At 42.2% G+C, this 144179-nt stretch overlaps 3 protein-coding genes and 3 long non-coding RNA genes across 11 annotated transcripts; all 6 read left to right on the forward strand.

Moving 5' to 3' along the window:
- The first annotated feature begins 8713 nt into the window (after nt 1-8713).
- On the forward strand, nt 8714-10622 carry LOC145819160 (uncharacterized). Its single transcript, XM_082913120.1, has 4 exons — nt 8714-8892; nt 8976-9218; nt 9726-10173; nt 10320-10622. The coding sequence occupies exons 1-4, from the start codon at nt 8714-8716 to the stop codon at nt 10620-10622; spliced, it is 1173 nt and encodes a 390-aa protein (XP_082769246.1).
- Nucleotides 10623-32486: 21864 nt separating this feature from the next.
- On the forward strand, nt 32487-78910 carry LOC145819161 (uncharacterized). Its single transcript, XM_082913121.1, has 5 exons — nt 32487-32798; nt 44358-44951; nt 45031-45129; nt 45341-45662; nt 78855-78910. The coding sequence occupies exons 1-5, from the start codon at nt 32487-32489 to the stop codon at nt 78908-78910; spliced, it is 1383 nt and encodes a 460-aa protein (XP_082769247.1).
- Nucleotides 78911-97100: 18190 nt separating this feature from the next.
- Nucleotides 97101-98963, forward strand: LOC145820392 (uncharacterized). Its single transcript, XR_014361834.1, has 2 exons — nt 97101-97730; nt 97837-98963. It is a non-coding gene; the product is annotated as an uncharacterized LOC145820392 (long non-coding RNA).
- Nucleotides 98964-108405: 9442 nt separating this feature from the next.
- Nucleotides 108406-122709, forward strand: LOC114319370 (uncharacterized). The gene is made up of 4 exons (XR_014361835.1): nt 108406-108535; nt 109599-109696; nt 121514-121551; nt 121671-122709. It is a non-coding gene; the product is annotated as an uncharacterized LOC114319370 (long non-coding RNA).
- Nucleotides 122710-125013: 2304 nt separating this feature from the next.
- LOC114280252 (uncharacterized) lies at nt 125014-129615 on the forward strand. 3 transcript variants are annotated; one of them, XR_014361837.1, is made up of 4 exons: nt 125014-127236; nt 127354-128973; nt 129075-129155; nt 129486-129615. It is a non-coding gene; the product is annotated as an uncharacterized LOC114280252 (long non-coding RNA). The 3 variants fall into 3 exon arrangements; XR_014361838.1 differs by having other exon boundaries at nt 125014-126912; nt 127123-128973; XR_014361836.1 differs by having other exon boundaries at nt 125022-128973.
- A 319-nt stretch (nt 129616-129934) lies between these two features.
- Nucleotides 129935-132060, forward strand: LOC145820393 (protein MEI2-like 3). Of its 4 annotated transcripts, none has more exons than XR_014361841.1 (4): nt 129935-130252; nt 130403-131121; nt 131327-131378; nt 131785-132060. XR_014361841.1 is itself a non-coding variant. In XM_082915834.1 (4 exons), exons 1-4 carry the CDS (start codon nt 130165-130167, stop codon nt 131798-131800), a joined length of 249 nt encoding a protein of 82 aa, XP_082771960.1. In that variant the 5' UTR covers nt 129947-130164; the 3' UTR covers nt 131801-132060. The 4 variants fall into 4 exon arrangements, 1 of the variants encoding a protein (XP_082771960.1); XM_082915834.1 differs by having other exon boundaries at nt 129947-130252; nt 130403-130495; XR_014361839.1 differs by lacking the exon at nt 130403-131121 and having other exon boundaries at nt 129966-130252.
- The last annotated feature ends 12119 nt before the right edge of the window (nt 132061-144179 follow it).

Here is a 144179-nt window from a genome sequence, read left to right on the forward strand (position 1 = left end):
GAAGCAAGTTGCGCTCAAGCGACCACTCACATGTTTGGACATCCGCTCAAGCGAGGCCCCGATTTTTAGCATATTTGACTAAGTGTTTTCAAGTGCATTTCAGCATCCTCATTGCATTCTAGGCATTCTTAAGCCAAGATTAAGACATAATAATGAGGATAAGACTTAGAAACACACTAAGAGCGAAACGTAATGAGTTAAGTATATTCCGAGTGTGTGCTTCAACCTGTGTATCTATTATGTTTGTGTAGGTCACGTGTCGTATGCCATTAGATTAGTTTACTCGGTCTGTCTGTATCCAGAGCCATCTATAAGTAATAATTCTGGAAAGCTGTGTTTCAATATAAGTATTTTCTAACTAAATGATACGATCTGTTTTCTGGAATGCTATTTTATGAATCATGAATGAATGTCCACTTTTCTGAAACATATTTGTGGCATCCTTAGTTCACGTGGCCCTCGCTCGAGGGTAACAATATCATGGCCAATATGCACGTGGCCCTCGCCCAGGGGTAATAATATTGTGGCTTATATTCATATAGCCCTTGCCTGGGGGCAACAATACCGAGGCTTATGTTCACGTGGCCCTTGCTTGGGCGTAACAATACCATGACTACTTGTGCACAAGATGTGGACCTATGTATTCGTCGGTACCGACTATGCAAAATTGGTATGATACGATAGCTAAATAGATGTACCACATATAACTGCTATGATTTATGGTTAAGTATACGAATCTGAATTTGTATCTTATTTGAAATCTACTATGGGACATCATTCTTTAAATTCTTTACTCTGTTATTATTTATTGGGCTTCCGCTCACTGTATTATTTATGTATGTAGGTGATCAGGCACGTGGTTAGGCTCAGTGATAATCGCCTGGAACTCCGTTTCTGTCGGCCACCCTTTGTGCCTCCAGAGGAGGTTCCGAATTAAGTGAAGTCATATGGTTATGTTTTGTGAATGTTTAAGACTTGTTTTGTTTTTGCATATGTACAAGTTTTCTGTTTATCTGTACTTTGGGCTAAGTCCCCTTTTGACTTTATTTTTGTAAATGGGTGACGTAAGACTACCGTAGTTATGACGTCACATGTATATATGTATATATATAAGTTTTTGAAAATTATGTTCCATGTACGTCAGCATAGCTCAATGGACTATGTATAGTTGCTATATTGCTTCTGTAGCCCCTTATTATGTCATGATCTATTCAAAGGCCTTTGGTAATCCAAGAATTATTGGCCAGTTATGAAGCTAAACCTATAGGGGCGGGTTTGGGTCGTGACAGAGTGGTATCAGAGCACAAGTTATACCGCACGCACGAGTCCATATGAGCAATAGGATGTCCTAGTAAGAGTTAGGGACACTTCATCTGCACGTGGGAATGTGTGTGTTAATTTCCGTAAAGGTGAAAACTGAACCTGACCATGAACACATGAAATTGAAATGAATAAATTGGAATTGAATGATCTGAACATTGTGAAAAGGACAATTTGCCTATGTTTATTAGTGCTCTGTTTACCTATAGCAAATGGAAAATACTAGAAGTGACAGTATAGCAGAATCCTCATAGGCTCGCATGAGTCGAATGGAACAAATGCTTACCACCCTAACTGAAGCAATGACATAGAATCAAAGAGAACAACCCTTGCCTCCTCCACCCCCGCCAGTACAAAATGAGCTGGATAATAATGATATAATCAACCTGACACAGAAGTTCAACAAAATGAAGCCGCCAATCTTTTTGGGTGGGATTGAGCCGTTGAAGGCTGAAACATGGCTGCTAGAAACTAAAAAGATATTTGAGGTGTTTTCGTGCTCAGAAATTCAGAAAGTTCTTCTGGCCACCTATACATTGAAAGAAGAAGCTAGACGTTTGTGGATGCTTATCCGAGATAATAGTGACACTATGACGTGGAGCTAGTTTAAAGTGATCTTTTATGAGAAATATTTCCCTCAATGCTTCAGAGACCGTAAAGTGTCAAAATTTCAAGAACTCAAGCAAGGCAAGATGTTTGTAGCCGAGTATGAGGCTAAGTTCACCGAGTTGGCCAGATTTTCTTCTCATATGGTTGACCCAGATTATAAGAAGGCCCGAAAATTTGAAGGGGGATTAGATTTGGACGTGTTTGATCGAATAGGCGTTCTAAAGTTGCCTACATATGTGGAAGTATTTGATAGAGCATTGATGACAAAGGCCATTTTGGCGGCAAAGAAACAAGTTATAACTCCAACAACTGAATGGAGAGGTAAAAGAGCCGGATTCAACTTCAAGAAGGGCTGATCATTTTCGAAGAAGCAAAACACGGGATCCTCCAGTAGCTCTAGTAAGAGTAGTGGATCTTTTCCAAACTGTCCCGAAGAAAGCATAAAGATACATGTTACCGTGCATCAGGTGCTTGTTTTCGGTGTGGCAAGACTGGCCACGTGGTTAGAGATTGTCCGATGAGGTCCGACGATGTTAACCATCCTATAGCAAGTTTAGCCAGGTCTGCTTTTGTAGCAAGGTCAAATGCAAGAACTAATGCCATGGGTAACACTAGAAATGAAACGTTAAGGCAAGGGAGAGTGTTCGCACTAGTGCCCAGAGATGTACAGAACACCGACTCTGTGGTGTCAGGTATAATTTCCATTTGTGCCTGTGGACTCACCTTTTTCCGCGCCCCTGCCTTTCGAGAAGGGTTTGAAAAGAAGGCCTCATAATTCAGACTCTACCTGTGGTGCTGAATCTAGTCTCATAAGTGCAATGTGAAACTAAAAATAACCAAAGAGTCCAAATCTGGCAAACCCTTTTGGAAAATTGATTTTAAATCAAATAATTTCAAAATTGGACTGATTTGCCAGATTATAGAGTCGCCGCCTAAATATTTTATTTTGGGAAAATTTAGGAAACCCTGACTCATGCCAATGGCCACGTGTTCGTCATCACCAAAGTTGCCTCGGCTCGGGAATTTGGGTATGAGAAGGGAAGGTCCTGAAATGAGCACCCCCGCTCACCCGATCAAAGATCGGCCTCTACTAATCATGATATGATGTTTTATAAACATTATGCGTTCTTATTCCGATTATTAGCTAACTTTACTATGTGATGCGCACAAGAAAATATAAACTAGTCGCAAGACTTGGAACAATTCAACTCATGTTTGTTTTACGAAAATGGTTTGAATTTGCCACCCTCAAGTGAGCTTAAAAGATGCGGATTTTCCACCAAACATAGTGGGCTTAAAACATGATTTGCCACAACAAAGTGGGCTTAAAACTTACATTTGTTGAATCGTTCCAATTCAAACAACAAGCCTTCATCCACAGGCATTCATACAATTAAGCATGTAAGTACATAGCCTCATGGCAAGCATGCTAAACATGGCAACATGGCAATTACACTTGTGCAAGTATGCTAAAGCGTAAAAGCTTACCGAGTACTCCGAGCTAGGAAAACATGAGTTAGTGAAATATGCATGATTCCTAACTATGCAATTATGACTAATGCAACACATGCAATAATGCAACTAAATAGGCTCGGCTACTTAATCATGGTATTTGGAACACTTTGATAGCATGCTTTGAAACACGTATTCAAAGAAGTATTGAAATGACAATGCAGTTTGAATGATGCGCCAAGCCTCAGTGCATGCAAGACAAATGAATGGATGCAAACATGCGAGCATAAGGTATGCTAATTGAAAATGTCCCTAATCTAACCATCGAAAGCGATTAAATAAAAGGGAGAAAGGCGCGGGGTTGGAAAACATGCACACACACACGCACACTTATTACAACATTATGCCCTCACGAAGGAGGGTCCGAATGATTAAGAGCTAAGCTAATCTAAGCTAAGCTAATTAGGCTAATTAGACTAATTATTACAAATCAAACTAATTACTAATTATTACAACACTTAACTAATTAGCAACTAATTAATTAAAACAACATGCAAACTAACTAAACATGTAAGACATTAAGCTATATTTCCACAGCTCCGCCTCAGAAACTGGAAGATGCATGCACTCGGTTTTCGCCCCGAAAAGCCACCATTTTGCTCTTGAGAGGCTCTGTTTGCAGGGTTGAACATGCTCCAGAACCTTTTTGCTCCACCTTACCAAATACTTGTTGAGGGTTGCACCAATGACCTGCCGACCACAGAAGGTTGCTGCTGGCCCTCTGCCGGCCAAAAAGGTGTGCTGCCGGCCAAAAATGAGGCACTGCTGGCCACTGATGCTCTGAGTCATCACACTGTAGCAAAGCACAAACATAGCAAAATGAAGGTTTTTCCAGAGGTTTATTTGTACTGTGCCCCTCCTTATCATCTCAAAACCTCAAAGGAGTGGCACACTTGGATCCAAAACCACCAACCAAGCACTTTCAATGCATGATGGCCAAGGAACCAAGGAGTACAATTTCATTGTATGCAAAAAACAAGACTCAAGGCCATCACCTTATCATGTGTGATCAAAGGCAATGGAGACCAAGGAGATTGGCTCATTTCATCACTTTGAGTATGAAATGCTCCAATCTTCCTTGTGTTCAATATAACGTCCGATTGAACACATGCAACGCAACACAATATGTTTATCTTGCTTAAGTTTTACTTATCACTTTTGTTTACTCATTTTAATTACCAACTCATTCTTTAATTGATTTAGTCCAAGGTGAGTGGCCTCTAATGAGAGAGGTGTCAACCAAGGGATGACTTAAGGCAAGAGAGAGGTCATGCCTTTGGTTAGTAGAAACCCTCAAAAGAGGATTAAAATCATTAAGCACAAATCTCAATCTCAAGCTTAAACACAACTTGAAGGTTAACCAACCCTCAAAGAAAATGAAAAAGTGATGAAATGAGGGAGGTTGCAGAGATTGTATGTGCTGAAATTAGGATGCAAAAAGCACTAAAACATGCTTTCAACTCACAAGAATGATGATCAAAGCATTAAAACATCAAACTAATGAATGAAATTGCACTACAACCATGCAAGGCAAAGCTCAAGGGACTTAACTAGCCCCAAACAGAGGTAAACCAAGTCAAAACAGTAGCAAAAACATGCTGAGATCAAGTCACAAAACGCTAGAAAAACATGGTCACATGTTAAGCTATATACCCATGCAAACAAGACACAAGGAGGGGAGGCTAACCCCTCCAATTTTGGACTTCAAAACAAAGTTTTTGCCACTGAAATAACTCTAATTTTCAGTGGTTAAGAGGGCCAAAAAGTTTGATTTAAAAGCTTTGAAAGATGGCACAACAACTTAACAATCAAGCAACAAGAAGGATGGACCACCCCTAACTCCAAATAAACCTCGAACCACCATTTTAAACCATAAAAATAGAGATTTTAGAGATCAAAATCAGCCTTAAAACAGTAGGTAAAGATGGCAGAACAAGTATTTAAATAAAGCTTAAAACATAAGTGTTCTACGTCTTGAAGACAAGATGCAATTTAGGCACCAAAGTCAAACCAAATCAAGCCAAAACCCACTTCTAGAGCTCAAGAAGGACCTCAAAAGACCTCAGCTCCAAGGTGAGAGTGTTTGGTTTAGGGTTCATGTGTAAAAGTGTAGAGAAACTATACTTAAGACACAAAATAATAAGAGAGAGAGGAATTATAGAGAGAGAGAGAGAGAGAGAGAGAGAGAGAATTTTTTTGTCTTCAAAATTTTCTAGCCCTCCCACATGCAAGAGAGGAGTCATATATATAGAAAATACAAATTCCCTTCACCAAGATCCAGCCACACACGTGTTCGAATATGCATCAATCTGTGCTAATAGTTGACACAAAAATATCAGAAAATATCTGCTGAAACACTGTTAGCCGACCGGCCATCACTGATGGCCGGCAAGGGTTCATTTGTGGCCGGCCAGGCACATAAATGGCCGGCAGTCCAAAATCCATGGTCGGCAGTGTAACGCCTCGAAAAAAATTGGGTAGGATATATCTATTTATACAACAAACCCACCTGATAGACAAACACATATATCTAGCTAACTATTCCATACATCCATTTCCATTTAATCCCGAATGCCAAATACAGGCTGTTCACATCTCAACGCCCCAGTTCTAATTCCAAGCATGCCTTTTACAAAAAGTATGAAATGAAAGCCAAACAGATAATAAGTGTCCTACAGGCTTACAAATTTATCCAAGAACATTCTTGGTTACACAAAATGGAGTTTCAACTCAACGCAATATAGCCCTGGGCTTACATTCAACAAATAACCATAAAACAAAAATGAAGCCTCAGCTCCGAGTCCTCCTAAGTCAGTGCCTTGGCGGAGGCATATCACCTGTACCTGAAATGGTTTCTCTTATAGGGTGATCCACAGCCCAGTATAGATATAGTACACAACATATAGACCATGACAAGACTAAAGAGGAGTATGCTCATGCCATGCTCATGATAAAACAATTTATCTCTCTTTTTATAAAGCATGCAATGCTAAGATGCAACAACAGATATAAAATCATTTCCATTTTAAACCATATATGTTACACGAATACAGGCTCTGTGAATCTCTAGATGTAGGCCCTAATGCACTACTACTGTCATTTTTACTAGTAAACTGGAAGGCTCGACACCAAACCGCGCGGTTTCACACCCCCTACCCAGATTCACCAAGTATTCATCTTTTCACAAACAAATACATTTCCAAACATTTTTCAAAAACAGATACATTTCCAATGAAATGAATGTAATGCAATGTCCAATGCAACAAATGAGGAATGTGGTTCACTTTACCTAAGTCTCATGCATTTCTACAATAATCATGGCTATCCTCCACCGATAGCCCAAAATAGATATTTCTAAACAGATATTTGAACAATTAAATTCCAAAAAAATTCCAATAAATACAATCTATTCCACATCTCATCAAATATGAACAACTATACTAGTTTTCATATCGCAATCACGTCCGGTAACCTCTCAAGGTCCATTTCTAACCGTGTCAGTTTTATTCCAACGGATACATTAAGTAAAATAATACCGTTAATGCCCAAGAAAATATCATTTTCTTTCCAAACTCATTTTCCAAGCATTATTCAACTATGACATCCTATTTTGATTGAAAGTCCCAAAAGTGAAACGTAATTCCTTTATTTTCTTTAAAAATGCTCTTTTGGCCACAAGCCGGTAAAAATTTCAAAACCAATCGAATCGAAGTCCGTTTTTGTTCAAATTTAAAACATAACTCTTTCATAACCTTACAAACATATTCCAAGTTTACACTTTTGCAATTTGGGCATCAACTTTTTATTTTTCTAAAAATTTCTCTTTTAAGCAAATAAATCACAAATTTTTCAAAATTTCTAATTAAATTATATACAACTCTAAGCTCCCTATAATCAAGTAAAAGTTCATAAAGAAGTGTAGGAAAAATCCCTACCTCAAGCTAGAAGAGGAAACAAGCAAAAAAATCCCAATTTTTGACTTTGTTGGATTTCGATCTCCACTGGTCAAAACGTTGATCCCACCAAGCTCTTCACTTTGATCTTAAGAACTATGGTCTCAAACCTTATTGTAGCGAAATACACAGATTTAAAGAAAGAAAGAAATGTGAACTACAATATCTGCTCTCTAGCTCTCTCCGCCCGAGCTCCCCTACACACATAATTGTCGTCCACTCATTTCCTTTACAATTTCTTTCCAGCAAACTTCATCATTTTGCACGTATACATTGTGTTCACTTTCCAGCACATGTAGCCATGAAATTCTATAAAGTACATTAAGGCTTGGTACAATTGGATTGACTTCTTTTCTTTTTTTTTTTCTTTTTTTTTTAAATCAATACAAATATCTATCTATACATATATATCTATATATATCAATTAAAAGTATATTTCAACATTATTAATGATAAAAAGATATAATATTTTCTCACCACAAAATATATTTCGTGTAATGGTACACACCATAAATATTCACAACTCTTTTATGGTAATCAAATAATAATACTAAAACAACACCAATATTACATGGTTACTAACGGGTCATGATTCAATCAATTGGGTCCAAAATGGATGAAGTTTAATAATTTAAAATAAATCTCCAACTGAGATTAAAATATAAATAAATTTTAAAAGACTTAAGGTGGTCCCCACCATTCACATAATTAAATATGAACCAAAATGATTAGGTATGGGCTAATCAAATAAAACCCAAAAATTGAATTTATATCTCATTTATTACTCAGGACCCAAGAATCACTATAACTAAAACTAAAAAAATAATTTTTTTCCAAGCGGGCCTTACGAAGTTGAAATCAAGTAGTAATTCAATTTATTTTCACCAATTTAAATAGAATGGTTCATGACACCACAACAATAATAATAAAGGCAAAATTCAATTTGATTCAACTTGTTACAGGCAACCCTCAAAATTGGCCGACAGGCCATCACCAATCTCAATCTGAAAGGACCTAAGCATGGTCGAAAAATGAGGCAAAAAGGATGCAGGGTTTGAAAAACTCAAACCTGTGGAGTTCCACCGCGGACTTCAAGCACTCAGTGAGCAATCAGCCTCACCACCGGGTGTACCTGCAAGATCATCCAAGTCTTAAAAGGCCGTCAAAAATGGGGTGTCTACAGTGCTCAAAATGCATATGTCTTGATAGATTCTGGTTCTACACACTCATTTGTGTCGCATGCCTTTTCTCAGAAATTGACTAGACCTTTAGAACCCATGAATTATTTATTGTCTATATCTACGCCATCTAGGGGTTCTATGGTATGTGCATATGTGTATCCAACATGTGATATTGTGATTGGTGATGTGACGTTGTATGTTGATTTATTGCCTTTGGGAATTGATCATTTTAACTGCATATTGGGTATGGGTTGGTTAACGAAGTATTGTGCAACTATTGACAGTGTGAATAAATCTGTTATATTTCGTCCACCTAGGTTACCTGAGTTTGTTTTTTTGGGAATGGGGTAGTTCCTCTCCCATACTTGATTTCCTCCATGAAAGTTGTTAAATTGCTTAGGAAGGGAAGTCGGGGTTACAAGTGTTGTGTTTTGACTGAGAGTTCTGATAATTCTAGTGTGGAAACTGTTCATGTTGCTTGTGAATTTCCCGATGTGTTTCCGAATGACTTGCCTGGAGACTTAGTTGATAGGGAAATTGAGTTTACTATTGAAGTAGCACCTAGAACACAACCTATTTCTAAGACCCCTTACAGAATGTCAACCTCAGAACCGAAAGAATTGAAAACCCAACTTCAAGAACTGTTAGACAATAAGTTTATTCGCCTGAGCATTTCACCATGGGGTGCTTCAGTTTTGTTTGTCAAAAAGAAAGATAGATCTTTGAGGCTGTGTATAGACTATCGGGAATTGAACAAAGTGACTATCAAGAATAAATACCCACTACCCCGAATAGATAACCTATTTGACCAACTCCAGGGAGCACAAGTGTTCTCCAAGATATATCTTAGATCCGAGGTATCACCAGCTAAAGGTTAAAGTAGAAGACATAGAGAAAATCACCTTCCGGACTAGATATGGACACTATGAATTTTTGGTAATGCCATTTGGGGTAACGAATGCACTTGCAGCGTTTATGGACCTACTGAATCGGGTTTTATTGATGAATTTATCATTGTACTTATTGATGATATACCGATTTACTCCAAAAGCAGGGAAGAACATGAAAGTCATCTAAAAACTGCCTTATAGATTCTGGGAGAGAAGAAGTTGTATGCAAAACTTTCCAAATGTGAGTTTTGGCTTGACAGTGTAGCATTTCTGGGACACGTAATCAACAAAGACGGTATATCAGTAGACCCACAGAAAATTGAGGCCATTGTTGACTGGCCAAGACCAAACAGTGTGTCAGAAATCAGAAGCTTTCTAGGGTTTGTAGATTACTACCGCCGATTTGTGAAAGGCTTTTCAAAACTTGTTATGCTATTAACACAATTGACTCAGAAAAATACACTGTTCGATTGGAATGATCAAAGGAAATCTGTCTTCCAAGAGTTAAAGACCAGGTTAGTAACTGCACCAATTTTGAGCTTGCCAAATGGTATTGATGGGTTTCAAATTTACAGTGACGCTTTGTACAAAGGTTTGGGGTATGTGTTGATGCAAAATGGGAAAGTGATTGCTTACGCTTCTCGACAACTCCACCCACATGAAAAGAATTACACAACTCATGACCTTGAATTGGCAGTTGTAGTTTTTGTATTGAAAATTTGGCGTCATTATCTGTATGGAGTGACTTGTGAGTATATACGGATCATAAAAGTTTGAAATATTTCTTCACCCAAAAGGAACTGAACATGAGACAATGGAGATGGTTAGAATTGATTAAAGATTATGACTTGCAGATCTTGTACCATCCGGGGAAAGCAAACACAGTTGCGAATGCTTTGAGCCGAAAATCCGTTGGCATTTTATCATGTTTGCTTACCAAGCAGAGAGAATTGTTATGTGACTTAGAGAAAAAAGAAATTGAAATTGTACTGCGAGAACATGGTGGAATCTTAGCCGCCATTTCTGCTCAACCTGCAATTATTGAAGAAAGTAAAGAGAAACAATGTGAAGATGAGGTGTTGCAGAAAATGTTTAATGAGATTGATTCAAAACCAAAACCAAGATTCGTGTTGGAGAACAATGTGTTGAAATTTTAGAATCGACTATGTGTGCCAGACTGTCTAGACTTGAGGAAGCGAGTTATGGCTGAAGCTCACAATTCAAAATTTGCTATGTATCTAGGTAACACAAAGATGTACCATGACTTGAAATAAAATTTCTAGTGGCCGGGAATGAAGAAAAGCATTGCTGATTTTATGGCTAGATGCTTACATTGCCAATAAGTCAAAGCTGAACATCAACAGCCTGCTGGATTACTTCAGCCGCTCCCAATACCGGAATGGAAATGGAAGCATATCACGATGGACTTCATTGTTGGACAGCCTTGCTCCTCTTGAAGTATGGATTCTATTTGGGTCATTGTTGATCGTTTAACTAAATCTGTCCACTTTTTGGCTATCAAATCTTTGTATAATGCGGATAGGTTGGCTAATTTGTAAGTATATGACATCGTGAAATTGCATGGAGTTCCAGTTCCATAGTATCCGACAGAGATCCCAAGTTTAGTTCAAGATTCTGGCAAAGTCTACAATAGGCTTTGGGGACTGAACTAAGATTTAGCAATGCTTATCACTCACAGGCAGATGGTCAATCTGAACTGACTATTCAAACATTGAAAGATATGTTACGGATGTGTGTGTTAGACTTCCAAGGAAATTAGGAGACTCATCTACCCTTGGCTGAATTTGTGTATAACAATAGTGTAGACACCCTATTTTTGACCGCCCATAAGACTTGGGCACTACTGATGGCTTGCTCGATGTTGAGAGGTGTGCAGGGCAAATGTTCAGTTTCTTCGGCAAGGAGAGAGGCAAATCCTTCAAAATACTTTGTTTAGGGGTTTGGATTTGAAGAAGAGAGGAAAGGAGAGGAGAAAACTAATTTGGGAGAAGTTCGGCATGAATCCGGGTAGAAGCGAGTCGAGCATCCCTCGCTGAATCGGGCTTATCTGTCTGTACGCTTGGAGTTTAGCTATGGGGCCACCACCGTCGGAAAGCTTACTTCTGGGGCTTCATTTTGCACTCAAGAATCTCCTAGAGCCAAGTCCGGGTGGGGGAGATATGGTCAGTTGAAGTCGGGCATCATCCCGGTTGGATCGAATCTGCGCGGCTTCACGAAAAAGGGCATAACTTTTTGCACAGAACGAATTTTAATGCAAGGTTTGCGCCATTGGAAAGATAACTTCCGGGGCTTCAATTTGGACACCCACCGGACATTTTTTGACATTGGAATCATCTATCGGCAATCTATTTTGCCGACCGGAAAAATATTATGCCGACCGGCACTTTATTTTGGCCGACGACCAAATTTTCTGGCCGATATGCCCCTTTTTCATCCCTCAAGCATGGTGCATGCCAGCTGTGCCAGCTGGGATGCACAGACCCTACTCCACGTGCATATATGTGGCTATTTTGCACCCTTTGCACACCCTTTGGCCCCTTTTCTTGCACCCTTTGCTCAAGGCTTCTTGAGGAAGCCTTGACCCCTTATCTTGGCTTCCTCAAGAAGCCTACCAGCTGTCCAAGCTTCTCCAATAAGCCTTGAACCCCTTTGACCCCTTTCCCTTTACTTAGCTTGTAAGTTAAGTGCTTTCCTTGCCTTATATAAGCACCTCTCCTCCTCCTTTGTTGAGGTTGGATTTTTGGAACAAAAAACCAGATATATATAGATATATCTGATATATACATACATATATCCCTTCATCTCTCACTATATCTCTCCCATTCAACCATCAAACACCCTTGTTCTTGGGCTATTTCTTCATCAACTCATAGCACAAGGCATCCAACGCCCATTCCAGAAGCTTGACGCTGTTCTCCAGAGCTTAGGAGCACCTAAACTTGGTCCAAGAGGTGCTGGTTCATTGGTCTACAAAGGTGAGTCCTCTTCTTCCATTTTCTAGCCTATTCTTGCATCATATCTAAGCCATAGTTGTTTGCATATTTGGACTCCGACCCAAACTGTAACTCATCATATTTTGAGGTCCTCTTCATGTTTTATTGAGGACCTCTTGCTGTTTGAGGACATTAGCTTGCACTTGCTTCATTACCCCTCTTAAATGTCATAATCTTGCATAGAATTTTTGGCTTGCGTGTGATCTGTTTTGAAGCATGATGTAAACTGAAAATAGGCTTATTTTGAGCCCCTCTTCAACATTGAAGAAGGGCTCAACACTGTTTGGGACCTCCATGTTATACTTGCCTTTATATCCTCTCTTTGGTCCTCATTTTTGCATGCTTTGGAAGCCTATCATGCTTCTGTTTTTGGCCTTTTTACAGTTCTGTAAATATGCTTATTTTTGGTCCCTCTTCAATGTTGTAGAAGGGAATTTTTCATTTTAGGCTGTGCACATACCACTTGCCTCTTTGGCCACCTTTTGGCCCTTTTTCTTGCATGAGAGCTTAGCCATATCTTTGTTTGTTTTTAAGGTTTTTACAGTTCTGTAAAGTGGCTTATTTGTGGCCCCTATTCAATGTTGTTGAAGGGCCCTAACATGTTTGGGGTCAGCAACTGTGAGTTGCTTCATAATCTCATGTTTAGGGCCGTTTTTGTATGCCATTTTAGCCCTATCTTTGCTTGCTGTTTGGCCATGTCATAAACTGTAAAAATGCTTGTCTCAGAGCTTTCTTGCTTCTGCCTTCATGCTCCATGTCCATATTGTGCATGCTTTGTATAGCTGTAAGCCATTTCGGCTGCCAAAAGTCCATGTTTCGGGACTATTCCATGCATCGGGTGTGTTTTCGCCTCATTTCGGGGCTGTTTTCTCTTACATTTCAGTGCTGAAATTCCACTAGCATGTTCGCATATCATTTCCATGCTTTTGCATTGCGTATGCCATTGCCTCAGTTTGCGTGCCCGTGTGCACGCATTTCGAGGCACTTCATTTTCATCCATCGGCCTCTTATGTGGGTGTGGCTGAGGCTCTCTCATGTTAGTGTAAGCCCATATCACATTTTCATGTCATTTACATTGCGTATGCCATTGCCTCGGTTTGCGTGCCCGTGTGCACGCATTTCGAGGCACTTCATTTTCATCTTATGGCCACTGATGTGGGTGCGGCTGAGGTCCACTCACATTGGTGTAAGTCCACCTTGCATTGTGTATGCCATGTTTCAAAGCGTTGCGCATGTTATGTTGTTAGCATTGTGTATGCCATGTAGTTGCATAGCATGCTTGTATTCTTGTTTGCATACCTAGGTTGCATTGCATTGGCATGCATGCCTTGCCTCTCGATCATGTGATAGAGGTTGGGCTTTAGTTTGTTTGATTGATTTGCATTTCATTTGACATGAAAGTTGCATACTTGATTCCTTGGGCCATCATGCATGGAAATATGCGATTGGTGGTCCGAGAATCGAGGCACATGCCCCTTTGAGTCATTACCATGATAAGGGACATGAATGGTGCATATATGCCTTGAATTGTGCTGCCATGCTTTGCTTTGCACTCTGTTGCTGTCGATTGCAGGTTCTGCAGACATTCCTTGCCGATCGGCAGTATATATTGCCGACCGGCAGTAAACAAGCAGCCGATGGATTCATCTTGTGCCGATGACTACACCACACTGCCGGTGGCAATTCTACTCAGCCGGTGGCACTCCTCAGTGTCCAAGGAAGCAGTCCTGAGGTTTTGGTAGCCTTCAGAGGAGCAGAGGAAAGAAAACAGAGGCAGCCTATGCATGGCGGCGCATTTCTCGAGGCGGTTTACCTGTTTTCCTAGATTAGTTAATTTGTTAATTAATTAATTAATTTGTAATATTTAATTAGCTTGCGTAGTTAATTAATCTGTAATATTTATTTGGACCCTCCGAGCGAGGGCAAATTTGTAATAAGTGTGGGTGAGTGTGTGTATGTCTTCCAACCCCCATTTCTTTCTTCCCTTTTATTTACTTGCTCATGATGGTAGATTAGGACATCATTTGAAATTAGCATACCTTATGTTGTGCATGCGTGCATTCATTGGTATTACATGCATTAGGCTCGGTACATCACGCTAACTGCATTCGTACTTCAATTTACAAATTGAATACATGATAATTGATCGCATTACATATGCCGTGATTAGGTTAACCGAGCCTATCTAAAATTGCATCTTGTATGTGTTGCATTAGGCAAATTAACATGAACTAGGACACGCACATTTTGCTAACTAGTTTACTGTTTTGGCACGGAGTACTAGGTAAGCTTTTATGCTTTAGCATATCGCATGCGTGTGAATGTTACCATGATAGCATGATTACCATGAGGCTAGCTGCTTATATGATATAACTGCTTCGAATGCCTGTGGATGGAGGTCGAATTACCTAAATTGGAATAATACATTAAAACTGTGAGTTTTTAAGCCCACTAGATAGTGGCAAAATCATCTTTTCTAAAGCCCACTTGAGGGTGGCAAAATCTGCATTTTAGCCTACTTATGATGTAGCAAACCGGTTTCGAAACAAACATGAAACGTTTTGTTCCAATTTAGGCGGTTTGGTCTATACTTGTTTGCTGCGCGCATAACATAGTAATTCTAGGCTAATAACCGGAATAAGAACACACAAACGTTTTCAAAACAGAATATCATGGTTAGTAGAGGCCGGTCTTCGGACCGGGCGAGAGGGGGTGCTCATAGCTGACCTTCCCCAATCGTACCCTAGCTCCCGAGCCGAGACAACTCCGGTGATGACGGACATGTGGCCTTCGGCACCGAGTCAGGGTTTCCTAAATTCCCCCATTTTAAAATATTTAGGTGGCGACTCTGTATCTGGCAAAGCAGTCCATGTTTGGCACTTCTTTTCTAAAAATCTGTTTTCTCAAAACGATTTGCCAGATTTGGACTCTTTGGTTCAGATTAAGAACCGTGACAAAATGAGAGTCCTGAGCTGTAGTGACCCCAAAAACGAACGGAACGGGACTCACCCTCCCGGGAGCATTCGGGGACGTCTACAAATAGCTATCATTCAAGCATCGAAATGTCTCCTTACGAAGCATTGTATGGTAGGAAGTGTCATTCTCCAATTTGTTGAATTGAGGTAGGTGATAGACCATTGCTAGGATCGGAACTTGTGGAAAAAACAAATTAAAAGGTGAAACTAATTCAGCAATGATTGAAAACTGCATAGAGCCGTCAAAAGAGTTATGCGGATGTCCAGAGAAGAAACAGAGAATATGAAGTCGAGGATCACATGTTTATCAAAGTGACTCCAATGAAAGGGCACACTCGATTTGGTGTGAAAGGGAAGCTGGCACTAAGATATGTTGGGCCATATGAAATCCTCAAAAGGATCAACCCCTACATATCGGGTAGCCTTGTCGCCGGTCATGGAACATATGCATAGTGTTTTTCATGTTTCAATGCTTCGGGAATATTTACGAGATCCATTCCATGTGATTTAGTCGAGTCATGTGCTTCTAAAAGACGACTATACGTATGAGGAGAGGCCAATACAGATTGTTAACCGCTGAATCAAAAGATTAAGAAGAAAAGAAATCCCATTGGTGAAGGTTGATTGGCAAAATCATGGAGGGACTTACGTGACTTGGGAGACCGAGGAAGATATGATGAAGAGGTACCCAGATTTGCTCCCTCTAAACCTGACATTCTTCCAAAATGAAGGTAAATCGAGTTTAGAGGACCAAACTCTTTAAGGGGGGGAGACTGTAACAATCCCGACCCATGATTAACGTATAATCCATGATTAAGAATGCTTAATAAGTATCCAAGATGAAATCGTGTGATTAATTATGTGTTATGTGTGTGCTTTGCATTGTATCTGTCCAAGGTAAAAATATCTATTTGTATTTCTGTTTTGTTCTGCGAATTGAAGGTCTTATCTGCATCTGAATACGAAATTGACTTGATTTATGTGTTACATGGAATTTTTGGAATTTTAAGGTAGGTTTAATTAAAATTCGATTCGGAACGATTAAATTAGAATAATTAATGCTCATTTGATTAACTTTAATTAAGTACTACTAGGTAAGCCTATATAAGGCCCCTTTGCTTCAACTCATTTCTTTTCTTCATTTTTGAGCCTACACACACAACAAACGTGAGAGAGAGAAAGAGAGACCAAGAGGGAGATCAAAGTCAAGAAGAAAAGAGAGAATTGCTAAGGGTGCTCAAGAATTGGAAGGAATTGGTGATAGTTGTTGAGCCTAGCTAGAATCTAAAAGGAATTGTGGATTTTAGGTAAGAAATCAACTCACACTCTATGAGTTTAAGTTACCTTATGCATTAGTCAAAGAGAACTGAGGCTAGATGGTATAATTGAACATGATTCATGCATGCATGTGCATATCATGAAGTTTTGAAGTTGTTTTTGCAAGAATCTTCACATGCTTGACCTTTCCTTGGCTTTGGTTTCACAATTCAACATGGTTTTGTTAGAAATATCTCAATAGATCATGGTTTGGTTGGTTGAAGAGCATATCATCACATGCATGTTATAGTTTGGAAAACTTCAAGTTTGATTTTGAGCAATTAACATGCTTTGGGCCTTGAATTCATGAAACGATCTTTAATTCTCCATGATTTACAAGTGTTTTCTCAAGTTTCGAGGCCTAAAGGTTGCATTGTAAAGCTTTGAATTTGAGTTTTGAACTTGGGAGTGCAATCTAGAAATTCCAGAATTCCACTCTCCACTCGAGCGACAGATCCTGCGCTCGAGCGACCACTATGTATTTTGCACTCATGCTCCAGCGACCGAAAGTTGGCTCAAGCATGAATTGCATGCTTCCAAAAGTTTACGATTTTTGTAGACTGCTCGAGCGACAAGAGTTGCGGTCGAGCGAATACCTCAGTCACACGCTCGAGCGACCGTCGAGCGAAGAATTCACACAACCAGTACTTTTGGTACATCCATTACTACCTAGAGGTAACAATACTTTTGGTACACACAACCAATACTTTTGGTACATCCATAACAGTTATATGTGGTATATCCATTGCTACCTAGGGTTAACAATACTATGACTACTTATGCACAACATGTGGACCTATGTGGTCGTCGGTACCGACTATGGAAAATTGGTATGATATGATAGCTAAATGGATGTACCACATATAACTGCTATGATTTCTGGTTAAGTATGCGAATCTAAATTTGTATCTGATTTGAAATCTGCCATGGGACATCATTCTTTAAATTTTTTGCTCTGTTATTATTCACCGAGCTTCTGCTCATTGTATTATTTATGCATGTAGGTGATCAGGTGCATGACCAGGCTCAGTGATGATTGCCTGGAACTCCTTTTTTGTCGGCCACCCTTTGTGCCTCTTGAGGAGGTTTCGGATTAAGTGAAGTCATATGGTTATGTTTTGTGAATGTTTAAGACTTGTTTTCTTTTTGTATATGTACAAGTTTTCTATTTATGTGTACAATGGGCTAAGTCTCCTTTTGACTTTATTTTTGTAAATGGGTGACATAAGACTACCATAATTATGATGTCATATGTATATATTTATATATATAAGTTTTTGAAAATTTTGTCCCATGTACGTCAACACAACTCAATGGGGACTATGTATACTTGCTATATTGCTTTCTCAACCCCTTACTACGTCATGATTTGTTTAGAGGCCTTTGATAATCCAAGGATTACTGGCTGGTTACAACGCTAAACCTATAGGGGCAGGTTTGGGTCGTGACAAAACTGGTTATATGCACAAGGTACTGTAGACACCCCATTTTTGACCGTCCTCAAGACTTGGACGTCACCATTTGAACACTCGGTGATTATCCATGTTTGTGTTTGTTTGGAGTTCTCGGAGGTCTCGGCTACGCGCCTTGCCTCAGGATCTCCGAGCTCGACCGTTTAGTGTCTGGTTTTGCACCAAACACTTGTGTTTTGCCTTGGAAGGGCAGGGAATGCCTTGTGAGGCATCCCCACACACCACCGGCAGTGGCTAGAGGCCACCGGCTGGTTTTTGCTGCCACCGGCAATGTATATTGCCGGCCGGCACCTTTTGTTGCTGGTCGGCACTTTTTAGTGCCGGTCAGCACTCTTTTGGGCCAAGATGGCATTTTTGGCCGGCCGATTACTGTGCATCTGCTTTTGCAGATATTTTAAGACAGCTGTCTTGCTTTTGCTCCCCTCCATACACGTGTATGGAGGGATCTCCCTCTTATGAAGCTTGTCTTGTAAGCTTTACAAGACAAAAGCTTCTATAAAGAGAGGGGCTCTCTCTTGTTGCAAAGGTTGGAGACACTTTAGACATTTTAGAGAGGGAGAAGACAGAGGAGAGCTCTGGTTTTAGGGTTAGGGTTAGATATACACTCTATCTCTCTTTTACTCTCTTTGTGTTCTAGGTGTTTTGTGTCTTACTATTGCACATAAACACCTAGTGTTTCACCTTTGTCTAGCTACTGAGGTTCTAAGGGACTAATTTTGAAGTTTTGGTGTTAGATTCAAGCCAAGGGAGGCCATTGGAGCACCATTTGTGAAGAGGTCTACAAGGGTGAGAACCTTACCCCTTTTTACCCCAATCTTGCATTGTATTTTTACCTATCTTAAATTCGTTTTTGAGCTTAGTGTATAATACAAGAAAGTTCTGTTTTTAGGCCCTCTTGACTGTTTGTTAAGAGTGTTTTGTGGTTTGGGTAAGTTTGAACACCCTTAGGCCTTGAAAGGCCTCATTTTGTGCCCTTTTGTGCTAGCTCCGGGATTTTGGTGTTAGGGTCTCTTCACCACTGAAATCTTGAGGGATTTCAGTGGTGAAGGTGATGCCTTGAAGTCCCAAGAAGAAGAGGGCCACCCCCTCTCCTTGTTGTCCTTGAAAAGGGCATGTTTTGGCTTCTTGAGGGAGCATCATGTTAGAGTGTGTATTGGTCATGACTTGGCTGCTTTTTATGCTTAATATGTCATGTTATGCCTCTGTTTTTACATCGTTTTGGTACTCCATGCATGCTTAGCATAGTTGCCATGTAATGCCTTGTTTATGCCTTGATGTGCCTTAGGTTGTTAGCCCTTGTTAGAGCATGTTTTAGGCTTGGTCTTGTGAAGATTTTGTGCTTATATTGCCATGTTCTAGGTCTGTCCTAGGTTGTTTGGGTCGAATTTGGCATGCATTATGTAGCCCCTTTGCATTCCGGCTTGTTGGCCTTAAGTATGTGAATGCATAGCATGCCATCCTTGCATTGTTTTGGTGATTTGGGGCCACCCTACATGCTATTTCAGTCCCATTTTCATGCTTGCTTGATTGCCTTTCATGCCTCTTTAATGCTTTGGAAGCATGTGTTGCATGTTCCATGTTTTGGCCATAGTGCATGCTTTGAAATTGAGCCGCTTAGATGCCATCTAGGGGGTCCCCTTTGCATGTTCTAGGTCTGCCTTGAACCTATTTTAAGCCCCCTTAGCCGTGTGAGGCTTGGTTGGCTTAGTCATGGTTCAAGTCGCCTTGACTTGCTCCAAGCACTTAGGCCATTTGTTGCATGCTTTGCTTGATTTATTGCTTGGTTTGGCATTATCTTTTAACATGATTTTAATACTCATGTTGCATGCTATATGTCCATGTTTATCTTCTTTCAAATGTGTTTGAGAGTTGTTCAATTTGTGCCTAAGTGTTGGCCTTTTAACATATGTATGTGTGCATGTGTATTTGGTCCCTCATTGTAGCACTTTGGCCCTTGTTTTAGGCCTTATTAGAGTTGCCTAAACCTTGCATAAGTCCATCTTTCCATTGATTGGCATTGCCTCATGTTTGCTTGTATGCTTGCATAAGTTTGTTGCCATGCCATGTTGCATCCTTAGCTTGTATGCCTAGGTTGCATTGCATTTTGCATGCATGCCTTGTAACGCACTCAAATAAATAGCATTAAACCCATTAAATAAGATAAGCATTGAGATTTAAAAGTTCTACATTCTTCCATTACATCAGAATTCTATTACATTTGTATTACATGTTAACAACAAAAGCAATTGCCCTACGGGCTTACAGCTTTCCAAGTTAACACTTGGTTACAACAAAGAGTCCTAACTCATACACATTAAGCCCTTGGCTTGAATTACATGTAATACACCAAAAGTAGTACACCAAAAAGGTAGTCCGCCTCTAGCCTCCCAAGCTATGTCCTTGGAGGTGGCATGCTTCCTGAACCTGAAAATGATATCCCCATATAGGGTGAGCCACAGCCCAGTAGAAATATACTAAACCAACCATGAACATTGACTAAAATATTAGCAATTGATAGATGGTCAACACTGATACAATCACATAAATCACATATTTATGCCATACGACTTATGAGTCCAAGTTACCTTTCATTTTCCCTTTTTCAACGGATAGGCATATAAGCACTACCCACATTCTCACCAGATATGTATAACAACAATATCCACAGATAAGCATACAAGCTATATCCACATTCTACAACAGATATGTATAACAACAATATCCACAGATAAGCATATGAGCTATATCCACACTTCACAAAGATAAGCATATGAGCTCTATCTTCACATTTCTAGACAAGCATATGAGCTGTATCTACGGAGTTCATCCCCTTTCTTCTCCCAACACTATCCGGTTTAGAGGTACATCCCCTATCTTCCCCTAAACCGCGGAGTACATCCCCTTTCTCCTCCTCTACACATAACGTATACAAACACATTGGTTCTATATACAATCACACAATACATATAATTAATGTATTCTATCAACCGTCAAGTTCCATGACACATTCCATTGATTAGTTTCAGTTTGCCTAATCATCATGCATTGTCTACAACAATCACGACTATCCTCCACCGATAGCCCAAAGCAGTTATTTCTAAACAGAAAATAAATGCACAATGGATATTCAATCAACATTTCATTCCCTCATTCTTCTCCATTAATTATCTCAATTAATTAAACAATGTAATTAGGTCAAATCCCATAATTAACATTTCAACCCTTAGGTCCCGTTTTTATCAATGATTTAATCCAATTCTCTATGCCAAACGGGCATACAGGTTTATTATGAATAAAACCCCAACTTTTGTAAAATTACACAAAAGCCCCTAAACTTTCACAAAATTACCAAACCAACCCCAACATCTCAAAATACTAAAATTTAAAGACAAAACCCATAGAGAGGAGTAGGATATCCCTACCTCAAATTCGGAGCCCCAAAGGAGAAGATGACAAAACCCAACGTGCTCCAAAACCCGAGATTTTCAGATTAGAATGGAGCTCTCGACGATCAACAACTTTTTTGTAAAGGCCAAAGATGAACAAATCACTCCTACTAGATCAAAACCTAGAGAGAAGGTAGAGTCTAGAGTGAGAGGCTCAACAATGGTGATTTTGGAAAAGTAAGAGAGAGAAGAGAAAGCAAAAAGTGATTTGAAAAGTCACAAATTTCGGGACTTAAACCCAGTCTTCCGCTCGAGCGTAAAACACCCCGCTCGAGCGGCCACTCACAGACTTCCGCTCGAGCGGATAACCTCCCGCTCGAGCGCCGAATGCACTCGCTCAGCACTTTTGCAGAACCAGACCTCCGCTCGAGCTCCCAACCCTACGCTCGAGCGTACAACACTGGACAACAAATACTGGATGGGTGTATTCCCCGCTCGAGCGCTAACATCTCCGCTCGAGCGGACAGGCCAAAAACCTGGGCAACTAGTTTTGGTTTCTAAACTCAACCAACCTGTAACAAACCCGCCCAACACATCCTATAACTCAAACACGAAGTAAAAAGGATGTAAACAAGATAATACACAACTACTAACATCCACGGACACAAGTCCGGATCACTGTTCAACAAGGGTAAACCCGGGATCGCTATAACCTCCCCCCCTTAAAGAATTTCGTCCCCGAAATTAAGCACAAGTTTTCAAAACAAGTTTCCTCCATTTTAAACAATGTTACAATTTAACATTCCACACTTCGACCCATTACCGGTCATCCCCTCCCTTTAACAAGAGGCATTCACAATATGTAAACAACATATGTACTCTCAACATGCATTAACATTACGCATTAACTTTCCATTTTCAACAATATATTTAACAGATATAGTGTCACATTCAACTTCCATATGAGGCAAGTCCCAAACCATACTTCCAAAATACCAAAACATTTTCAATGTTTCACAACTCAAGACATATATAAAAGCTCTTAAGTTCTACTACAGTTCAAAATGTAAATACAAGATTACAAATCAACAAACAAGTCCGGATATTTCTCGCGGACTCCCAACTCACGTTCCCAAGTGGCCTCTTCCACTCCGTGATGTTTCCACAAGACTTTCACCAAAGGAATGGTCTTGCCACGCAGGACCTGATCCCGCCTATCCAAGACCCGAACCGGTCTCTCCTCATACGAGGCATCCTCATCTACCTCTAAATCAGTCCAATCCAACACATGTGATGGATCTGGCTCATACTTCCGAAGCATACTCACATGAAACACGTCATGTACTCCGGACAACTGCGGCAGTAAGGCTAACCGATAAGCAACCTCACCAATCCTCTCAAGGATCTCAAAGGGACCAATAAACCGAGGGGATAACTTCCCACTCTTCCCAAATCTCATCAGGCCTCGCCTAGGTGATATCTTCAGAAAGACATGATCACCTACCTCAAACGCTAACGGCCTCCTCCTACGGTCAGCATAAGATTTCTGCCGACTCTGGGCTGTAACAAGCCTCCTACGGATAAGCTCAACTTTCTCCGTCGTCTCCCTAACCAACTCCGGACCCAACAAAGGTGCATCACCCACCTCGGCCCAACAAACTGGAGACCTACACGGTCGGCCATACAAGGCCTCAAACGGTGCCATACAGATGCTAGACTGAAAACTGTTGTTGTAGGCAAACTCTACCAATGGCAAGTGCCTCTCCCACGTCCCACTGAAGTCCAGGACACAACCCCGAAGCATATCCTCGAGGATCTGAATAGTACGCTCGGACTGCCCATCAGTCTGAGGATGATAGGCCGTACTAAAGGTCAACTTAGTGCCCAAGGCACTCTGCAAACTCTGCCACAACCTAGCAGTAAAACGAGGGTCTCTATCTGAGACGATCGTCACTGGGACCCCGTGCAATCTCACTACGTCCCGAACATACAAGTCGGCAAGATGATCCACCGAATCTCTCACGCGCATAGGAATAAAGTGCGCCGACTTAGTCAACCGGTCTACAATCACCCAAATGGCATCACTACCCCGCTGAGTCCTCGGAAGACCCACAACGAAGTCCATAGTGACATGCTCCCACTTCCACTCGGCAATAGGCAAGGGTTGCAACAAACCCGCCGGCCTCTGATGCTCGGCCTTCACTTGCTGGCAAGTAAGGCACTTCGATACAAAAACCGCCACATCTCTCTTCATACCCCGCCACCAAAACTGGCGACCCAAATCTTGGTACATCTTAGTACCTCCCGGATGCACCGCAAGGCGCGAATGATGAAACTCTCGGAGTACCTCCTCTCGGCAAGACTCCGGCACAAACAAACGGTCTCGGTATCTCACACTCTGGTCGGGATACACCGTCAAACCCTTCTCAACTTTCCCACTGGAAATCTTCTCTCGGAGGGATTCTACCTCAAGGTCACCTCTCTGTGCCTCTAATACTCTAGTCACCAGTGTAGGCTGCGCAACTACAGAAAACAAGGCCGCAGCCTCAACAGATTCGCCCAGTAGCAAATCAAACTCACCAAGTGCTCTCAACATCTCCCATTCCCGGATGGCTATACAAGCAACATCACTAATGGTCTTTCTACTAAGGGCATCGGCCACAACATTGGCCTTTCCCGGATGATAATGCAACTCAAAATCATAATCCTCGATGAACTCCATCCACCTCCTCTGCCTCAGATTCAAGTCTCTCTGTGTAAACAGATACTTCAAACTCTTGTGGTCCGAGAACACCTCGAACCTCTCACCATAAAGGTAATGCCTCCAGATTTTCAAGGCAAAGATCACTGCTGCTAACTCTAGGTCGTGTGTGGGATAATTCTTCTCGTGTATTTTCAACTGACGTGAACCATAAGCTACCACTTTCCCCTCCTGCATCAACACACAACCCAAACCCTCTCGTGAGGCATCACAATAAACCGCGTAACCCAACCCTCTCTCCAGAATAATCAACACCGGAGCGGTGGTCAACCTAACTTTCAGCTCTTGGAACGACTTTTCACAAGTCTCACTCCACACAAACTTGACTCCCTTCCGAGTCAGCCTAGTCAACGGTGACGCTAACCTGGAGAAATCTTTCACAAACCGACGGTAATACCCAGCCAATCCCAGAAAACTGCGGATCTCAAACACACTCTTAGGCTGTGCCCAATCTTGCACTGCTTCAACCTTGGATGTATCAACAGACACCCCTTCCCCGGATACCACGTGGCCTAAGAATTTGACTTCCCTCAGCCAGAACTCACACTTCCCAAACTTGGCATACAGCCTATGGGCTCTAAGCAACTCAAGCACCACTCTCAAGTGTCCCTCGTGCTCCTCCTCAGAAGGCGAATAGATAAGGATGTCGTCCACGAAGACGACCACAAATCGGTCTAAGAACTCCCAGAAAATCCGGTTCATCAAGTCCATAAAGACTGCCGGTGCATTGGTAAGCCCAAATGGCATCACCAGAAACTCGTAATGGCCATACCGCGTACGGAATGCCGTTTTCGGAATATCCTCTTCCCTGACCCTCAACTGGTGGTAACCCGATCTCAAGTCTATCTTAGAGAAACAACGGGAACCCTTCAACTGGTCAAACAAATCATCTATACGGGGCATAGGATACTTATTCTTAACCGTAGCCCTATTCAACTTCCGGTAGTCGATACACAATCTCAAGGCCCCATCTTTCTTTTTCACAAAGAGGGCCGGTGCTCCCCACGGCGAAACACTAGGGCGAACAAAGCCCTTATCTAGCAATTCTTGGAGCTGAACTTTCAACTCAACCAACTCTGCTGGAGCAAAACGGTAAGGTGCCATAGAAATCGGCGCCGTGCCGGGCACTAAATCAATAGAAAATTCTATCTCTCGATGAGGTGGCAAACTAACAAGATCTTCGGGAAAGACATCCGAATACTCACAAACCACCCTTGGCAACACAAGCTGGGTCTCCCCACTCTCACCACTCTCACCACTCTCAAAGCTGGCAAGTAGACTACTAAGCTCACTGTACTTTCGCGAATCATACCCCGGTGGCAAAACACTACCAACCCGGTCTCCCAAGAAATGGAACCACTCCCCGCTCAAGGTACATAACGTAACCCTCTGGCGGTAGCAATCGATAACAGCACGGTATGACGATAACCAGTCCATACCCAAAATAACATCAAAACCCTTCATGGGCATGACAACAAACGGAAAAGTAATTCTATAGTCATCAACTTCTATATCACATCCTCTAACACCCTGTTTCAGGATCAACTCACCACCCAAAGGTGATACCACACAAATAGGAGATGCCAACAATGCTAACTCCAATTCCAAAACAGATGCAAATGCAGCAGATACAAAAGAATGAGATGCCCCCGTGTCTATCAACACATTAGCAACCGAGTTGCAAAACAGAAAAGTACCTCTCACTACTGATGGAGCCGGTACTAAATCCGGCGCGGTAACAGCATACACGCGCCCCGTAGGCCCCTGGTCTACCTGCTCACCTCTCGGAGCAAAAGACTGCTGCACAGACTGGGATGACGAAGCTCCCGGATTGGCCCTTGAGGCCTGCACAGACTGAGCTGGCTGAAAACCCTGCGTCTGCCTAGAACCAGACGCTCCTGAAGTGGCACTCAACTGCGGGCAAAACCTCTTCAGGTGCCCGGGCTGTCCACACTGATAACAAGACAAGGGCTGCCCCCTGCCCGAACTCTGACTCTGCGGTCTAGCTGAAGAAGAAGCAGCTCTCTGACCCCCACCCTTCAACGGGCAAACTGAAGCCTTGTGACCCGGCTGGCCACATTTGTAACAAGTAAACTCTCCCTGACCACCTCTCCCGGAGCCTGCACTCGGCACTGGGAAGGTCGATCTAGCAACACCACCCTGCGACTGCTGAGGGTTAGAACCCCTCTGCCTCCTGCCATCAGCCTGGCCATCTTGGCTCCTCTTGAAGCCTCTCTGCCCCTCATCCTCCTCCTGCATCATAATCTCCATATGAGCAGCTGCATCTACCAGGTGTCTATACTCTCGAATGTATGACCCACCAATTCTCAACTTGAGGCCCCGCCTCAACTTCCGCTCAAACTCAAAACAACGGCGTTCCTCAGACGCCACCAGTTCCGGTGCAAACCTGGACAAACTGGTAAAGGTAGCCTCAAACTCGGCTACAGACAAGCCCTGCTGATTAAGCCGGCTGAACTGATCCCTCAGCTTCTCCCTAGCTGCAGCAGACAAAAACCTCTCCTGAAAAGCATTCACAAATGCCTCCCAAGTACCACCAACACGAGCCTTCTCGTATTTCCACCACTGACCCGCATCTCCCTTCAGCTGGAAGGATGCCAAGGTCACCTTCAGTGCTCCATCCTCGATGGCAAGCATCTCAAAAGTCTTACTCATTTGCTCTAACCACTCATCAGCCTTCAGTGGCTCCTTCGGATCCCCGACAAACTCATCCGGATTAGACCGGAAGAACTCCCTCTTCAAAAACGAAGGCCCAGCCTCAGCTGCCTGATTTCCCGCTCTGAGAATACCCAAAGCCCCTGCTATCTCTCTGGCCAAAGCACCCATGGCCTGCTGACCCACTGGCTCGGCCACATTGGCCTGACCAACTCCCTCCTGCACAGCCGGAACCTCCTCCGGTAACGGTACTTCCTGCCTCGCAGGTCTACCACGCCTAGCTCCTCTTCCTCGTCCTGACATCCTAATAAAGGTAACACAGAACGTTAGCACATTCAAAAATGTGCCAAAACTAAACACTCACGTCCTAATGCATGGACAACTGTAATTCACTCCACGTAAGCACATAAACACATAAGCACTTACGAATTTCATTTCCGGATAATGATAGTCCCGAGGCATCACTAGAGTTCCAGTTAGAAACAGCATTGATCAAGTGCTTTTCCAACAAGACTCACAGAAATCCAAGGATCCAATCAACATCCTAGAAATTAAATCCCATACCCACATAAACACATAAGCATGTTATCAAGTAAGCACATTACATGTGATACTACGTCAAAGTCTCTATCAAGCGAGACAAACCCATTGTGATCCTAATCACTTCCCACGTACCCAAAGTATTCGAACCCGGTAAGCTCTGATACCAAGTTGTAACGCCCTCAAATAAATAGCATTAAACCCATTAAATAAGACAAGCATTGAGATTTAAAAGTTCTACATTCTTCCATTACATCAGAATTCTATTACATATGTATTACATGTTAACAACAAAAGCAATTGCCCTACGGGCTTACAGCTTTCCAAGTTAACACTTGGTTACAACAAAGAGTCCTAACTCATACACATTAAGCCCTTGGCTTGAATTACATGTAATACACCAAAAGTAGTACACCAAAAAGGTAGTCCGCCTCTAGCCTCCCAAGCTATGTCCTTGGAGGTGGCATGCTTCCTGAACCTGAAAATGATATCCCCATATAGGGTGAGCCACAGCCCAGTAGAAATATACTAAACCAACCATGAACATTGACTAAAATATTAGCAATTGATAGATGGTCAATACTGATACAATCACATAAATCACATATTTATGCCATACGACTTATGAGTCCAAGTTACCTTTCATTTTCCCTTTTTCAACGGATAGGCATATAAGCACTACCCACATTCTCACCAGATATGTATAACAACAATATCCACAGATAAGCATACAAGCTATATCCACATTCTACAACAGATATGTATAACAACAATATCCACAGATAAGCATATGAGCTATATCCACACTTCACAAAGATAAGCATATGAGCTCTATCTTCACATTTCTAGACAAGCATATGAGCTGTATCTACGGAGTTCATCCCCTTTCTTCTCCCAACACTATCCGGTTTAGAGGTACATCCCCTATCTTCCCCTAAACCGCGGAGTACATCCCCTTTCTCCTCCTCTATACATAACGTATACAAACACATTGGTTCTATATACAATCACACAATACATATAATTAATGTATTCTATCAACCGTCAAGTTCCATGACACATTCCATTGATTAGTTTCAGTTTGCCTAATCATCATGCATTGTCTACAACAATCACGACTATCCTCCACCGATAGCCCAAAGCAGTTATTTCTAAACAGAAAATAAATGCACAATGGATATTCAATCAACATTTCATTCCCTCATTCTTCTCCATTAATTATCTCAATTAATTAAACAATGTAATTAGGTCAAATCCCATAATTAACATTTCAACCCTTAGGTCCCGTTTTTATCAATGATTTAATCCAATTCTCTATGCCAAACGTGCATACAGGTTTATTATGAATAAAACCCCAACTTTTGTAAAATTACACAAAAGCCCCTAAACTTTCACAAAATTACCAAACCAACCCCAACATCTCAAAATACTAAAATTTAAAGACAAAACCCATAGAGAGGAGTAGGATATCCCTACCTCAAATTCGGAGCCCCAAAGGAGAAGATGACAAAACCCAACGTGCTCCAAAACCCGAGATTTTCAGATTAGAATGAAGCTCTCGACGATCAACAACTTTTTTGTAAAGGCCAAAGATGAACAAATCACTCCTACTAGATCAAAACCTAGAGAGAAGGTAGAGTCTAGAGTGAGAGGCTCAACAATGGTGATTTTGGAAAAGTAAGAGAGAGAAGAGAAAGCAAAAAGTGATTTGAAAAGTCACAAATTTCGGGACTTAAACCCAGTCTTCCGCTCGAGCGTAAAACACCCCGCTCGAGCGGCCACTCACAGACTTCCGCTCGAGCGGATAACCTCCCGCTCGAGCGCCGAATGCACTCGCTCAGCACTTTTGCAGAACTAGACCTCCGCTCGAGCTCCCAACCCTACGCTCGAGCGTACAACACTGGACAACAAATACTGGATGGGTGTATTCCCTGCTCGAGCGCTAACATCTCCGCTCGAGCGGACAGGCCAAAAACCTGGGCAACTAGTTTTGGTTTCTAAACTCAACCAACCTGTAACAAACCCGCCCAACACATCCTATAACTCAAACACGAAGTAAAAAGGATGTAAACAAGATAATACACAACTACTAACATCCACGGACACAAGTCCGGATCACTGTTCAACAAGGGTAAACCCATGCCTTGTTCCTTGACTTAGTGATAGGAATTAGGCCTTAATTTGTTTGATTGGTTTGCATTTCATTTGACATGAAAGTTGCATACTTGGTTCCTTGGGCCATCATGCATGGAAATGCGTGATTGATGGTCCGAGAATCGAGGCACATGCCCCTTTGAGTCATTACCATGATAAGGGACATGATTGTTGCATACATGCCTTGAATTGTGCTGCCATGCTTTGCCTTGCCCTCTGTTGCTGTCATTTGCAGATTCTGTAGGAGCAAATTGCCGACCGGCAGTGTTAAGTGCCGACCGGCAATATCTTCTATGCCGATAGCTTCATTTTGTGCCGGTGACCACATCCCACTGCCGGTGGTGATTCCATTCAGTCGGTGGCACTCCCCAATGTCCAAGGATGCAGTTCTGAGGTTTTGGCAGCCTCCAGAGAAGTGAAGGAAGGAAAACAGAGGCAGCCTATGCATGGCGGTGCATTTCCGAGTAGGACCGGGCGTGCATTGCATCGAGCTCTCCTCCCGAGGCGTTTACTACTTTTCTTAGTTCAAATTAATTTGTTAATTAATTAATTAATTTGTAATATTTAATTAGCTTGCGTAGTTAATTAATCTGTAATATTTATTTGGTCCCTCCGAGTGAGGGCAAATCTGTAATAAGTGTGTGTGAGTGGTGTGTATGTCTCCCAATCCCCACTTTTTTCTTCCCTTTTACTTACCCGCTTTGTTGGTTAGTATTAGGGCATGTTTAATTTAGCATACCTTATGCTATGCATGCATGCATTCATGCATTTGTATTACATGCATCGGGCTCGGTACATCATGCTAACTGCATTCGTATTTCAAATTCCGAAATTGAATACGTGAGTCAATTGGTTATATTTCACATGCCATATTTAGGTTAGCCGAGCCTACTTCGATTGCATCCTGTATGTGTTGCATTAGGCAATTTAACATGAGCTAGGACATGCATGTTTGCTAACTAGTTTATTGTTTTGGCACGGAGTACGATGTAAGTATTTCCGCTTTAGCATACCACATGAGTGTGAATGTTGCCATGATAGCATGCTTAACATGTGGCTAAGTGTTTATGTGATAAACTGTTTGGATGCCTGTGGGTGGAGGTTGGATTGTTTGAGTTGGGAAAACTCGTTGAAATCCGTATTTTAGCCTACTTGCGAGTAGCAAACCCTAAAGCACTTTTCAAAACAAACGGATATGCAATGCTTATTTCCAAATTAGGCAATCTAGTCTATACTTGTTTGCTGTGCGCATAACATAGTAATTCTAGGCTAATAATTGGAATAAGAACATGTAATGTTTTCAAAATTAGATATCACGGTTAGTAGAGGCCGATCTTCGGATCGGGCGAGAGGGGGTGCTCATAGCTGACCTTCCCCAATCGTACCCTAGCTCCCGAGCCGAGACAACTCCGGTGATGACGGACATGTGGCCTTCGGCACCGAGTCAGGGTTTCCTAAATTCTCCCATTTTAAAAATATTTAGGTGGCGACTCTGTATCTGGCAAAGCAGTCCATGTTTGGCACTTCTTTTCAAAATCTGTTTTTCTCAAAACGATTTGCCAGAGTTGGACTCTTTGGTTCAAGATTTAGAACCGTGACACAAATCGAGTCCGAACTGTAGTAACCCCAAAACGAACAGAACGGGAGCTCACCCTTCCGGGGGCGTTCGGGGGATGTCTACAGTTTCTGGCGACTCTGCTGGGGAGTTTAGAGAGCTTGACTCGAACTCGTGATATCCTGTTTTGATTTCGCTTATATGTTTCTTTGCATTGCATGTGCATTGGTGCACCTAGGAACACAGTGTTTGCCATCTTCCATTCCTGAACGGTTTGCCGGAGGCTTGTCTTGTCAAGGCATGACCATAAGGCTGACCGGCTATGGGCTCTGACAGTATGGGAACACAAACCCCGGTTTTACCGGGGCACCCTTTTGACCATTCGACCTAGTACATATTCGGATCCATAATGACCATTCCAAGTTAGGACAGGTTGCTTACCCGATGTTAGGTTGTTTGAAAACTGCTGCGTGCATAGTGAAACCCTAGCTCCTGACAAAATAGGACAGGGAAATCCTACCCCAACATAGGGGTGTTTTGGTTCTCACTTATCTGCTATGTGCTTTAGAGTGTATCTCTGCAGGGAACGTACATGCCGGTTTGCAAGTTTGAGTATAGGGCCCGAGGGTACCAGTATCAGTGTTGTTGAGAATCAGTTATCTGCGGGTATCGGGTTCAGTTTTGGGAACAGTGATTCTGAGGAACAGTGATCAGTGGTGGAATACAGTTGTTCGGCTACGCCCGTGTTTGATCAGTTTGGGCTGAATTGCTGTCTGTTTTTTCTTTCAGTTCAGAGAGTCAGAGAGTTGATACAGAATAGTCAGCGTTCCCCCTTGCTGAGGCAGGACCTATGACGACTCCAAATTCAGAAGAGTTCGTAATTATGACGACCGCATTAGATCAAGGGATCACTCTGCAAAGTGAGGCCAACATTGATATGTCGCGTCCACCCAGGTCGCCTGTTGTGCACCCGGTCTGAGCCCCCCAGTTGTATCAGGCTCGTGAGCCCACCACCTTTGAACTAATGGGGATGATAGGTGATCTCCAGAGATCTGTGGCAGACCTCGCCTACGGAATGTCAGCTTCACCTCCAGCTGTACCATATGCCGGGAGTTTTGTACCCCAGGAGCCCCCGTTGTTGGGGCGAATTGTGATTGAACTGAGCCAACCGGAGATGGCCTCCAGCTATGGTAACGACATGCCAACATCAACCCGAACCCTCGATCAGGCTGAGGCCAGAGGAAAAGATAAAGCAAAGGCCGAGGCCGATCCTATTGAGCAACTGCTGTGGGCAGTCGAGGCTTTGAAAGCCGGGGGCATGAACAAGCAGCAGATAACCGCAGTAGTAGCAAAAACTGTGGAAGATGCTTTTCCCACTCCACCTGAGGGTAGTTCAAGCCAGTCAGGAAATCGGGATGGACCCCGTCATGCCGGAACAGTTCCTCTTATTCCCAGCCCTGTACCTGAGAAAGATCAGAAAGCTAAGGTGGCGCCTGCCGACCCTTTCGCCAGTGCGTCTAGCAAGAATCCTCAGACCACAAAGTATCTGCCTCGGGGACGCAGAGCCTTCCATCCCCTCCATATGCCTTTGTCTAGGGCGTTACTAATATTGGCTAAAAAGGGGCACCTTAAACCCCTCGAGCCTAGGCCTCTCCCGAAGAAACTCCCTGCCACACATGATGCTACCTTGTACTGCGCGTACCACCAACAGTTCGGTCACAGTACCGATGGTTGTTTCCGCCTTCGTCATGAGGTGCAAGATCTGATTGATAACGAGGTTATCCTCCCACCCACCTCGGCTAAGTCCGTTATCACCCAGTTGCTGGATTTTGAGGACACAGACACCGTGAGTATGTGATCAGAAAGTGAACCACCTGCGGGCGGCGTTCGGTATATATTTTTGGATGTGGCGTCTGGCACGCATTTTTGAGCGTCGGTGAAACCGAGTCTTGTAAATTCTGGCTCAAGTATCGAGTCAGTCTTTTGTTTTGAGTCTGTCTCTTTGTCTTGAGTCAGTCTTTTTGCTTAAGGGTCTGTCTTGTTGTATCGAGTCAGTCCCCTTTGTATAGAATACCAGGTGATTCTGGGGTCGTTGTCCCGAACACCATTGTGTCTTGTAATTACGTTTTTTTTTCCGTTTTTGAGTCTGTTTCTGCTGAGGGGCCAGTTATACCAACGAATCTGAATGAAACAGCTGTTGCTATCTCACTTTCATGCTTACTTTCAGTACAAGTGCCAGAGGATTTGAATGGGCTGACAGTACATCTCGCCTGCTCCCCTGTGCACCGAACTCATTGCATTAGCTAAAGTTTTTCAAAAACCCCTTTTTGAACACTGCGGTGATAAAAACGAAGAGGAAGGAATTCCTCGAGTTTTGCAAAATTTTGATCATTTTGAGAGAAAGAGAAGCATGCTAAGCCTTTTAATGAATGATACCATGCTTGTCAGCGTGAGTACTGGGAAGGACCCTGGCTTGATCCAGATTGGTTCCACACTATCTTCGGCACGAGCGATTTGTCGCTTTCTTAAAAACTTTCAAAAACAAATGTTTTACACGGCCCTGTGAAGACCTGTGTGGAACCGCTCTTGAGATTGTGCAGCCTAGGATCGCTCTCAGCCTCAAGATTCAACCTGTCCGTTTCGAACCTTGAACCCGTTCAGAAAGTTCAACGGTCGAACGTCAAGCAAGGTCTATATGGCCAGATCAGAAGCAGCCCTCGAACAAGAGGTACCAAAGTCGAATCAGAAGGATTAGGTCTCGCCGGAAGAAGCTCGTGGAGCGACCGGGATGGATTCCTCTGCAAATTATTGCAACAGCCGTTCTCCTAGATACAGGAAGGCTTCAATTTCAAAAAACCATTTGGCATGGACCTGCTACACTTTTACCTTTTGAGAGGCTCGTTGGGCCAAAAACCCGGAAGGGCGACCCAGGCAAAAGTTAGAGCAAGAAAAAAAGAAAATACAAAAAAAAGAAAATACAACAAAAAAAAAAGAAAAAAGAAAAATGCGAAAAAGAAAAGAAAAAGAAATGAACAAAAGAAAAGGAAAAGAAGCTCGCAAGGTCGAAAACCCGCATCGGGCACCTTGGCAAAAGTTCGAGCCTGAAAAGTGAAGGTTAAAATACCCGAGTGTACCTTAACCGGAACTACGTAAGGCTTGATTCCCATGTTTGGGATACGTAGGCAACTTCATCATGAAGTCCAGCCCCCAACGCTTTCATAGCGTCTCGGTCCATGCAATGGTTTTGACTTCATCCCAAAGTCTAGTCGCTAACACCTTCCAAGGTGATTGTGTCCATATATCTGTTGTGACCGTCTTCGTCACCTCTGTGTCCAAGAGTTCGACCACCACCAATGAAGAATGTTCGCGGACTGCTGCGGCGCCATCCAAACAAGGGGCAACTTCCCGTTGCCACGAGTTGCCGTGAGCCGCCGTTCAAACTAGGGGCAACTTTCCGTTGCCGTGCAGCGTTCTTCAAGCTAGGGGCAATTTTCCATTGCCTCCGATCTGAGGTTGCGCATCTCAAAGAGTAAGTTCCATGCTCGTTGAGCATCAGTGTAACAAGCCCGCGGGGGACCTCGCTACAACTCGGACTCTCTTTTGATAGTGTCGGTTCTAAGTCTGAACCAAAGAGTCCAAATCCGGCAAATCGTTTTGAGAAAACAGATTTTGAAAGAAGTGCCAAACATGGACTGCTTTGCCAGATACAGAGTCGCCACCTAAATATTTTATTTTGGGAAATTTAGGAAACCCTGACTCGTTGCCTAAGGCCACGTGTCCGTCATCACCAAAGTTGCCTCGGCTCGGGAACTTGGGTACGATTGGGGAAGGTCACTTCGTGAGCACCCCCGCTCGCCCGGTCAAAGACCGGCCTCTACTAACCATGATATCTGTTTTTGAAAACTTTGTATGTTCTTATTCCGGTTATTAGCCTAGGTTACTATGTGATGCTCGCAGCATATAAGTATAGACCGGGTCGCCTGAATTGGAACGAAACATTTTATGTTTGTTTGTTTGAAAATGGTTTGATGGTGCTACCCGCAGGTAGGCTAAGACGCGGATTTGCCACCCTCAGGTGGGCTTAGTAAAGATGGTTTTGCCACTATTCTAGTGGGCTTAAAACAAACATTTGATGAATTATTCCAATCCAAGTAACCCAACCTTCACCCACAGGCAATCAGGCAGATATATCACATAAGCAATTAGCCTCATGGTAAGCATGCTATCATGGCAATCATTCACACACATGCGAAGATGCTAAAGCATAAAACTTACCGAGTACTCCAAGCCAAAACAGAAACTATATTAGAAATCATGCATGATCCTAAGTATACCGAAATGCCTAATGCAACACATGCAAAAATGCAACTATAGCAGGCTCGGCTATTCTAAACATGGTATATGAAATGCTACAACTAACATGTATTCAATTTGGAATTGAAAGTACAATGCAGTTAGTATGGTGCGCCGAGCCCGGTGCATGCGATACAGATGAATGAAATGCAAACATGCTTATCATACTGTATGCTAATTAAAATATGCCCTAATCTAACCATCATAAGCGGATAAATAAAAGGGAGAAAGACGTGGGGTTGGAAGACATACATCACACTCACACACACTTATTACAGTTATGCCCTCGCGCAGAGGGTCCGAATAAATAATACAGGCCCAAATGAAAGAATATTACAGTCCCGAATAATATACAAATTCCTAATTAATTAAACAAATTAACTAAGAAAATTAAAAGACTGGCATGCAAGCCAGGGACTGCCTTGCTTCTGATGGATGATGCATGTCCGGGCTGCCTCGCGCGGAAATCCACCGGGATGCCCCAATTAGCCTCTGTTTGGTAGTTTTTCTTGGAATGCGTGCCAAGTCCCGGAAAGTTGCTGATCCCTTGTTTTGCTGTGACAGAGAGCAGGAAAGGGGCATAGCAATGTATTTCACAAATATATGCATGTCTCGATCCTCGTGCCACCAATTACGCATACCGAGGCATGATGGCCGAGGAGTCGAAATGCACAATTCAATATAGAATGCATGCACATGAAGACACAACTAAAACCTAACTCCATCATGGGTAATCCGGAGTGTCGGTGACTGGGGAATTGAGACACATTCCGTCACTCGGAGTACGAAATGTTCCTCGGTTCCCGTGCCCAGGCTAACTCCTATCCCGAACACGATGCAATATGCATGATATGCATGAAATGCGGCTAAGATACAATCCTAACATATATAATGCTATGAAAATGAGATGCCTCGAAATGCGTGCATGCGGGCACGCAAACCGAGAAAGTGCATGAGAAATACAGATGATGTGGAAATGTGATACAGAATGCAAGATGACGATGTGCCTCGAAATGCGTGCCCACGGGCACGCAAACCGAGGTAATGCAGATATGGAAATGGAGTGCCTCAAAATACGTGCACACGGGCACGCAAACCGAGGCAATACAGATATGAAAATGAAGTGCCTCGAAATACGTGCACACGGGCACGCAAACCGAGTTAATGCAGATATGGAAATGGAGTGCCTCGAAATACGTGCACACGGGCACGCAAACCGAGGCAATGCAGATATGGAAATGAGGTTCCTCGAAATACGTGCACACGGGCACGCAAACCGAGGCGATACAGATATGAAAATGAAGTGCCTCGAAATACGTGCACACGGGCACGCAAACCGAGGCGATACAGATATGAAAATGAAGTGCCTCGAAATACGTGCACACGGGCACGTAAACTGAGGCAATACAGATATGGAAATGGAGTGCCTCGAAATACGTGCACACGGGCACGCAAACCGAGGCAATGCAGATATGGAAATGAGGTGCCTCGAAATACGTGCACACGGGCACGCAAACCGAGGCGATACGGATATGAAAATGAAGTGCCTCGAAATACGTGCACACGGGCACGCAAACCGAGGCAATACAGATATGGAAATGAAGTGCCTCGAAATACGTGCACACGGGCACGCAAACCGAGGCAATACAGATAGCAATGTAAATGGCATACGGAATGCAATATGGACTTATACTAACATGAGAGAGCCTCAGCCGCACTCACATAAGATGCCGGTGGCAGAAAATGAAGTGCCTCGAAATGCGTGCACTCGGGCACGCAAACCGAGGTAATGATAAAATGCAATGAAATGGCATGGAAATGACAAGTGGACTTATACCAACATGAGAGAGCCTCAGCCGTACTCACATGGGATGCCGATGGCAGAAAATAGAGTGCCTCGAAATGCGTGCACTCGGGCACGCAAACCGAGGCGATGCAAAATGTGACGAAATGGCATGGAAATGACATGCAAGCATGCTAATGGAATTTTAGTGACAAAATATGGGGGAAAACAGTCCCGAAATGAAGCGAAATGATACCGAATGCAAGGAAATGCCCCGAAATGCAACACTAGGCACCCGAAATGGCCTACAGCTATGCCAAACATGCACAATACGAACATGCAATGCAAAGACAGAAGCTATACAGTCCCAAAAAATTCACTTTCACAGTTATAAACATGGCCAAACAGCAAGCATAGGTATGGAAAAAAAAGCATGCAAGAAAAGGGGCCAAAGGATGGCCAAAGAGGCAAGTGATATAAGCAAGGCCCAAACTGAAAAATTTCCTTCTACAAAACTGAAGAGGGACCAAAAATATGAACATTTACAGTATATGGCCGACCTCAAATCAGTGTACAAGCATGGTAGAATTATGATGCAAAATTAGGCTCAAAGTGGCTACAACATGAAGTATACCAAATAATCACCAAACAGCCAATGACCCTTAACAAAATATGTATAATGGACCAAAATAAGCACTTTTCAAGAACTGTAAAATGGCCAAAAACAAAAGCATGATAGGTTAACTAAACATGCAAGATTGGGGAATAAAGGGAGGATATAACATGAAGTGACCTATGGAGACCCCAAACCATGAAAGGACCTAAATGAAAGATGAAGTATGGACCAAAATAAGAACTTTTCCAGAACTGTAAAATGGCCAAAAACAAAAGTATGGTGGGCTGCCATTGCATGTAAGATTGGGGAATAAAAGGGGGATATAACTACAAGTGATACATGGAGACCCCAAACAATGTTGAGCCCTTCTCCAATGTTGAAGAGGGGCTCAAAATAAGCCTAATGTCAGTTTACAACATGCTCGAAAATAAATTTCTCATGGGTCAAAAATAGCATGCAAAACTATGACATACAAGAGGATCAATGAAGCAAGTGTGTCATGGAGGGCTCAAACAGGGTTGAGCCCTTAATGAAAGATGAAAATGAGTTCAAAATAGGCCCCTTTCCAGTTAGGTCCGGAGCTTGAAACAAAAAGCAAATGAGGCTTAGAAAGTGATCAAGAAAAGGGCCAAAAGTGGGAAAGTGTTACTTACCCTTGAAGATCTAGTCTTTGGTTGCTTCTTGGATGGATTTGCAGCTTCTTTGCCCTTCAAGAACCTCTCCTTGTTGCTGGAAAAGAGATGGTGGTGGTAGGGCTTGGTGGTATATAAGGAATGGTGGTTAGTGAGTTAGGGTTTTTTGAAGGTTTGAGAGGTATAACAATGGAGACTAGGGTTGAGGCTTGGAGATGAAATTTTCTAACCCTAATGAAGAAGAGCCTCAGCTGGTTATATGGGCAAGAAAGGGGTGTAAAAGGGGGGTGAAAAGGAGAGAGAAACTGTCTCCCAAAATATCCCCCGGATACAGAAAATATCTGGGGGGTATTGCCTAACAGCTGGAAAGGGAACAGTGCAAGGAAGCTGGCCGGCCTGGCACCTTTGTTGCAGGTGGCCGGCCGGCCACACCCCCTAGCCGGCCGGCTAGGGGTCAAAAGGGTCAAGCACATTTTCTGGCCGGCCAGGTATTGGGGAGGTACCCCTATGTGTGCTCAACACAACCCTGTGGTTGAAAGTTGGAGAAAGTGTGGCTAAGGGGTTCAACATTGGCTTGGAAAGAGGGGGTCAAAAGGGTCAATTGGCTTTAATGGCCGGCCACCAACTTTTAGGAGCCTCTGATGTGTGTAGATCACAGATATGTGGTTGAAATTTGGAGAAAATGGGCCCAAGGTATTCAACATTGCAATGGAAGAGAGGGGCAAAAAAGTAATTTTACAATTACTGGCCGGCCATGCTTTTTTAGGGGCCTCCCAAGTGTGTAGATCACAGCTATGTGGTTGAAAGTTGGCAACACTAACCCTAGGGTGTTCAACATTGGCCCGGAAGTTGGAAAAACGGGCTCCGGGAGGCTCCGGAGGAGAGATAACTGACTGATGCAACAATTACTGGCCTCCCACCCTTCAGTGACCTTCCTGGTGATAAAACAGAGGTACCTGCCAAAATTGAACAAAAACCGATGAAAAACGAATGCTCGGGGGCCAAAACACGCAGTTCGAGGCCCCGAAAATTGACTGTTAAGCAACGAAAATGGCATTCGGCCACGAAGTGGGTTTCTGAGACCCCAGTGTCCCTCAAAAGGGAGCAAATAGGAAGTATGCCAAAAACCAGAGCAAACGGAGATGATTAGGCGGTCCCGAACCGAGGCACACGGCCTGACGGCTCCGAAAACCGGGAACCGGACTCCGAAATGGGCGAAATGGCCTACGGCCACAAAATGTAGCCTACGGACATTGAGAGATGGTCTACAGGACCTCTCCCTCCCCTCAGGAAAAGAAACAGAGAAAACCGAGTCTGGTTCGCAAATCGAGACAAGGCACAGAAGAGGGTTCGGAAGTCCGGAGGCAGGGCTCGCGGCCGCGTCTCTGAAACTTCTGAACGAGCACATTATGCAACATCACCAAGCGCTCAATCGGTGACGTCTGAGTCTTAAGGTCGGTCAAAAATGGGGTGTCTACAGTTGCCCCTCTTTGACAGAACTCGAAAGTCACAAGTGACGGGAGTGAATGTCAAAGCCCAGAGACGACCCATTTTTGACAAGGCCGAAGACTTAGACAAACATACAAGATAACACAGAGGTGCCCGCAGGCATGCCCGCAGGCAGGGGGCAAGATGCAAAATGATTTTGATAATTGGACTTACACGCTTCGCGATGCCGGTTTGGAAGTCGGATGTGCCCGCAGGCAGGGGCGAGATGCAAAATGATATGCAAGAAGACTTTGATGATTGGACTTACACGCTTCGCGAAGCCGGTTTGAAAGTTGGACTTATATGCTACGCGAAGCCGGTTGTAGAGTGGACTTATACGCTACGCGAAGCCAAGGTGTAGAGTGGACTTATACGCAACGCGAAGCCAAGGTGTAGAGTGGACTTATACGCAATGCGAAGCCAAGTTTCAGAGTGGACTTATACGCAAAGCGAAGCCAAGTTTCAGAGTGGACTTATACGCAAAGCGAAGCCAAGGTTGTAGAGTGGACTTATACGCAAAGCGAAGCCAAGTTTCAGAGTGGACTTATACGCAAAGCGAAGCCAAGGTTGTAGAGTGGACTTATACGCAAAGCGAAGCCAAGGTTGTAGAGTGGACTTATACGCAAAGCGAAGCCAAGTTTCAGAGTGGACTTATACGCAAAGCGAAGCCAAGGTTGTAGAGTGGACTTATACGCAAAGCGAAGCCAAGGTTGTAGAGTGGACTTATACGCAAAGCGAAGCCAAGGTTGTAGAGTGGACTTATACGCAAAGCGAAGCCAAGTTTCAGAGTGGACTTATTCGCAAAGCGAAGCCATGGTTGTAGAGTGGACTTATACGCAAAGCGAAGCCAAGGTTGTAGAGTGGACTTATACGCAAAGCGAAGCCAAGTTTCAGAGTGGACTTATTCGCAAAGCGAAGCCAAGGTTGTAGAGTGGACTTATACGCAAAGCGAAGCCAAGTTTTAGAGTTGACGTGCCCGCAGGCAAGGGCAAAATGCAAAATGATTTTGATAATTGGACTTACACGCTTCGCGATGCCGGATTGAAATGCGGATGTGCCCGCAGGCGGGGGGGTAAAATGCGATTGAAAGGGCAAGAAGCCGAAGGTAACTTGATGATCATGCAAATGCAGCATGCTGTAATGAAGCGAGTATTCGCAAATATACGCAACAATTTTAAGCAGGAATGCAAAGCAACAACTACATTTCATGCAGTCAAGAATGCGAAGAATTATTCAATTCTCGCCACGTCTCACACGGAGAAGATACAATACCTGCACGATTCGTCTGGTCGCACCAGCCTCAAATGAACCATACATACAATATCGTGCCTGCAAAAGGGAGAAATTCAACAAGCACAATATGCTAACAATCTATGTTCAATGTAATTCAAAAGTTTGGCACGCGCAGTGCTGGTGAGTGAACGCATGATGGTGCGAGAGAAATGTGCGTGACAACGCATGCTCAACCACAGAGGTACGGTAATATCAAGAAATGTACACCACAATGCAAGTATATTCATCAGAATGCAAGTTACGCGCATGACAGTGCAAAGCGAACATGAATCAAAACGCCCGTTTGTCATGGAAGAACGAGCACGAAAACGCGCATTTCGGCGAAGGCAACTCGATCACAACCTCTGATTCGCTTCTAGGAAGGACCACAACACATTCACAAAAGATACACTTCAATTCTGATGAATGATGGTGAGACACAAGTCAGAACTTGAAACCGGAGTTCCGGTGGAGCAATTTCGCGACCGGAAGTGCACTTTTCTCGAACTTTTTCAGGTCCCGGGGACTCCGATCCTCCTCAAAATTTGCAGGGAGCTAGGTGAGCATGTGGGGAGCATGGCCGGCCGTTTATCTTCCCAAGGGGGGGTGGCCCACCACTTTCCACTAAAGCTAATGGCTGGCCGGCCATTTCTGCAAAAAGCAGATAGCTGGCCGGCCAGAAAAAGGGGCCGGCCGGCCATTCACTTTTTCAGGGGCATTTTGGTCCTTTTCCCTCCCTTTTGCATGCCTTTTCAACCAAGGCTTGAGGCCTATAAATAGCAGCCGAACCTCCCCATTCTTCTTGCCTCTTTCAACTCTTTCCTCTCCAGATCTGAGTTTCACGCGCGTTTTCCTACATTCCGCGCAAATTGTTTTCGCAAAAACTTTCAGTTTCAGGCACTTTGGAGCGATTAAATTCCGGCTTCGGAGCTTCTTTTCGCATTTCCGCCACTTGAAGTAAGTTTGTCTCAATATTTGGAACATTTTCTCGGGAGTTGACTTTTGTTGACTTTTTTTTCAATTTTGGCTCATTTTGCTCATCTTTACTCCTTTTGCAGATCTTTTGACGATGGCAGGCGACCCTTCTCATAGTGGAGGTTTTCTGGGTGCCGGGGGCGATTTTGATCCTATGACTCTACCCCCGAGGGTCCGGCCTTTCATTCCCGGGAGGTACCGTCCGCGGGCACACAACCTCCCGCGCGCTGTTTTCCGTCACTTTACCAGCTTTGACGAGGGAGCACCCGGGGATCTGCTTCTCAGGGAGCCGGAGCAGCATCTTTCTCACGAGGCCCGAGAGGTATTTACTTCATCTCCTGCATTTTTGAATATTCCGTGCCTTTGCCATGCTTTAACTCGCAGTTTAGCTTATGACATAATATTTCGCTTGCATCTTGAACATGTAATTTAGAACACCCGAATCCCTGAACACCCGGCTCACTATTAATTGCGAACACACAGCCCAGATTAGAACGCACGGCTCAAACACTGATTTGTCGAACTCACGGCCCGAATTTGAAAGTGAACACACAGCCCACACTGATTTTCTGAAATCTGAACGCACAGCCCAAATTAAATAGTGAACACGCAGCCCAAACTTCAAATTTTCTGAACACGCAGCCCAAGTAGATAGTGACCATACAGCCCACAGATTAACTGAAAGTAGAACACGCAGCCCAAAATTCAAACTTTCTGAATACGCAGCCCAGACTAGAATTTGCATGTAGCTTATTTCACTTCATCGGCACACAGCCCATTTCATTTCATTGGCACACAGCCCATTCATTTCATTGGCACACAGCCCATTCATTTCATTGGCACACAGCCCATTTCATTATTGACACATGTATTCATTCTGAATGCAGGGTGGTTCCCGCAGCGTGCGAGGGTACGGCTCCACCATTGCGCGGGACTGGTATGCCGAGCTCCCGGAGGCCGTCCGAGGCTTGGTGGACTTGGCCTGATTTGGACCCTTCTGCATCGGGTTGTCACGTTGCCCCGCCAGGAGGACATTGATGGCAGCTTTGGTAGAGAGATGGTGGGACACCACCAATTCCTTTCATTTCTCTGCCACCGGGGATATGACCATGACCCCCTTTGATTTTGCTGTATTGACCGGCTTAGATGTCGGAGGTTGGTCCATCCCTTATGATGAGGATATGGGCGAGTGGGAGGACGCCTGGATGCATCTGTTGGGGGCTCGCCCGCCTGTTGATAGGGTTTCGGGTAGAGTCCGATATACTTGGTTCTCATCCCATTTCCGGCGGGCAGAGATGGTGCCTGAGACCCCCGAGGAGATAGAGCAGTATGCCCGCGGTTTCCTCATGTTCCTCTTCGGGACTACCGTGTTCGCCGACAGAGGGAACACCGTCGGGCTATATTTGCTGAGCGCTCTAGTCGACCTATCACAGGTCCATCGTTATGACTGGGGGGGCGCCGGCCTGGCTACCCTCTATTTTTACATGAGCGCGACATCCCGCGGGCGGGGCGATTTGCTTGGCGGATACTGGAGAGCTTGGGAGGTACTTTCTGTCCCCTTGATTTACATTTCTGCTTTTCATTACTTGCACACTGCACACACGGCGCACTTTTACAGTCTGCATTTTTGCTCTCAGCATTTCGCACTTACATTCTGCACTACTTTTCTCAGCTATGGGTTTATGTGTACTTCCCATCCTTAGCCCCAGAGCTGGAGGTGGTGGGGATTCCCGTGACCCCGTATTCTTTGATATTCGAGGGCCCGTACCGTCCGAGACCCCGAGAGACCCTCCTTCGCCTGCGGCAGTACTTTGACACTGTGCGCCATTCAGAGGTACCTCAGAACTTTCAGTTCTTTTCATTTTCATCTTTGATTTGCTCTGTACATTCTGATTTCTGATCGGTTTATGCATTCATCATCCGCAGATTACATGGCAGCCCTGGGTGTCCCTGGGTGACGATCTCCGAGTTCAGTATAGAGGAGCATCGGATATCTCCCAGTACAGGGTCCTGCTTGAAGGGCCAGTGGGCAGGGCATGGTTCTTGGGGGAGCGCTTTCTGCGCCAGGTATGGGGGTATCTCTCTCAGGATATTCCCGCAGTACCTCCCGCCAGCATGCGGACGGCTGACAGACTCTCTTACACAGAGGTGGTCGGCGCCATGCTGGGCACTGATGCTTTGCTATACGTTGAGGAGGGGGACTACGCCACCTACCGTCATGTATACTTGATGCCCCCATTGACGGAAGCTCGTATCCCGATGATGAGGCCTGCCGGTATGTCATCCTCGGGTCAGGCTCGGGCTCGGGCTGCAGACGCCCCTTCTACCAGCGGGGCCGGTACTTCTAGAGGTGGGAGTAGACCGTTTCCTCCGGCTCCGTCAGTTCACCCTCATGTCGGATGGCCGGATATGCCCACTGAGTTGATGGCGTGGCAGTATGGGGCTGGCTTTCCGACTCCGATCCCACTAGAGCCTCCGATGCCCAGTGATCGATACGCCATTGACCCAGACTCACCGCCGGTATGCTCCACTTTTCCATTCATCATTCAGATGTTTAGACACTCCTCTGTTTACTGATGATTATGAGTTCATTTTGCAGCCATCGCGAGGGTACATGGAGGAGGTGGTTGGACTGGTGGCCACACTCGAGGGCATGGTCCTGCGTAGGGAGGCACAGTTGTCTGTCGCGGGCATCCAGGTACCCTTCAGTCTTCTGACACTTATCATATCTTCTGATGACATGCTGATTTCTACTGCGTCAATAGACTGTCTGTGTAGAGCACATCTGACACACACCCCACTTGGACACTGTATTTATATGCACCCACTTCATGTAGCCTTTGCTTGTATCTGCATCTGATGTATATATATTTGGACTGATGCATTTGAATTGAACTCTTTGCTTTCAGATGCCTTCGTGGTCAGGCCAGCCGCAGACCAGGCCATCTGGGCCTCCTTGGGGAGCTGGGCCATCTAGGCCTTTTCAGGGGGCGGGGTCATCCCGAGGAGCCGGGCCATCTAGGCCTTTTCGAGGAGCTCGAGGGGGGACCGCTCGCAGACGCAGGGCTCACGTCGTGGAGGTGGAGCCTGAGGAGGAGGAGGAGGAGGCTACAGATCGTCAGTCCGAGACATCTGCTGGGGAGGAGGATGCTGAGGGGAATACTGCGGATGACGGCGCCGACTCAGATGACGATGATGCTGTGGAGATTATCCCGCAGAAGAGGATGAGGAGTGCTTCTCGTTCCCGCTCCCGAGGACTCTGATGCTGCTACTTCCTGCTTTATTTTTCTTTTTGTTAGTAGTTTGTAGCGCTTTGCACATTGTTAGGCAGTTTTATTTTTTGTAAAACTTGTACCTTTGTTCATTGTAAAGCATGATGAAATGAAATAGCTTTTGAAAAGATGTTTGTATTCTGAACTTTTAGCATCGTATCGCATCAAATATTTTGCACCAAATGAATTTGAATGGAAATGTGCATTGTGTAATTACCAAGTCAGGTAGTGAACCGACGCAACAAACTAAGCAACTTAACTTACTAAGATATAACAGAATCTTTAGCAAGTTTACAACTCGATAAGCAAAATGCAACAATGCAAATAAACAAGACTTTAACAAAAATTGCTTAAACAGAGAGCAATGACTCAAAAACACAAAACGCGTCCGCTCGACAAACAACTCGATAAGCAAAACAACAACTCGATAAACAAAAACTCAATGACAACAAAGCGTACTTCGGACGATCTGGGCATCGGAACGCATCCGGAATGAAAGCCTATGACTCTCCCGTTGCATGGCAATGCTTGAAACTTTCCTCAAAAGGGTAAAACAGGGCCAATGAGATACACTGCAACATTGCTGGCCATCCTTAGGAGCCGGCCGGCCATTTTCCTGGAGAGAGACAGCTGGCCGGCCATTTCTGAAAAAGTAAATGGCTGGCCGGCCAGAAAAGGTGGCCGACCGGCCACTCAGTCCTGCAGCCTCCAGATTTTTGACACGTGTCCCCGTGAATAGTGTTTTTCCCTTTATAAAAGCCTCAACTTTGGGAACATTCATTTCATCTTAGTTTTAGACAAAGATGGAGGCGTTTCTCGCAGAAAATGTCATATCTTGGATCTCTTCCTTGGATGGCTCGGAGAAGTTGAATTTCCGGGGTTTCGGTTTGAATGCACTATTCACGCTGAGCCGTACTCCGCTACATCTCCCTTTTCTCCATGCCGCGGCGAGGTTTTGGAATCCAGTGACGCATGTTTTTAGTTTCGGCGGCCAAGAGATGTGTCCCACTTTTGAAGATTTTCAGGTTTTGATGGAGTCTGAAAGCTCTGAAGTGATCCTGCCCCAGCTCCGTTTTGGCCATGCTCAGGCTTTAGGGCGGATGTGTGGGCTCACGGCGCATGACGCTCAATCTCTGATCTGCAGTGGGGAACTTGACATCCTCGGTTTGATTCATCGTTTTTCCGATGCCGGTGACCGCAACAACCATTACTGGCAAGGCTTCCGGCAACACGCCCTCTGCTTGTGTTTGTTGTCTCGTTTTCTGCTTTCCTCGGGTTTTGGCGGAGCTAACATCCGTCTGATTGAAGTCGCCCGAGGCTTGAGAGAAGGAAAGAGCTGCATTGCCATGACCTTGGCTGAGACATTGATGGGCTTAGATTCTGTCTACCGCCGAGAGACGACTGGATTTGCCGGGAGTCCACTACTGCTACAGGTAATGTTTCCCACCTATTCTCACATATATATTTGTTCACATCACTCGACCCTCAGGCTCGGTTTTTCTCACAAAACCCTTGTCTCACTTTTCTCTCATCGTACATCTCTCTATTCTTTATTCTCTCATTTTCCATCCCTCCCCAGGTATGGTTAATGGATAAGTTGCAGGTTGTGGACTCTTGCCCGGCCTATTCAGCTCGAGGCTACTTCTTTCGGCAACGCCTAGTCAGCGCCCTTGACGAAGGGTGGTGGTTTGATTGGATGTGCAATTTGTCCGCAGACGGCATTGCTTGGCGTTGCCCTTGGCTTAACCTCCCGGCAATGAGCTACAGTATGTCTCGGTTGGTTGGGATCCAGTTAGTTGGTCTCACCCACTGCGTATTTTACTTTCCGTTCCGGTTCTTGCGCCAGTTTGGCCATGATCAGATTTGCCCACCAGAGGGGATTGAGTACCCGGCTGCTTTCCCGATCCGAGGCGCACAACTTGCGCCATACGCCACGGCATGGAGGACTAGAGAGCTCCTGGCCCCCGCTCCCACTTTCAGTTGCACTTTGTCTGACGAATGTTTGGATTGGCTCAATGAGGAGGCACAGATTGGGCCTAGCTTGGCGTCAGATGCTTCAACCAGCTCTGGGAGGGGGCGCAGAGACACTTGACTCGACTATGCCCCAGATTTATTGCTTTATTAGAACTTTCAAGTTTTCTTTATGATTGTAATAAAAAAGCAGCTTGGATTGTATGCAAGAGTAGGAGAACTCTGTTTTGAAATCAATGAAATTGAAATTTGTGGTACTGAAAATTTTCCGGTTTTGGTCCAAAAATGGTCTAAGTTGTAAAAAGGTTAATTTGAACAAAATCAACTTTTACTAAAACTTTTCAAAACCGTTTTCGATATGGATCAAAAATGGACACACCCAAGATCTACCACTGAGATGCACAACCCCAGATCCTCGCAACTGGAAAGTTGCCCCTAGTTTCAAGAACACCGCGGCACTGCCTGGCAACGGAAAGTTGCCCCTAGTCTGAATGACGCTGCACAGTTGTAGCAACGGAAAGTTGCCCCTAGTCTGAAATAGCACTGTACCGGAGATCGCGATAAATGCTGATGGATAAAGATGACTAAGATGATCAAAATGGACAAAGTTGATCGAGGAAGAGTTTATGGCTGAACTTCAAGATGAAGTTGCCTACGTATCCCGAAGATGGGAATCAAGCCTTACGTAGTTCAGGCTTAGGTTCACTCGGGTATTTTCACTCTCCTTTTACGCTCTAACTTTTGCCAAAGCCGCCCTTTACGGGTTTTCAACCTTGCGAGCTCAGTTTTTATATTTTCTAATTTTTCGTGCTCTGGCTTTTGCCTAGGTCGCCCTTTCGGGTTTTCGGCCTAGCGAGCCTCTCAAGGATAATATTTCTTCAACTTGTCCATATTGATCGGTTGCGAAAACTCCAAGCCATCTAGATCCATCAGAACCACAGCTCCACCTGACCAGATAGCTTTGATGATGTAGGGACCAGTCCAATTGGGTCTGAACTTGCCCCTTGGGTCGTGGATGGGAGCTCGGTTGTCCTTGAGCACTAGATCCCCTTCCTTTAGATTCCTGGACTTAACTCTCTTGTTGAAAGCCCGGGCAATTCTGCGCTGATAACCTTGGACATGGTACAGTGCTTTCAGTCTTGTTTCATCAAATAGCATGAGTTCTTCGAATCTGCTCTGCTGCCAGTCTGCTTCGGCTATTTGGCATTCAGCCAATACTCGTAATGACGGAACCTCAATCTCAATAGGTAGAACGGCCTCCATTCCATAGACCAAGGAATACGGAGTCGCCCCGGTAGAAGCTCTGATTGAAGTTCTGTAGCCCCACAGAGCAAATGGCAGCTTATCTGGCCAGTCCCGATAGGTTTCCACCATCTTCTGTAGTATATGCTTGATATTCTTGTTGGCGGCCTCAACCGCTCCGTTGGTCTGCGGCCTGTATGTAGATGACTTGTGAAAAGCCACGTTGTATTTCTCCAACAAGTCTATCACTTCCTTCTTGAAGTGGGAACCATTATCTGAGATGATCTCGTTTGGGACCCCGTAGCGACAGATGATGTTGTTTTTGATAAACTTTGCGACGTGTGAAGCTTTCAACACCGCATATGATTGGGCCTCGACCCACTTTGTAAAATAGTCTATCGCTACTAGGATGAACTCATGCCCGTTTGACCCCTTCGGAGTGACAGCCCCGATCACATCAATTCCCCAGACTGAAAATGGCCATGGAGAAGTCATGTTGTACAACTTTGACGGCGGGATGTTCATGCGATTTGCATGAATCTGACATTTGTGGCATCGCCGAACAAAACCGATACAATCCTCCTCCATGGTTGACCAGTAGTAACCTTGTCTGAGGATCTTCCGCGCTAGCATTACTCCATTCATGTGCGCGCCGCATTCTCCTCCATGGATGGCCTCCATCAAGCGCTTTGACTCTTCGGCTTCTACGCACAGCTTGTGCATTCCCAGATGACCTCTTTTATACAGTTTTCCCCCGCAAATGATGAACTGAACGGCCATTCTTCTGATTGCCCTCTTGTCCTTGGCATTTACCCCTGGCGGATATGCTTCCTTTTCTAAGAAATTCCAGATGTCGAAATACCAGGGGTTTTCGTCTTGAACCTCATCTATGGCGGAAATCGACTCGTATGCTGGCACAAACTTCTGGTCAATAATGACTGGACGCATCCGGACTCCGGACGGGATGTCTATCATGGAAGATAGAGTTGCTAATGAATCTGCAAACCTGTTGTTCTCTCTTACAAGGTGGGTGAAATTTAGCTTCTCAAACCGAGGAATCAACAAATCCAAGGCTTGGTGGTAGATTATCATCCTTTCCTCCTTGACTTTCCAGTCCCCGTTTGCTTGAGACACAACAAGGTTTGAGTCCCCGATGACGTCCAACCGTCTTGCCCCTAGTTCTAGGGCTGCTTCCAGGCCAGCAATACATGCCTCGTATTCAGCTTCATTGTTCGAGACTTTGAATCGGAGTTTGAAGGCTAGAGGGATACGGGAATTGTCGGGTGCTATCAGCAACACTCCTATCCCATACCCGTATTGATTTGACGCTCCGTCAAAGTACATCGTCCAATACTCGTCATCGATATGCAAAATGGCTTCATCTGGGAATAGATACTCGACTGCTTCATCTCCCTCAACCGGGTGGTCGGCAAGGAACTCTGCTACCGCTCTTCCTTTAACTGACTTGCGCGTTACATACTTCAAATCAAATTCGGAGAGCAACAGCAGCCAACGAGCTAGCCTACCCGTAAGTGCTGGTTTCTCGAAAAGGTACTTGATGGGATCCAGCCGTGAAACCAACATTACAGAGTGAGCTAACAGGTAGTGCCGCAGCTTCCTGGTAGCCCATACCAGAGCTAAGCAAGCCTTCTCGAGTGGAGTGTAGCGGGTCTCATAATCCAGCATTTTCTTGCTCAGATAATAGATTGCCCTCTCCACCTTATCGTCTGATTCTTGAGCGAGCATACAGCCCATTGTGGTCTCGGTCACGGAGAGGTACAATATCAACGGCTTTCCCGGTTCTGGCGGTGACAACACGGGTGGGTTCTGCAAGTACTGCTTGATTTGTTCAAAAGCTGCTTGACATCGGCCGTCCCATTGGAACTTCTTGCCTTTCTTCAGGAGACCAAACAGTGGTTCACAAGTCAAGGTTAATTTGGAGATAAACCGTCTTATGAATTGCACTTTACCCAGAAAGCCTCGCACCTCCTTTTCAGTCCTTGGTGGTGGCATTTCTGAGATGGCCTTAATCTTTGAAGGGTCGACCTCGATGCCCCTTTGCATAATCAGAAACCCCAGCATTTTTCCCGCTGTGACACCAAAAGTACATTTCTGAGGGTTTAGCCGCAACCGAAATTCCCTGATCCTTTGAAAAAATTTCTGCAAGGCGGTGTAGTGGCCCTCTCTTTCCTTGGACTTGACTATCATGTCGTCCACGTACACCTCAACCTCTTTATGGATCATGTCGTGTAATATCGTGGTCGCGGCCCGTTGATACGTAGCTCCGGCGTTCTTCAACCCAAACGGCATTACTCGGTAGCAGTATGTCCCCCACGGGGTGGTGAATGCAGTCTTTTCTCTGTCTTCGGGTGCCATCATTATCTGGTTGTACCCGGAGAAGCCATCCATGAACGAAAGTAAGGCATGCCCTGCCGTGAAGTCCACTAACTCATCGATATGCGGCAAGGGAAAGTCGTCCTTCGGACTGGCTCTGTTTAAATCCCTGAAATCCACGCATACTCGGATCTTGCCATCCTTCTTTGGCACTGGGACGATGTTGGCCAACCAAGTTGGGTATTCGGATACCTGCAGGAAGCCTGCGTCAATCTGCTTGGTGACCTCCTCCTTAATTTTGAGAGCCCAGTCAGGGCGGATCCTTCTGAGCTTTTGCTTGACGGGTCGGGCTTCGGGGTCAAGGGGGATCCGATGCTGTACAATCTCAGGGTCGATCCCAGGCATGTCTTCGTAGGACCACGCGAAAACATTTTTAAAATCTTTTAGCAAAGCGACTAAGCGCTCGCGTTCCTCCGAAGACAGCGTGGACCCGATCTGGACCAGCCGCGGGTCCTCCTCAGTACCAATGTTCACGATAATGATTTCATCAATTAAGGGTTTAACAAACCTCTCCTGCTCTTGCTCAATTAAGCGTTGCAAAACCGGAGGAATTTCTTCCTCGTCGTTTTCATCAAAGTTTTGAAAGTCAGAATTTATGCAATAAATTAAGGGCACAGAAAAGTACTCAGAAACCACAGTCGCCTCATTCTCATTAAATTCTTCCAAATCGTTCGAAAGATCGGTTACAACAGACTCAAAAGAAAATGAAAAAGACGACCTAGACAGGACTGTGGTATCTGGGTTATCACCCCCAGAATTACCGGACTCAGACTCAGTCGAGCTGGAACCTGATTCCGACGTACAAGATTCGGTAGAATCAGATTCCGGCTCACTACCTGACCCGGAACTACTAGATAAAAAGCCTTCTTCATACTGCCAGATGAGAGAAGGTGCGATAGATGCATCCAAGATCGGCGCTGGAAAGCCCGCAGCTATTTCATCTTCAATCACAGAAACCGAAGAGTTATCCCCCAAGCACTCTTGGCCGATCGGAGGATCTGATAGTAGACTCGCCAGCGCTACCCCCATTTCAAGCTCTGTGCTCTCAGGATCCACTGCTTCACACTGCTCAACCTCAGTTGGTGGGTCTGTCTGCGTTTCGGCAACGTCATCCCCAAATAGTTGTATGTCGAAGAAGATTTCAAAACCAGGCACGCGCTTCCCCTCCGCGTTTAGCCATGGCTCCGGGAAGCCGCAGAACGGAAAATCTTCCCCCTCCCGGACGAAGCGTCCGTTTAGGGTACCCCAGATGGGCCTGTGCATTAAATCAAATGGCTTCCCGGCCTTCTTTGCTCTGGCTCTTCCGGCCATTTCCTTTCCTTTCCTCACCCAGTCCTCTTTGGTGGGTAGATAACCCAGTCCAAAGGTGTGAGGGTTGTGTGGCACTTCGGCCAATACTGAGACGCCCTTCCGGCCGCTCTTTCCCAATCCCATTCCAGGGGTATGTTTTAGCTTGTTCATGAGGTAGATAGATTGTGCACTAACGTACATGCCCTCATTTACAGCCATGACATTCTGTACCACTCGAGCCTCAGCCAAAGTGAACCCCGATAAGAACACATCCTCCGTGCCGTGTTCAATTTCCAAAACTGGTGTAGACACTTCCGGCGGTGGATGGATTGACGAGTTCCCAAAAACTATTGCTACCCCCTTCCCGTGGGGGTACTTCAGCATCTGATGTAGAGTGGAAGAGACTGCTTTGACCTGGTGCAACCACGGTCGTCCCAAAAGTAGGTTAAAGGTTGCGGGAACGTCCAAGATATGAAATTCGATGCTGTGTTGTCCTGGACCAACCTTCGTTTGAACTTTAACAGTCCCCATCACTTCTCGGCTGGTGTTGTCATATGCTCTGATTACTTGGGTGGTTGGGACGAAGTCCGCGAGTTTTAACCCAATTGCATATGCCGTCCTGGTCGGGCAGACATTAATAGCAGACCCGGTATCAACAAGTACTACCGGTATCCACTTATCTCTACATTCCACAGAAATATAGAGAGGCTTGTTATGACTTGTGCCCTCAGGCGGTAGCTCCTTGTCTGAAAAGGTTAATGCCGGGGAACCTCCTCCCGGAAAAACCAGCCTAACCAGTTGCTCTGGCGTGGTGTCAATGGAGAGTTTGGACTTGTCCATTGCAGATAGGACAGCCTCTCTGTGTACTCGTGAAGCCATAAGCAGTCCCCAGATGGAGATATCTGCTTGTATCTTCTTTAGCTGTTTCAGCACAGCTTCTTCTTCAATCTGTTTCTCCTTCTGCTTCTCGGCTTCTCTATCTTTCCCGGATGCCTCGGGTTGGTCCAGGTGTGGGGGTTTGAAATACCGCCCACTTCTTGTCATATGGTCCACCTCATCGAGGTACCAAGTATCATCCGGTTGGCCATTAGCCCAGTCTTCATCGGTGTGGGCAAGACATAAGTCGTCATCTTCCCACCACATTCCGCCGGCAGCCGACAAACACCTGCCCGGCTCCGGTCCACCCGCACTTGTAGTGTTTTCTGTCCATATGCTCGCGGCATTGCCTGTCTTTGTGCACTCGGCACTTTCAGTCCCCTCAGGGCCCTTTGCCTTCCTGGCTCTCTCAGTAGCCTTAGATTTTTCTTGCTCCCGCTGCCTCAATACAGCTGGTTGTTCGACAATTCCTGTATCCATGATGCCCATGTCTTGAGCGGAATTCTTAACACCGGCGCTCTCCGGCGGTACAACTTGGCTTTCGGCCGTTTCGGCCACAAATGGTACTTCCGCCCCTACCGGGCTCTGTTCTGATTGGGTTTCCCCCACTGCATCGGGTTGATCTTCGAGCCATCCCGTGGCCTCCTCTGATCCCTCGTAATCATACCAGTTAATCGATGCCTCCCCCAATTCCTGGTCATCAAGAAGTTGTAAGTTGGCCAAGTCTTCCTCTGTGGCTGTCAGCTCATCTGCCCATAGCTCAGATCCATCCCCCCGAATCATGCATAGTTCTCCTGTCTCTGGCAATTCTACACTTAGCCCAATTCGGCTCGTTGATAGGATGTACTTGCTTGGATCATAGGCTCCCCCGACAAAATTCTGCCCAGTCCCAGATTCAACAATCTCATTTCTTCCCAAAATCTGCCCTGCTCCGTCTTCGACGGTCACCACCACCGGTTCTGGTTGGGTTTTGGAGGTGTCCACCATGCACAAGAAATCAGTGCAATCGGGGAGGAACACCTCCGGCTTGGGTAAGTGGGTGGGTGTGATATAGATGCTAGGATCGTATGATGCGACCCCAGTCTGGATGCAATTGATTCTTCCGGGAGGAGGGGCTTGGTTATGTGGTGGAAGAGGGTTGGTTGTGACATTGGGTCTTTCAGGAGGCGCAATCACCTGTTTGTCAATAAGATCCTGGATCTCATGACGCAATCTAAAACAACGGTCGGTGTCGTGACCGTGTTGTTGGTGGTATGCGCAGTACTTTGACGGGTCGTAAGAGGGGGGGAGTGGATTTGGTAATGGCTTTGGTTCCAGGGGTTTTAGATGATTCTTTCTGATCAGTATTCCCAGAACCTTGGTCAAAGGCATGTATAGTGGGGTAAAGATTCTTTGGTTCCGTGGTTGGAATCTGCTTTGTGTATTGCTTCCGGACGCGCCGGAGAAGGGTGTGGCAGTCATAGGCCTTGGAGGGGGAGGGGGAGTGGTGGCGACCATGCCAACTTCCGAGGCCCTTGTATTTGCAGCGCCACTCGGGCCTGCATTGTTGTTGCGGTTGAAGGTCCTCCTCGGTTGTTCTCTGTCGTGGTCAAACAGACCTTGTTTCATTGCGTCTTCGATTTGCACCCCCATATCATGTAAATCCGCAAAAGTAGGAAAGGGGACTACAATCATTCTCTGCATTAATTTCGGGTGGAGATTGCGCACAATCATCCGAATCTGATCTTTGTCAGTAGGCCTTAGAGTCATCGTTGACGCCTTTGCCCTCCATCGGATCACAAAGTCCGAGAAAGATTCCTTAGGCTCTTGCCTCGTCATTTCAAGATCACGGGTTGTGATCTCGATCTGAGTATTATACGAATACTGTGTGACAAAGGCCTCAGCCATCTCGTCCCAATTTGTCTTCACTTCGTCTTGCAATCTTGAGTACCAATGGGAGGCCACACCCGACAGGGTTCGGCCGAATAATGAGAGCTTCTGTGATCGTGTAAGGCCCATTGGCCGCAAGACATCCGCAAACAGTCGGATATGGACCATGGGGTCTCCAGTTCCGTCAAAACGGTCGATTTGTGGCATTTTGAACCTATCGGGGAGTGTTACGGCCTCCTCGATATATCCATCTTCGATATCCGGCATAGCCTTGACCCCTTGGGATTTCTTGAATAGCTTTTCCAGCTTGCTCAATTTCAGAGCAGTAAGATCAACCTCGACCTCGATGGGAGAGTCCGGGTGAATGGATGTATGGGCCTTGGACAGTTGTGGTGGAAGCGGAGGCGGAGCTGGCCCCGTTGGAAGACTGGTGTCCTCCTGTAAGTTTTGGACATTCGGTAGGGTATCCCGGGCATTCGGTGGGGCGTTCTGAACAGTAGGTGCCTGCTCAGGTAACGGAGCCCCTGCCGGAGGAGGGATTTGGTGTGAGGCAGACGCTGTATTCTGTTGTTGCAGTCTGGTAATCAGCTCAGACTGCTGAGCCATGACTGTGGCCTACTGTTTGGAGAATTCTGTTTGACGGGTGGCATCGTCATGCATCTGTCTCATGCTCTCTTGCATCTGGCGCATTAGAGTCTCCATCCCTGATGTATTCTGTTGTTCCATCTGTCTAACCGGTATGTCTATTTCTGCAGCAGTAATTGAGACCTCAGTCCTATAGTCCTCTGATGAAATAACCCACTGCTCTGACAACCTTTGTTCTGACACACTGCGCCCTTTCAGTTTCCTCCTGGCAACGGGGGGTAGAGAATGGAACACTAGCTGTCCGTCGATTAGATCCTCAGATCGATGGAGTCGACGACCTCGTGTCCAAGGTGCTTGGGGAATGCCTGCTGGGTTGGAAGCAATTGCGCTACAACTGACCCTAGCAAAAGATAAATAAAGCAAAAAGGAAATAAATAAACAGATAATCGGGCAGCATAACAGCTTAAAATAAAATGCAAGACACACAGTCGGGCACAATCAACACACAGTCAATAAGCTGAATAACACTGTTCTCAAACACTGATTACCATCCTTGTATCACTGTTCCCTAAACAAAATCGGATATCCGCAGATAACTATTTCCTCAAATACTGGCTGGTGCCCGCAGGCCTGATACCCATAGTACTGAATTGATGCCCGCAGGCCTGATGCTGACAATACCGAACTGATGCCCGAAGGCCTGATACTGAACTGATGTACCGAACTGATGCCCGCAGGCCTGATACTGACGATACTGAACTGAAGCCCGCAGGCTTGATGCCCAAACTCAAATACTGATACATGCATTCCTGTAGAGACGCACTCTAAAGCATATAACAGATAAGTGAGAGCCAAAACACCCCTATGTTGGGGTAGGGTTTCCCTGTCCTATTTTGTCAGGAGCTAGGGTTTCACTATGCACACAGCAGTTTCAAACAACCTACAAACAGGTAAGCAACCTGTCCTAATTTGGAATGGTCACTACAGATCCGAATATGCACTAGGTCGAATGGTCAAAAAAAAGGGTGCCCCGGTAAAACCGGGGTTTGTGTTCCCATACTGGCAGAGCCCACAACCGGTCAGCCTTATGGTCATGCCTTGACAAGACAAGCCTCCGGCAAACCGTTCAGGAATAGCAGATGGCAAACACGGTGTCCTAGGCGCACCAATGCAAATGCAATGCAAAGAAACACACAAGTGTAGTCAAATACAGATATCATGAGTTCGAGTCAAGTTCTCTAAATCCCCAGCAGAGTCGCCAGAAACTGTAACAAGCCCGCGGGGGACCTCGCTACAGCTCGGACTCTCTTTTGATAGTGTCGGTTCTAAGTCTGAACCAAAGAGTCCAAATCCGGCAAATCGTTTTGAGAAAACAGATTTTGAAAGAAGTGCCAAACATGGACTGCTTTGCCAGATACAGAGTCGCCACCTAAATATTTTATTTTGGGAAATTTAGGAAACCCTGACTCGTTGCCTAAGGCCACGTGTCCGTCATCACCAAAGTTGCCTCGGCTCGGGAACTTGGGTACGATTGGGGAAGGTCACTTCGTGAGCACCCCCGCTCGCCCGGTCAAAGACCGGCCTCTACTAACCATGATATCTGTTTTTGAAAACTTTGTATGTTCTTATTCCGGTTATTAGCCTAGGTTACTATGTGATGCTCGCAGCATATAAGTATAGACCGGGTCGCCTGAATTGGAACGAAACATTTTATGTTTGTTTGTTTGAAAATGGTTTGATGGTGCTACCCGCAGGTGGGCTAAGACGCGGATTTGCCACCCTCAGGTGGGCTTAGTAAAGATGGTTTTGCCACTATTCTAGTGGGCTTAAAACAAACATTTGATGAATTATTCCAATCCAAGTAACCCAACCTTCACCCACAGGCAATCAGGCAGATATATCACATAAGCAATTAGCCTCATGGTAAGCATGCTATCATGGCAATCATTCACACACATGCGAAGATGCTAAAGCATAAAACTTACCGAGTACTCCAAGCCAAAACAGAAACTATATTAGAAATCATGCATGATCCTAAGTATACCGAAATGCCTAATGCAACACATGCAAAAATGCAACTATAGCAGGCTCGGCTATTCTAAACATGGTATATGAAATGCTACAACTAACATGTATTCAATTTGGAATTGAAAGTACAATGCAGTTAGTATGGTGCGCCGAGCCCGGTGCATGCGATACAGATGAATGAAATGCAAACATGCTTATCATACTGTATGCTAATTAAAATATGCCCTAATCTAACCATCATAAGCGGATAAATAAAAGGGAGAAAGACGTGGGGTTGGAAGACATACATCACACTCACACACACTTATTACAGTTATGCCCTCGCGCAGAGGGTCCGAATAAATAATACAGGCCCAAATGAAAGAATATTACAGTCCCGAATAATATACAAATTCCTAATTAATTAAACAAATTAACTAAGAAAATTAAAAGACTGGCATGCAAGCCAGGGACTGCCTTGCTTCTGATGGATGATGCATGTCCGGGCTGCCTCGCGCGGAAATCCACCGGGATGCCCCAATTAGCCTCTGTTTGGTAGTTTTTCTTGGAATGCGTGCCAAGTCCCGGAAAGTTGCTGATCCCTTGTTTTGCTGTGACAGAGAGCAGGAAAGGGGCATAGCAATGTATTTCACAAATATATGCATGTCTCGATCCTCGTGCCACCAATTACGCATACCGAGGCATGATGGCCGAGGAGTCGAAATGCACAATTCAATATAGAATGCATGCACATGAAGACACAACTAAAACCTAACTCCATCATGGGTAATCCGGAGTGTCGGTGACTGGGGAATTGAGACACATTCCGTCACTCGGAGTACGAAATGTTCCTCGGTTCCCGTGCCCAGGCTAACTCCTATCCCGAACACGATGTAATATGCATGATATGCATGAAATGCGGCTAAGATACAATCCTAACATATATAATGCTATGAAAATGAGATGCCTCGAAATGCGTGCATGCGGGCACGCAAACCGAGAAAGTGCATGAGAAATACAGATGATGTGAAAATGTGATACAGAATGCAAGATGACGATGTGCCTCGAAATGCGTGCCCACGGGCACGCAAACCGAGGTAATGCAGATATAGAAATGGAGTGCCTCAAAATACGTGCACACGGGCACGCAAACCGAGGCAATACAGATATGAAAATGAAGTGCCTCGAAATACGTGCACACGGGCACGCAAACCGAGTTAATGCAGATATGGAAATGGAGTGCCTCGAAATACGTGCACACGGGCACGCAAACCGAGGCAATGCAGATATGGAAATGAGGTGCCTCGAAATACGTGCACACGGGCACGCAAACCGAGGCGATACAGATATGAAAATGAAGTGCCTCGAAATACGTGCACACGGGCACGCAAACCGAGGTGATACAGATATGAAAATGAAGTGCCTCGAAATACGTGCACACGGGCACGTAAACCGAGGCAATACAGATATGGAAATGGAGTGCCTCGAAATACGTGCACACGGGCACGCAAACCGAGGCAATGCAGATATGGAAATGAGGTGCCTCGAAATACGTGTACACGGGCACGCAAACCGAGGCGATACGGATATGAAAATGAAGTGCCTCAAAATACGTGCACACGGGCACGCAAACCGAGGCAATACAGATATGGAAATGAAGTGCCTCGAAATACGTGCACACGGGCACGCAAACCGAGGCAATACAGATAGCAATGTAAATGGCATACGGAATGCAATATGGACTTATACTAACATGAGAGAGCCTCAGCCGCACTCACATAAGATGCCGGTGGCAGAAAATGAAGTGCCTCGAAATGCGTGCACTCGGGCACGCAAACCGAGGCAATGATAAAATGCAATGAAATGGCATGGAAATGACAAGTGGACTTATACCAACATGAGAGAGCCTCAGCCGTACTCACATGGGATGCCGATGGCAGAAAATAGAGTGCCTCGAAATGCGTGCACTCGGGCACGCAAACCGAGGCGATGCAAAATGTGACGAAATGGCATGGAAATGACATGCAAGCATGCTAATGGAATTTTAGTGACAAAATATGGGGGAAAACAGTCCCGAAATGAAGCGAAATGATACCGAATGCAAGGAAATGCCCCGAAATGCAACACTAGGCACCCGAAATGGCCTACAGCTATGCCAAACATGCACAATACGAACATGCAATGCAAAGACAGAAGCTAGACAGTCCCAAAAAATGCACTTTCACAGTTATAAACATGGCCAAACAGCAAGCATAGGTATGGCAAAAAAAGCATGCAAGAAAAGGGGCCAAAGGATGGCCAAAGAGGCAAGTGATATAAGCAAGGCCCAAACTGAAAAATTTCCTTCTACAAAACTGAAGAGGGACCAAAAATATGAACATTTACAGTATATGGCCGACCTCAAATCAGTGTACAAGCATGGTAGAATTATGATGCAAAATTAGGCTCAAAGTGGCTACAACATGAAGTATACCAAATAATCACCAAACAGCCAATGACCCTTAACAAAATATGTAGAATGGACCAAAATAAGCACTTTTCAAGAACTGTAAAATGGCCAAAAACAAAAGCATGATAGGTTAACTAAACATGCAAGATTGGGGAATAAAGGGAGGATATAACATGAAGTGACCTATGGAGACCCCAAACCATGAAAGGACCTAAATGAAAGATGAATTATGGACCAAAATAAGAACTTTTCCAGAACTGTAAAATGGCCAAAAACAAAAGTATGGTGGGCTGCCATTGCATGCAAGATTGGGGAATAAAAGGGGGATATAACTACAAGTGATACATGGAGACCCCAAACAATGTTGAGCCCTTCTCCAATGTTGAAGAGGGGCTCAAAATAAGCCTAATGTAAGTTTACAACATGCTCGAAAATAAATTTCTCATGGGTCAAAAATAGCATGCAAAACTATGACATACAAGAGGATCAATGAAGCAAGTGTGTCATGGAGGGCTCAAACAGGGTTGAGCCCTTAATGAAAGATGAAAATGAGTTCAAAATAGGCCCCTTTCCAGTTAGGGCCGGAGCTTGAAACAAAAAGCAAATGAGGCTTAGAAAGTGATCAAGAAAAGGGCCAAAAGTGGGAAAGTGTTACTTACCCTTGAAGATCTAGTCTTTGGTTGCTTCTTGGATGGATTTGCAGCTTCTTTGCCCTTCAAGAACCTCTCCTTGTTTCTGGAAAAGAGATGGTGGTGGTAGGGCTTGGTGGTATATAAGGAATGGTGGTTAGTGAGTTAGGGTTTTTTGAAGGTTTGAGAGGTATAACAATGGAGACTAGGGTTGAGGCTTGGAGATGAAATTTTCTAACCCTAATGAAGAAGAGCCTCAGCTGGTTATATGGGCAAGAAAGGGGTGTAAAAGGGGGGTGAAAAGGAGAGAGAAACTGTCTCCCAAAATATCCCCCGGATACAGAAAATATCTGGGGGGTATTGCCTAACAGCTGGAAAGGGAACAGTGCAAGGAAGCTGGTCGGCCTGGCACCTTTGTTGCAGGTGGCCGGCCGGCCACACCCCCTAGCCGGCCGGCTAGGGGTCAAAAGGGTCAAGCACATTTTCTGGCCGGCCAGGTATTGGGGAGGTACCCCTATGTGTGCTCAACACAACCCTGTGGTTGAAAGTTGGAGAAAGTGTGGCTAAGGGGTTCAACATTGGCTTGGAAAGAGGGGGTCAAAAGGGTCAATTGGCTTTAATGGCCGGCCACCAACTTTTAGGAGCCTCTGATGTGTGTAGATCACAGATATGTGGTTGAAATTTGGAGAAAGTGGGCCCAAGGTATTCAACATTGCAATGGAAGAGAGGGGAAAAAAAGTAATTTTACAATTACTGGCCGGCCATGCTTTTTTAGGGGCCTCCCAAGTGTGTAGATCACAGCTATGTGGTTGAAAGTTGGCAACACTAACCCTAGGGTGTTCAACATTGGCCCGGAAGTTGGAAAAACGGGCTCCGGGAGGCTCCGGAGGAGAGATAACTGACTGATGCAACAATTACTGGCCTCCCACCCTTCAGTGACCTTCCTGGTGATAAAACAGAGGTACCTGCCAAAATTGAACAAAAACCGATGAAAAACGAATGCTCGGGGGCCAAAACACGCAGTTCGAGGCCCCGAAAATTGACTGTTAAGCAACGAAAATGGCATTCGGCCACGAAGTGGGTTTCTGAGACCCCAGTGTCCCTCAAAAGGGAGCAAATAGGAAGTATGCCAAAAACCGGAGCAAACGGAGATGATTAGGCGGTCCCGAACCGAGGCACACGGCCTGACGGCTCCGAAAACCGGGAACCGGACTCCGAAATGGGCGAAATGGCCTACGGCCACAAAATGTAGCCTACGGACATTGAGAGATGGTCTACAGGACCTCTCCCTCCCCTCAGGAAAAGAAACAGAGAAAACCGAGTCTAGTTCGCAAATCGAGACAAGGCACAGAAGAGGGTTCGGAAGTCCGGAGGCAGGGCTCGCGGCCGCGACTCTGAAACTTCTGAACGAGCACATTATGCAACATCACCAAGCGCTCAATCGGTGACGTCTGAGTCTTAAGGTCGGTCAAAAATGGGGTGTCTACAATCAGCTGTTGGCAAAAATAGTTTTTGAAAATTTTTACTGAGGTTGACTATTTTCTCGAAAACTATTTCGTTTTTCAAAACTGGACCATTTTTCTTGGACCCAAAAGGAAAATTTTCAGTGCTTACAGCCTGACTTGCATGGTTTTCAAATCAAAAATCGAACAAGTACGCTAATCTGACTCTCATCTTGATCAAAACTGTTTTAGTTGAAAACCAAAACGAAAAATGGTCAAAGTGATGAGCTAGGGGCACAGTCGAGTCAGGCGTTCTGTCTTTCTCCGTCATCGACGTACTTGCCAGGAGGGCACTCTACCTACCAGAAGAAATAGCTGTGAGCTAATGGTATCGGGCATGAACCCGCAACTTCCTACTCATCCATTGAACACCTTGGGGAGGGATGGAAAATGAGAGAATAAAGAATAGAGAGGCGTAAGTCGAGAGAAAAAGCGAGCAAAAGGGTTTTGAGAGAAAAACCGAGCTTGAGTGCCAGAGTGATGTGAGAATCACAAATCAGAAAGGGTGGGAAACAATACCCAGAGAAACTGGCTCCTCGTGATCTGAGGTTCCCCGTCGCCGTTAACGCGTCTGTGTGTCGTGTCTTTTGTTTTGTTTACCTCAACCTTTGTTTTGAGTCTTTCCCAAGCGTGTCTCGTTGTGTTTAGGTCGTGTACCTTCGTTGAATCTTTCTCGCTGTGATCAGTTGTAGGCTCGATATCCCGGTTAAGAAAACCCCTTTTCCGAAAGATAATCGTTTATGCTCAGAATGTTGTGCCATTCTCTACATTCGATTGTGCTTCAACTCCGGCTGGTTTCACCTCCGTAGGCCGTCTTGTTAGATTGGGCTGTTTTGTTTAAAGTTTGCTGTGTGCGGAATGAACTGAATGCTGTGTTATGGGTTGTATGCAGATTAATCCTCAACAGAGTAAGGGCCGTGTGTCCAGAATCAAGCAGTGGGTTGCTTGGTCTATTTTGTTGTTGGCTGTTTAGTTATCGGATTATTACAGTGCAAGTGTTCAATTTTCAGACAACCAATCAATTTCATTTACATTGAGGTGTAACATGATGAGACATGCGATGCAATGCATGAGATATGTAAATGTAACACTTTTTAAGCAAAAAGTTTGTTCATTTCATCATCTTTTCAAATATACAAGTTTTGGAAACAAAAACCTGCCTGTGGCAGTACAAGGTAATCTAACTACCAACAAAAGAGAAAAATACAAGCAAGAAGAAAAGTAACAAAAAATCTGTATCCATGACGAGCACCCCGGGGGCCATCAGTCTGTCCTAGTCCTCTTCCTGGACGAGGGTCCAGGAGCATCATCAGCATCGTCGTCAGAGCCCGAGCTAGTGTCGCCTCCGGTCTCCTCCTCTGATGACTCTGACTCCGCCTCCGTCTCCGCCTCTGACTCCTCGTCGTCGTCATCGCCCGGGACTGGAGCACGCGAGCTGCTCCCAACATGAGCGCGCCCCGCCTTGGAGCGGGGGAATACTCGGCCCTCCTCATCTCTCCCCCGAGCCGGGACGGAAGGTCCAGCTGGAGCGCCTCCTGCCATGGGCATCTGGAAAGGGGGCTGAAAAAGTACATAAAAAGCAAATGCATCAGTATGCCGTGAGCAGTTTATCAGTGCAGAATGCCGTGTATGAGACAGTAAGTGAATGCTGTGAGCAATTTATCAGTGCAGAATGCAGTGTATGAGACAGTAAGTGAATGCCGTGAGCAGTTTATCAGTGTAGAATGCAGTATATGAGTACAGTGTGAGAATGCTGTGAGCAGTTTATCAGTGCAAAGTACAGTGCAGAATGCAGTATATGCAGCGTATCAGATACTGTGAGATCAGTGTATCAGGTGTTGTGCCGTGCATCAGATTATGTGAAGCAGTGTTTGAGTGGTTTGAGGCCAGTGTCAAAAGAACATACCGGAATGCTGTAGAGGGCCAGGAGATCAAAGGTCTGCTGAAGCATCCCCATCATGGAGGCATTCATCTCCAATGACTGCCGGGTATACCCAGAAGAAGCCTGCAAAAGTATCAGATGCATCAATATTCTGTGGAATATTAAATAAACTGAAATGAAATGACTGTACAAAAATGCAGTAATACATACCGGAGGTAAGTCGGGGACACCGACGAACTCGTGATCAGCTGGCGGAGGCGCGAAGGGGATCTGATAGGTCGTCCCACCCTGCCCTCGGAAAGTCAGTGCAGCAGGCAGGGCGGGCCAGCCAGCCCCCCGTCCTCCCTGAACTCCGCCCCTACCCCGGACTCGGGCCCTCCTGGAAGCCCCTGCTCCAGCTCTCGCTCCTGTCCCGGCAGCTGCCGCCATGGGCCTGGCTCCCTCCGCCCGACGGCCGCCGCTCAGAGGTCGCATCAGGTACGTCTGCACGTACTCTCGGTAGTCGCCGATGCCTCTGAAGTGGGTCTCCTCCCAGCCAATGGTGTAATCCTCTATCTGCTCAGTGGTGAGCCTCTCGGTCTCCCTCATGTCCGCCGGAGGGTGAACCGATACTATCTGCTCAGGTAACCCTAGGGTCTGGCGTAGGAAACGCTCACCTAGGTACCAAGCCCGACAGACCGGGCCCTCCAGCAAGATCCGGAAACGCGAGGTCTCCTCCGCACCGGCAAACCGATCCCGCGTCACCACTGGCAATGGAGCCCACGGCCGCCAAGTGATCTGAAAGTGACATACAGTTTGTTATCTACTGTTTTTTGAAATATGCAGTGGAAAGGCGAAGCTTAAATGAACTGCAAGTAAAACATACCTCGGCAGGGGTGATGGTGTCGAAGTATCGGCGGAAGAAGCCGAATGTCTCTCGGGCCGCCGGGTGCATCTCCCGTCAAAGCGGCGTGAAAAGGGGACGACCAGAGGAGTCTCCGCGACTGGTACGGGAGCGAGCCTAGGAAAGTAGGCGTAAACCCACAACTGCAAGATAAATACCAGTACATTTATCAGATAAAGCAGAGTATAGAATAAAGTAGAAATGGCAGAGCCGTGTGTTGTGCAGTGTATTGTGTACAGTGTACAGTGTGAGCAGTGTACAGTCAGTGTAAAGCGGAATGTATGTGTGTGCCGGGTGTACATTATACAGCAAGTATAGAGCAGACTACAGTGTGTGTAGTGTACAGAGTACAGAAAATATAGGGCAGAAATGAAAAGTGGAGAAGAAATGTACCTCCCAAGCCCGCCAATAACCTCCAAGCAGCTGCCCGCTGCCGCAAGAAGCCGAGCTCATGTATCCATAGAGGGTGGCCAGAGCGGCGCCACCCCAATCATAGTGCAGGATGTCCCGGACGTCCACCAGTGCGCTGAGAAGGCAGAGAGGCACGGTGTTCGCCCTGTCGGCGAAGATGGTCGTCCCGAAAAGGAACATGAGGAAGCCGCGAGCGTACCTCTCCACGTCCTCCTGAGCCATCTCCGCCTCCTCCTCCAATACGGGCTGAACCCGAAACTGTACCTCGAACCAGGAGTACCGCACGAAGCCTGGCCGAGCAAGAGGTGGGGCCTCCCCCAGCAGATGGACCTGAGCAGCGGTCCACTCATCCATGTCTATATCAAAGGGGATCGGATCACCCCCCACCCCGATGCCTTTGAGCATCGAGAAATCGTAAGGGGTCATCGTCATGTCCCCTGTTGTAGAGAAGTGAAATGAATCGGTGGTGTCCCACCACCTCTCCGCCAGAGCGGCGAGGAGAGGTCTGCATGTGGAGAGCCTAGAGAGTCCTCGGCAGAAGGCGCCGAAACCCGCTCAATCCACGATGCGACGGACCGCGTCAGGGAGCTCGCCATACCACTCCCGAGCGCCAGTGTTCCCATACCCGCGGATGGTATGGGAATCCTCCTGTAAACAGAAAATGACAATTGCAAGATAACATTCAAAATGCAGTTTTAAGAAGCAGAACAGATATAGCATGCGTGCAAGTTTAACAAGTTTAAACAAATATCGGGTGCCGGTGTGCTTACAGTGAACTACAGCGTGTGATGTGTCAGCGTGTTTGGGTGGTTCAGAGCAGTACAGCATGTGTGCATAGTTTGACAGATTCAAGAAAATACCGGGTACCAGTGAGTGATTCGGGGCTAGTGCAGTGTGTGTGCATGTGTCAGTCTCAAAGCAGATATTAGTTGTGTGTATGTTTATAGTCAACTACGTTGTTTAGCATATCAGTTTTCAGCAGTTAACGAGTACAACTGGCTATGACAGTTTTTGTATCCTACATTGCGGAAAGTAAAGCAGAAGAAAGAAAGTTACCTCGGTAACGCCAAAGGAGAGGTGGGAGGTAGGCTCGCGTAGTAGTAGCTCAGGTGGCGCGTGCCTCTCGAAGCTCCTGAACTGGCGGAGTCAGTCAGGGGGCAAAACATGGATCGCCGGCCGGTAGGTCGCCGGGTCGAACAGGCGCTCGCTCAAGGGTAGAAGCTCGGCGCCGGGGTCCATCTCGTGATCTGGGGGAGTCCCACCGCGGGGAATGTCGTCCGCCATATCAAGAATAATGTGAAAATATCCGGAAGAAGGAAAACCGGACTGGAATACGGAAAGTCAACTGAAAAGTCAACTCCCGAGGAGGTCGGAAATGGCCGGAAAGGCCGGGATGTGAAAAGGCACGGAGATCAAGAGGAAAGCAAGGGGAACAAACCCCAAAAAGGTGGGAACGCCAAACGAGGCACCGAAACAAAGTTTTGTTCGGTTGAAAATGTCCGAAACGCGAAGAAAATCGCGAATCCGACGACGAAACGGGCGTAGAACGCGAAGAAACGGAGAAACGGGGAGAGAAAAACGCTCTAGAGAGAGAGAAAGTGAGAGTTTTCGGCAGAGGAGAAGTGAGGAAATAGGGTTTGAGACCCTATTTTAAAACACCCAAGGTGAATTGTCGAAACTGCCCCGATTCAGCAACTTTTTGCCGGTCGGCAATGTTTTGTGCCGGCCGGCAGTATATTGTGCCGATGGAACTATTCTGCAGCCGGTGGACAGCCGGTGGCTTCCCCTCTTGGCCGGTGGTGTTCCCACAGCCTTGTTTAGGCCATTTGAGTAGTGTTTGGTCTTCAGGACTCAAGAAAGTCCAAGAAAGTGCATTTCCGATGCTCAACCGGCCTCCGTTTTGACCTCGGGCCGTCCCTTCTGTGCGTGGCACTGAAATTCGCGCAAGGTGTATCCTTTTTGTATCCTTTTGGCTTTTACGAAATTCAAAAGTTGCCCCATGCATTGCATTTCGTTCGCGCTGTTTAGCGCATCGCACTATTTTGTGCATTGCATTTCGTTCGCGCTATTCTGCGCATCGCACTGTTTTGTGCATTACATTTCATTCGCGCTATCTTGCGCATCTTACTTGCACTTGTTAGTGCATTACATTTCATTCGCGCTATTTTGCGCATCGCACTGTTTTGTGCAGTTTATCATTCGCGCTATTTTGCGCACCTCATCGCACTGTTTTATGCATTTCAAACCATCGCACTGTTCTGTGCATTTCAAATTGTCGCACTGTTTTGTGCATTTCAAATTATCGCACTGTTTTGTGCATTTCAAATCTCGCGCTGTTCTGCGCATCGCACTGTTTTGTGCATTTCAAATTATCGCACTGTTTTGTGCATTTCAAATCTCGCGCTGTTCTGCGCATCGCACTGTTTTGTGCATTTCAAATCTCGCGCTGTTCTGCGCATCGCACTGTTTTGTGCATTTCAAATTTCGCTTTGTGCATTTCAAATCTCGCGCTGTTCTGCGCATCGCACTGTTTTGTGCATTTCAAATTTCGCGCTATTTTGCGCATCGCACTGTTTTGTGCATTTCAAATCTCGCGCTGTTCTGCGCATCGCACTGTTTTGTGCATTTCAAATCTCGCGCTGTTCTGCGCATCGCACTGTTTTTGTGCATTTCAAATTGTCGCACTGTCTTGTGCACTTCACGGTCTGGCGAGACCTTAAACACGCACGGTCTAGGAGACCCTAAATCCTCTGAAGGTGCAAGTCCTTCGTTGTTTGTCGTGCCCGAACGACTGTTGTTGAGTTGCATCATTGTCATGCATCTTAAGCCGCGTGTTGTCGCGCATTCCATGCAACATGCATTTCATACATCATTTGCATTTCAAAAAAAAACAACATGCATTGTCATGCATACATTTTGCATCCCGGTCTAGGAGACCCTAAATCCTCTGAAGGTGTAAGTCCTTCGGTGTTTGTTGTGCCCGAACGACTTTCGGTGGTCTGGTAAAGCCACCTGCCTATGTTTACGGTGAGTTCCTAGAAGACCAATTGGGACGGTAGAAACTAGAGTTCGAATGGCTTATGCCTAGAACGCAAAGGTTCGGGAGTTCCGAGACTAAAGTCTGGTTTAAATACCCAGGGGTGTATCCTCGGCTTGAAATCTGTATGGAAGCCTCATAGGTTGAGGCAGCATGTCTGCACCTCAGTTCTGGATACTGAACCAACCTAGTATATCGCCCTGTTGGTAAGATAGGGAAAGCTGCAATCATAGCCATTGCATCATAGTGCATTGTCATGCATTTCCATCTTAGCATGCATCCATTGCATTTCCCCCAGTAGATCACATCATACTACATTGTCATGCATTTTGTAAATATCTATTCCATTGCATATTTGTAAATATTGCATTGTAGTTTGCATGCATTCATTGCATCGCCTTCCGCCCAGGGCTTGCGCCTTTCCAGGTTGAGCTTGGTTTGGTATGTGCCCATATTTTTCACGTTAAAGCACAGTTCTGCATGTGTATCGCGCCGATTCCACGCTGGTATGTTGGTTTGAGGGTTGCGGCACTTTTTCTGTGCCAGACATGGCTTGTATGTGTACATGCCTTTCCTAGGCAAGATTTGGTTTGGCCTGCGTGCCATATCCATTGCATTGTAGTTTGCATGCATTCATTGCATCACCTTCCGCCTATGGCGTGTGCCTTTCCAGGTTGAGCTTGGTTTGATATGTACCCTTACTTTTCACGTTAAAGCACAGTTCTGCATGTGTATCGCGCCGATTCCACGCTGGTATGTTGGTTTGAGGGTTGCGGCACCTTTTCTGTGTTAGACATGGCTTGTTTGTGTACATGCCTTTCCTAAGTAAGATTTGGTTTGGCCCGCGCGCCATTTCCATTGCATTTTAGATTGCATGCATTCATTGCATCACCATCCATCTATGGCTCGCGCCTTTCCAGGTTGAGCTTGGTCCGGTATGTGCCCATACTTCTCGTGTCGAAGCATAGTTCAGTAGACCGTTCTGTGTTAGACATGGCTTGTTTGCGTACATGCCTTTCCTAGGCAAAATTTGGTTTGGCCCGCGTGCCATATCCATTTCCATTTCCCCAGCATTTTTCATTACATTGTAGTGTAGTTGTTGCATCCGGCATTAGGATCGTAGTCCTTTCTCCAGCGGGTCGTTTCCCCACTTGTGTCATTCCACCCAATACGCGTTCTTGCGTCTGTCTACAATGCTCATAGTTCAGTTGACCGTTCTATGGTAGACAGACTTGTTACCTCCATCAATCTATTTGACATTTGTGTGGTTTCTGAACCGCTCGTGATTGGATCATGATTCAATTGCCTTGCATATAGTTTGCATTGTTTCAATTACATTGCATCTTCATTTGCATTACTTATACATTGTTTTGTATATATTGCATATCATTTTGCATCCATTTTGCATTGTCATGCATGTTGCTAACAATATTGTACCTGTTAAGTTTGCTTTCTTTTCAGGCACGATATTGTATGTACGGTTCATTCGCAGCTGGTAGAACCAGACGAGCCGCACAGGTATTGTATCCTCCGAGTGAGAAGTATCGAGAATTACATAATTCTCTTACATCCTTTCTGCATTGTAGTGTAGTTTGGTGTATGCTAGCTTAAAATTGTCGCATGTATGCTTCATTACAGCTTTCTTTGCATGATCATAAGTTATGCTCGGCTTCGTGCATTGTCTTGCATTTTGCCCCTGCCTTCGGGCGCATACCTTGTTTGTCTTGCATGTTTGTCTAAGTCTTCGGCCTTGTTAAAAATGGGTCGTCTCTGGGCTTTGACATTCACTCCCGTCATTGTTATGACTTTCGAGTTCTGTCAAAGAGGGGCAACTGTAGACACCCCATTTTTGACCGTCCTCAAGACTTGGACGTCACCATTTGAACACTCGGTGATTATTCATGTTTGTGTTTGTTTGGAGTTCCCGGAGGTCTCGGCTACGCGCCTTGCCTCAGGATCTCCGAGCTCGACCGTTTAGTGTCTGGTTTTGCACCAAACACTTGTGTTTTGCCTTGGAAGGGCAGGGAATGCCTTGTGAGGCATCCCCACACACCACCGGCAGTGGCTAGAGGCCACCGGCTGGTTTTTGCTGCCACCGGCAATGTATATTGCCGGCCGGCACCTTTTGTTGCTGGTCGGCACTTTTTAGTGCCGGTCGGCACTCTTTTGGGCCAAGATGGCATTTTTGGCCGGCCGATTACTGTGCATCTGCTTTTGCAGATATTTTAAGACAGCTGTCTTGCTTTTGCTCCCCTCCATACACGTGTATGGAGGGATCTCCCTCTTATGAAGCTTGTCTTGTAAGCTTTACAAGACAAAAGCTTCTATAAAGAGAGGGGCTCTCTCTTGTTGCAAAGGTTGGAGAGACTTTAGACATTTTAGAGAGGGAGAAGACAGAGGAGAGCTCTGGTTTTAGGGTTAGGGTTAGATATACACTCTATCTCTCTTTTACTCTCTTTGTGTTCTAGGTGTTTTGTGTCTTACTATTGCACATAAACACCTAGTGTTTCACCTTTGTCTAGCTACTGAGGTTCTAAGGGACTAATTTTGAAGTTTTGGTGTTAGATTCAAGCCAAGGGAGGCCATTGGAGCACCATTTGTGAAGAGGTCTACAAGGGTGAGAACCTTACCCCTTTTTACCCCAATCTTGCATTGTATTTTTACCTATCTTAAATTCGTTTTTGAGCTTAGTGTATAATACAAGAAAGTTCTGTTTTTAGGCCCTCTTGACTGTTTGTTAAGAGTGTTTTGTGGTTTGGGTAAGTTTGAACACCCTTAGGCCTTGAAAGGCCTCATTTTGTGCCCTTTTGTGCTAGCTCCGGGATTTTGGTGTTAGGGTCTCTTCACCACTGAAATCTTGAGGGATTTCAGTGGTGAAGGTGATGCCTTGAAGTCCCAAGAAGAAGAGGGCCACCCCCTCTCCTTGTTGTCCTTGAAAAGGGCATGTTTTGGCTTCTTAAGGGAGCATCATGTTAGAGTGTGTATTGGTCATGACTTGGCTGCTTTTTATGCTTAATATGTCATGTTATGCCTCTGTTTTTACATCGTTTTGGTACTCCATGCATGCTTAGCATAGTTGCCATGTAATGCCTTGTTTATGCCTTGATGTGCCTTAGGTTGTTAGCCCTTGTTAGAGCATGTTTTAGGCTTGGTCTTGTGAAGATTTTGTGCTTATATTGCCATGTTCTAGGTCTATCCTAGGTTGTTTGGGTCGAATTTGGCATGCATTATGTAGCCCCTTTGCATTCCGGCTTGTTGGCCTTAAGTATGTGAATGCATAGCATGCCATCCTTGCATTGTTTTGGTGATTTGGGGCCACCCTACATGCTATTTCAGTCCCATTTTCTTGCTTGCTTGATTGCCTTGCATGCCTCTTTAATGCTTTGGAAGCATGTGTTGCATGTTCCATGTTTTGGCCATAGTGCATGCTTTGAAATTGAGCCGCTTAGATGCCATCTAGGGGGTCCCCTTTGCATGTTCTAGGTCTGTCTTGAACCTATTTTAAGCCCCCTTAGCCGTGTGAGGCTTGGTTGGCTTAGTCATGGTTCAAGTCGCCTTGACTTGCTCCAAGCACTTAGGCCATTTGTTGCATGCTTTGCTTGATTTACTGCTTGGTTTGGCATTATGTTTTAACATGATTTTAATACTCATGTTGCATGCTATATGTCCATGTTTATCTTCTTTCAAATGTGTTTGAGAGTTGTTCAATTTGTGCCTAAGTGTTGGCCTTTTAACATATGTATGTGTGCATGTGTATTTGGTCCCTCATTGTAGCACTTTGGCCCTTGTTTTAGGCCTTATTAGAGTTTCCTAAACCTTGCATAAGTCCATCTTTCCATTGATTGGCATTGCCTCATGTTTGCTTGTATGCTTGCATAAGTTTGTTGCCATGCCATGTTGCATCCTTAGCTTGTATGCCTAGGTTGCATTGCATTTTGCATGCATGCCTTGTTCCTTGACTTAGTGATAGGAATTGGGCCTTAATTTGTTTGATTGGTTTGCATTTCATTTGACATGAAAGTTGCATACTTGGTTCCTTGGGCCATCATGCATGGAAATGCGTGATTGATGGTCCGAGAATCGAGGCACATGCCCCTTTGAGTCATTACCATGATAAGGGACATGATTGTTGCATACATGCCTTGAATTGTGCTGCCATGCTTTGCCTTGCCCTCTGTTGCTGTCATTTGCAGATTCTGTAGGAGCAAATTGCCGACCGGCAGTGTTAAGTGCCGACCGGCAATATCTTCTATGCCGATAGCTTCATTTTGTGCCGGTGACCACATCCCACTGCCGGTGGTGATTCCATTCAGCCGGTGGCACTCCCCAATGTCCAAGGATGCAGTTCTGAGGTTTTGGCAGCCTCCAGAGAAGTGAAGGAAGGAAAACAGAGGCAGCCTATGCATGGCGGTGCATTTCCGAGTAGGACCGGGCGTGCGTTGCATCGAGCTCTCCTCCCGAGGCGTTTACTACTTTTCTTAGTTCAAATTAATTTGTTAATTAATTAATTAATTTGTAATATTTAATTAGCTTGCGTAGTTAATTAATCTGTAATATTTATTTGGTCCCTCCGAGTGAGGGCAAATCTGTAATAAGTGTGTGTGAGTGGTGTGTATGTCTCCCAATCCCCACTTCTTTCTTCCCTTTTACTTACCCGCTTTGTTGGTTAGTATTAGGGCATGTTTAATTTAGCATACCTTATGCTATGCATGCGTGCATTCATGTATTTGTATTACATGCATCGGGCTCGGTACATCATGCTAACTGCATTCGTATTTCAAATTCCGAAATTGAATACATGAATCAATTGGTTATATTTCACATGCCATATTTAGGTTAGCCGAGCCTACTTCGATTGCATCCTGTATGTGTTGCATTAGGCAATTTAACATGAGCTAGGACATGCATGTTTGCTAACTAGTTTATTGTTTTGGCACGGAGTACGATGTAAGTATTTCCGCTTTAGCATACCACATGAGTGTGAATGTTGCCATGATAGCATGCTTAACATGTGGCTAAGTGTTTATGTGATAAACTGTTTGGATGCCTGTGGGTGGAGGTTGGATTGTTTGAGTTGGGAAAACTCGTTGAAATCCGTATTTTAGCCTACTTGCGAGTAGCAAACCCCAAAGCACTTTTCAAAACAAACGGATATGCAATGCTTATTTCCAAATTAGGCAATCTAGTCTATACTTGTTTGCTGTGCGCATAACATAGTAATTCTAGGCTAATAATTGGAATAAGAACATGTAATGTTTTCAAAATTAGATATCACGGTTAGTAGAGGCCGATCTTCGGATCGGGCGAGAGGGGGTGCTCATAGCTGACCTTCCCCAATCGTACCCTAGCTCCCGAGCCGAGACAACTCCGGTGATGACGGACATGTGGCCTTCCGCACCGAGTCAGGGTTTCCTAAATTCTCCCATTTTAAAAATATTTAGGTGGCGACTCTGTATCTGGCAAAGCAGTCCATGTTTGGCACTTCTTTTCAAAATCTGTTTTTCTCAAAACGATTTGCCAGAGTTGGACTCTTTGGTTCAAGATTTAGAACCGTGACACAAATCGAGTCCGAACTGTAGTAACCCCAAAACGAACAGAACGGGAGCTCACCCTCCCGGGGGCGTTCGGGGGACGTCTACAGGTACTTACTATGATGATAAATTAGGAACAGAGGAAACAAAATTTGTTGCACATCGTTCCATGAAGCAACAAAATAGACAATGGCAGTGTGTGTAAGTGGTTGCATTGGGATATAGTAGGAATCAATTACACCAGTTAAAGCTTGTTACTATGCTTCGCTGTGATTCTAAGTGACTCACTTTCTTGTTGTGTTGATTCTTATTATAGCTCACTACTACTCCAAGCATGTTATCATAAGCAAATGTTCTAAATAACAAGCACACTAAATTTATAAATCTGATAGATCTATCTAGAGCAAAAGGTACTTATTATGATGGTAAATCAGAAGTAAAACCTCCCCAACTAATCTGTTGCAGCACCAAATCAATTTTGGCATTGACCTCCATGCTATTAGACTTCAAGTTGTGCAGTTTTGCATTCAGTTCCTCATTGATTCTCCGTTGCTCTTCATGCTCCCTTCTAGTTTCCTCATTTTCTATCTCAAGAGAAGCACGAGTACGTCGACCAAATGTTGTTATACTAGGCTTCGGACCACGTCCTAAACCACTTATGTAGCCAAACTTACGCCCAAACACCTCAATGGAAAGTTGCTCATCAGATAGTGGGCCATATCCATCTTCTATAGCTTCATTCTCCCGCTCTTTAAGTTTTTTCTACAATTGTTCATGAAACTAAATATAGTCATTTTATTTTGCTGATCAAACAAAAATGAGTGTGTTGCCAAACTCTTTGCTATTTGTTTGGTTGAAACCAAAAGCAGCAAAAAAATTGTGGCAAGAAGGATTAGTAAATATTTCCATCACATAGAATGACATAACTCTTTTAATCTGTCATTTACTCAACATGTTGTTCTAGTGGAAGAGCTCTAAAATATGAAACAAACTGTTATAATAATGAAGAAGCCTACACTACACTGCTAATGAACTCAAAACATGGAGGTTATCCCACAAATAGTAGAGTTCAATAGATAGTTTTTTTCCCTTCCTCCCTCCCCTCTTATTTTCTCAAGCATATCCGTTTTCTATTTTTTAAATTAGAAAACTAGTTGGAGCACCTTCCCAAAAGAAAGTCAACTCAAACATTAATGCAACTCATGTTTGGTGAGGCACCAACAGGTTCACATACAAGTAGTCGAAAACTTCACTGGAAAAACTCTTACTTTTTAGTTAGTTTATTTATTCTTATGAGTCCTATAGTGATATTATATCCTCCAAACACTGCAAATAATTAACACAGACAAACCAAGATTTCCAAATCCCATAAGATTTACTAACAAGTGATAATGATTCACAAAAGCAACACTGTCTACTAAGAGAGCTAATTAAAATGTCTAAGTGTGAAACAATAGTGAGGAGTGAACCCAAAAGCTGAATTCTCAAACCATTTCCTAAAAAGGGAGCTACTTGTCCATTATATATATAGCATTTATTTTTATTTTTATGTTCACTACTAATGTCTTAGGCAAGTAATCATTAACAGGAAAATACTTATATTTAACATTAGAAAATTCTCACATGTCTAATTTCAACTTCATTATAGACTCATGCTTGCCTTTTCATATTATAGCTCAAAACATCTTCATAACTTTTGGGAATTCTTGTGGGAGACAGAGGGCCTGATGAGACTGTTGATATCTTGATAGCTAGCCAACTCAGTAAGGATTCATTTGGTCAGATGCAAATAGTCAGGTAAAATGATATTCTTGACTTTCTCAAAAGTCTTATAGGAAACAATTTGTGGAAGAAGTATAGAAAAAGAATCCTTCAACTCTTTTCATCACCAAAAAACTACAACTCTCTATACACAAGGGAGGTGGTTAAGTTGCTACTTTAGTTAATGTCATTAAAAATAAAATAAAAATATGTTACTTTCCTTCACTGGTAATTCAAAAGAAGCATATCCTAATGATTCACCATTATTACTCATGAGTAATTATTCACCGATACGTTTTCAAATTACATTCCTCCAAAAAATTTATTTGCCATAGTAGTCTCTATTCCATATTTGGACGTTTAATTCCTAGAATTGGCGTACACTAAATGTTTATAAACGTATACTTGTGTTGTGTCAAGTTGTCAACTACTACTCTAGACATTGGTTAATAGTCAAGTCTAATTATGTCAACAACCCAAAATCTCTAGGCAATTTTATTTATAATAATAATAATAATAATAATAATAATAATAATAATAATAATAATAATAATAATAATCAGCTAAACAATCTCCACACACAGCATAGCACAGCTTCCCTAAATCATATCACCTGGGAACTACTACTCGATACTAACTCAGAAGACTGAGTCAGGACCCAATATATATATATATATATACTTAGGTAATTTTATTTTTATTTTGAAAAAGGAAGAAGAGGTGTACACTTGCGGGAGGTGAGGGACCCAAAAAACAACATATATTTAGGTAATTAAATTTGTGAGTAAACTCATAAGAATTCCCAAAAGTTATGAAGATTGTTTTGTAATAACCCCATCGCATAATACATTATATTTCATTAGTGACGGAGATTTGAATTTTAATTGCCTACTATTCTGATTTAATTTTGGAATTATGAAAATTATGAAGACTGATTTGTATACGATTCTATTGAAGATTTATTTGGAATCAGAAATTGAAAGCCTAAATGGCTTAAGAAGGAATAATTAGTAAGTTGAATTATTTTAATTTCGAGTATCGAACCATATAGAAGTTTAATTAGATATTCGATTCAGATTTGTAAATTAGGATTTGATTAATTAGGTCCAAATTGAAGTTAATTACGTTATGAGGAGTGGGAATTAAGATTATTGTGAATTCAATTTATTTATGAGGTATTCAATTTGAGTATGTAATTTATTGATGGAGACCTTGAGTTTGACCTAAAATTGAGGGTCTTATTGATGTCAGAAATCACAATTGTTGATGGAAATAAGCTTAATTTGATATTTGGAGCATTTTGGCAGTTTGATTAAGAATTCTGATTCACATTGATAATTCAAATATAATTAATTGGGCTCTAATGGAAGTCAAATTAGGTTAATTAAATTATGTAGGGCTTGTGATTAGTTATGATTAGTGTAATTATGTGGTTGTTGTGAAATTGCATGTCTAAAGATGTGAATTATAAGGATTTGAAGTTGTATCTGTCGATTATAAGAAAATCTGTTGAAATTGTGATCTTTGGACTGGAAATTGAAAACTTTAGAAGCGTGATAAACCGAGACTGACCACATATTTATGATTAGCATGATTTTTAGAGTCTAGTATAAAGTTTTATAAAAATTGATTCAGAATGAATAAAATTGATTTTTATTCAATATTATATATAGATATATGTGAATAGGCATTGGTAGCCTCAAAAAAAAAAAGAGAGAGAGAGAGAGAGAGAGAGTGTGTGTGTGTGTTTTGGGGACCTCCAGATAAAGAACCGAAAGCGGAAGAAAGGAAAGAAGAAAAGAAGAGGAAAATAGGGGAAAAGGAAAATACTCCAAGAATTTCATCTAATCCAAGCTAGAAAGCAATCCAAGGTAAGATTTCATCCCTAATTCTTGTAATTAACACTCCTAACATCTAAGAATAGAAAGAAATTAGAATCAAATTGGGTTAAAAATGAAGAACTTGGAAGGAAAAGAGAGAAATTAAACATGGATTCCTTGCATTTGTTAGGTTTGAGAGTTAATTCTCTTATATTTGCTTATCTTGAAGTTGGTTGTGAGAAGTTGAGCCTTAATCTTGAGGTTTTTATGGCTTGAATTCATAAAATTACATATGAAATGAAGATCTATTTGAATTTAGAAGAAAAGTTAGGTTTTGTAACAAAAATAGAGTTTATCAATTTCTTGTTAAAGATTCTGATTCATGATTCTTGAGTTCAACTATGTTTTGATGCCTTTGATTTGGAAAACAACCTTATTCCCATGTTTATCCATGAATTTATAAGGTTTATGTGGAGTTTTACTAAGCCCTAGCTCAAGAACATGCAAAGAAACCATTTTCGAACATACTAAAATGTCGGACCTGTTGCTGAAAGCTCAAAACCGCACATGCGGTTTGGATTTCCGTACGTGCGGATTGCCCTATTTTAGCCAACTTTAAATAGGCATATATCCCTCATCCGAACTCCGTTTTAAGTGATTCTTGAGCCTAAATTCAAGCCTTGGAAGTCTAGTTTCTAATGGTGGTGGCCTCACACCCAAATTATAAGTAAAAAAATGGATATATTCAAATTATTGAAGGTTGTTCACTTTCTGTCTACCCGTTTCATGCTACTTCTTCTCTTAATCCAGTTTCCTTCTGTTTCTTCCTATTTTCCTTGATATGAATTATGACCCATTAAGGACTGATGAGTTTAGAACCAACATAAATAATTGGTTAAGGGGAAAAGTAAGAGATCGGTTTATTTGATTAAGAAAATATTAAGAGAAGTAAATTTGATCAAGAGAGTAATTCTATGTTTCGATATGTTGTGTTATGTACTTATGTTTGTAGATCAAGATGAGGGCATCGCCCAACTACTACCAGAAGCCCATCACTGTGAGGAATAGTCTAGTAAAGATATATTTTTCAATAAATATCTGTTTTGATTTATGTACGATATGATTCTCTAAATATCATATTTTGTGAAAATGCACAAGTTTCCAAGAAATTTGAAATGAGTTATAAACAAGAAATGTGAATTGTTTGAAATGAGTTATAAACAAGAAATGTGAATTGTTTGTAATATAATATGGTGGGCCCAAGGCCGTTCTGTTTATCCGTTCTGTTTATGCTATGACACGATATGAATTGTTCAGTCTTTAAGACCTATTAATTTCTGGTATGGAACAAAGTATTGTACGAAACTAAGTTTTACAGTGGGAGTCACCTCCAGAGTCCGTACGAGTCACCTCTTGGGTCCATACATACCTGAATTGGGCTCGAGGCTGTTTTGATATATGATTGGGCCCAAGGTCGTTTAGAAAATATGATATGAATACAAATGTTTTTACATCGTTATATGACTCATGTTACGAAATGTTATTTTATATGAATGAATGGATGTCCTATTTTGAAATGTAATTATGACCTTTTGTATAAGTATGCACTTACCATGTAAGATGTTTTGTAATGGTTTCAGATATGTATTCCATTTGAAAAAGCATGGATTTTGATATGATAACCGTTTGTTTTAATATGATTTAAGATACATTTCAGACTTGTGAAATATGTTTTCCTCATGCCAAGGACATCTTTCATAAATCTCTTTACTTTATTATTACTCATTGGGCATTAGCTCACCTTTTTACTTTATATATACGTAGGTAAGCCATCGAAGGATCAACATTAGAGTTTGTACCGAAGTCCGTCACTCTGTCAAGCCTCCCAGGAAGTGCCTCTGTGTAGAGGTGCAGTGTTATTTCGTCAAGCCTAATTTTGTTTGAAGTCTTTCATATCGTGTGTGAGATCTATTTAAGCTCTGTTGTTGTATATGTAAATATGGAGTGTGTAATTAAATAGTTTAATTATTTCAAGATCATGTATGCACAGCTCAATAGACATTTATTATTTTTGTTTTGCTTCTACTTAAGGCCCCGATATGATTTGAATATTTTGAGATTTTGTCTCTGAGGCCTGAGTACAGGATGGTCATGTTCTAAACTTTTAGGGGCGGGTTTGGGTCGTGACATTTTTATAAGTAAATTATCATAAGTTTAGATTTGTCTCTAAAAGATTGTTTTTAGGGACCAAATCTAACTAGTTGTAGACACCCCATTTTTGACCGACCTTGAGACTCAGACGTCATCGTTTGCGCACTCGATGATTGTGCATGTTTGTGCTCGTTTTGAGGGCCCAAAGGTCTCGGCTGAGCGCCTTGTCTCTAGGCCTCTAAACCTTCTGTGTTTTGACCTTGTCTTTCGGCCAAACCTTGGTGCTTCTTGCCTGGAGGGGAGAAAGGCCTTGTCGGCCACTTTTGGCACTTGTCGGCCACTTTTCCTTTCTACCGGCCACTTGAAATGGTCGGTCAGCTAGGGGAGGTGGCCGGCTGGCCACCTGAAGTGGCTGACAGCCAATGTTCTCATTTTTCAGATATTTTCAGATCTTTTGAGCCAGCTGGTGAGCATTGAATGCATCCTCCATACACATGTGTGGAGGGATTGAAGCCAAGTTTTTGGCTTGTTTTCCTATATAAGGGGAGGACCCTCCCATTTGTTTGAAGTTCAGAAAATTTAGAAGCAAAATTTTACTCTCTCTCTAGAATCCTCTCCCTCTCTCTTTATATTGTGCTTGAAAGTGAGGGTTCTTCACATTTTTGCATACAACCCCTTAGCCAAACATCTTGACCTTCGAGCTGAGATTCCTTAAGGCTTGTTTGGCCCTCCTAAGGCTGGTTTTGGCTTAGAAGTTGCTATCTTGCTGCTGTGCTTCAAGGGTAAGGCCTTACTCTCTTTAAACCTTTATTTAGATTACTTGTTTGGCCACCTTTATCTGCTATTTTTGGCCTAGTTTCCAACTACAAAACCTCTATTTTTAAGGCTTAAAAATGGTAGTTTAAAGCATTTTTGGAGTTAGGGGTAGTCTACCCTCTTTGGTTGCTTATTTGCTAAGCTTTGTACCATCTCTTAAAGCTTTTAAAACAATCTTCTTTTGGCCTTTAAACCACTAAATTCTAGGGGAATTTTATTGGTAGAAAATTGGTTTTGAGGTCCCAAGTAGGAGGGTATGGCCTCCCCTTCTTGTGTTTTGTTTGCATGTGTTGATGGCCTAACATGTGAGCACATATTTCTCCCTTTTTGAAGCTTAGTTAAAGCATGATTTTATGACTTTTTGGACCTGATCTGACTCTGATTTTGGTTGGATTGGCCACTTGTTGCTTATATCTTACACTTGTAGTGTAATCTTGCTACTAGCTTAACATACCTAATGATTTAACCTATCATTCTAGCTTGTGTTAGCTTAACTCCAGCACATTTTTGCTACTAATTTAGCATGATTAAGCTTTGTTTTGGGTGGTCTTGGGCATATATGCTTTGTTTTGTATAGCTATAATGTAGTTGGCCTTCACTAGCTTGAATCACATCTAGCATGCTTTTCTTGGATTGTTTGTATGCCATAACATCATTTAGCATGTAATTTCAGAGCATATATCATTGTCACACTCTCACATATTTCACTCTTTCATATCTTTTGAGAGTTGTGCCTTAAGCCTTGTTTATGAGCCAATACACGAGCATGCATTTCTTGCTTTTCATGCTACCATTTCAGCATATTTTGGCCTATGTTTTTGCATGTTTGAGGTCTATCCGGAGTTGGTTTGGTCCTTTGGGTTTGATATTGCATGCCTCTAGTGTAATGCTCTTTACTAGCTTTGATGTTTTTGGCCCTCAACATGTTATGCTTGTATTGCTTGCATGCTTTAAGGTCTTTAGCATGACATCTCAGCACTAAATTTCTACCACCTCCCTAATTTCTTCATTTTTGCATTTAATTTGAGAGTTGGTTGGCCTTGAGATTGTGTTTAAGCTTGGGATTGAGGCTTGTGCTTAAGTGGCTTTAACCCTCTTTTGAGGGTTCCTCCTAGTCAAAGGCATGGTCTCTCCTATGCCTTAAACCATTCTTTTGGTTGACCTCCTCTTCTTAGAGGACTTGCACATTGGACTTAACCAATTAAGGAATGGTTTGGTAACTTAAAATGTGTAAATAAGAATTGAGCAAAGTAAAACATGTCAAGATAACATATGTGTGTTGCATTGCATTTTTTTGGATTGGATGTTAATCCAAACACAAGAAATGTGACAAGTTTCATACTCAAAGTGATGAAAAGTTGATGAGCTAACTGGATCATGTCGTCTTTGGATGACTTGGATTTACACTTGGATTTGATTTTGGGCTGAGCAGGAATAGGCTTTGACTTTGATTTGGGCTTTGATTGGGCTGGCTGGGCAGCAACAACTTTGGACTTTAATTTGGATGATTTGGGCTTGGAACCACTGGATGAGGGGCTTCCAAGGTTGACTGTAGGAAGACTGGGATGGCTTCCTTGAGTAACTGCAGCAGTTGGGTTCTGCTGGGCTTTAGCAAGAGCAGGAGTTGGAGCATGCTGATCTGGTGGGAATTCTTCTTGTCCAGAATTCTTGAAATAGTTCAAGAAGAATTCCCACCAGATCAGCATGCTCCAACTCCTGCTCTTGCTAAAGCCCAGCAGAACCCAACTGCTGCAGTTACTCAAGGAAGCCATCCCAGTCTTCCTACAGTCAACCTTGGAAGCCCCTCATCTAGTGGTTCCAAGCCCAAATCATCCAAATTAAAGTCCAAAGCTGTTGCTGCCCAGCCAGCCCAATCAAAGCCCAAATCAAAGTCAAAGCCTATTCCTGCTCAACCCAAACTCAAAGTGATGAAACGTGTCGCGTTTCTTGGTCATTGTCACCCTTGATCATGCATGATAGGCTGGCAACCCTTTGAGTCTTATGTGCGCATTCACTAAGCTTGTACACACTTAGTTCTCAAACCATCATGCATTGAGAATGCTTCGTTGGTGGCTTAAGAGCCAAGTGTCGCACTCCTTTGAGCTTGAGAAATGATGAGTGTGGCCGTACACACATTTCCTTGCACATACATTGCTATGCCTCTGTTGTTCTCTGCTACAGCAAAACCAGCAGTTTGGGAAAGTAAGTGGCCGGCCGGCCATTTGAGGTGGCCGGCAGCCACTTTTTGTGGCCGACCGGCCACTAGCCCAGTTTTGTGTAAAAATGATTATGTTTTGAGGCAGAGGCAGTCTGGAGGATTGGTTCAATGTTCAAAGACCAAGGCAAGTGTAAACAGAGGCAACCTTTGGCAAAGAGATGGATTTTTTGGAAGGACGCAACCGAGCATGTATGTCCCCCTCACCTCCAAGGCTGTTACTTGTTCCGATTTATCGCCTTAAGTAGTTGGCATAGCTAATTATTCAAGTGTTGTAATATTTTAAATAGCTTAGTGTAGCTAGTTATTTAATTCGTTTTGTAATATCTTAATTAGTTTGTGTAACTAATTATTCAATTTCATTCGTTGTAATTAGTTAGCTTAGAATAAGTTAGTTAATTAGATTTCAATTGTGTTGTAATAATTAATTAGCTGGTGTAGTTAATTAGTTAGGTTTGTAATAATTAGCTTAGCTTAGTGTAGCTTAGCTCATTCATTCGGATCCTCCTTCGCGAGGGGGCAATGTTGTAATAAGTGTGTGTATGTGTGTGCATGTCTTCCAACCCCACGTCTTTCTCTCCTTTGTTTACCCGCTTTCGGTGGTTAGATTAGGGCATATTTTAATTGGCATACCTTATGTTTGTATGTTTGCATCATTTATTTTGTCTTGCATGCACCGGGCTCGGCGCATTATTCAAATTGCAACGTATTTCAATACCTCTTTGAATACATGTATCAAATTGTCTCATTCATATGCCATCTCAGATAGCCGAACCTATGTAGTTGCATTATTTCATGTGTTGTATTAGGCATTTTGTATAGTTAGGATCATGCATTGTTTCTAACTAGTTGTTGTTTTCGCTTGGAGTATAGTATAAGTTTTGTAACGCCCTTAAAATATTACATAAAACCCAACAATTAAACATGCATTGATATAAGAGAAATCAACCATTTCTATTCATCAGAGTAGTTCTTTCTACAGTATTACATGTTAACAACAAAAGCAAATGCCCTACGGGCTTACAGCTTTCCAAGTCAACACTTGGATACACAAAAGAAGAGTACTAACTCTATACAAAAGAAGCCCTTGGCTTGATGTACATGCAATACAAACAAATAAACAAAATTTAAGAGTCTTCAACTCTCATCATCATCCAAGCTATGTCCTTTGAGGTGGCATGCTACCTGTACCTGAAAATAATGTCCCATATAGGGTGAGCCAACGCCTAGTAGAGATATGCTAAACACAGTATGAGCAATAACTAAGACATTAGCAAATGATAAATGTTTAATTTCCATAAATCAATTCATAACCCATTTCCATTACACGACCACTATGTCCATATTTCATTTCATTTTTCCATTCCTATCCAATTTCCCATTTACAACAACGGCTCAGAACCTGGCCAACAATTTCCATGAGACAGTGACTCATATTAAACGTTTCCCATTTTACAATAAATAAACATACTAGTTGTATCAACATCTCAACAGATAAGCATACAAGCTGTATCCACATTTCAACAGATAAGCATATTAGCTATATCAACACTTCTAGAGATAAGCATATGAGCTGTATCAACACTTCCATAGGTAAGCATATGAGCTGTATCACCACATTATCTGACAAGCATATGAGCTGTATCAGTGGAGTCCATCCCCTATCTCCTCCCAAACAACATCCGGTTTAGAGGTCCATCCCCTATCTTTTCCTAAACCGTGGAGTGCATCCCCTATCTCCTCCCACACACACAATGTATATACACATAAGTCATATACACAATCAATCAATACATAACGTTAATGTATTCTATCAGCCGTCATACTCTATGACGTAACCAATTGATTAGTTTTAGTTTGCCTAATCATCATGCATTGTCTACAACAATCAAAGCTACCCTCCACCGGTAGCCCAAGTAATTATTTCTAAACAGATAATAAAAGCTTCAACAGATAAAATATCAATGTTTTCAAGGGTGAGCGATTAATAAATCCAACTCCACCATTTCATAACATAATGAGCCAATTTCATTATTTCCAACTCGATTCCACAAGTCCACAATTTTCTCAAATTAATTATACCAATTAATTTATACAACAAATTAGGGTTTTCTATCCCATTTCCCAATATTGACCCAATGGTCTATATATCGCCAATCAACAACAATATCATTATTTTGAAACTCATAATACACATTTTTGGAATCAAAATAACAAACCCTCTTTTAAGATTTTGAAACCCTAAGTCCCAAAATTACCCAACTTCTACACTTTATCAAAACAACCAAAAATCTATGTCAAAGACCATAAGAGTGAGTAGGAATCCATACCTCAAATTCGGAGCCCAAGGGAAGAAGATGAAGAAACTCAACGTGCTCCAAAACTCAATATTCTCGGATCAAAACGTAGCCCTCGACGATCAACACAACTTTAACAAAGGCCGGAGGATAGTGAGACACTCTAACTAGATCAAACCTTAGAAAGAAGGGAGTTTCTAGAGAGAGGAGCTCTCAAAATGTCTTTTTGGAAAGTAAGAGAGAGAAAGAGAATGTAAAAAGTGATTTTAAAATGCCCAGCTACCAACTGATATACGACATTCCCGCTCGAGCGGAAAACACAACGCTCGAGCGTCAAGAACAGGAAACTGGATCCGCTTGAGCACAATAAGGTCCGCTCGAGCGCCAAGACACAAAGACAAAGCATACCCGCTCGAGCGCGAAAGACCAGTCCGCTCGATCGTAGACTTTCGTCTCCCAGAACTTTCACCAACAAGGTACTACCCGCTCGAGCGAAACCCGCTCGAGCGCAATAAACCCGCTCGAGCATAGAAAACACACCTGCAGAAGTTTTGCAAGGACACGAAATGCTGGAAGGGTGTAAACCCCGCTCGAGCGCTATATGACCCGCTCGAGCGGAACGAACAGAAAACCCGGCAACAAGAATTTAGACCAAGGCTCAACCCACCTGCTCGAAACATACTCAACCCATCCCAAAACTCAAACAAAAGAAGTAAAGGATGACAACAAGGTATACAACCACCAACTCCACGGAACCAAAGTCCGAAACACAACAAATACCGAAAGGGAAGACTGGGATCGCTATAACCTTCCCCCCTTAAAGAATTTCGTCCCCGAAATTAAATACAGGTTGTTCAAAAACAAGATTTTCTCAATTCCCAACATTATTACAGTGCAAAATTTAACAACTCGACCCATTACCGATCTTTCCATCTCTATTCAAGAGGCAATTCACAACATATCTCAATATGTATCAACAACATGCTTTTCCCGAAATTCAACAATTTCTATATACATGTTTCACAATTTCTATATCACATTCAACATTCATGATATATCTCCATGTCTACAATACATTGAACATATGTAATGTTATAACAAATTTCCATTAACCAAAACATTCACAATGTTTTACAACTTAAGACATTTATAATGCTCTTAAAGTTCAATGATATTACAAAATTTCCAACGCATGATTACACATCAACAAACAAGTCCGGATATTTCTCACGGACTTCCAACTCACGTTCCCAAGTGGCTTCCTCCACTCCGTGATGCTTCCACAAAACCTTTACCAAAGGAATGGTCTTGCCTCGCAAGACTTGATCTCGCCTATCCAAGACCCGTACCGGTCTCTCCTCATACGAGGCATCCTCATCTACCTCTAAGTCGGTCCAATCTAACACATGGGATGGATTCGGCTCATGCTTTCGAAGCATACTCACATGAAACACGTCATGCACTCCGGACAACTGCGGTGGCAAAGCCAAACGATAAACAACCTCCCCAACCCTCTCAAGGATCTCAAAGGGACCGATGAACCGAGGGGATAACTTCCCACTCTTCCCGAACCTCATCAAACCTCGTCTAGGTGATATTTTCAAGAAAACATGATCACCTATCTCAAATGCCAAAGGTCTCCTCCTACGGTCGGCATAACTCTTTTGGCGACTCTGGGCTGTAACAAGCCTCCCACGGATAAGCTCAACTTTCTCCGTGGTCTCCCTAACCAACTCCGGACCTAACAAAGGTGCATCACCCACCTCGGCCCAACAAACTGGAGACCTACACGGTCGGCCATACAAGGCCTCAAACGGTGCCATACCGATACTCGACTGAAAACTGTTGTTGTAGGCAAACTCCACCAAGGGCAGCCTCTCCCACGTCCCACAAAAGTCAAGGACACAACCTCGAAGCATATCCTCAAGGATCTGAATAGTACGCTCGGACTGCCCGTCAGTCTGAGGATGATAAGCCGTACTAAAGGTCAACTTAGTACCCAAGGCACTCTGCAAACTCTGCCACAACCTAGCAGTAAAACGAGGATCTCTATCTGAGATGATCGTCACTGGGACCCCGTGCAATCTCACTATGTCCCGAATGTACAAGTCAGCAAGATGATCCACCGAATCTCTCACGCACATAGGGATAAAACACGCCGACTTAGTCAACCGGTCTACAACCACCCAAATAGGATCACTACCCTGCTGAGTCCATGGAAGACCTACAACGAAGTCCATAGTGACATGCTCCCACTTCCACTCGGCAATAGGCAAGTGTTGCAACAAACCCGCTGGCCTCTGATGCTCGGCCTTCACTTGTTGACAAGTAAGGCACTTAGATACGAAAACCGCCACATCTCTTTTCATACCCCGCCACCAAAACTGGCGACCCAAGTCACGATACATCTTAGTGCCTCCCAGATGCACCGCAAGGCGTGAATGGTGAAACTCCCGGAGTACCTCCTCTCGGCAAGACTCCGGCACAAACAAATGGTCTCGGTATCTCACACTCAGGTCGGGATACACCGTCAAACCCTTCTCAACCTTCCCACTAGAGATCTTCTCTCGAAGAGATTCTGCCTCAAGGTCACCTCTCTATGCCTCTAACACTCGAGTCACAAGTGTAGGCTGCGCAACTACAAAAAACAAGGCCGCAGCCTCAACAGATTCGCCCAAAAGCAAATCAAACTCGCCAAGTGCACCCAACATTTCCCACTCCCGGATGGCTATACAAGCTACATCACTAATGGATTTTCTGCTAAGGGCATCGGCCACAACATTGGCCTTTCCCGGGTAATAGTGCAACTCAAAATCGTAGTCCTCAATGAACTCCATCCACCTTCTCTGCCTCAAATTCAAGTCCCTTTGTGTAAACAGGTAGTTTAAACTCTTGTGGTCCGAGAACACCTCAAACCTCTCACCATAAAGGTAGTGCCTCCAAATCTTCAAGGAAAAAATCACTGCGGCTAATTCTAAGTCGTGTGTGGGGTAATTCTTCTCGTATATTTTCAACTGACGTGAGCCATAAGCTACCACTTTCCCCTCTTGCATCAACACACAACCCAAACCCTCTCGTGAGGCATCACAATAAACCGCATAACCCAACCCTCTCTCCGGAATAATCAAAATCGGAGCGGTGGTCAATCTAACCTTCAACTCTTGGAACGACTTTTCACAAGTCTCACTCCACACAAACTTGACCCCTTTTCGCGTCAATCTAGTCAACGGCGAAGCTAACTTGGAGAAATCCTTCACAAACAGACGGTAGTACCCAGCTAATCCCAGAAAACTGCGGATCTCAAACACACTCTTAGGTTGTGCCCAATCTTGCACTGCCTCAACCTTGGATGTATCGACAAACACCCCTTCCCCGGATACCACATGGCCTAAGAACTTGACTTCTCCTAGCCAGAACTCACATTTCCCAAATTTGGCATACAGCCTATGGGCTCTAAGTAACTCGAGCACCACTCTCAAGTGTTCCTCGTGCTCCTCCTCAGATGGTGAATAAACCAGAATGTCGTCCACGAAAACGACGACGAAGCGATCTAAGAATTCCCAAAAGATCCGGTTCATCAAGTCCATAAAGACTACCGGTGCATTAGTGAGCCCAAATGGCATCACCAGAAACTCATAATGGCCATACCGCGTACGGAATGCCGTCTTAAGATTATCCTCCTCCCTGACCCTCAACTGGTGGTAACCCGATCTCAAATCTATCTTAGAGAAACAACGGGAACCCTTCAACTGGTCAAACAAATCGTCTATACGGGGCATAGGGTACTTATTCTTAACCGTAGCCCGATTCAACTTCCGGTAGTCGATACACAATCTCAAGGCACAATCTTTCTTTTTAGAAAAAAGGTCGGTGCTCCCCACGATGAAACACTAGGGCGAACAAAACCCTTATCTAACAACTCCTGGAGCTGAGTCTTCAACTCACTCAACTCAGCTGGGGCAAAATGATAAGGTGCCATAGAAATCGGCGCCGTGCCGGGCACTAAATCAATAGAGAACTCTATCTCTCGGTAAGGTGGCAAACTAACAAGGTCCTCGGGAAAAACATCCGAATACTCACAAACCACCCTCGGTAACACAATCTGGGTCTCATCACACTCACCACTCATGAAGCTAGCAAGCAGACCACTAAGCTCACCCCGCCCTCACGGATCATACATCGGTGGCAACACACTACCAACCCGATCCCCCAAGAAATGGAAACACTCCCCGCTCAAGGTACAAACCGTAACCCTCTGGTGGTAACAATCAATAACTGCCCAGTATGACGATAACCAGTCCATACCCAAAATAACATCAAAACCCTTCATGGGCATAACAACAAAGGGAAAAGGAAGCCTACGGTCGGCGACCTCTATATCACAACCTCTACATCCGTGTTTCAAAATCAATTCACCCCCAACAGGTGATACTAGACAAAAAGGAGATGCTAATAGTGCTAACTCCAACTCCAACACAGATGCAAATGCAGCAAATACAAAAGAATGAGACGCACCCGTATCAATCAACACACTAGCAACCGAGTTGCAAAACAGAAAGGTACCTCTCACTACTGATGGAGCCGGTACTAGGTCCTGCGCGGTAACAGCAGACACGCACCCTGTAGGCCCCTAGTCTACCTGCTCACCTCTAGGAGCAAAAGACTGCTGCACTGACTGCGATGACGAAGCTCCCGGATTGGCCCTCGAGGCTTGCACAAACTGAGCTGGCTGATAACTCTGCATCTGCCTAGAACCAGACACTCCCGATGTGGCACCCAACTGCGGGCAAAACCTCTTCAGGTGCCCAGGCTGACCACACTGATAGCAAGATAAAGGCTGGCCCCTGCCCTGACTCTGGCCCTGAGGTCTAGCTGAAGAAGAAGCAGCTCACTGACCCCCTCCCTTCTGCGGGCAAACCGAAGACTTGTGACCCAGCTGGCCACACGCAAAACAAGTCAAGCCTTACTGACTACCTCTCCCAGAGCCCGCACTCGGCACTGGAAAGGTCGACCTAGCCAAACCACCCTGAGACTGCTGAGGGTTAGAACCCCTCTGCCTCCTGCCATCACTCTGACCATCTTGGCTCCTCTTGGAGCCTCTCTGCCCCTCATCCCCCTCCTGCATCATGAGCTCCATATGAGCTGCAGCATCCACCAAACGTCTATACTCTCGAATAAACGATCCTCCAACCCTCAACTTGAGTCCACGCCTTAACTTCCGCTCAAACTCAAAGCAACGGCGTTCCTTGAACGCCACAAGTTCAGGTGCAAACCTGGACAAACTAGAAAAAGTAGCCTCAAACTCGGCTACTGACAAACCCTGCTATTTAAGCTAGCAAAATTGCTCCCTCAGCTTTTCCCTAGCAGCTGAAGACAAAAACTTCTCCTGGAAGGCACTCACAAATGCCTCCCATGCATTACCAACACGGCCCTTCCCGTACTTCCACCACTGACCCGCATCTCCCTTCAGTTGGAAGGATGCCAAGGTCACCTTTAAAGTCCCGTCCTCGATGCCAAGCATCTCGAACGTCTTCTCCATCTGTTCCAACCACTCGTCAGCCTTAAGTGGATCTTTCGGATCCCCAACAAATTCGTCCGGGTTAGACCGGAAGAACTCCCTCTTCAAGAAAGAAGGTCCTACCTCAGTAACTTGATTCTCAGCTCTGAGAATACCCAAAGCTCCTGCTATCTCTCGGGCCAAGGCACCCATAGCCTGCTGACCCGCTGGCTCGGTCACATTGGCCTGACCAACTCCCTCCTGCATTGCTGGAACGTCATCCGGTAAAGGCATCTCCTACCAACCATGCCTGCCACGCCTGCCACGCCTACCACGCCCTCGTCCTGGCATCCTAATAAAGGTAACCAAGACTATTAGCACATTCACAAATGTGCCGAAGCTGTAACACAAACGTCCTAATCCATGGACAACTATAATTCACTCCACGTAAGCACATAATCACGTAAGCAATTACGAATTTCATTTCCGGATAATGATAGTCCCGAGGCGTTACTACAGTTCCGGTCAGAAACAGCATTGATCAAGTGCTTTTCCAACAAGACTCCCAGAAACCCAAGGATCCAATCAACATCCCAGAAACTACGTTCCATACCCACATAGTCACATAAGCATGTTATCGATTAAACACCTAGCATATGACACTACATCTAAGTCTCTATCAAGCGAGACAAACCCATTGTGATACTAATCACTTCCCACGTACCCAAAGTATTCGAACCCAGTACGCTCTGATACCAAGTTGTAACGCCATCAAAATATTACATAAAATCCAACAATTAAACATGCATTGATATAAGAGAAATCAACCATTTCTATTCATCAGAGTAGTTCTTTCTACAGTATTACATGTTAACAACAAAAGCAAATGCCCTACGGGCTTACAGCTTTCCAAGTCAACACTTGGATACACAAAAGAAGAGTACTAACTCTATACAAAAGAAGCCCTTGGCTTGATGTACATGTAATACAAACAAATAAACAAAATTTAAGAGTCTTCAACTCTCATCATCATCCAAGCTATGTCCTTTGAGGTGGCATGCTACCTGTACCTAAAAATAATGTCCCATATAAGGTGAGCTAACGCCTAGTAGAGATATGCTAAACACAGTATGAGCAATAACTAAGACATTAGCAAATGATAAATGTTTAATTTCTATAAATCAATTCATAACCCATTTCTATTACACGACCACTATGTCCATATTTCATTTCATTTTTCCATTCCTATCCAATTTCCCATTTACAACAACGGCTCAAAACCTGGCCAACAATTTCCATGAGACAGTGACTCATATTAAACGTTTCCCATTTTACAATAGATAAACATACTAGTTGTATCAACATCTCAACAGATAAGCATACAAGCTGTATCCACATTTCAACAGATAACCATATTAGCTATATCAACACTTCCAGAGATAAGCATATGAGCTGTATTAACACTTCCATAGATAAGCATATGAGCTGTATCACCACATTATCTGACAAGCATATGAGCTGTATCAGTGGAGTCCATCCCCTATCTCCTCCCAAACAACATCCGGTTTAGCGGTCCATCTCCTATATTCCCCTAAACCGTGGAGTACATCCCCTATCTCCTCCCACACACACAACGTATATACACATAGGTCATATACACAATCAATCAATACATAACGTTAATGTATTCTATCAACCGTCATACTCTATCACATAACCAATTGATTAGTTTTAGTTTGCCTAATCATCATGCATTGTCTACAACAATCAAAACTACCCTCCACCGGTAGTCGAAGCAATTATTTCTAAACAGATAATAAAAGCTTCAACAGATAAAATATCAATGTTTTCAAGGGTGAGCGATTAATAAATGCAACTCCACCATTTCATAACATAATGAGCCAATTTCATTATTTCCAACTCGATTCCACAAGTCCACAATTTTCTCAAATTAATTATACCAATTAATTTATACAACAAATTAGGGTTTTCTACCACATTTCCTAATATTGACCCAATGGTCTATATATCGCCAATCAACAACAATATCATTATTTTGAAACTCACAATACACATTTTTAGAATCAAAATAACAAACCCTCTTTTAAGATTTTGAAACCCTAAGTCCCAAAATTACCCAACTTCTACACTTTATCAAAACAACCAAAAATCTATGTCAAAGACCATAAGAGTGAGTAGGAATCCATACCTCAAATTCAGAGCCCAAGGGAAGAAGATGAAGAAACTCAACATGCTCCAAAACTCAATATTCTCGGATCCAAACGTAGCCCTCGACGATCAACACAACTTTAACAAAGGCCGGAGGATAGTGAGACACTCTAACTAGATCAAACCCTAGAGAGAAGGGAGTTTCTAGAGAGAGGAGCTCTCAAAATGTCTTTTTGGAAAGTAAGAGAGAAAAAGAGAATGTAAAAAGTGATTTTAAAATGCCCAGCTACCAACTGATATACGACATTCCCGCTCGAGCGGAAAACACAACGCTCGAGCGTCAAGAACAGAAAACTGGATCCGCTCGAGCGCAATAAAGGCCGCTCGAGCGCCAAGACACAAAGATAAGGCATACCCGCTCGAGCGCGAAAGACTAGTCCGCTCGAGCGTAGTCTTTCGTCTCCCAGAACTTTCACCAACAAGGTACTACCCGCTCGAGCGCCAACAAGCCCGCTCGAGCGCCAACAAGCCCGCTCGAGCGCAACCCGCTCGAGCGCAATAAACCCGCTCGAGCGTAGAAAACACACCTGCAGAAGTTTTGCAGGGACACGAAATGCTGGAAGGGTGTAAACCCCGCTCCAGCGCTATACGACCCGCTCGAGCGGAACGAACAAAAAACCCGGCAACAAGAATTTAGACCAAGGCTCAACCCACCTGCTCGAAACATACTCAACCCATCCCAAAACTCAAACAAAAGAAGTAAAGGTTGACAACAAGGTATACAACCACCAACTCCACGGAACCAAAGTCTGAAATACAACAAATACCGAAAGGGAAGACCGAGATCGCTATAATTTTTACGCTTTAGCATACTTGCATAAGTGTGAGTGTTGCCATGATAGCATGCTTACCATGAGGCTATTTGCTTAAGTGATTAAACTGCATGAATGCCTGTGGATGAAGGCTTTATTACTTGAATTGAAACAATTTGACAAATGTGAGTTTTAAGCCCACTTTGCGAAGTGGCAAAATCATGTTTTAAGCCCACTTGAGGGTGGCAAATCCGCGCTTTAGCCCACTTGCGAGTGGCACTTTCAAACCATTTTCAAAAACAAACATGAGTTGTTTCATTCCAATTCTCGCGATTTAGTCTATACTTGTATGAAGTGCGCATCACATAGTAAGTTAGCTAATAACCGGAATAAGAACATATGTATTTATAAAACAACATATCATGCTTAGTAGAGGCCGATTCTTTTATCGAGCAAACGGGGGTGCTCATTTCATGACCTTCCACTCCTCGTACCCAAGTTCCTGTGCCGAGGTAACTTTGGTGATAACGGACACGTGACCTTTTGCACAAGTCAGGATTTTCTAAATTTCTCCAAAATAAAATATTTAGGTGGCAACTCTGTAATCTGGCAAAGCAGTCCAATTTGGCATTATTTGATTTAAAATCTGATTTTTCCAAAATGTTTGTCGAATTGGAATCTTTGGTGATTTATCAGTCTTACATTGCACTTTGTGAGATTAGATTCAGAACCGTGACAGAAGTCCCAACTATAGTAGCTGGACCGAATTCGCGCCCTCTTCGAAATGGGGGGTGCGCGGAGGAAGTTCAGGCGAGCTACACTAGTCCCTTAATGTTAGTCTCTAAAAGACTAATTTCCTGTAGTAGGCAACTAACTGTCATTAGTTGAAAAGTAGGCAATTTACTGTCATTAAGATCTCAAGAGTTTGATAGATACACACACAAGTTCAATCTATCGACGAAGAAGACAATGATTTAATGAGAGAAAACAGAGATAAACCCAATTTGACAACATATGGAGAGTTTGATACATATGGCCCAGTGAGAGACGATTCATTCATCATTCTTATTCTTAGTGAGAGAGAATAGAGAAGAAGGCCCTATATATATATATATATATACATACAAACAAGTTCAATCCATGTAATAATCAGAAATTGAAAATCAAAAAAAGAAAATGATAGTGTAACACCTGAAAACTCATTAAAAAAGACTAACAGCATAGGAAATATAGTATTGATCGAATTGTGCAAGAAAACAATTCTTCATCTCCAACACGCATTAGATTAGATATACATATATACACACACACACACACACACAAGTTCAATCTATGTAAAGAATTCTTCAATTCCAACACGCATTAAGATATATATGTACACACAAAAAAGGTTCAATCTATGAAATAATAAGAAGTTAAAAGTTCGAATTGGAGCTCTTACAGGTCGATTACAGAGATTGATTGCGATAAGAAATTGAAAGTTCGAATTGGAGCTCTTATAGGTCGATTTTGGAGATCGATTACGGGGGGAGAGAGACGCACCAAAATTTGAAGAAGATTGAGCTCTCAATCTGCCTTGGAGCTCCCGACTTTAGGGCTAAAGAATGAGTAAAGATTGACCTTGGAAGCCTTGTAGCAAAGAGAGAACGAGCAAGTTAGGGCTGAAGTGAAGTGAGGCCCCTACTTTTTCATTGTTAAAATGATAAAAATATTTGGCTTCAAAATATTTTTAATTGATAGTGACAAAAATATTTGGTCCCCAAAGATGTTAATAATATATTAGCAACCAAATTTATCAATCTAAAAAAATTATGTAAATATTAAGTGAGAATATTAACAGTCATTTTTATTTTTAGCGACCAAATTTAATTAGACTCTAAATATTAGTCTCTAAAAGACTAATTTCTTATAGTTGTATCATTTTTTTATTTATAATATCTTTACTCTTTGAATTATTATTAGAACAAAGATTTGGACCCGCTTTGCTTTTGATTGGTCAATTTTTTTTTTTTTTCTTTTTTTTTTCTCTCCCAATCCCCAACCCCCACGTGTGTGTGGGGTGGGAGTTTTGAGGGAGTCCTAATCATGGTTCTTATTAATAATATTAGGTTCATAAAATTAAAATATAAAATATATATATATATATATATATTATGTGTGGCTACAATTCGTCTTGAGCAAAATTTGTCATTACTCAATGTCAGTAGTCCTTGTCCAATACATAGACAACCAATCGTATTTGAAGGTTTTAAATATGGATTTTGTTTGCAAGTTTATTTACATACGCATCTACCTTTTAATTTTATGATTTTTTTTTCTCCTATAATTCTTTTGAGAAGTGGCTATTTTAGTAATTTTTTTATTTCTTGTTTTTGGGCTAAAATACGTGGTAAAAAAATCAATATATCTGGAAAAATATTTTTTGGCTTTTTACTAAAAAAAAACATATAGGAAATAAGAGTTTGGATTTGCTAAAATAAAAAATCTCAACTTTACAAGTGAAGTTGGTGTATTATGACATCAATTTGTACTGATCTCAGTAAGTTGAACCTTATATGATAAGTTGAGAAAAATATGTGAGTAAAAAATTGAATTGATCAGAGATAACTAATCATATAATCAAATCACATATATCTTATAACAAAATAGATGGTGTATTTTTAAAAATATGTATTGTCGTATAGATAAAAATGATTTGATGGTATGACAATCAATTTCGAATCTTAAGTTTTCACATTAATAATTTTATTAATTGATTGTATGAGATGAATGATTTAAATTATCGAAGTGAATACAAATTAATCTCATAATGGGTCAATTTCACCATAAAATTAAGTTTTTTAACTTCAGGAAATCAGAACTCATTTGGTTTTTGACTAAAATTTTTACTTTGCAAACGAGGCCTACAAAATTAGCCAGTAAAATAAATTACATAAAAATCTTAAACTTTGATTCAAGGAAAAAAACATATATAGAACGGTTCAACCTTCAGTCAAATTTTTTTTTTTTTAATAGTAATTTTCATTATGTATGAATTTATCCACAAGATTTAAAATCGTCTCACTCTATCATTAAATATGATTGGTACACTTTTGTTTTTATTAACACATGAATTTAATAACTATATTTAAAAATAATTTTGTATTGTAATAAGCATGTGACCAATGAGGCCACGTGAACAATGAGGGCTGCTGGCCTGAACATAGCAATGATTGGGTTGGCCTCGAGTTCCTCGAGTTGGCCATATATATATATATATATATATATATATATGAGAAAAATTAGGAATTATAAAAATTTTATCATGAAAATGATCATGAAAGATTTGTGACCCTTGGATTACAATTAGAATAAAGCACCACAAACTAATCAAAGTTTTTTTTTTTTTTTTTTTTTTGATCGGCAAAAAGAAGACTTTATTGATGGAAAATGTGGAAAAATTACATCATTAAAGAGGAAGTTGGAGCTATATCAAGCTCCAACCTCGTAGTTGGTGAGAGACCAACAAACAAAGCAAACAGAGCAAAATTAAACCAGAAAAACCAGAAAAATAACAGCCCTTCCTACAGCAGCCCTACCTAGCACCAAAATTGTTGAAGCAACACAGCAGCAAAACAGAGCCCTCCTAGCACCAAGACAGCCATGAGCAAACAGTACACAGCAGCAGCAAAACAGATCAGACACAGATCAGCTCAATCAGGAGAAAGCATAGCAGGCTGCAGATCACCCCAGTAGCACCTTTTCACCCTCAGCAGTCTACAGCTCGTGCACCTTTTCACCCCAGCAGAGCAGACTACAGATCACCCTCAGTAGACCAGAACTTATGCATAACATCATTTCAGCAAAGAAACATACTCAACCCACATAGCTTCAGTAAGACAGCAATTAGCTACACACAGTGGCAGACCTGATATGAAAGACACTAATCAAGGTAATCTAAAGGTCACAAATCTTTTATGATCATTTTCATGAAAAGTCTTTCATGATCCCTAACATTTCTCTATATATATATATATATATGAATATATATCCTCTAGCAACTAGCAACTGTAGCAAGATGAGAGTGGTAGAAGCAATATTATACATTGTTCTCGCAATTTTCAGCCTTGGAATCCAAAGTGAAGTCCAGGCCTATTCCACCATCTCCTTCAATGTGGTAGGTGCCACCTTGGCCACATATAGAGACTTCATAGGGGAACTACGAGAAATCGTGTCACGAGGAACCCGTACAGTAAATGGTCTACCAGTGCTGAACCCCGAAAGTAAACTGGTGGTTGCGAACCGGTTTGTTCTGGTCCGTCTTAGCAATGGCGTCACTGTCACATTGGCGATAGATGTGGTGAACCTTTATGTGGTGGCTTTTAGTGGTGGAGATAACAAATCCTACTTTTTCAATGACCGTACGGCACTTTAGTACAACAATTTATTCAACGGCACCCAAACAAGCAACTTAACCTTCACCGGCAACTATATCAGCCTTGAGAGGCAGACATGAGTTAGGCAGAGGGACCAACTCCCTCTGGGACCAACTCCCCTAGCTGATGGCATCACAAGTTTATGGTACGGTAGGAGCGTAGCCGAACCGCTCCTTGTGGTCATTCAGATGGTCTCGGAAGCGGCAAGGTTCAAATACATTGAGGAACAAGTCCGTAAAAGCATAACCGGTCGAAACACTTTTACACCAAAAGGTTTGATAGTGACCATGGAGAACGAATGGGGGTCTATGTCCAAGCAGGTTCAGCTTTCGAGAGATGGAGAAAACTTCATTAATAGCGTTCAGCTTAAAGATGACAATTACCAGATCCTCACAATAAACAACTTTACTACACTCAGTCGCTATACCATGATAGCAATTCTTCTTGACGAAAGCGTCACGACTACTAGTAGTAGTTATGGCAATGTTGCTCCAGCCGAGGACAACGACGACAGGGAGTTGTTCAAACCCTAAAATTGATGTAACTGCCTAAACCCCACATCTCACCCTTAAATAAATTATTCTAGGTAACCTCCTTTCCTCTCAAACTGGTTTGAGAGCATAAAATAAACAGTTACCCTTCATCTTCCTCCAAAATTAAGTCTGCTTTGCATTTTCGTTTTGGATTTTTTTTTGTATTTCTTGATCAATGTGGGGGTTAATGTGATCAATTGGCATATGACTTTTTTTTTCTTCTTCTTATATTGCATCTATTTTAGTATATATTACCGGCCAGACTATAGCGATCCCGGGTTTACCCTTGTTGTACAGTGATCCGGACATGTGTCCGTGGATGTTAGCAGTTGATTGTTATCTTGTTTACATCCTTTCTTAATTTGTATTTGAGTTATAGGATGTGTTGGGCAGGTGTGTTGCAAGTTGGTTGAGTCTAGAAACCAAAACTAGTTGCCCAGATTTTTGCCTGTCCGCTCGAGCGAGGGTTTTGGCGCTCGAGCGGGGAATACACCCGTCCAGTATTTCCTGTGCAGTGTTGGACGCTCGAGCGTGGGATTGGCCGCTCGAGCGGGAGTGTTGTGTGTGACGCTCGAGCGAGAGAGTTGGCGCTCGAGCGGAGACCTGGTTCTGTAAAAGTTCTGGGAGTGTGTATCCGGCGCTCGAGCTGGAGTTTGGTCGCTCGAGCGGGGGTCTGTGAGTGACGCTCGAGCGGGGGTTTGGACGCTCGAGCGGAGAGACTTTTATATAAATCCGAGATCTGACTTTTGGATCACTTTTTCAAGATCTTTTCTCTCTCTTACTTTTTCAAAAAGCCATTTTCAGAGCTTCTCACTCTAAACCGGCCCTTCTCTCTTAGATTTGATCTAGTAGGGATCGTTTGCTCACCTTTTGTCTTCACGAGAGTTGTGTTGATCGTCGAGGGCTTCCTTTTGATCTGAAAATTTCGAGATTTGGAGCATTTTGGTTTTGGTCTTCATCTCCTTTGGGGCTCCAAATTTGAGGTAGGGATATCCTACTACTCTCTATGGATTTTGTCTTTAAATTTTGGTATTTTGAGATGTTGGGGTTGGTTTGGTAATTTTGTGAGAGTTTGGGGCTTTTGTGTAATTTTACAAAAGTTGGGGTTTTATTTATATTAAACCTAGATGCAAGTTTGGCATAGAGAAATGGAATAAATGTTGAATCATTGATGAAAATGGGACCCTAAGGGTTGAAATGTAAATTATGAAAATTGACCTAATTACATTGTTTGGTTAATTGGGATAATTACTCGCTAGAGATGAGGAAATGGAATGGAAATGTTGAAAAGGGAAATGTACGGGGTTAAAGGGTGTAGTTGAATTACTTATCACTCACCAAATTGAAATGTTGATTTAATATCCATTTGTGCATTTATTTTCTATTTAGAAATAACTGCTTTGGGCTATCGGTGGAGGATAGTCGTGATTGTTGTAGACAATGCATGATGATTAGGCAAACTAAAACTAATCGATTGAATGTGTCATAGAATATGACGGTGGATTGAATACATTAAATTTATGTATTGATTGATTGTATATAGAACCCTTGTGTTTATATGCGTTATGTGTAGAGGAGGAGATGGGGGATATACTCCGCGGTTTAGGGAAAGATGGGGGATGTACCTCTAAACCGGATAGATTTGGGAGGAGATGGGGGATGAACTCCGTAGACACAGCTCATATGCTTGTCTAGAGAAATGAAGATAGAGCTAATATGCTTATCTTTGAGAAGTGTAGATATAGCTCATATGCTTGTCTAGAGAAGTGAAGATAGGGCTAACATGCTTATCTTTGTGAAATGTGGATGTAGCTTATATGCTTATATGTGAATGTGGGATATAGTTTTTATACATATCTGTTGAGAAGATGATAGAGCTAATATGCTTATCTGTTGAAAAAGGGAAAATGAAAAGTATCTTGGACTCATAAGTCGTTTGTCATATAATGTAATTTATATGGACGTAACAGTGTTGGCCATCTATCAATTGCTAATCTTTTAGTCATTGTTCATGGTTGGTTTAGTGTATTTCTACTGGGCTGTGGCTCACCCTATATGGGAATATCATTTTCAGGTACAGGTAGCATGCCACCTCCAAGGACATAGCTTGGGAGGCTAGAGGCGGACATATCTTTTTGTCGTTTTATTTTGTTGTATTACATGTAATTTCAAGCCAAGGGCTTAAAGTGTAAATGAGTAGTACTCTTTGTTGTAACCAAGTGTTAACTTGGAAAGCTGTAAGCCCGTAGGGCATTTGCTTTTGTTGTTAACATGTAATACTTTTGTAAGGAACAATTCTGATTAATAGAAGAATGTCTATCTTTATTATCAATGCATGTCTTTATTGATGGGTTTAATGTTATTATTTTGAGGGCGTTACAACTTGGTATCAGAGCGTACCGGGTTCGAATACTTTGGGTACGTGGGAAGTGATTAGTATCACAATGGGTTTGTCTCGCTTGGTAGAGACTTAGATGTAGTATCACATGCTATGTGTTTAATTGATAACATGCTTATGTGTTTATCTGGGTATGGGATTTAATTTCTAGGATGTTGATTGGATCCTTGGGTTTCTGTGAGTCTTGTTGGAAAAGCACTTGATCAATGCTGTTTCTAACCGGAGCTCTAGTAACTCCTTGGGACTATCATTATCCAGAAATGAAATTCGTAAGTGCTTATGTGGTTATGTGCTTACGTGGCGTGAATTACAGTTGTCCATGCATTAGGACGTGAGTGTTTAGTTTTGGCACATTTGTGAATGTGCTGACGTTCTGTACTACCTTTATTAGGATGTCAGGACGAGGAAGAGGTGCTAGGCATGGTAGACCTGCGAGGCAGGAGATACCTGTACCGGATGACGTTCCGGCAGTGCAGGAAGGGGTTGGTCAGGCCAATATGGCCGAGCCAGCGGGTCAACAGGCTATGAGTGCCTTGGCACGAGAGATAGCAGGAGCTTTGGGTATTCTCAGGGCTGGGAATCAGGCAGCTGAGGCAGGGCCTTCCTTCTTGAAGAGGGAGTTCTTCCGGTCTAATCCGAATGAGTTTGTTGGGGATCCGAAGGAGCCACTGAAGGCTGATGAGTGGCTTGAGCAGATGAGTAAGACGTTCGAGATGCTTGGCATCGAGGACAGAGCATTGAAAGTGACCTTGGCATCCTTCCAGCTGAAGGGAGATGCGGGTCAATGGTGGAAGTACGAGAAGGCTCGTGTTGGTGGTACTTGGGAGGCATTTGTGAATGCTTTTCAGGAGAGGTTTTTGTCTGCAGCAGCTAGAGAGAAGCTGAGGGATCAGTTTAGCCAGCTTAATCAGCAGGGCTTGTCAGTGGCCGAGTTTGAGGCTACTTTTACCAGTCTGTCCAGGTTCGCACCTGAACTGGTGGCGTCTAAGGAACGCCGTTGTTATGAGTTTGAGAGGAAGTTGAGGCGGGGCCTCAAGTTGAGGGTTGGTGGATCTTTCATCAGGGAGTATAGGCACCTTGTAGATGCTGCAGCTCATATGGAGCTTTTGATGCAGGAGGAGGATGAGGGGCAGAGAGGCTCCAAGAGGAGCCAAGATGGCCAGGGTGATGGCAGGAGGCAGAGGGGTTCTAACCCTCAGCAGTCGCAGGGTGGTGTGGCTAGATCGACCTTTCCAGTGCCGAGTGCAGGCTCCGGGAGAGGTAGTCAGGGGGATTTCACCTGTTACAAATGTGGCCAGCTGGGTCACAAGGCTTCGGTTTGCCCGCAGAAGGGTGGGGGTCAGAGAGCTGCTTCTTCTTCAGCTAGACCGCAGAGTCAGAGTTTGGGCAGGGGGCAGCCCTTGTCCTGTTATCAGTGTGGTCAGCCCGGGCACCTGAAGAGGTTTTGCCCGCAGTTGAGTGCCACTTCGGGGGCGTCTGGTTCTAGGCAGACACAGAGTTTTCAGCCAGCTCAGTCTGTGCAGGCCTTGAGGGCCAATCCGGGAGCTTCGTCATCCCAGTCTGTTCAGCAGTCGTTTGCTCCGAGGGGTGAGTAGGTAGACCAGGGGCCTACAGGGCGCGTGTATGCTATTACCGCACAGGATTCAGTACCTGCTCCATCAGTGGTGAGAGGTACTTTTCTGTTTTGCAACTCGGTTGCTAGTGTGTTGATAGACACGGGTGCATCTCATTCTTTTGTATCTGCTGCATTTGCATCTGTGTTGGAATTGGAGTTAGCACCATTAGCATCTCCTGTTTGTGTTGTGTCACCTGTTGGGGGTGAGTTGGTTTTGGAACACGGATGTAGAGGTTGTGATATAGAGGTCGCCGACCGTAGGCTTCCTTTTGCTTTTGTTGTCATGCCCATGAGGGGTTTTGATGTTATTTTGGGTATGGACTGGTTATCGTCATACCGAGCTGTTATAGATTGTTACCGTCAGAGGGTAACTGTGTGTACTCCGAGCGGGGAGTGTTTCCATTTCTTGGGAGACCGGGTTGGTAGTGTTTTGCCACCGGGGTGTGATCCGCGAGGGCGGAGAGAGCTTAGTGGTTTACTTGCTAGCTTTGAGAGTGGTGCTTGAGTTGCTTAGAGCCCATAGGCTGTATGCCAAGTTTGGGAAGTGTGAGTTCTGGCTGGGAGAAGTCAAATTCTTAGGCCACGTGGTATCCGGGGAAGGGGTGTCTGTTGATGCATCCAAGGTTGAGGCAGTGCAAGATTGGGCACAGCCTAAGAGTGTGTTTGAGATCCGCAGTTTTCTGGGATTAGCTGGGTATTACCGTCGGTTTGTGAAAGATTTCTCCAGGTTAGCGTCACCGTTGACTAGGTTGACTCGGAAGGGAATCAAGTTTGTGTGGAGTGAGACTTGTGAAAAGTCGTTCCAAGAGTTGAAAGTTAGGTTGACCACCGCTCCGGTTTTGATTATTCCGGAGAGAGGGTTGGGTTATGCGGTTTATTGTGACGCCTCACGAGAGGGTCTGGGTTGTGTGTTGATGCAAGAGGGGAAAGTGGTAGCTTATGGCTCACGTCAGTTGAAAATACACGAGAATAATTACCCTACTCACGATCTAGAGTTAGCGGCTGTGATCTTTGCCTTGAAAATCTGGAGGCATTACCTTTATGGTGAGAGGTTCGAGGTATTCTCGGACCACAAGAGTTTGAAGTATCTGTTTACACAGAGGGACTTAAATTTGAGGCAGAGGAGGTGGATGGAGTTCATCGAGGATTATGATTTTGAGTTGCATTATCATCCGGGAAAGGCCAATGTTGTGGCCGATGCCCTTAGTAGGAAATCCATTAGTGATGTAGCTAGTATAGCCATCCGGGAATGGGAAATGTTGGGTGCACTTGGCGAGTTTGATTTGCTTTTGGGCAAATCTGTTGAGGCTGCGGCCTTGTTTTCTGTTGTTGTGCAGCCTACACTTGTGACTAGAGTGTTAGAGGCTCAGAGAGGTGGCCTTGAGGTAGAATCCCTCCGAGAGAAGATCTCAGGTGGGAAGGTTGAGAAGGGTTTGACGGTGTATCCCGACCAGAGTGTGAGATACCGAGACCGTTTGTTTGTGCCGGAGTCTTGCCGAGAGGAGGTACTCCGAGAGTTTCATCATTCGCGCCTTGCGGTGCATCCGGGAGGTACTAAGATGTATCAGGATTTAGGTCGCCAGTTTTGGTGGCGGGGTATGAAGAGAGATGTGGCTGTTTTCGTATCGAAGTGCCTTACTTGCCAGCAAGTGAAGGCCGAGCATCAGAGGCCAGCGGGTTTGTTGCAACCCTTGCCTATTGCCGAGTGGAAGTGGGAGCATGTCACTATGGACTTCGTTGTAGGTCTTCCGAGAACTCAGCGGGGTAGTGATGCTATTTGGGTGGTTGTAGACCGGTTGACTAAGTCGGCGCACTTTATCCCTATGCGCGTGAGAGATTCGGTAGATCATCTTGCCGACTTGTATGTTCGGGACGTAGTGAGATTGCACGGGGTCCCAGTGACGATCGTCTCAGATAGAGATCCTCGTTTTACTGCCAGGTTGTGGCAGAGTTTGCAGAGTGCCTTGGGCACTAAGTTGACCTTTAGTACGGCTTATCACCCTCAGACTGATGGGCAGTCCGAGCGTACTATTCAGATCCTCGAGGATATGCTTCGGGGTTGTGTCCTGGATTTCAGTGGGACGTGGGAGAGGCACTTGCCATTAGTGGAGTTTGCCTACAACAACAGTTTTCAGTCTAGCATCGGTATGGCACCGTTTGAGGCCTTGTATGGCCGACCGTGTAGGTCTCCAGTTTGTTGGGCCGAGGTGGGTGATGCACCTTTGTTGGGTCCGGAGTTGGTTAGGGAGACGACGGAGAAAGTTGAGCTTATCCGTAGGAGGCTTGTTACAACCCAGAGTCGACAAAAGAGTTATGCCGACCGTAGGAGGAGGCCTTTGGCGTTTGAGGTAGGTGATCATGTCTTCTTGAAGATATCACCTAGGCGAGGTTTGATGAGGTTTGGGAAGATTGAGAAGTTGTCCCCTCGGTTTATTGGGCCTTTTGAGATCCTTGAGAGGATTGGCGAGGTTGCCTATCGGTTAGCCTTACCACCGCAGTTGTCCGGAGTGCATGACGTGTTTCATGTGAGTATGCTTCGGAAGTATGAGCCGGATCCATCACACGTGTTAGATTGGACCGACTTAGAGGTAGATGAGGATGCCTCGTATGAGGAGAGACCAGTTCGGGTCTTGGATAGGCGAGATCAAGTCCTGCGTGGCAAGACCATCTCTTTGGTTAAGGTTTTGTGGAAACATCACGGAGTGGAGGAAGCCACTTGGGAACGTGAGTTGGAGGTCCGCGAAAAGTATCCGGACTTGTTTGTTATTGTATAATCCTTGTATTTACATTTTGGGCTAATTGTTAAACTTAAGAGCTTTTGTATATGTCTTAAGTTGTGAAACATTGAAAATGTTTTGGTTTATTGGAAGTATGTTTTGGAACTTGCCTCATATGGAAGTTGAATGTAACATTATATATGTTGAAATGTATTATTGAAATTGGGAAGGAAATGCGTAATGTTGATGCATGTTGAAAGTACATATGTGTTTACATATTGTGAAATGCCTCTTGATAAGAGATGGGATGACCGGTAATGGGTCGAATTGTTGAATGTTAAAAATGTAACATTGTTAAAAATGAAGGAAAACTTGTTTTTGAAAACTTGTGCTTAATTTCGGGGACGAAATTCTTTAAGGGGGGGAGGTTATAGCGATCCCGGGTTTACCCTTGTTGTACAGTGATCCGGACATGTGTCCGTGGATGTTAGCAGTTGATTGTTATCTTGTTTACATCCTTTCTTAATTTGTATTTGAGTTATAGGATGTGTTGGGCAGGTGTGTTGCAAGTTGGTTGAGTCTAGAAACCAAAACTAGTTGCCCAGATTTTTGCCTGTCCGCTTGAGCGGGGTTTCGGCGCTCGAGCGGGGAATACACCCGTCCAGTATTTCCTGTGCAGTGTTGGACGCTTGAGCGTGGGATTGGCCGCTCGAGCGGGAGTGTTGTGTGTGACGCTCGAGCGAGAGAGTTGGCGCTCGAGCGGAGACCTGGTTCTGTAAAAGTTTTGGGAGTGTGTATCCGGCGCTCGAGCTGGAGTTTGGTCGCTCGAGCGGGGGTCTGTGAGTGACGCTCGAGCGGGGGTTTGGACGCTCGAGCGGAGAGACTTTTATATAAATCCGAGATCCGACTTTTGGATCACTTTTTCAAGATCTTTTCTCTCTCTTACTTTTCCAAAAAGCCATTTTCAGAGCTTCTCACTCTAAACCGGCCCTTCTCTCTTAGATTTGATCTAGTAGGGATCGTTTGCTCACATTTTGTCTTCACGAGAGTTGTGTTGATCGTCGAGGGCTTCCTTTTGATCTGAAAATTTCGAGATTTGGAGCATTTTGGTTTTGGTCTTCATCTCCTTTGGGGCTCCGAATTTGAGGTAGGGATATCCTACTACTCTCTATGGATTTTGTCTTTAAATTTTGGTATTTTGAGATGTTGGGGTTGGTTTGGTAATTTTGTGAGAGTTTGGGGCTTTTGTGTAATTTTACAAAAGTTGGGGTTTTATTTATATTAAACCTAGATGCAAGTTTGGCATAGAGAAATGGAATAAATGTTGAATCATTGATGAAAATGGGGCCCTAAGGGTTGAAATGTAAATTATGAAAATTGACCTAATTACATTGTTTGGTTAATTGGGATAATTACTCGCTAGAGATGAGGAAATGGAATGGAAATGTTGAAAAGGGAAATGTACGGGGTTAAAGGGTGTAGTTGAATTACTTATCACTCACCAAATTGAAATGTTGATTTAATATCCATTTGTGCATTTATTTTCTGTTTAGAAATAACTGCTTTGGGCTATCGGTGGAGGATAGTCGTGATTGTTGTAGACAATGCATGATGATTAGGCAAACTAAAACTAATTGATTGAATGTGTCATAGAATATGACGGTGGATTGAATACATTAAATTTATGTATTGATTGATTGTATATAGAACCCTTGTGTTTATATGCGTTATGTGTAGAGGAGGAGATGGGGGATGTACTCCGCGGTTTAGGGGAAGATGGGGGATGTACCTCTAAACCGGATAGATTTGGGAGGAGATGGGGGATGAACTCCGTAGACACAGCTCATATGCTTGTCTAGAGAAATGAAGATAGAGCTAATATGCTTATCTTTGAGAAGTGTAGATATAGCTCATATGCTTGTCTAGAGAAGTGAAGATAGGGCTAACATGCTTATCTTTGTGAAATGTGGATGTAGCTTATATGCTTATCTGTGAATGTGGGATATAGTTTTTATACATATCTGTTGAGAAGATGATAGAGCTAATATGCTTATCTGTTGAAAAAGGGAAAATGAAAAGTATCTTGGACTCATAAGTCGTTTGTCATATAATGTAATTTATATGGACGTAACAGTGTTGGCCATCTATCAATTGCTAATCTTTTAGTCATTGTTCATGATTGGTTTAGTGTATTTCTACTGGGCTGTGGCTCACCCTATATGGGAATATCATTTTCAGGTACAGGTAGCATGCCACCTCCAAGGACATAGCTTGGGAGGCTAGAGGCGGACATATCTTTTTGTCGTTTTATTTTGTTGTATTACATGTAATTTCAAGCCAAGGGCTTAAAGTGTAAATGAGTAGTACTCTTTGTTGTAACCAAGTGTTAACTTGGAAAGCTGTAAGCCCGTAGGGCATTTGCTTTTGTTGTTAACATGTAATACTTTTGTAAGGAACAATTCTGATTAAGCCTCCGAATGTCTATCTTTATTATCAATGAAAAATAAAAATTTACTTTTTATTTTTGACGACCAAAAGTTTAGTAGTCACAAATTTATTTTTAACGACTGAAATTTTTTTTGGTCGCTATATAGTTAGTTTTGGCTACTAAAATTATTTGGCCGTCAAGTAAAAACAAAAATTCACTTTTTATCTTTGGTGACCAAAAGTTTAACCGGCAATTGTAATTAAAAGTTATGGAGCGAGAATTTTGAATTTTGAAAGAATTCCTAAATTATTTTTGGAGGGATTGATAACTTAATAGGCGACCAACGAATATTTAGTCGGTGAAATATGCCTTTTATTTTTTATTGGCGACTGAAAGTGGTTCGTCGGTAAAAGAGAAATAAATTGGGAGTTACAAACGAAATAAGTTATCTCTCACGCCATTGTCTCTCTAAGTCTATCACGCCTCTCTCTCTCTCTCTCTCTCTCTCTCACATGCTGATTGCCTCCTCCTAATATTGAATCTTTGTTGCTTTGTCTCCATCGCCATAGGGTAAGGAGCATCACCGCCATCGAGCACCACTGTCGATCCACTATTGGAGCGTTATCCTAGGTATGTCCTCTCTATTTTGCCTTCTCTCTATCTCTCTCTTCGTCTCTTTTACCGTAATATTTGTCTCTCTTTTCCACCATTTGGATTTTAATATAGTTTTGGGGAAGAAGTAAGTATAGAAATTACATTTGGTATTTCTGGTTTTCGTTTATTCGGAAATAGGAAAACATGGCTTCATTGGGCATCCCATTGCAAACAAATCTTGTCATAACAATGTTCCAAAGAATGGTTTTTGGGTGAGGAATTGAGTCAAACAGTTGATGGGCGAGGTATTTAGCTGTTTTGGCACAATTGGTTGAGATGGTATCCAATGGTTTTGGGTTGGGTTGGTGGGTTGAGGGAGGTTTGGTGATTGGAGTGGTCTTCGCGACACCATTGGTGAATCTGTGAGGTTAAGTTTCGTAGTAGTGAGGGATTTGATGAGGATGATGGAAAGGAGTTGAGATGATGAACATGGATGTATCTGATTCAAGACACCGTTGGTGAATCTGTGAGGTTGAGTTTGGTGCTTATTGATTCCTTACAATTTTTAAGTTCCAATATTGATCCCTTTGAATTTTCTTTGGAAAATTTTACACATAAAGGAATCTCTACTTCAAGGATCAATAAAATTCTGAAATGAATAACCATTTGTAAAATTCCTGAAAGTTAATTATATTCTATGCAACCTACTCCCAGAATTACTACAAATTTGTTTAGTTAATGTTTGCAGAACGATGATGCACATTCAATGTTTTTTGGAATAACTACAACAGTAGCCATAGGTTAGGACATTGAACTTACCAGTAACCATAAATTCCAATTGTGAGTAGAGTACTTTACTTGAGGTTAGAAGAACTTACCAGTAGCCATAACCCTTGGCTTGAAAATATTGGGCTGATATCCATTTATCATATGAATATTTATGTGCCAAATTATGTTTTTGTTCCAATTGTAGCTCTGCACACGTGGTTGAGATACATTTTTTTATTTTATTTTTTTGTATATATATATTTAAAAATAAAATTTTTTGCTTTTAATAAACATTCCCTTTAATTGTTGCTTTGGTACAAATCTCGTACAGAGTTCAGTCCTTGCTTTGGATGATTCCGCACTGGACATTGATGAAGTTCAAAATCTGATAAAATTATGTCCAACGAAGAAGAAATGGAAGTTCTCAAGGTAAGTGAACTTTGTTTCTGAGTATTTTTAATCTGCCATTTTTTGAATCTTCTCTAAAATGATGGGGTTTTAATATTATCACACCATTTATTAGATATCTTCCAGTTGTAGAAGTAGATTGTTAACTATCAGAAAATGGAACCTATCAGATAATATCATTAAACTTTTTTTTTTTCAAACGAAAATTAAAAATTAAAAACTTACATTTTGACATGGAGTCATATGGTCCAAAATGTTCAATAATCTATTAAAATTATTTTGATACAATTTTTGATATAGATCTGTGAAAATATTAAGTTACATATAATAAGAAACAAACAGTGAATTGATCTTCCTTAGGTTGTCACTGTAAAGATATTTTATAATCCTTTAGAGTGAGAAATTGGTACGGGTAATAAATAAATAAATAAATAAAAAGAAAAATAGAAGTGGATAACAAAATAAAACAAAACAAAACTTTCAGTTTATGAAAAGGAAAAAAATCAAATAATCCACATTTTTAAAGACCAAAAAAAAGAAAAGTGATTTTGAAGAAACAAAAGTTTCAATTTATAAAAATAAAAAGGAAAAATTATAGTGGTAGTCTTTACATTTTTTCTATTGTGTCATTTTGGTTTACACTTTCAATTAGATTAATTTTGACACTTAATTTTAAATTTGTGTCAATTTAGTCCAATTAAAAACGTCGTTAGTGTTTTTGACAAAAAATTATCATTGAATTAGTTAAAGTTAACTTACCAAGCTGAGCAAGTTTATACTTTTGCCTCTAAAAGAATGTCATGTCATTTATATGCATATTTTTTATTAAAAAATACTAACAATTACAAGTAATTTGATTAAATTGAGATAAAGTCGTAAATTCAAAATTAAAATTATAAATAATAATAATAATAATAATAATAATAATAATAATAATAATAATAATAAAAAAGAGGCAATGAGGATCTCTATGGTTGGAAAGAAAACCGTGGATGGCATAAAGGGGTGAATTTTCCACAATACCCCTAAAAAAAATAAAAAAAAATAAAAATAATCACACAAATTGACTAAATGGGAAAAGGGAAACAGACATGGTATGAACAGTAAATAACGGTAGCAAATGGCTCAATTCTAGTATTATATAGTAGAAAAAGGGTTGGGCTTCTCACCAGCCCATGATCGGATTGAAGAGTACTGTTGGGTGTGTGAGATTCATCACAGGCCCCGTTTTGATAATTCAAACTGTTTAATGTGTAGAACTCGTCGAATACTATATGCTTGGAAAAAAATCACGTTGATCGAATATCGATAGTTATCTCATCAGATCAGATTTCAGTCAACCGTTTATTTTTTCACCATCTATTTGTTTTATACAAAAACGATTTGATCACATAGCTATCAATATCTGATCAATGTAATTTTTTACAAGCATATAGTACTTGACGAGTTATACACATTGAACGGTTTAGATTATTGGCCCAACAGTACCCTCCATTCTAATTACGGACTGGAGGGAAGCAAGCCCCTAGAAAAACGAAGTGGCCATATCTAGGGGCGTAAATTTGGCTTGATCCGGCCCATCCTGGCTGGGGCTCGGGCCTACCCATGTCGAGTCTCACGGGCTTCCACCAAAATTTGGGTTAGGCCGAGCCGGCCCACAGGCTAGAAAAATTAGGCCCAGGACTAGGAGATATTCGAGCCTTAAGCGGGGCTGGTAGGCCTGGGTCGGGTTTGTGCGGGCCTAAACATTTTTTAAAAAAATTATTTTTCACCAAAATTTTATTATTTTCTACTAAAAATGACACTGGGTCTCAGGCGTGCCTAGCCTCAAGTTGAGCTTTGAGTGGGCCTTGAGCAAGCCGATGGGACGGGCCACGGGCTAGCCTAGGCAAGCTGGGTCAGGCTTCAAAATGACGGCACAAGGCCAGGGTCTGGGGCTGGGCTTAGGCCTGGGCCTAACCAGGTTGGGTCCACCCCAAGCCGCGGATGGGCTTCATACTGCCCACAGGCCGCAGGCTATTTTTACACTCCTAGCCATATGTAGGGGTATGTGCGATGCGGTTCGGGCAGTTTGAGAGTAAAATTACAAACCAAGTGACGGGTTGGCAGATTAGCGGTTTGACAAATTGCGGTTTGGGCGATTTTTGACGGATTGACGTAGTTAAGAATATTCTGACTAATTATCATACATTTGCATAATATATAACTAGTGGTAACTCGTGTTATGCATGGGTAAGTAACAGAAGGTGATAAATAATACCATATATGTTAAAAATTAATAAAAAAATTCTATGATATTAATTTAGATAGATACTTAAATAATAGATTTGATTGATCTCAACTAAAAAAGAAAGGTCAGAGTAAAATTTTATAAATATAAGATAAAAATAAAAATAAATTATATTTGAATTTGAAGATAAACTATAAGAATATAGAAAGTGAAAATCAGATTGTGGTAGTCGAATAATATGGGATGCAAATAGGCCGAGTACACGTTTGCAATATCAAGATGTATATTAAATTCGGCCCTGTCTTGTACCATCCAGAAGCCGAATATCCTAATCGGCCATAGAACCAGCTGAACGAGGGGCCGAGTAGGAATTGGTTTACGACAGAAAAAGCCGAGTGAACAACCACACAGTGGATTAAAAGTGGGCCCGACCCTGAGGCCCAGGAGCAGATATAAATAGAAGAACATCAGCCAAAGAAAGGTATGTGAGAATAGATCTAAAAAACTTAATTTACAAGCAACTAAGAGAGTATACACTGACTTATCCGTCGGAGTGCTAATTCCGACACCCCTGACCGGAGTGTTCATTCATTTTCAGGTGATTAGCTGACGATCTGGAACACCTGCTCAGGATCTAGGAGTATTTCCAAACCATTTCACCACAACTAGCGCCGTCTGTGGGAATACTCAAGTACATCCATGGTGGGCGTAACGGAAGATCCTCCGATAGTCGCTGATGAAACTACACCGAGAGATGACCTCACTCCAAGAAACATGTTGGGATAAGAGAATATCACCGCGCGACGTGCCTTGAACTTTGACGCAGTAGCTCAGACCTTACCCTCAGCTTCAATGTATGAGACAATACAAACAATTATGGATCAGGTAAAGCAAAATGAAGAGCGGCTGGAGATCATGATGGCTGAAAATGAGTGCTTGCACTAGGATTTGGCCTTGGAGGTGGCGAAATCCAAGCAAGCCGCATGCCAAGACCGGGATTGACCTCCAGGAAAGAAGGATGGTCGTCGACGTCGACTTCAGAAACGCAATAATGATAGTGATTCAGACTCACCATCCCCGGAGCCTAGAAAGAAAGGGCTCGTTGATGCATCCAGCTCGTCTGAAGGAAGTCCATATGAACGACATAGACGAAGAAAAAGCGATGTTTTGGATGAGGAAGATAAACATGACCCATTCGTACGACGAATTGCCAGGGCTATGCTACCTAAAAAGTTCAAGGCACCGTCGTTCACCTTGTACGACGAAAAATTAGATCCCACTGATCACATTCATCATTACAAGCAAGCGATGACGCTCCATGCCGACGACGAAGGCCTCATGTGTCGGATATTTCCAATCAGTCTGGGACCACTGGTCATGAGCTGGTACTATAAACTGAAGCCGAAATCGATTAAGAGTTTCCACCAACTCTAACAGTCATTCAGGGCGAGATTCATCACTAATGAGGTCTAACCAAAGCAAGCCAATTCTCTCTGGGCCATGCAAATTAAACCGGAAGAAACTCTTCGTGAATACTCGGCCCGCTATTGGGAGTGCTTTAATCTGGTAGATGACGCTTGCAATGATTCCATGGCCATCACCGCCTTTAAGATGGGATTGTATCCTGATAGCCCCTTCCACAGTTCGTTAACCAGACGTCCCCCTAAAATCGTCTGGGCATTAATGAAGAAGGTTAAAGAGTACTACAAAGTGGAAGACGATGCCCTTCGAGTCAAAGCCGGGCATAAAGCCGTTCAGCTGGCCATGTCGGGAATTGTTCATCTGCTTAGTGGCGTGCCGTCATGAAGCCCCGAGCGGCAGAATCGACCTAAACAGGACAAAAGGCATGATTCGCGCTGATCAAACAACCAATGTTCACGTTGAGCTAATGAACAATATCAAGTGGATAGCAGGCGGACAAGGCGTCTGGGCAAGAAATACACGGAGCTGATAGAGTCGATCAATAAGATCCTGTCAAAAATACAACACCTTTCGTCCTTCAAGTGGCCACACAAGATGACCGGACCCCCCGATGCAAGGAGACAAGATAAACGATGTGAGTATCATAAGGACCATGGCCACGTCACCGATAATTGTTTTTATTTAAGAGATCACCTGGAAGAGTTGGTGCAAGATGGTCGTCTTACGCAATATGTCCGATAGAACAGTTCAACAAATACAGTAGCTTTACAGCCGGAGTCACCCCCTCTTGGTGTAATCCATATGATATACAGCTTGCAGGCACCAAGTGAGGTGCACAAAATCCAGTTGTCGTCTAGCACACATAACTTCATGACGCTAGTGAAACGGCCACGCAACACTGGAAGGATTAGTTTCGATGACAGTGATTTAGTTGGAGTGATCCACCTCCACACTGATCCCCTCGTCGTCAAGCTACGTGTAAATAGATTCGCCGTCGAGCATGTCCTCATTGACCAGGGCAGCACTTCGGAGATAATGTATTACAAAACTTTTGTCAAACTTGGTTTTACTGATTCGGACCTGTCTCCAGTTGATTATCCGTTATTCGGCTTCAATGCTAACCTGAAGTATCCTTTGGATAAGATCACACTATTTGTATGGGCTGGCACCAGATCAGTAGACGTGGAATTTCTGGTTGTTAAGCTCCCTTCGCCATATAATCTGATCATGGGCAGAACTTGGTTACATACGATGCAAGTCGTGTCAAGCACCTACCATCAACTGCTCCGTTTTCTGACTGAATACGGTATTGAACAAATTCGCGGCTCTCAAAAATCGGCGTAGGCATGCTATCTACTAGCTGCAAAGAGACTGAGGGAACTGGAGGTGCATTCAATTGAGGTACCGAATAGGGAGAGTCTTGACGACATTGGGAGGATCCCAAGCGAAAAGGCAACCGAAGCCTTACACCGGGTCGAAATTGATGAAAATCCTAGCAAGTTCTTCATGATCGGTGTTTCCTTAGATAACGTCGAACAGCAGGAATTGGTAGCCTTCTTACTCGGCAACATTGATGTGTTTGCATGGTCCTCATACGAGATGCTAGGAGTAGATCCATCGATAGCCCAACACCGCTTGAACGTTGATCCAAAGTGTAAGCCAATTGTTCAAAAAAGCCAGCGGTCAGCCGCGAAGCATACTTCAGCCGTCGTTGAAGAGGTAGATAGGTTACTTGAAGCCAGGGCGGTTCACGAAGTAGCTTATGCTACATGGTTGTCCAATACTGTGGTCGTGAAGAAGAAGAATGGTTATTGGCATGTCTGTGTGGATTTCACGGACTTAAACAAAGCTTGTCCCAAGGACTGTTTTCCCTTGCCCAAAATCGCCCAACTCGTAGATGCAACGACACATCATCAACGCATGAGCTTCTTGGATGCCTACAGAGGCTATCATCAAATTGTCATGCATCCGGAGGATCAAGAAAAGACCGCATTCCTCACCCCAAGAGGAACTTATTGCTACAAGGTCATGCATTTTGGGCTGGAGAATGCGAGGGCAACTTATCAAAGACTAGTGACTTCCATTCTCAAGGAACAGCTCGGCGTACCATGAAAGCATACATCGATGATATGGTGGTCAAATCCAAGGAAAAGCACTTCCATCTAGCAGATTTGTTAGAGACATTCAGCATTCTTTGAAAATACAAGATGAAATTGAATGCTTCTAAATGTGTATTTGGCATCGGCTCTGGCAAATTCCTTGGTTACATCGTTAACCACCGCAGAATCGAAGCCAATCCAAGACAAATCACAGCAATTCTAGAGCTTGGATCCCTTCGGTCAGTGAAAGAGGTTTAGAAGCTAATGGGGGTGGCCACCGCTCTCAATAGATTTATCAGTAGTTCAATAGATAGTTGTCGACAATTCTTCCATACTCTTCGGCAAGGAAGAGTATTTGATTGGACTCCTAAGTGCCAGGCCGCTTTGGACGGCCTGAAATCTTACCTCCGATCAATTCCACTCTTGGCAACTCCTGCAGCCAACTATCCACTCATTTTGTATCTGGCAGTATCTGACCAGGCGGTCAACGCCGTGTTGCTAAAGGAAGAACTAGGGGAGCAGAGACCAGTTTACTATGTGAGCAAAGCCATAGTCGACGCTGAGACACGTTACCTTCCATTAGAAAGGCTTATCCTTGCTCTCGTTATAGCTGCAAGAAAACTGATGCACTACTTTTAGGGGCATACCATTGGGGTGCCAACGGAATATCCCCTCTGGTTCGCACTCCGCAACGCGGAAGCGTCTGGGCACGTCTCGAAATGGGCTCTTGAACTCGGCCAGCACGATATCCAGTTTCTACCCGGAACTTCCATCAAAGGGCAAGTGCTTGTCGACTTTGTTGCCGAGTTCACAGGATCCCTGGCCGACTTTAAATTTGATCAAGCGCAAACTAAGTCCGACTGGAGAATGTATGTTGGCAACGTTTGGCAGATGTATTGTGATGGGTCATCCAACCAGTGTAGCTGTGGGGCTGGTGTAGTAATCACGACCCCTGAGGGGGCAATAAACGAACAGGCCGTCAAATTAGGATTCGACGTATCAAATAATGATGGCGAATACGAAGCACTGTTAATTGGCCTGCGAAACGCACTTCACTTCGGTGCGCGGCGTCTGCCTGTTTTCTGTGATTCAAAGTTTGTAATCAACCAGTTAAAAGGGGAATACGCAGCCAAAAATGACCGCATGGCAGCCTACATGAAAACAATGAATTCTTTGCTCGCGAAATTTGATCACCATGAACTGAATCAAATAACCTAGGATCAGAACACACATGCAGACGCCCTAGCTTGCCTAGCCTCTGCTATCAACTCAGAAATTAAGCGAACAATTGAAGTAGGGTTTGTCCCCGAGCTGAGCATTGCCTTTTAAGAACCAGTTCATGTCAACGTTATCGGATCAGGTCCGAGTTGGATGGACCCTACCACCGCATTTCTATCTTCAGAACAGCTCCCGACGGATAAGAAAAAAGCACACAAGCTCTGAAACAAAGCCCTCCGATATTATTTGGATCCACAGGGGAAGCTCTACAAAAAATCTCTCTCCAGGCCCTACTTAGAGTGTATTCACCAGGGCCTACTTAGAGTGTATTTATCTGAAATACATGAAGGCAATTGTGGTACCCATTCGGGTGGACGTTCTCTGGCTCACTGCGCCGTATCACAGGGGTTCTATTGGCCAACCATGCGCATCGATGCTGAGTGTTATGTCAAGAAATGTGCTCAGTGCTAGAAGTTTTCCCCTTTAACTCACCTGCCAGCCAAGAAGTTAAATTCTATCACTAGCCCTTGACTGTTTGCTCAATGGGGCCTAGATATCGTCGGACCATTACCACGGCCCCCGGCCAACAGGTGATTCCTAATTGTTGCGACTGATTATTTCACAAAATGGGTCGAAGCGGAGGCACTAACACATATTCGAGATTCCGACATTAAGCGTTTTGTGTGGAAAAACATCATAACAAGATTCGGCATACCACAAGCACTTGTTTCTGACAATGGTACCCAATTTGATTGTGGCGAGTATCGAGAATTGTGCGACACTTATGGTATCCGGCCCTAGTTTTCCTCGCCGGCTTACCGCCAGAGCAATGGTCAAACGGAGGCTACCAACAAGGTTATTTTGGACGGCATCAAGAAAAGGCTGGAGAAAGCTAAAGGTAGATGGGTCGAAGAGTTGCCCAGTGTGTTGTGGGCTCATTGCACTACTCCGCGACGATCCACTAGGTAAACGCTGTTTGCTCTATACTTTGAAACCCAGGCAATCATCCCCCTGTAGATCGGCCTCCCAACCTTGAAAACTAAAGTTTTTGATATGGGCCGAAATGATATGATGTTAGCTTTGGACCTGACTCTGATTGAAGAACGCCGAGACCGTGCCCTTGCTTCCATGGCACGGTACCAGCAACAGCTTGCTAAATCATATAATCAGCGTGTTCAATTACGCCGCTATACACTAGGAGAATTAGTCCTCAAGAAAGTGCTACCCGCTGCTAGGATTCCCGCCGATGGAAAATTGGGTCCCAACTAGGACGACCCCTATCAGATTGACTAAATCACAGGGATAGGGGCATATTGGCACAAAGACATGGATGGAAGAAGCCTACCACGTCCGTGGAATTCCACACACTTGCGCAAATTTTATCATTAACTTATACGGCAGAATAATTTGTTTTGATTGTTCGCCATGTACGTGTTTCATTTTTTATACAATGTTGTCTTTGGCCCAGTTAGTTGTTCGCCAAAAAGCCTCCGAATTCAAAGCGCCCTTTGTGAACTTCACGATCGGTCAAGAGAAAAAGCTTCCAAATTCGGAGTGCCCTTCGTGGAAATCACGATTGGCCAAGAGAATAAGCCTCCGAATTCGGAGCACCCTTCGTGAAGTCACGTTTGGGCCGAATAAGCCTCCGAATTCGGAGCGCCCTTCGTGGACTTCGCGATTGCCCAAGAGAGTAAGCCTCCGAATTCGGAACGCCTTCCGTGGAAATCACGTTTGGGCCGAATAAGACTCCGAATTCGGAGCGCCCTTCGTGAACTTCACGATCGGCCAAGATAAAAAGCCTCCGAATTCGGAGCATCCTTCGTGGACTTTACGATTGGCCAAGAGAGTAAGCCTCCGAATTCGGAGCGCCCTTTGTGAACTCCTTGATCGGCCAAGATAAAAAGCTTCAGAATTCGGAGCGCCCTTCGTGGAAATCACGATTGGCTAAGAGAATAAGCCTCCGAATTCGGAGCGTCCTTCGTGAAGTCACGTTTAGGCCGAATAAGCCTCCGAATTCGGAGCGTCTTTTGTGGACTCCACGATTGGCCGAGCATAAACCTCTGGATTCGGAGCGCCCTTCGTGGAAATCACATTTGGGCCGAATAAGGCTCTAAATTTAGAGCGCCCTTCACTGAGATCACGTATCGCCAAGGAAAAGCGCCTCCAAATTCGGCGCTTTTTTGTAAATATTATGATTGACATGCATAAACACAGTTGACGAGAAATGCAAGATGATCATAGCCGAATGCATAAACATAAAATTGAAATAACATGCCAACATTTAAAATAATATGTTTCATTGAATTAATCAATAGTACATAATTGGCTTCATATCTATGTTAGAGCGGTACAATATATTCGGTTTCATTCGGCATCCCTTTCGGCATCGCTCTTCTCGACTTCAAAAGCCGCAAAAGGAAAATAATGACCCTGATATAAAGGAAACGCCGAATCGACGCCCGCTGCCCAGAGAGCCTCAATGGCCTGGAGAGCCTTGATCCACCCATGCTTAAATCCACGATTCTCGCATCGGCAGACCTCTTCGGCAAGCGTTTCCTTAGTCTTTTGTATCCCAACTTTTCGGCCGTCATGGAAGCCTTGTTCATAAGCCCTGGCCTTTCCAGTCTCTATTGCAAACATGGTTGCCGTATCTCGATCGGCAATCACATGACTTATGAGCTGTTGGGTCACCATTTCTTCCACAATCGGGTTAGCTTGGCCGGCTGACTGTGATTCGACAGTTTTGACCTTTCTTAGTTCACGCTCAGTCTTCTGCACGCAAGCTTCTAGGTTTCGAATGCGTTCATCATTCAAGAAAAGTGTAATTTGTTGTAGTATTAATTTTCAAATTCTATGATGTGACAATTAATTAGAATATCAAAAGTAATATTTTCTCATATTTTCATTAACCATCAGTCAATCATATTACTTACACATCATTGGGTTTATAAAATGAGTTTAAAGAGTGAGCTTGTAGATCATTTTTCTTTTGCCAATAATGCCCTCAGTGTTTGATGTTTGAATACATTTAAGGTGAGATGTTTTGGACAATTAACCTTGCTAAGCCCTCAAACGTCATGTGTGACCTGAAATTTTAAATGTAAAATCAAAGTTCTATTTCATTCACTATTTCTAAGTCTTTTTTTGAAATTTTGAAACTCTTGGGTTTGTTTAGTTTAATTTTAGAATCATAATTTAAATGTGGAGTTGTGATTTAAGTATAGAGTTATGAATTGAGTTTTGAAAAGAGAAAATTTGTAAAGATACTTTATAATTCTTTAGAGTGAGAAATTGGTATGTGTAATAAATAAATAAATAAAAGGAAAAATAGAAGTGGCAAACAAAAAAAAAAAAAAAACAAAAAAAAACAAAACTTTCAGTTTATGAAAAGGAAAAAAAATCAAATAATCCACATTTCTAAAGACCAAAAAAAGAAAAGTGAATTTGAAGAAACAAAAGTTTCAATTTATAAATATGAAAAGGAAAAATTACAATGGTAGTTCCTACATTTTTCCTCGTGTCATTTTGGTTTACACTTTCAATTAGATAAATTTTGACCCTTAATTTTAGATTTTGTGTCAATTTAATCTAATTGATAACGTCGTTAGTATTTTTGACAAAAAATGGTTACTGAATTGGTTAAAGTTAACTCACCAAGTTGAACAAGTTTATACTTTTTGCCTATAAAAGAATGTCATGTCACTTACATGCATATTTTTCATTAAAAAATACTAACAATTACAAGCAATTGGATTAAATTGAGATAAAATTATAAATTTAATATCAAAATTGAGTCAATTGAACCTATAAATGACACAAAAACTAAAATATAAGACTATCAACGTAATTTGCCCAAAGGAAAAAAAAATCAAATAATCCACATTTTTACAAACTCCCCCCGCCCCCCCAAAAAAATAAAAATAAATAAATAAACCCTAAATAAAAGAATAAGAAACAAATAGTAAATTCAAAAAACAAAAGATCATGGGACTAAGATTTTTAAATGTCAAAATAAAAACTAACACATAAAGCAGGATTAGGCTTCATGTTTCCAAATCTTGTTAACTGGCTTCTTTTTAGGATTTAAGGTTTGGGAAACAAACATAAAGCATCATGAGGCTTCATGTTTCCAAATCTTGTTAAACAAACTTTAAGTGAAGCCACAAAAAGGACCATTCGACTTCAACAGTGTTCAACTACCTTATTTTTTATATTAAGAATATTAATGAAGAGAATAATAATTTCTTCAAAGAGAAATGAAGGCAGTCTTGATTGGTAGAAAGAAAAGCATCCCCAATGTGGTTGGATTTGGAAAACAAGAGTCATATATAAGCAATGTGTAGAAAAAGGAAAATGAGATTACAGAAGTTCGTAATATGTGATTTAGCAGTTTCTATGTATTAGAGAAGATTTTGATATCTGAAATTTTCTATTTTGTCACCAGCTACATTGCGTTTTAACATCATTTATTCATAAATTTCAATTTCAATTATCTCAGCACTTTGTTTTCAATAATATGAATAATTATAGAAATTTTTCTACTAGAAACTTATTTTTTTATATATGTTTCTGGTTTTCTACTTCAAAATATTCCTGTAATTCTTGAATCTTTTACATAGTAAAGGCACATTAACCAAAAAAAAAAATAAAAATGCAATGTTTCTATCTTTTAATAAAGTCATGAGAAAATTAGTCTAAAGTCCCTCTCTCATTTTTAACAATGGAAGAGATCCACAATATTATTTTATGATGTCTAAAGTCCCTCAACTCTCACACTCATATATCATAGAGAAATTTGACTATATAAAATCAAACCTCATTTTTCTTTCTCTCTCTCTCTCTCACTCTAAACTCTCTCGACGTGCCTAGTTCATCAAATCGTCCACCTTCTTCTTCATCCCCTTCTGGTATGTGCCTCTCTCTCTCTCTCTCTCTCTCTCTCTCTATATATATATATATATGTATCTCTGCATTTCATCTTTAGTGGAAATGGTCCTGTATCTAATTTCAAGAGCTTGCAAAAAAGTGATTCCAGTGCTCAAGTTGTGGAGGCGAACAAAGGAAGCTAATTTATGGGATTTGGAGAGAAAATAGTGAACCCCATTAATGGAGCCATCGTGCTTTCCATCACTATTGTCCCACTCGTTGTTGAAATGGCTCCCCACAGCTCAACCCCTGCAGCCGCCGATATGCGTCGTCGTCGCCTCGGCTCGGCTCGGCTCCTCCACCTCCACCGGATTCGACGATGGCGGCACCAGAAGTAACGTCCTTAAGTTCTACAATGTCTTCAGGTTCAAAAGAAAAATTAGTTAGTTCTATCTTCTCATTGTTGATAAATGTGTGTATATATATATATATATATATGTATATGATACATACATTTATATATACATACAAAGAACTCTTGAATTTCTTTTGATAGTGTTGACACTGTACAATGAGGAGATAGAACTCACAGAGAAATTTTCTCTGAATCTAGAGAAATGTGCTGACAGAGAAATTGTATACAATGTTTACTACAAATGTTGACAATGTTTTCTCTGGATATATATATATATATATATACAATGTCAACACTGTCAACATTGTATACAACACTATCAACACTGTATATATACAATGTCAGCACATATATATATATATATATATCTAGTGTTGAATACAACATCTTCAGGTTCAAAATTTCTCTGAATCCAGATAAATGTGCTAACAGTGTTGAATACAATGTTTCCTACAAACCAGAGAAATTTTGTGCTAACAGTGTTGACAGTGTTGAATTTCTCTAGATTCTTAGAATTTCTCTGGATTTGGCCATTTTTCTCTGGATTTGAAAATGTTATCTAGATTACCCTTGAATTTTCTCTGGACTTGACAATTTTCTCTAGGTTAGAGTGGGATTTTCTCTGAGTTTGAATGAATTTCTTTGGTTTTGAGGGAGATTTTCTCTAGGTTTGAGTTCTGAAATTTTCTTTCACTGCAACAAGGGCTTTGCTCTCAACTTCTAAACGATCAGTTTTAAAGGATTTCCATGAAAAAAGAGCTCTCAAGATATTGTGATTATCCAACTGACTCCCACTTACCCCCTTGTTTTACCCAGTTATGTGTTTAATTTTCTTTCAATGGATTGTTTGGCTTTTGAGAAAATTAGAATTTCTCTAGGATCGAATTTTTTATGGATTAATGTTGAGGAACCTTAGACATTATGAAAATATTAAATGTCCTTTATGTAATAAAATCTTAATGTCATGGACCCTAAAAGAAAATCCCCTATAGTCATTGGGAAAATATAAACATTTTTTTTTTTCAAAAAAAAAGTAACAGTGATGGATACACTCTCAAAATCCTCTATTGCGGCTGCGTTTGGCAACAAAGTTAAAAGTCAAAAATTAGCTTTTATCTTATTTTGGGTTCCAACACTTCTTATATTTTTTTTACACTTTTTTTTTTATAAAAAAAAAAAGCCAAGAAAAGTATATGAAAAAAATCAACTTTTAACCATATTTCTAAAATCATGAAAGCATTCACTCTATTTGGTTTCCATTTCCAGAATTCACTTTTCATAAAATTTTATTTTTTCATTTTTCGTATTTTTTTTAACTTCACTGAATTTTTTTAATATTTAATTTCTTAAAAAAAAATTTAGACATACCTAACATAAATACACTTAAAAAAGTGTAATATTTTTGAAAAAAAAAATATTTTAAAAAATCACTAAATACCAAAAATACAAAAAAAACAAGAAAATTCAATACATTTTTTGTATTTTTGCGTATGTATTAATTTTTAAAAATATTTTACTATTTAAATACATCTAAGTAAGATGCATCTAAAAAAGTAAAAAAAATTATTTTAAAAATATTCACTAAAAACAAAAAAATACAAAAAATAAAAAAATCAATTTCCCAAAAATTGAATTCAGAAAATTGAAATCAAATACACTGATTATCTTCGTGCGAACAAGATTTTAAAAATAATTTTAAAAAAAAAAATATTTTGCATAAATATTTGCAGTAGAAAAATTACCTCTCAATAAGTCCAAGCTTAAGAATCACATCAGCTATAGCTTAGAATTTCCTTTTCCCACTAATTGAGCAAGCTTTTTCCTTTCCATTTTGAATGTTTCAGTTTTCTCCATCCCACGATTAATATCAATGAATTCTGCAACTATATCCCATCAAACTACAAGTGTTGTGGGAAAAACTTTAATAGCAAAAACTTCACAATCTAGAAACAAATAACCCAATATGATACATACCTTGGCGTGCATAGCAATCATACTTTGACCAAGAACGCTGCCAATGGTGTGGATTCCATCAATAGTCAAGCACTGCAACATTATGTAATCTAATCCACCTTGCATCCAAGTGTTTAAAGTCGGCTTCTCTCTCCCCTCATATTCTACATTTTCAAACACAAAACAAATTTCACTCCGCTGTTGCCAGTTGAAATGAAAGGGCAAAAACATGATTCACCCTAATCAACCTATTGCCATTGCTTGACAACAAAATTACTAATTCACTTATATAATGAAAAAATTATTAGTTCGTTTAGGGGCACTACGTGGTCAAATCTCCATGCCCCTTCATGTTTCATAATCACTCGACACAAAACCGTAAGCCTTATTCCCTCCACCAATCATAACACACCTAGGACACCATGTGATTGTACTCCAGGACCAATGAGTAACTTCTCCATACAATAAATGTGAAATTCCAAAATAGGGGCAACAAATTGCAAATCTCTTAGTGCCACATTGACATTGTAAAGGCAAAAATGTAATTTCACTTGAACTCCACGAGGTCACGTGAGGCCATCAAATATTTAATGATCCAAATACCCTCAATTAAATGTATTTTAGATGCTTAAACACAAAGGTAATTTTGGGCATAATATGACAAAGCAGAAGCCTTCTGACAAATAGCGAAATCACTGTTCAAAGAGCCTCAACTCCCTTATATTATAGCGGAGTGTTTTGGGAAGTTGGTAAAAAGTTGACTTTTTGACTTTTTTAGTCTATTTTATCTTTTTGTGAGTGAAAAATGTGAGAGGTGATGTGACCCAAAATGAGTAAAAGATTAAAAGTTAGGTAAAAAGCTACTTCCCAAAAGACCCCAGTGATTGTGTATATATATACACACATAGATATAGCTATAGATCGACTAGGAAAGATGCCCGGGCTTTGCATAAGATCTTATCTATTATTAATGTGTTTTATTGAATTTTAAAATACTATTGGAAAAAAAATATTATTTATCTTTTCAAGTAAAATAGATATCACTAATTTACAAAAATTGAATCCTTTGTAAATTGTTAAAATAAAATTTTAAAACTATTATTATATTTAATTACGAAGTTAGTTTATTTTTTTAGACTGATTTGAATCTTGAAATTGAATGAGACACTACAGGAAATATATGATTTAACGGCGTTTATTTAACGGCGTTTTTTAAAACGCCACTATTTATAATATTTAACGACGTTTTGTCAACGTCGCATTTTGTTTTAATTAAAACGGCACCGTTTTAAGTAATAGAAGTCGTTTAAAAAGCGCCTTGGAATGTTTTAACACTGCTGCTCTCTCCAAACCCTCAAATCTCTCACCAACTTATTTCAACCTGAGAAACTCTGCAGTCTCATAGAAACCGATCCCCCAAATCTGACTCACTCACTCTCTCTCTCTCTCTCTGTAGGTCCTTCAGCTCCTTCAACTCGATTCAACCTTCTTCAGCTCGATGATTCATCATTCGGTCGATCCAATCTCAGAATGATTTTGATTTCGAAGCTCCACCGCCACCGCCACCACCATCTGCATCGTCTACTAACCATCTGCACAATTTCGATTTCAATCCAATCTCAGTTTCATCGATTCTTCTCTCTCTCTCTCTCTCTCTCTCTCTCTCTCTCTCTCTTCCTTCGGTCGATTCTTCTCCTAGGGTTTACAATCTTGAATCTCCTCCTAGGGTTTGGATCAACTCTCCTCTTGCCTGACTTGCCCCTTGCGATTTAATGCAGTAAATTCTCTCTCTGCTCATGAAGTTCATATTTAATTATAAATTTGTTGTGAGAGATTTGAATTTGAATCCATGTGTTCATTTGAATATGAATTTATAGTTATCACATCGTGAATTCAATCTGTAATGCTATGATGTTGAACTTGAGTGATTGCTTCCTCATGAATTTGTTGATACAATATTAGCATTTTAGCATTGTTCAACTTTAACTACCTTTGATGTTTGCTCTAAGTTTATATTGCAAGGCTTCCTATTCTTGACCAAAACAATGTAGACAGATTTTCATAGCAGTTTATATTGCTCATTCTGTGTTTTTGCTATTAGTGGATGCAGAATTTATTCTTTGTGAAACAGGGGCCTTTACCTTTATGATTTTTCTTTGTTCCAGCTGTTCATCTTTATGTATGGTATCCATCTTCATATACCCCTTTTCCCTCATCTATATTTGCTTTTATTTTATGGTGTATGCTTTTTGTACATAGTTTAATTTATAGGGACTAGTTTTTTTTAAAATTTTGAGTCTTCATTGTAATAACACCTATCAGGTTATGGTTAATATACACTACAGGCAATGAGTTAATAACAGTTTATGCTTATTTAGACAAATCACATAACATAAATATAAATTGGTGTGAATTTTTTGTACATCATATCCAACATGAACAATATACAAAGTGCAATAAGAAATGATGTAAGTTAAGTTTTGTTTTTAATGTTATGATATCTTGTTAAGTTAAGTTTGTGTGTATTGTATATATCTTTGTGTGTTCAAGAGTATTTGTGTCTTTTGTGGGAGCAGCCACGGCAAGCAGAGCAGCTACCCAGCTGATGTCGAACTTAGCAAGGAATTGGTATTGTTTTCATGAAACTTTAATGGCCTTGTTTTTCTTCGATTTTTATGGTCTATTTATTTCAAATGGATTTATCTATTTTCTTGCATAAACTTTGTTACAAAATGTTTTTTGCCTAATTTGACTTTGGTCTCTTGAAGGTTTCAAGGAACATTGATGAGGTCTATGGAGGAGATAGCATAGGCCTCATGGGTTTGTAAATAGTAATTGTTTAATCCTATAGAAAAATTGGTGGCTGCACATTTTTGACATCTTTTTCTTCACAAATGAAAGTTCTGCATCTAGTTTTTGTTAATTTATTTTATCTTATTTTTGGGATTGGAGTAGGTAAGAATTTGAGCTCTGCATAAAAAGTTCTTTTCCTCCCTTTTTTTAATGGCTGAAGATCTCTGTTTTTTTCCATAAGGTAATTCTGTTTCATTTACTAATCACCATTTTTTTTTTGAAGTGCAGGGTTGTTCTTTGATATTGGAAATAAGATTTGTATTATTAGATGTAGTGCACCCTACATCTAATGGAAATAAGATTTGTATTATTGATTTTTTTCCCCATTATGTTAACGACTGAAAAGTTTGGTTAAACTTAGTAATAAAATTCTATACATTCACTGTTGCAGGGTTCGGTGAATTACGTATGTCTCCATTGTGTTAAACCAAGTATGGCTATGTCTACCTTTGCAATTCACATCCTCGGTGATGTGCCTTCCTCTCCACCTGCTGGGATTCTCTAGGTTTTTTTTTTCTTTTTCTTTTTTTCTTTCCTTTTCTTTTCTTATTTTTTTCATCTTCCTCCTCCATTTCTCATGGCTACAAGAAGCTCTCTCCCTCTATTTTTTTCACCTTTGCAGCAACAGCAAGCAGTACCTATGGTTGCTACTTCTCTCTCTCTCTCCAATAAAACCCCATTTCTTTATCTAACTATAATTGATTTTTGAAATCAAACCCAAATGGATTCGAGGCAGCAGTCGTGGGTTTACTGAGCAGATTTGGTGGATTTGAGGCTACAACGGTGGTGGATTTATGAAGCAGATCTGTGGGTTTGAGGTGGCTACCGTGAAATCTAAATCTTGCTACATCTTCCTATGAGGTCTTTCAATGCCCATTAAAACTACTTAAAACCATACTAGTATTTATGCTTAAAGATTTGAATAAATGAGTTCTATGAGATTTTTCATGTTCTTTTGTGTATAGATCCATAAACATAAAGCCAAGCAAGAACCCTCCCAAAAAAAAAAAAAAATTGTCTTCCCTATATTAAGTAGTAAAGCCAATTTTGTAAATTGATATGACACTGATCTAAAACTTCAACATCAACAAACATAGTTTGGTTCTTCAAAATCATGAAGAGATTATAGCAGCCAGGTAATATTTTGTGCTTGTCATTTCGAAGTTTCTAATCATTTGTCTCAATTGAGGTGTTTTGTCATTTTTGTTACTGAATTGAGAATATTGATTGTACCTCTGGAATGCAGTTTGTAGTGCAGCGAAAAAACAAACACTGCAATGGGCTGCTTGGACACGTCAAGAGGAGGAAAGCTTCTTCACTGCATTGCGGCAAGTTGGCAAGGCATTTTTTGCTGACATGGTTTTTGGTTTTTGGAATTATTTCTTACGATATATCCTGACTCATATGATGTCTTTTAACAGAATTTCGACTTTGTCTTGATGACAAAAAATTCTAAAGATACTAATGCTACAATGCTTCAATGGTAACCAGAAACTATGCCCTCTACGTAATGTCTATTTTATATATTTTGGTAACTCTGCAAATTTCTCTTAAACTGGCAACATGTATGTGCACCTATGTTCCTTTATTTTTTATTATATTTCTAAGGAGATGTAGTGATGTTGAATGAACTTATGTAGGGGTTATTCTGTTGAATGAAGCCCTCATCTAATTGAGTAGGTTTCATCTTCAACTGCCTAGGTGGGATGTACTTTAAGACTACCATTAAAGACTCTGAATAAGAGTTGTAGAGTTGTCCAAGTAATACTGGAAGTTATTTTTGTTATAAATAATCATACCTTGTAAAATGTCTGGAGATTGTATTGTGTTTTTTTGTCATCCCAAGATAACAAATGCTTTCCACTTTGTTCTAGAGAGCAATTGTTATGAAATTTCACATATTAGCAAGTGAAGTAAATTAAGATAATTGTTGTATATAGGTCTATTAACGCAAGTCTTGCCCAATCCTTTTCTACTAGTTCTCTGTATTCATGTTCTCATTTCGAGCTTAACATTTCTTTATCTGATCTTGCTGTACACTTTTCCTATATTTCAAAATGTGCCCCCTGCAATACTACTTAGATTCCTGCGGGAGCACAGGTCAGAATGGGCAGACAATAGTATCGATGCTTACTCAGCTGCAGCTGTTAAAGTTGGTCCCTGTAGCTTACCAGGGTCTAGAGTTGGAAGCTTTTCAGGTCAAGTTATTCTGCCACTGGCTCATACTATTGAGCATGAAGAGGCAAGTAATTTCATCTTGATTTCTTCATTATCTATTCCAAAATTTTGAATATTTACTTGGAATTTTGACATAGATTGTACATTTCATTTCATGGATATTAGTTATTGGAGGTCATTAAGCTGGAAGGTGTTGGACATTGTCCTGAAGATGCAATAATGCCTAGAGACATGTTTCTCTTGCAAGTAAGTTTTGGTTCTTCATATCTTTGTCATATATTTAATGCTTGAATTATCACGGTCTGTAGGCATGTTGCCCCAACAAGCCTAAAGTTTTGGTTCTTCATATCTTTTGTCATATATTTAATGCATGAATTATCACGGTCTGTGGGCATGTTCCCCCCAACAAGCCTAAAGTTTTGGTTCATATCTTCACAGAATTTTTTTTTGTAATGGGGATATTTTTAAATGTTACTACTAGTTCATTTTTACGAAGTCCTCGTTCTTTTTTTTATCCATTACTTTTTATGGCCCCAACCTTCTTGCTTAATGTCGTTGTTTATACTTTCCTAACAGCTATGGAGCGGAATGGATGAGAATGCTGTTGGCACCTGTGCTGAACTTATATTTGCTCCTATCGATGCCTCTTTTGCTGATGATGCACATCTTTTGCCTTCTGGTTTTCGCATCATTCCTCTCGATTCTGGCAAGGTCAGCATCTAGAATTACGTTATAGTTGCTGTATTCGGCTATCATTCTCTCTCTTTTTTCTCTACTTTAAACTCTTCTTTGGACTTCCATTTATTTGATGACTTGGCAAGGTCAGCACCTGTGCTGAACTTATGATTTAATATTTCTCCCAAAGCTCCAGATAACATGATATTAGTGGCGAAGTTATTTGCTACTGTTATATGTTTGCATCGTGCTCAGCTGATGAGATCCATTTAATGACAGAATAACAAAATTTAATGCCCCATCTTCCATGCTTTCCCGGTTTTTAATTACTCTACCATTGGTTCTCTATATACGTATGCCTTTTAGAAATCCCCTATAGTCATAGAAGTATTAATTATGTGTATCTGTGTTGTTGTTCCCTGCCAAACATCATGTTTTGTTTTACTTTTTGTTATTTATTGTCAAACTTGAGCCATTTTTGTGTTTGATTTGTAGAATCTGTTAAGTGGATCTCTGTCTGTCTGTCAAATAGTTTAACTGATACAAATGTTGCCTTGTTACATATTTTACCTTTAGCCTTATGTTGCATCTGAACCAAGACCTTGAACAAGATGAATCTCGAAGTTTCAGGCATCAATTGAGTTCATCAATAACCAACTCCCCTCCAGGTAATGCCTTCTGGGATTAATTTCCCTTATTTTTCAGTTTGTGAGAGTGTTAGTGTCTTCTCGTTTGAGTTATAATTTCTTGATCCTTTTTCTAGTTTATTTATCTGCTTTTTGACTTAAAAACTGAGTTGCTACCCACATTCCTGGCAGGTAGCTGGCCTCAGTTTGGCAGCCCTATAGAGCATAATCCTCTGCAAACTCTTAGCCATTCCCCTGGTTTCAGTTCTATGAGCCCTACAATTGGTAATAATTATCAAACATAGTCCAAAAATTGATCCAATATACCCAACAGTACCTTTCTAAGCCAATTAAGAATCAGAGAGAAGCTAGGCCCAATAAAGGTGGTATATGTCATTATAGGTGGTATTTGATAGCACATGTATATACTACATTTGTGAGAGAGAGAGAGAGAGCAGGGGAAGTTCACAGTTGGGAGAGAGAGCGATATAGAGAGAAACGTAGGCGGAGAAGGATCATGGTATTGGACGTGAGTTGTTATCCTATGCGGTTAGGTTTATAGTACTGCTGACTCTGTTTGGTTTAGAGTTTAGGTTTTAGATCTATTAAGACATGATGTTTGCTTAATGTTTAATAGTGAGTCAATTCAACAAATAAAAGAATAGATAACATGTAGAAAAGAGAGATGTGAAGTACTGGTCCAGAGCCTGTGATCACTCTATTTCTGAGTGCAGATTGCACACGCTCTGTGATCACTTTGATGCTTCAATATGCAGATTGCAAAGTGGTCCAGAGCCTCCCCATTAGGACTAACTATTATACTGGTCCATGGAAGAATTCTTGCTGCTCACCAATCAAATGGCATAAAGTAGATGAGTTGGTGAGGCATGTGATGGATATGAGACATTAATGTAAGATTCTGCCAATAATGAAAGATTTTTCATATTACATACTTCATTGATTGTCTTTGCATTATCAGCTGCTTATGTGTCTTGGTCTCTTAGCTTGCCAAAGTCCTACATTATAAGCAATATATGGTTTAATTTCTCAACAACATAGCTGTAATTATATTGAGCTATTTATGGTATTTTGCTCACTTAAGTGCATTTCTTGCAGTTCATTGGGAATTATCAAGAAACCATTGGCATCAAGACTGGGTGGGGTGCTGGTAAGGGCAAACTTATTTTTTTCTTTCTCATGTTCTCTATTAAATGAAATTAGATTAGTGAAGTTTAAATGACCAAAAGATGAATTTATTATTTATGTAAATTTAGAATATCGTACTGGTTTTCTTGAGTTTCAAACTCAACTTCTTATTTCATGCCCTTTCTTCTGAAGTCTCAGTACAAATAGTGGACTAGACACTCAATCATGCACATGCCACTTTTATTGAGGGACAAATAAATTAAATTGTGGCTGATGGGGATCTAGCCACTTGAATATACTCAATGGCAGGGACATGCTAGTTATTTTACAGCATTGGCTATTTAATAAAGGATTGAAGCATTTAAATAAGATAACCTTGTTATTGTTTTGTTTTGGTAAATCTGATTTTAGTATATGTTCTGATGCAGGCGTGTAGACCAGTGAAGATTAACAATGAACTCTCTCATCAATTTGAATTTAACTCATCCAAGCTTGAAATTTATGTTATAAGCAGGAATATATTTTTGAGTTGGGGATAATTTTCTTGGTAGTAATTTGCCATCTCTTGTATAGTTGGATCCATCATTATAGCTCAACACTTTTCTCTACTAATGTCTTTGCTAAAACATGATTTTTGGATATGTTATTTTGTGCTTAATGGTGATTAGATATTAAATTGAATGGAAAAGTGAATTAATGTTGCATTTTGAATGGGAATTATTATTTCATACTAGTGCTATTTTGTAGTTTTATTTATAAGTATTTTTTGGTTCAATCACATAAAATTAGCACAATTTAAAAAAAAAAAAAAAGGCTGTCACGGCGTTTCTAAAAACGTAGCTAAAGGATTTTTTAAAAAGAGATACGACGGCGTTTTAAAAACGTCGCTAAATAGCATGGTGACGTCATGGAACTATTAGTAGAACTTTTAGCGGCGTTTTTAGAAAACGCCGCCTATAGTCATATAGCGACGTTTTTGAAGCGCCACAAAGTTATAGCGACGGCCGCATCTTCGGCGTTTGGTGCTAAACGTCACGAAAGGATTTTATGGCGTTTTTTGGACCTATAGCGGCGTTTTTTAAACGCCGCTAAAACCCTCATTTCCAGCAGTGAGAATTTGTGAAACAAGAGAAAAAAAAAATATGTGAAAAAAAAACTTATGCTTCTTTTTAATTTTACTCCACAAGTCTTTTTTCAAATCAATTTTCTAAATAAAACCTTAGGGTGCATAATTTATTGATCACCTATACCCCAATCTCCCATATGTTCTTATCTCAAAACTCATTCCGTAACGCTCCTAGAATGTAACAACAGATAATTTCATAATGTACATTAAATAAGCAGAAACTAAAAAGGTTCCAGTCTTTCATTAATTCTATTGAAAACATTACAAAAGGTACACATGCATTATACACTCATAAATCCTAAATCTTAAATCTATAGCATGTGACACAAAATGATATACATAAATAAATTTTTTTTTAAAAAATACAAATAAGTTCATACCTCCATGGCTAGATATTTCTAAAATGATGTTTGGTTACAACAAAAGTGGGTCAAGCCCAAATAAAAAGCCCGAGGCTAAGATAAAAGTATTTACAATATAAAAATAATTGAGCCTTCAGCTCCAAGATCCTTCCAAGCTAAGTCCTTGGCAGGGGCACACCAGCAGCACCTGAAAGTTAGTTTCCACATAGGGTGAGTTAAAGCTCAGCAGAGAATACCTTAACACACTATATGATACTTAACAAAGTCACATAGTGAATGCATATTAATGTCATATACCAAAACATTACACTTTTCTTTTTTAAAACAATGCGAGGGCATGATTATAAACCAATTTGTATGACCATACCTTCGAGAATTAGAAAATAGGGCAGCGAATACATAACACTAGGAATTTAGTAGGCTATATAGGTACTACCAAAGCTATTTTACCGGTATTAACCGAAAAGATTTGCACCTAACCGCACGGGTTTCTGGACTTTACTAAGGACACACAAGCCAACATAGATAATACCACAATCACACCCCCTAGCCAAATTCACCAAGATATTCTCCCATTTTGCTCAAAACAATACATTTTCAATGTATAAATATGTAACAATGTTCAATGCAAGATGTATGACTAATTGGTTTCAATTAACCTAATCTTCATTCAATTTCTACAACAACCAAAATTATCCTCCACCCATAACTCAACATAGATATCTTTATACAAAAGATAAATATCCAAGCTACAGATATAATTTCATAATCTTAATATAGGAGTGATAATACATATTCAACTATCATCATCAACAGATATATTCATATTATTATATCTAAAGCTCAATATCTTCTCCTTTTTTTCCTTAGTTCAAAACCTAATGATTTCGAAGATTTCTAACAAAAATATCTATTCCTGTCAAAAACACATTTAAATAAGAGATTTTCAAGATTTCAACCAAAGTTATCAATATACTCATCTCCGCAACAGTTCCCATGAACCCATTTAAAAACTCCTCTTTTATACTTCCAAAACCAAATCAAAATCAAACCCTAAATCAAATCTATAACTCCCAAATCACCACTCTTTCCAGGACATATAGCAAGGCTAAAAATCATATAAAGGGGTTAAAAAAAATCCCTACCTCAAGTTGAAAAGAGAGGTGAACAAGATCCAAAGTTTGACGGAGCCAAAAACTAGAACTTTTCCGATTGCAATGTTCACCTCTATGAGCTCTACACCTTTTTCCAAAGCACTACGTCGGTGAGACCAACAATTTGAGTGTATAAAGATGTTCAGACAAGAACTAGATAGAGAGTGTAAAGAAATCTGATAAAGAAACCTTTTAGAGAGAGAGAGATCAAAAAGTGAAAGAAAAAATCTTTTTCTGTACTGATATACACATAGACCGCTCGAGCGACCAAAACACCGCTCGTGCATTAGACACAAAGAATCGCTCGAGCCCACCAAATCATGGCTCAAACGCACAATGACACCATCTCAATAGTTCAGGCCTACAAAGATACCACTCGAGCGAAAGAAATACCACTCGAGCATCAGACACAACACCCTACACCCAGAAGTTTAGACTGCAAACACAGATACTAGAAGGAACTAAAGATCGCTCGAGCAAACTTGAAAAGAACCAGGCAAAATCCTTTTTGAAAAACTAACTTCTAACTTGTTTCAAACAATCTCACAACCAAAATATCAACACTCCAAACAATAATATAAGAAAATGATGGACATAGACAACCACAATAAGCACCAGATCCCGAATCAAGGAGTATAAAGGGTCGGGTCTTAACCCAGGATGCTATAATCTCCCCCTAGAAAATTTCATCCACGAAATTGAATCAAGATCACGATGACAAGAGAAAACATCTACAACAACACAATTCACACTCAATAGCATAAAGACAAAACAATCCCACCCAAACATATTGATCTCAAATCTCCCAAACATTCATAATGTTTATATATATTACAACACAATTGAAATTTAGTACAAAAGACTCAAATATCAACAAACAAGTCCAGGTACTTCTCACAGACTTCAGCCTTATGCTCCCAAGTCACTTCCTCGACTTCGTGGTGTCGCTACAACACCTTAACCAATGGAACAGTCTTGCCCCTCAAGACTTGATCCCAAGTATCTAACACCTGAATCGGTCTCTCTTTATACGAGGCATCCTCATATACTTCTAAATCAGTCCAATCCAACGTATACGAAAGATCAGTTTCATACTTTCGGAGCATACAGATATGAAACATGTCACGAACCCCAAAAAGTTGGAATAGCAAGCCCAAACGATAAGCTACCTCCCCAATTCGCTCTAGAATCTCAAAATGCCCATTGAATCTCGGAGGCAACTTTCCGCTCTTCCCCAATCTCATCAAACCCCACCTAAGAGAGATTTTAAGAAACACAGTCCCCCACCTCTAAAGACAAGGGTCTCCTCCTTTGGTTAACATAGCTTTTCTGACGACTCTGAGTCGAAACCAACCTCTTACGGATAACTATAACTTTCTCTGTCATTTCTTGGACTAATTTCGAACCTAACATAAGTGTGTCACCCATCTCGGCCCAACACACAGATGATCTGCACAGTTAGCCATACAAGGCCTCAAAGTGTGCCATTTTAATACTCGTCTGAAAGCTATTATTATAGGCAAATTCTACTAAAGAAAAATGCCTCTCCCACGACCCCTTAAAATTGAGAACGCAAGCTCGAAGCATATCATCTAGAATTTGGATAGTGCGCTCAGACTGTCTATTAGCTTGAGGATGATAGGCAGTTGTAAAAGTCAACTTAGTGCCCAAGGCACTTTGTAGGCTCTACTATAACCGAACCGTGAAACGTAGATCCCTATCTGAGACAATAGTCACCAGGACCTCGTGAAGTTGCACTATGTCTTTAACATACAGATTGGCAAGAAAGTCTACCGAGTCACTTGTGCGCATAAGTATAAAGTGTGCAGACTTGGTTAATTGGTCGACAATTACCCATACGACATCATTATCCCATTAAGTCTTCGGAAGACCCACAACAAAATCCATAGTGACATGTTCCCACTTTTACTCGGCTATAGGTAAGGATTGCAACAAATCCGCTAGTCGTTGGTGCTCGGCTTTCACTTGTTAACAAGTAAGGTACATCAAAACAAATAAAGCCACATCTCTTTTCACCACCCTCCACCAAAACTGGCGGCAAAGGTCATGTTACATCTTCGTGACTCTCAGGTGTACCGTAAGGCGTGAATCGTGGAACTCTTAGAGACCTCCTCTCTACAAGACTCTGGCACAAATAGGTAGTCTAGGTATCTCACACTCGAGTCCAAATGAACATTCAAACCCCTCTACTTTCCCACTCGAGATCTTCTCTTGGATAGTCTCTACTTCATGATCATGTTGTTGTGCCTCTATCACTTGGCTAACTAAGGTTGCTTGTGCAATCACGGTAAATAAAGTGGCCAACTCAACGGAGTTGTCAAGGTATAACTCAAACTCACCAATAACGCCCAACATCTCCCATTCCCAAATAGTAATACTCATTATTCTATTCACGAACTTCCTACTCAAAGTATCGACTACTACATTGGCCTTTCTCGGATGATAATGTAACTCAAAATCGTAATCCTCAATAAACTCCATCCACCTCCTTTGCCTCAAATTCAAGTCTTTCTATGAGAATAGATATTTCAAACTCTTGTGATCGGAAACACCTCAAATTTCTCCTTGTACATATAATGCTTCTAGATTTTTAAAGAAAAAACCACCGCCGTTAGCTCTAAGTCATGCGTAGGATAATTTCTCTCATTAGTTTTCAATTGCCGTGAACCATAGGCTACAACTTTCCCTTCCTACATCAACACATAACCTAAACCTTCCCGAGACGCATCACAATAAACTGAATAACCTAAACCTCTCTTAAGAATAATCAAAACTGGAGTAGTGGTAAGTCTAATTTTAAGCTCTTGGAATGACTTTCCGCAAGCCTCACTCCACACAAATCTAACTTCTTTCTTTGTCAACCTAGTCAATGGCGAAGCCAGTCTAGAAAACTCTTTTACAAAACATCGGTAATACCCAACTAAGCCCAAGAAACTCTAGATCTCAAAGGTGTTCTTAGGTAGCTTCCAATCTTGCACTGCGTCTATTTTTGATGAATCTACAGTCACCCCTTCCCCGTACACCACATGGCCTAGAAACTTAACTTCGTTGAGCCAAAACTCACACTTCTTGAACTTAGTATACAAACTGTATGCTCTAAGCAACTCAAGTACAGCCCGCAAGTGTTCCTCGTGTTCCTCCTCGATGAGTGAGTAGACTAAGAAGTCGTTGTAGCGTACTTTCCGTGCTCATTTCGGAAGGTGAATAGCCCTATAGTTCAGACTCCACTTGTGGTTCTGAATCTGATTTCACAAGTGCAATGTGAAATAGTGAAAACAAAGAGTCCAAATCTAATAATTATTTTTGGAAAATCGATGTTTAAATCAAATGTCAAAAATGGACTACTTTGCCACATTTCAGAATCACCACCTAAATATTTTTGAGAAATTTAGAAAACCTGAGATTCGTGCTAAAGGTCATTAGTCCATCATTACCAAAGTGTCTCGGCTCGGGAACTTAAGTACGAGAGGGGAAGGTCATGAATTGAGCACCCCACTTGCCCGATCAAAGGTCGGCCACTACTAATCATGATGTGTTTTTTATTTACATTATATGCTCTTGTTCCGATTTATTAACTATTTCTTACTATGTGATGCGCACACAAGGTATAGACTACTTTGCAAGATTTGGAACACCTGATCTCATGTTTTGTTTCGAAATTGTTTTGTGAATTTGCCACTTGAACAAGTGGGCTAAAATGGACATTTAATCAAACCAGCCCAATTCAAGCAACTAGCCATCATCCACAGGCATTCAAACAATTATATAATTTAAGCAATTAGCCTCATGGTATTCATGTTTTGACATGGCAACACAAACATTCGATGCAAGATGCTAAAACATAAACTTACTCAACTAGTACTTCGACCCAAAAAGAAAGCAAAATAATTAGAAAAATATGCATGTTCCTAATTAATGCGATATGACTAATGCAACTCGCACATTATGTATTTTACAGGCTCGGCTATGAGCATGGCATATGATTCCATTTAAGACATGCGATAAAGCACGTATTCAAGTAATGAATTTGAACATTTGATATCGAGTTAGCGTGATGAGCTGAACCTTGGATGCATGGAAGACATACAACTTACTACAACATTGCCCTCATGCAAGAGGGTGCGAATCAAAGTCCGAAAGTCCGAATTAAACTACTTATTACAAAACCGAATGAAATCATACTAGCTAACCATGCTATTACAACAAGGGTAATAATGAGAAATAAACTAGCTATTTAAGCTAATTAACTACAATAATTTCAAATAAACAAGGTTAATTCTAATAACAATAATTAATTACAATAATAATAATTAATTACAACAATGATAACTAATAATTTAATCATCAAACAAGGATGCATAAAGGTGCACGATGTTCACATGAGCAGCGTCTAAGAACAACACTGTCTGCCCAGACCATTCTGTTTCACCTTCAGTCACTGCTTTCTATTGTCTGCAAAAATACACTGCTGACCAAACATTAAAGACCGGCCAGGCCTAAAGAAGGCCGGTCGTGTCTCAATTTCATGCCAAATTCTGTTTTGTGCTCTGAAATGAAAACAGTGAAAACAGAGTGTTTTTGGACTCTGTTTGTCCCTCTCATGCTTCTCTATCATGGGAAAGCCTCGAGAGAATGTTAGAATTATTTCCAAAACCATCAATGAGCTAGTTGATTGCTTGATGATCTCAATCCACAATTTTGGACAAAAATCAATAAATGAAATGAACAACAACCATCCCTCCCTCCTATCATGGAGTGAACTCAAAGAGGCAGGTAGAGACACTTCAGGATCCATTAAGACATCATGAATTGATGTTAGACAACTCTTGACACAACGGATTCGACATAACGTCTGCCCAAACCCCAAGCAAGATAACTCATTTTCTTTATGTGAGTTGGTTCATTTTAAGCCAAATTTATTAGTCTTTGCTATTCTTTAATCCAATAAGTCCAAGGTGATTGTTACGTCCACTAAGTGAGAAATATGTCAATTGGGAGGTGATTCTCAACGTGAAAGAGAGATTACACCGTTGGCAATGAATCTCTACAACAATGAACCTCTGTAGACATTAAGCCATTAAGCGTAAATCTCTAGTTCATGTTTTGGATAACCGTCAACCGATTGAAACAACTCTCAAGTGAAAGAGATAAATGGTAAATTGATTATTAAAATGAGGTTCTTAAACATGGAAATGAATTGAAAAAAAGCTAAGAACAATGGATAACAAGCTATATATGCAAACTTATGAGACAATAACCAAACTAATCAATGCATGAACTATTTTAAAAACTTAGAACAACCCTAAAATAGCCTTCAAGTGATGAAAAATGGTGGCCAAAAATGCATGAAAAGAGCCTAAGAAGCTAGACAACAAAGAGAGGAAACAAGGCTAGTAAATAAGAACAATGAGAGGTGGCTAACCCTTTCACTTTTGAAACCTCAAAGCATGGTTTTTAACCTTTTTTAAACTCTGAAAATCAGTGTAGAGAATAAAGAAAAAGTGTGTAAAAGTAAGGGTTTAAGCTATAGGTAAAGGTGAAGAAAGAGCAAACTCTCTCTACCCTTTTGGTAGCTCTTCAAACCCCAAACTTAAACACTTAAAATAGGATCGGAACAACACAAAACAATAAGAATTATGTAGCAAATGAAAGAAATGAAAGCAAGAGTGAAGATAGCAAGCTTATACCTCTCAAAGGAGTAAGCTTTTTGTTTGTGATCAAACTAAGCTCCAACACACTCTCAAGTTTGAATTATGGTGTTCAAGGCTCAACCAAGGTTCCTAGACCAAGGTATGAAGGTGTGTATGGTGTATGAATATAGGTTCAAGGTGGTAGGTTAACTCAAAGTGTTGCTCACACAAGAAGAAGGAAGACAAGGAGCTCTCAAGGAGGTATAATGGCTTTCTTGAAATTCTTCAACCCTTAAAACAGAGGTATATAGTCGTTTTTATAGAATTTGAGTCAGAAATATCATAAATATCTTCAAAAATGGACAGCTGGTGGCCTCTCACTCAGAACAGTGTTTCTCGCTACTAAGGCCCGGCTAACCCTTAATAGCCACGACCGGCCCTCAATGAGCTCTCCTGTTTTTCTATTTCAACCTTAGCACAGGGCGACATAATGTGTAAAAATGGATTTCTTGGGTATAATCAATGGGAATATGGGAGGTTTGGGATTGTTTGGAAGCTTAAACAAGGCTCCTTCATTGAGACCTCGAACCACGCACAACACCACTTTCATCATCGAGTGTACTGAGCAAAGCGCTCAAGCCTTGCGGACGGTTAAAAATGGGGTGTCCACAGTCATCAACGAAAATGAGCAGGAATCTATTTAAAAACTCATGAAAGATGATTCATCAAGTTCATAAACGAAGCCAAGGCAATGGTTAGCCCAAAAGTCATTGCTAAGAACTTGTAATGGCCATACTGTATACAGAATGTCATTTTCTAAATATCCTCCTCCTTCACCCTTAACTAATGATACCACAAATCACTCTTTGAAAATAACGAGACTCCTTCAATTAGTAAAAAAAATCATCTATTCACGGCAATGGATACTTGTTCTTAATAGTTGCTCGGTTCAACTTACGGTAATTAATGCAAAGTTGCAATGTGTCATCCTTCTTCTTTGCGAAGAGAGCTGTTGCTCCCTAAGGCGAGGTATTAGGGCGAATGAAGCCCTTATCTAATAAATCTTGAAGCTACATCTTCAACTCACATAACTCGACTGGCATAAACCTATATGGTGCCATGGAAATCAAAATTATTCCTGGCACCAACTCGATAGAGAATTTAATCTATCTATGTGGTGGTAACTTGTAAGATCCTCCATAATGATATCCGGATACTCTCGAACTACTCTTGACAAGTTGCCCCAAACCATACTACCTTCATCAGCTACCATGATAGCAAAAAGAAAACTCAACTCTGCTAGACCCTTAAGGTCATATAATAGAGGAATAAGACTATCACCCCGGTCACACAGAAAGTAGAAACACTCTCGTAACGGTGTACACACTAACACCCTCCTGTAGACACCCCATTTTTGACCGTCCTCAAGACTTGGATGTTCTTGCAGGATACATCCAGCAACAAGTTTGATCGCTCATCTAGTGCTCGACTTTTGAGACGAAATGCTCCAGGTTTGATCCTTCCAAACCCTATTTCCATTCTGTCTCATATTTGGACCATGTGTTGGTCTTTGCATAGTGGCGTTCTTGATGGCCTGCCGACCATGGTATGGCACTGCCGGCCATGGGCTTTGCCCTGCCGGCCATGGGCTTTGCCCTGCCGGCCATCAATAGGCCCTGTCGGCCATCAATGAGGCACTGCCGGCCACCAAGGTTTTAACATATATTTTTGCAGATATTTTGATAGTTGTTTCCACAGTTTAGCTCATCTACTTACACGTGGAGGGCTGGATTTGTTTGAAGGCTCTTTGTATCTTCTATATATAGAGCTTATCTATATGCATGCAAAGGGTTAGAAAATTTTGGCTGAGATATTTCTCTCTCTCTCTCTCTCTCTCTCTCTAGAATCCTCTATCTCTCTATATTTTGTGCTTATTTTGTGCTTGAAAGTGCATTTTCTCTACACATTTGTGCTAGCACCCTTAGCCAAACACCTTCACCTTAGTGTTGAGGTTCTTGGAGGCCTTGTTTGAGCTCCTTGAAGTGTTTTTGGCTCAAAAGTTTGACCATTTGCTTGTGGATTTGTTGCTGTTCTTCAAGGGTAAGCATTTACCTCTTTAAAGCTTTGTTCTAGTTCATAGCTTAGCCATCTTTGTATGCTACTTTGAAGTTGGTTTTCACCTCTAAAAAGTGTTGTTTTTAAGGTCTTATAATGTTGGTTTGAGCCTTGTGTGGTTAGGGGGTGGTTCTCTCCCTTTGCTCATTGGCTTGTAAAGCCTATTGAGCCCTCTTTGGTAGTTTTTGGAACACCCTTGGTTTGGCCTTTTAACCATTGAAACTCAGAGGAATTTCAGTGGTAGAAATGTGGTTTTGAGGTCCTAAATAGAAGGGGGTGATCCCCTCTCCTTGTATCATGTTTGCTTGTGTTGTTGGCCTCATAGTTGAGCATGCTTTTCTACCATCTCTTGGCTTGATCTCAGCATGTTTTTATGAATTTTTTGCCATGTGATAACTCTGTTTTAGGATGGTCAAGTCACTTCTTGCTTCCTTCTTACACTTGTACTGCAATCATGCTCACTAGCTTAACATACTTGATGTTTTAGCCCAACATTCTAGCATATGTTAGCTTGACTCTAGCATGTTTTTACTCATGTTTTAACATGCTTTAGCTTTCTTTTGAGCCTTCTTGGTCATATGATGCTTGTTATGCTTGGTGGTAGTGCAATAGTCTTGACTAGCTTTGAGTTTTGAGGCATCTAGCATACTTTGTTTGTGATGTTTGCATGATATAGTATCATCTAGCATGTAATTTCAGAGCATATAGTGTAGTCACACTCTCACATATTCCATTCTTTTATGGCTTTGAGAGTTGGGCATTTATGCCTTGTTTATGAGCCAATACATGAGCATGCATTTCTTGCTTTTCATGCTAACTTTTCAGCATATTTTGGCCTCTGTTTTGGCATGATTGATCTCTATCTAGAGCTGGTTTGGCTGTTTGAGCATTGTATTGCATGCCTCTTGTGTAATGCTCTTTACTAGCTTTGATGTTTTTAGCCCTCAACATGTTATGCTTGTATTACTTGCATGCTTTAAGGTCTTTAGCATGCCATATCAGCACTAAAAATCTGCCACCTCCCTCATTTCTCCACTTTTGATTTGTTTTGAGGATTGGTGAGTCTCAAGTTGTGCTTAACCTATGGGATTGAGGCATGTGCTTAAATGGCTTTAACCCTCTTTTGAGGGTTCCTCCTAGTCAAAGGCATAGTCTCTCCCATGTCTTAAGTCATCTTTTGATTGACCTTCCTCTCATGAGAGGACTTTCACAATTGGACAAATTAGTTAATGAATGGCTTGGTAACTTAAAATGAGTAATTAAAATGAACCAAGTAAAACATGCCAAGATAAACATGTTTTGTGTGCATTGCATTGTGTTCAATCGGACGTTATATTGAACACAAGGAAAATTGCCTCATTTCATACTTAAAGTGATGAAAATGAGCCAATCTCCTTTGTCTCCATTGCCTTTCATCATCCATGAGAAGGCAGTGGACTTAGAGTCTTGTTTGTCTTGCATTTATTGAATTTGTGCAAGTTGGATCCTTGGCCATCATTCATTGAAATTCTTAGTTGGTGGCTTTGCACCCAATGATGCCACTCCTTTGATGTTTTGAGATGATAAGGAGTGGCACAGTACATACATGCCCTAGGGAGACCCTCCATTTCCTCTGTTTTATGCTCTGTTGCAGTTTGGTGTCACAGCACACCAATGGCCGGCAGTGCCACACTGATGGCCGTCACCCATGCATTGTTGGCCGGCAGCAACTCCCTATGGTCGGCAGGCCACTAGTGCACTCCCCAGCATCGGTTGGGTAAGTTTTAGCAGCAAGTTCTTAAAGGCACCCTACAAATAGAGCCTCTAAAGAGCAAACTAGAAGGCTTTACGGGGCGAGAAACCGAATGCATGCATGCATGTTCAACATCTTCAAACAGAGCTGGGACAACTTAGTTTAAAGCTTTATTTATTTATTGGCTTGAATTTGTGATTTAATTAATTAATTTGTTAATTAGTTGATTGTTGTAATAATTAGTAAGTAGTTTGCTAGTTATTCGCTTCGTTGTGTAATAATTAGTCTAATTAGATTAATTAGATTAGTTAGCTTAGCTTAGCTTATTCGGACCCTCCTCCGTGAGGGCAATGTTGTAATAAGTGTGCATGTGTGTGTGCATGTCTTCCAACCCCACGTCTTTCTCCCTTTTATTTACCCGCTTTCGATGGTTAGATTAGGGATCATTTTCGATTAGCATACCTTATGCTCGCATGTTGGCATCATTCATTTGTATTGCATGAAACGGGTTCGGCGCATCATTCAAACTGCGTTGTATTTTAATACCTCTTTGAATATATGTATCAAATTGTCGCATTCATATGCCATCTTAGATAGTCGAGCCTATTTAGTTGCATTATTGCATGCATTGCATTAGGCATCTTGTATAGTTAGGGTCATGCATTGATTTCTAATTAATTAGC

This window comes from Camellia sinensis, chromosome 2 (genome assembly GCF_055761805.1).
Source record: "Camellia sinensis isolate YWXY chromosome 2, ASM5576180v1, whole genome shotgun sequence".
NCBI lineage: Eukaryota > Viridiplantae > Streptophyta > Magnoliopsida > Ericales > Theaceae > Camellia > Camellia sinensis.

Excerpts from the sequence above, each read along its gene's own strand:
- LOC145819160 (XM_082913120.1), top strand. The coding sequence starts at position 8,714 with ATGGTATGTGCATATGTGTATCCAACATGTGATATTGTGATTGGTGAT. Across the intron at positions 8,893-8,975 it reads GTTATATTTCGTCCACCTAG|GAAGGGAAGTCGGGGTTACA; the intron begins GTTACCTGAGTT and ends TAAATTGCTTAG. Across the intron at positions 9,219-9,725 it reads AAAACCCAACTTCAAGAACT|TGTAGCATTTCTGGGACACG; the intron begins GTTAGACAATAA and ends TTGGCTTGACAG.
- LOC145819161 (XM_082913121.1), top strand. The coding sequence starts at position 32,487 with ATGGCCTCCAGCTATGGTAACGACATGCCAACATCAACCCGAACCCTC. Across the intron at positions 44,952-45,030 it reads TTGACCCAGACTCACCGCCG|CCATCGCGAGGGTACATGGA; the intron begins GTATGCTCCACT and ends TTCATTTTGCAG. Across the intron at positions 45,663-78,854 it reads CCCGCAGAAGAGGATGAGGA|ATCAAGATGAGGGCATCGCC; the intron begins GTGCTTCTCGTT and ends TTATGTTTGTAG.
- LOC145820393 (XM_082915834.1), top strand. The coding sequence starts at position 130,165 with ATGTTGCATCTGAACCAAGACCTTGAACAAGATGAATCTCGAAGTTTC. Across the intron at positions 130,253-130,402 it reads AATAACCAACTCCCCTCCAG|GTAGCTGGCCTCAGTTTGGC; the intron begins GTAATGCCTTCT and ends CATTCCTGGCAG. Across the intron at positions 130,496-131,326 it reads TTCTATGAGCCCTACAATTG|TTCATTGGGAATTATCAAGA; the intron begins GTAATAATTATC and ends CATTTCTTGCAG.